Source organism: Staurois parvus, unplaced genomic scaffold, assembly GCF_062004578.1.
Source record: "Staurois parvus isolate SC_StPar_1 unplaced genomic scaffold, SC_StPar_1.0 ptg000262l, whole genome shotgun sequence".
In the NCBI taxonomy this organism is placed as follows: domain Eukaryota; kingdom Metazoa; phylum Chordata; class Amphibia; order Anura; family Ranidae; genus Staurois; species Staurois parvus.
The window spans coordinates 5343189-5471032 of record NW_028318058.1 but is presented as its reverse complement, the minus strand read 5'-3'; the positions used below and the strand labels follow the sequence as shown (position 1 = coordinate 5471032).

At 42.8% G+C, this 127844-nt stretch overlaps 2 protein-coding genes across 2 annotated transcripts; one reads left to right on the top strand and one right to left on the bottom strand.

Annotated features, from left to right (window-relative positions):
- Positions 1-12955: 12955 nt before the first annotated feature.
- On the top strand, positions 12956-37803 carry CNOT11 (CCR4-NOT transcription complex subunit 11). Its single transcript, XM_089681256.1, has 7 exons — positions 12956-13449; positions 19792-19956; positions 21900-22052; positions 22289-22491; positions 24926-25128; positions 26280-26376; positions 35667-37803. The coding sequence occupies exons 1-7, from the start codon at positions 13134-13136 to the stop codon at positions 35862-35864; spliced, it is 1335 nt and encodes a 444-aa protein (XP_089537382.1). The 5' UTR covers positions 12956-13133; the 3' UTR covers positions 35865-37803.
- Positions 37804-51988: 14185 nt separating this feature from the next.
- On the bottom strand, positions 51989-124291 carry RNF149 (ring finger protein 149). The gene is made up of 7 exons (XM_089681255.1): positions 123630-124291; positions 81507-81757; positions 79716-79784; positions 75185-75267; positions 65077-65173; positions 56618-56813; positions 51989-54800 (listed from the first exon to the last, which is right to left on the bottom strand). The coding sequence occupies exons 1-7, from the start codon at positions 124060-124062 to the stop codon at positions 54736-54738; spliced, it is 1194 nt and encodes a 397-aa protein (XP_089537381.1). The 5' UTR covers positions 124063-124291; the 3' UTR covers positions 51989-54735.
- Between the last annotated feature and the right edge of the window lie 3553 nt (positions 124292-127844).

The window sequence follows — 127844 nt, the reverse complement described above, 5'->3', positions numbered from 1 at the left end:
CCCTGCATTCACTATATCTGGTCTCCCACAGTACGCAAAGCATGGAAATGCAATTAGTTCAGTAAATATAAACTGCTAAATACCTTTTCTCATCAGCAGCTAGAGCAGTCTTGTGACTTCTATCAGTGTCCAGCAGAGCATTGGTTAAAGCTTGTAGGAGGAGCTTACATTCTCCCCTGACTGTCCTTTGAGGCTGCATAATCCCCGACCCTCTGGACAGCACTGAGTGTCCCTGTGCTGATCAGATGCACTCCCCCCCCCAAAAAAAAAATATCTAGCAATACACACCAAACTGAGCATGTGCGGTTTGCCCCTAAGGCTCTGTTCTATTAGCAGATGGATTGGGGACTGTGAAAGAAGGGGAGGTCCAGAGAAGATAGGATCAAACATCCTTTTTACACAGTGCAGAGGATTAACCCCTTAGGTTCCACAGTGAGTATAACAAGCATGCTTTACTGCATATACAGACTGATTTTACTGTTGTGGGTTTAGTAACACTAATTCGGAGGACATCGAAGCTCCTCTCTAGTTATAAATGTAATCATATTTCAGTTAATCAGATTATGAGTTTGCATAGGGAAACAGAGATAAAATTGATAACTTACAATCATATCCTCCATCTATCAAATTCCACTTCCCTGTGTGTGGTTTATCATATGATTGGGTAATCAGCTAAAGATCAATTATTCCTATTAGGAAAGATCATTCTGAAAACTCATCAATTTTTTTTCAAGTGTGTATGACCAACATTAGGTATGAAAAAACACTATAATGCCAAAAGTATTGGGACACCTGCCTATACACGCACACAAACCTTAATGGCATCCCAGTCTTAGTCCGTAGGGTTCAATATTGAGTTGGCCCACCCTTTGCAGCTATACCAGCTTCAACTCTTCTGGGAAGGCTGTCCACAAGATTTAGGAGTGTGCCTATGGGAATGTTTGACCATTCTTCCAGAAGTGCATTTGTGAGGTCAGGCACTGATGTCGGAGAAGAAGGCCTGGCTCGCAGTCTCTGCTCTAATTTATCCCAAAGGTGTTCTATCGGGTTGAGGTCAGGCCAGTCAAGTTCCTGCACCCCGAACTCGCTCATCCATGTGTTTATAGACTTTGCTTTGTGTACTTGTGGGCAGTAATGTTGGAAAAGGACAGGGCCATCCCCAAAATGTTCCCACAAAGTTGGGAGTGTGAAATTGTCCAAAATGTTTTGGTATGCTGATGCCTTAAGAGTTCTCTTCACTGGAACATTGGGGCCAAGCCCAACCCCTGAAAAACAACACCGCACCATAACCCCCCTCCACCAAACTTTACACTTGGCACAATGCAGTCAGGCAAGTACCGTTCTCCTGGCAACCGCTAAACACAGACACATCCATCGGATTGCCAGACAGAGAAGTGTGATTCGTCACTTCAGAGAACGTCTTCACTGCTCTAGAGTCCAGTGGCAGCATGCTTTACTCCACTGCATCCGATGCTTTGCATTGCACTTGGTGATGTAAGGCTTGGATGCAGCCGCTTGGCCATGGAAACCCATTCCATGAAGCTCTCTACACACTGTTGTTGTGCTAATCTGAAGGCCACATGAAGTTTGGAGGTCTTTAGCTATTGACTCTGCTGACAGTTGGCGACTTCTGCTCACTGGGCGCTTCAGCATACGCTGACCCAGCTCTGTCATTTTACATTGGCTACCACTTTGAGTTAATGTTGTTTCCAGTTGCTTCGACTTTGTTATAAACCCACTAACAGTTGACCGTGAAATATTTAGTAGAAAGGAAATTTCACGGATGGACTTATTGCACAGGTGGCAATCTATCACGGTACCACGCTTGAATTCACTGAGCTCCTGAGAGTGATCCGTTCTTTCACAAATGTGTGTAGAAGCAGTCTGTATGCCTAGGTACTTGATTTTATACACTTGTGGCCATGGAGATGATTGGAACACCTGAACCCAATGATTTGGAGGGGTGTCCCAATACTTTTACCAATATAGTGTACATTTACAATGGCTCCCTCCTAGATTGTTCCCCTCCCTCCTAGATTGTAAGCTCCAAGGAGCAGGGCCCACCAATCCCTCTTGTATTGAACTGTATTGTTACTGTACTGTCTCCCTCCATAATGTAAAGCGCTGGGCAAACTGTCGGCGCTATATAAGTCCTGTATAATATTAATGTTTACAAACATAACAGTAGTAAATTTGCTAAATGCTTGCAGCCTTTGTTTTGATCTCAGCATTTTGTCCACATATATCCGAAAAGATTTTTTTCACAGGTGAAGACAGTGTTAGAGCTAATTCAGACATCCTATGAATACTTTTTCAAGGCACTGTACATGTTGTGATACAAATAATGTGTATGTAACAAAGTCCATATATCAAAGTACATTAAGAATAAGTCCAATAAAAGTGCTGTGATGGAAATCAGTCCAGGTACAAGAAGTGCCAATTTTGTTAATAGAAGTGCCAATAGCTGCTTTTGTTTGCTTTATTTTTTGCATATTTGCACTTTTTGTGATAATATTTTTAGCAATATTGAGAGTATCTCATTTTTTATAGGTGAATCCAAAGGATATTTGAGTAGCGCGCCAGAATTTTAGATTAATATAAAATTAAGAGTTTATATCTTAATAATTATGCCTGGAAAGACATTTGAGATCTTCCATTCCAGACACTGGTTTCCCCGCGGGATCGGCTGATCCAATTCAAAATAGTGCACAGCACCTACTTTATTCCCTTCATAAGATGAATATATCTCATTCCTTAACGCTTTTACTTTGACCCCTGTTCCTTTGGTTTTGGAAATGTGCTTGTTAGGTTTGGTTGACAAAGTTATCCCTACTAGAGCGGAAAAAACCTTGGTCAGTCTCCTCTTTTATGCCAGAAAGGCCATTGCTGTACACTGGAAAAAAGACACCCCCCTCCCCCCCACTATTTCATTTTGGAAACAATTGATAAGTAATAATCTCCTGTTCTATAGGGATACTTATACCAACCATCGTTGTCCTGTCAAGTATGACAAAGTGTGGTCTAAATGGTTAGCGGACCCCAGTACTGCTTCATAATTACCAATTGATCTTTTTTCTCTCATAAAGCTTCTTTGGAAGTATTGATTTCAACAGGACCTTTCATGAAATCACAAGATATGTTTTCTTTTATGTTATGTACTGCCACTGGAAGGATTGAAGATGAGAAGCCATACCACATTTATTTCAGTGTTACCTGTGCTTTCATATGTACTTTCATTGTACTCCTCATTCTATACCCCTGCGTGGGTAACACACTGATTATTATTCTTTTTTGTTTTACTTTTTGTTGTCTATAAGATGTACTGTTCCAGTACCTGTAAACTTTAATAAAAAGATTAAAAAAAAAAGAATTTGTAAATGTAAAAAAAAATCATCAGACGAAACATATTTTTTTTATTTTTAATGGGATTTTTAATGTGATTAAAATTAAAGCTGACATCCAGGTATGATCTTGCATGCTTACATTGGTCCAACATTAGTTTATTTTTTTCTTAAAGGAGAAATATAACCAAAGCTATGTTGACTGTACATCTCTCATAGGTCACAGGAGTACAGTTTATGCTGCACTCCTGTGAGCCGTTTTCAGCCGTCAGAGGGCTAAAGTGCACTGTCGGCTGATGTCACTCATAATGATATGGTCGGGATCCACCCAGAAGCCTGGACCGGCACCTGGCTCTGCTTCTCAGAGATCCGCCGAGAGCCTGAACCAGCCCCTCCCGCTCCTTCCACAGCATGGCTCTTCAGTGAGTGCTCGAGAGGCAGAGCAGAGAGCTGGAGAATGTCAGTCACCACACTGCTCTGAGAGGAGGAGAGAACTGAGTGATCAAACACTGGCTGGGGACAGCTGCAGCATCCACCTAGGTGAGTATAACATTTTTTTTTAATTCCACACTTCTCTTTTAAAATATTCTCAATTTAAACATTTGATATGTTTTCTACTTTCTATTGTGAATAAAATATGGGTTTATGAGATTTGCAAATCATTGCATTGTTTTTATGTAGATTTTACAGTGTCCCAACTTTTTTGGAATTGGGGTTGTAAAACACCTTGTTTTTTTTAATAAATACTGGACATCACTGCCCGTCCTCTCCACCGTGCCCATTCAGAGAAAGTCTTGTAAGAATTAAAAAATGTACGACAGCAGTGCCAAGCAAGTGCCTTCTTGTGGTCAGGTAGGAGGCCATTCACACCAGACCCAGAAGATGGCAGCTATCAGTGTAGTAGTGCTGGCTATTACAGTGATTCCAGGTTTTCCAGTGGCCCATCAGGTATATGATATACATACCTGGGTTATGGCTAGATTTAGACTATGGGAGGCCCAGGGCACTTCAGGTTTTGGGGGCCCCTTCATACAGAGTTTGTTTACATTCTCAATAACTGTCATACATTTTCAAAATGCATGACGCAATGTCAATATGAGGTCACAAGTACACACACATACACATGCAGTCATAGATGACCTTCCTTATGTAAGTGTTCTATGTGTGGTTCGCTGGAGCTACCAAAATTTGTTTTTAAAAAATATAAAATATACCAGTCCAGAGTAAAAACTATTACAGATGATGACTGCCGAAATATTACGTCCCAAGATACATTTCATAAAAAATAATTTATTATTATACATATGTCATTTTATTGGTATTTATTTTGTATTGTTTTATATGTTTTTCTATATTGTTTTATATTATTTTGTATAGAGGTGGGCCCCTTTTGTCAGGGGACCCAGGGCAGTTACCCCTTTGGCCCCCTTATACTGTAAATCTGGCAGTGCTCTGGGTCTTGAGTTTCAAAAGTAACCATTCATGATTAGGTCTTTACATGAACCTGAGTATTCAGTCCTAAAGCTGAACTCCAGGCAAATATAAAAGTCAAAGAATAATGCAACAAAAAAAACTATACTCCCTGGACTTCCAGTAATAATCTCAAACTACTGAACTACACTAACATCTTTACTTCCTGGAACTCTAGGTATGCCTCCTGGAACATATGACATGCAGGATACCTCTGTGAGACCCTGATTACATCACCAGTACCTCACTCAACCAGGTTGTAGGAGTAATTGTAAGTAAAAGCAAAACATATTTGTATAACTAGTGAATGTAAGATGATTTCATATCAGCATGAAGAGATACATGCTGATGTGATTTTATGTGAAAGGGGGGAAAGGTCCACTTTAAAGTCTCTTTCAAATATCCACAGGGAGACAGGAAAGAACAAAGTGTCTCAGCAGATGAAAAAAAATGTAACGGGTTGATTTACTAAAACTGGAGAGTGCAAAATTTGATGCAGCTCTGTATAGAAACCAATCGGCTTCCAGTTTTTTTTTTGGGAAAGCTTAAAGTGGAGTTCCACCTGAAAAAAAAACTCAGCAGCTACAAAAACTGTAGCTGCTGTCTTTAAAAATACGGACACTTACCTGTCCCTTGGTCCAGCGGTGTCCTCACCACCGCTGGTTTTACCAGCCGTCTTCTCTCCCTGGCGCTGGCATCTTCAGTGTGGGCACCCGGCTGTGACAACTTGTGGCTTCACAGCCGGGTGCCCACTGCGCATGCACGAGAAGCACTGCGCTTTGTGAATGGCCCCGTAGTCTTCAGAGACCTATAACGTTTCCCAGAAGACTACGGGGAGGGAGGGCGGATCGCAGCAGAAGTGGGAGCGGGTACCTGTCAAATTCAGGTACTCCCTCCCCAAAGGTGCCAATCCTTAATGGGGAACGGGGGACAAACCATTAAAGCAGAACTTTCCCTTTTGGGTGGAGCTCCGCTTTAAATGAACAAGCTGAGGTCAGAAGCTGATTGGCTACCATGCATAGCTGAGCCAAATTTTGTACTCTCCAGTTTTAGTAAATCAACCCTATAGTATGAACACCAACCAGCAGCTACTGGAGCCCATGGAAATAGGACCAATAGTATCCATGCAGTTGGTGTATCCTCCAAAAGATCTGGTGTATCAGCACTCTTGTGTCTGCACCTTTCCTAATACAACAAGCAGCCTCACTGCTGCTATAGTTTCTTTGCAGCCAGTACACTTTGGATGACAGTGTTTTCTTACTTATGTGTTAGGCTGGGGAGTCCTTGTCCATTCTTTCGGCCTGTGAAGGCTCCACTTTGCCTGGACAGCTCCATCCCTATTTGGCTTTCAGTAACCTTGAAACCTTAAAAAAAATATTTAATTCCATGGACATGGTAGTATTAGCTGGGCCTGTAGCTTTAAATGGACAACCATGATGTAATTTAGGATGTGAAGTAGAGGGGAGACAAGAGACCTCTGTTTCTCCATTGCCCCAGAGGGGCTCAGATCTAAGCTCCCTTTGTTGCAATCATGACATGAGGTGAAAAAAAAGTGTAAAGAAAAATAAATAAAAAATATATATATTTAAATTAATTATAAAAAATAGCATTTGCCTATACAAATGCTCACGTGGGGCATACAAAAAATGTCAACTGCACCGAATTAATAAAAATATTGGGGGGAAAAACATGACAACTGAGCAACTCATATTAGGTATCACAGCACAAACTGTAGTGAAAAGAATAATTGTGGAGCATATTTATAGTTCTCTTTAAACTGATGAGCTGTAAAAGGTTTTAAAGTCGCCTATGAGCAACTTTGGTTATCATACTTTGTCGCCATTTCACAGATACACACAATTTTTAACTCTTGACATATTAGGTATCTGTTTACTCAACTCAGTCTTACCTTTTATATTTACAGAAAATATTGAAATCGTATTCAGTTTGTGTTCACTAAAATTATTTTTTTTTATTGGTACCAAAATAACTTCATTAAAAAGATTTTGGAACATACAATTTGTAAATGTTGGATGCATTTTAAAAGCAAATGGTTGAGTAATAGAAGGATTAACCCACACAGGGGTATGGAAATGATTGAAATGTACAACACAGTTAAGAAGTTACGTGAAACAATAGCTTTTCATAATGGAAAGTAGCGTAAAGCATGTGTAAGACAAAAGAAAAGAGCCTCATATAGGTCGTGCAGCACTCACGAACTGCAGGCGCAGCTCACTGTACAAATTTAGCAATGCCGGACCTGACTGAATTCACATGTACATGCGTGGGAGTTATGTCATCCCTGCCTGGCCAATGACAGTGGCCGGCGACCAAGACCCGGAAGCCAGCTGCCTGAAGATGTCAGTGGACAGATGGGGAGCACCAGGACACTGTATTGGTGTATTGAGTGCCAGTTCACACTGATGCGACTTCTATGTGGATCAGATGCAATCCGAAAAGCATAGATTTGCATGTAATCTAAAAAAGCATTATTTCCAATGCAGGCTATTCATATATATGCGGTGCAAATTTGATCCCGTAGAAACTCCACTTCATTAGTGGTCAATAGGAGCACCCCCCCCCCATTGGTGGTTGGTCAGTGACAGTAATATTAAAACACACCTTGGTGACCAGTGGTTTACGAATTTAGTGTGGTTGTGGTGCGAATTTAATCTCCTGCTATGCCCAGTCCACTCAGAAATCGTATTCAATTAACACCTGACACAGGAGAAATCGCACTGTGAAACCGCATCAGATTCGCACTGCACCAGCACTGAAGGTGAGCATAGTTCAGCTTTAATTGGACAAGCTGAAGTTAGAAGCTGATTAGCTACCATGCACAGTTGCACCAAATTCTTGGTGCAACGGTTTTAGGAAATCCCCCCCATGGTGTTTTGGGGGTTTAAGAGTGTTTTATGTGCATAAAGTGAAGTATAGCATGTGTGTGCAAAATGAAAAAAAATGGCTCTGACAGCAAAAGAAAAGGGCTACATTGTACCTGAACTCAAAAAGTGTAAATGTATTACGTTTTAGGGAATATCTAGAAATGTTAATTGTACCTAAGCTGTACTCAGAACAACCTACCTTTTATCTGGAACCCCCCCCCCAGAAAATAGCACAGGAGAAATCAGTAACAGACTCTCGATAGTTCCCTCCTGACAGGTTTCTTTTAGTACACTTTTGCTATTTTCTTTTCAGAAACTAGCCAAACAGGGACCTTTTCATTTTCCCTCTTGTCTTAAAAGATAAAATAAATTGAACCCTACATGTAATAGCAGAAGCAGGTACTAGAAGGGGCCTTCTAAGGTTATCTTCTGAGATACAACCATAGAAGGCATGGCTTTATTGGGCTGCATCCTTACCGAGTGACCCTTTGGCTGCAAGGTCCAATAAATTAGTGACAGCCAGATGGCATATATCTTCAATAGGGTGCAATCACAAGGTTCTACAGCCCCACCTGCCCCTACCTACTTCAACCTCTCTATGACAACTTTGGCAGGATTGATAGAAATGGCCCATGCACTGGTTTGTGGGGAGTTAATGTGATTGAAGGGGAATTGCTCAGAGAACCAATGGGTTCCTATAAACATTTCAGTTGCCCACAGTCCTAGATCATGTGGAACAGTTTCAAGATTTTGGATATTATCCCACAATGCTCACACTCTGCGCATTGTTCCATGGGATCCATGTCAACAATCCAGAGTATCAGCGGGACTGAAATAACACTGGTACCGTCAGGCCCGATAGGATTTTGGCCTGATAGGAAAAGTATAGTTCTGACCTAACCTCATTAGGAAGAGAGGCAGCAGTATGTAAGCATACACGATTTTGCACAACCGTGCTGCCCTGTAGCAGTGTACATGCTATAGGGCGGTCGGGAAGCAGTTAAAGTCTTACTAAACCCACAACAGTAAAATCAGTCTGTATATGCAGTAAAGCATGCTTGTTATACTCACTGTGGAACTTAAAGCGGAGCTCCACCCAAAAAGGGAAGTTCCGTTTTAAGGAATGGCATCTTTGGGGGCAGGGGGGGGAGCGGGTACCCGAATTTGACAGGTACCCGCTCCCACTTCTGGTCCAATCGCCTAGGCGATCCGAAACAAAAGGTGTCCTCCCTCCCTGTAGTCTTTTGGGACATGTGACAGGTCCCAGAAGACTACAGGACCATTCATGAAGCGCAGCACTACTCGCGCATGCGCAGTGGGTACCCGGCTGTGAAGCTGCAAGCTATCACAGCCAGGTGCCCACACTGAAGATGCCGGCCTCCTGGAATACAGGACAGCCAGTGAAACGGGCTGCGGGGGACACAACATGGGACTGAGGGACAGGTAAGTAGCTGTTTTTTAAAAGTCAGCAGCTAGTTTTTGTAGCTGCTGATTTTTTTTTTTTCAGGGTGAGTGGAACTCCACTTTAAGGGGTTAATGCTCTGTATTGTGTAAAAAGGATGTTTGATCCTGTCTTCTCTGATCCTCTCCTTCTTCCACATTCTCCATTTCATCTCCTGATAGAACACAGACTCAGGGACACTCTGCACATGCTCAGTTTGGTGTATACTGATAGAGAGGTTTTTTTTTCTTGAGAGGGTACATGTGATCCGTACAGGGCCAATCAGCACTGTCCAGACAGAGGGTCAGGGGTTATGCAATCTCATAGGGCAGTGAGAGAAGAATGAAAACTCCTCCTACAAGCTTTAACCAGTGCTCTGCTGGACACTGATAGACACAAGATTGCTATATAATGCTGATGAGAAAAGGTATTTAGCAGTTTATATTTACTAAAATAATTGCACTTAAATGTTCTGTGTACTGTGGGAGACCAGATATAGTGAATGCAGGATCCTGGGTTTAGTAACACTTTAAGTGACTTTGAACGTAGCATGGTTGTTCGTACCAGATGGGCTGGTCTGAGTATTTCAAAAACTGCTGATCTATTGGGATTTTCACAAACAGATACCTCTAGGGTTTAGAGAGAATGGTCCGAGAAAGAGAAAACATCCAGTGAGCGGGCAGTTTTGTGGATGAAAATGCCTTGTTGGTGTCAGAGGACAGAGGAAAATGGGCAGACTTGTTCGAGATGATAGAAAGGTCACAGTCAGGGCCGGTGCTTCCACTAAGCAGCTCATGGCTGGCACTCTCTCTGTGTGGCCTATGGACCTCCTGTATGAATTCTTCATTTCTCTGCAGAGTCCCCCTCTCCTCATACAGGGAATGACGAGGGAATGATGGTATCTTTACTCTTCACAATTGTCTCACAGCCTGTCCACACATGACCATTTAGTACATATATATATATATATATATATATATATATATATATACAATGAGCGAAGGAAATAAGTATTTGATCCCCTGCTGATTATGAATGTTTGCCCACTCACAAAGAAATGATCAGTCTAAAAATCGAATGGTAGGTGTATTGTAACAGAGAGACAGAATAGCAAGAAAATAAACGCTATAACTTTCACGAAAACCAATTAATTTACACATATTGGGATTTTTTTGGGAAAAACGTAGCAGAATACATTTTGGTGTAAATTTATGATGAAATTTGATTTTTTAAATTTTTTTACTGGACATGTTTAATAGCAAAAAGTAAAAAATATAGTTTTTTCTCAAAATTGTCAGTCTTGCACAGGCACAGACGATCGAATACCACCAAAAGAAAGCTCAATTCATGGGGAAAAAAGGACATACATTTCATTTTGTGCAGCGTTGCATGACTGCACAGTTGTCAGTTAAAATAACACAGTGCAGTAACACAAAAAATGGCCTGGTCAGGAAGGGGGGTAAATCCTCAGGAGGGCAAGTGGTTAATTTACACATATTTGGATTTTTTATTTAGCAAAGATGTAGCAGAATACATTTTGGCCAAAATTTATGATGAAATTTTACTTTTAAAATTTTTTTACTGGACATGTTGTGATGGAAGTCACTTTGGGTGGGGGGGCCCATGGAACCCAGCTCGCTTTGGAGAGGTGGGGAGACCCCTGTCTCAGCTCCCCATATCCCTGTTATGTGTAAATCACCCTGTGCCTGTTAGGGGTACAGGGTGATCTGTCCTAATATTGTGTGGGCTTTGTCTAGACATGTTTAGGAGATAGATGGGGTGGGGGTTGTTGATCGTTAATGTCATGTGGCTGCATCCCATTGTTTTATTGTGTTTCTTGCTTGGGAGCATACCATTATGGGATGTATGTGTTTATGTGTAGTAGCTTAGTGGGGGGGGGAGGGGTGTCTCCAGCAGCCCTCCCTCCTGATGGGACTGTCTGCTTGTGTGAAGTTTGAATACCTGTGTGTCTCTTGTTACTAAATGTAGATTGCCCCGCTCTGTGTCATTATTAGCTTAGTGGGGGGTGTCTCCAGCAGCCCTCCCTCCTGATGGGACTGTCTGCTGGTGTGAAGTTTGAAAACCTGTGTGTCTCTTGTTACTAAATGTAGATTGCCCCGCCCTGTGTCATTATGCAGGGAGGGGGGGTTGTCCCCTGAGTGTATATATCTTGTATCTGTATTCAAATAAAGTAGTCTACCTCCTGGTTTAATTCGGGACTGGTGTCGTCTAGTCTTGTATGGTCGGCTGTGGTGTCTGTTGTCGGTGTTCGGTTGGGGAAGCGGTATTCTAATGGAAGTACTTAAGCGCAGTCTGGGTCGGTTCCGTTATACATGTGTAATAGCAAAAAGTCAAAAATATTGGGTTTTTCGCTCAAAATTGTAGGTTTTTTTTTTCATAGTGCAAAAAATAAAAACCGCACAATCGGTCAACTACCACTGAAAGAAAGCTTAATTCATGATAAAATTTGATTTTTAACATTTTTTTTACTGGACATGTTTAACCACAAGACACTTTTACAACCTTCCTGTCCAGGCCAATTTTCAGCTTTCAGTGCTATCACACTTTGAATGACAATTGCGCGGTCATGCAACACTGTACCCATATGAATTTTTTAGCATTTTTTTTAAACAGATAAAGTTTTATTTTGGTGGTATTTATTCACCACTGGGATTTTTTTTTTTGCCATGTAAATGAAAAGTCCAAAAATTTTGAAAAAAAGTGTTTTTCTTATAAAATTTTGCAAATAATTAATATTTCATCAGAAATCTTGGCCAAAATGTATTCTGTTCTCTTTATAGTAAAAGAGAACTACTATGTGAGTTGTGATTGGTCACAACTTGTCACATGGTACAAGGCTGTTGTGAATGGCCTTGTACCATGTGACCTCTGTGATCATTCACAGATTTCACACGTAATAAGCAATGATGTGAGAAGTGACATCTTGCTTACTACTCTGCATGTGATCACTGATTGGCCAATCAGTGATCACATGCTCGTGATCTTGCACAGAGGTCCCGTACGACCGTGTTTCACTGTGGGCACTGGATCGTGCAGAAACGCGCTCCCTGCACAAGCAGGGGGCTGGGAGGCCATTTATAAACGGCCACCCAACCCTGCACTGCCACCATCCAGCAGTTTATATACAACGGCCAGACGGGAGGTGGTTAATAGAAAAAAGTTGAAAATTGTTTTTTTCTCAAAATTGTTGGTTTTTTTTATAACCTAAAAAAATGAAAAAAAGGCACAGATGATCAAATACCAAAGAAAGCTCTATTCGTGAGAAAAAAGGCAGTAAATTTAATTTGGGTGCAGCATTGCATGACTGCGCAATTGTCAAAGTAACGCAGTGCCATATCGCTAAAAATGGCCTGGTCAGGAAGGGGGTAAATCCTCTGGAGGGTAAGTGGTTAATGCAGGTGAAGCAATGAGTTATTATGAATGAATGAATTACCACCTTAATCAGCTACAAAACCTGTGTAATTAATATGTGTTCGGTTTTAAACGAATGGGGTGACAACCCTACGGACAGTGCCCATGTGAATGAGGCCTTATTGTACCCTATACAGATTCTGCTGGAATACACTAGGTGTACTCCTTTAATTCTGTGAGGTCTTGATAACTGGCACAGTGCCTAATAATGTACAAGAAACTGTCCCACTTCTTTCCCTCAGAACACAGAGAGGCATGCCCCTGGACACATTTACTAGACCTCTACTCTACAACTATACAGCCAGACACACAGAACACAATATGCTATTAAGGGAGAGTGTTCCCTTCGTCCTGCACATGCGCAGTCTGTGGCTCAGGAGCGCGCACGCAGAGAGGTTGCCGTGCCGTACGTTACTGCCGGCAATATTTTCGCAAAAAAGCTTTATTGACAAAGACATTGCAGAGTGGTCTTTAACCGTTATCGCCTTATTTTAGTATTTCCGGTCTCATGCGAGAAGAGGAGGGTTAGCGGTGTTTGCTGTATCGGTCGTCGCCGACCTCACGATGAGTCTGGGCGGGAAGGAGCTGTCCAATCTCCTGGGCATCCTGACGGAGGAGGCCTGCAGTAACACGTTCGAGGGCCTGTCCACCGCCTTCCACCACTACTTCACCAAGGCCGACCATTTCCGGGTGGGCTCGGTGCTGGTGATGCTCCTCCAGCAGCCGGACCTCCTGCCCACCTCCCCGCAGCGCCTCACCGCCCTCTACCTGCTGTGGGAGATGTACCGAACCGAGCCCCTCGCCGCCAACCCGTTCGCCGCCATCTTCGCCCATCTCCTCAACCCCCCGGCCGGGGAGGAGGCCGAGAGGCTGCTGTCAGGTGAGGTCTGCCTGCTCTCATCACAACATAGGAGCTCACACTCTAATTGCATCCCCCCACTCTCTTCTGCTATTCCCCCTTTACCACTTTCCCTCCAGAAGATTTACCCCCCTTCCTGACCAGGCCATTTTTTGTGATACTTTAACTGACAATTGCGCGGTCAATCAATGCTGCACACAAATTAAATTTTATGTCCTTTTTTTTCCTGCAAATGGAGATTCCTTTTGGTGGTATCTGATCGCCTCTGCATTTATTTTTTTTGCACTGTAAACAAAAAACAACAATTTTGAAAAAAAAAATATTTTTAACTTTTTGCTACAAAACAGTAAAAAAAAAAAATCAAATTTCGTCATAAATTTAGGCCAAAATGTATTCTGCTACATGTCTTTGCTAAATAAAAAAATCCCAAAATGTGTAAATGAATTGTTTTACGTGAAAGTTATAGCATTTACAAATGGCGGTGTATATATAGAGGAATTTTTTTTTTTAAATCAAATTTATACTAGTAATGGCAGCGATCAGCGACTTATTGTGGGACTGCGGTTGGCCTTCTGAGAGTGGGTGGGAACTGTCACTGATATCCCCAATGACACTAATACAGCGATCAGTGCTAATAAAAAACACTGATACTGTACTAATGACCCTGGGCAGGAAGGGGTTAACATGTGGGACGATCAAAGGGTTAACTGTGCTGTTTTACTGTGTTGTCTGTGTGTGATTTACTGTGTAAGCACGCTGCTTTGTATTGTTTTGCTATGCAGAGCAATACAAAGCAGCATGCTGGAGTTGACAGGGGAGAGATGTGTATTGTTTACATACAGACCTCTTCTCTGTCACTGTTCCTTGGCGATCGCCGGGTGCTGGTGGGGAATCTCCATCCGGGACCCAGTGATCAACCGTTGTAGCCAACAATAGTGGCATGCCCCATACCCAGAAAAACAAAATCACGTGTATATACGTGATTGTGTGCAGCCCTGCCACCCTGTAACAGTACTTCTGCTATAGGGCAGTCGGGAAGCGGTTAAGAACTGCTGTGTATATCAGCCCCCTCCAGACAACAGGGACATGTTTACTAACATCTAGACAATCAGGATTGTCAGATGATGAAGATTACCAGATGATGACCACATTCCGTTCACATTAGGCGATTTAAAATTGTGGGCAGAATTGCTGTGATTCAAAAAGCAAGACGCATGTTGGGGTGGCATTAATCCTAATGGCACCGCAACCGTGGTGCGATTTTGCTGAGCAAAAAAGGCAACAGGAGCTTCTTTTAGGCGACAAACACCCACAGGACAGCCTGTTGAAGTGAACGGACACGTGTCAATTGTGCTATAAAAATTACGAGCAGGAACACTAATTCCCACTAACGTGAAATCTGAACGGGATTCCAAATTGCAGCAAGACGCGCATTTTATTGCTATTCATCCTAAATGACACCCCAAAAAGCATTGCAGTTATGCCACATGGCAAAACGTGCATGTAAAATTGCACTGACGCAGGACCAGAATGCGCATAGGGCAGTGTTATTTGACTGTTCACACTGCACATGTTCCTGCTTGAGACTTTGTGTGGGCGATTCTCACTTGATTCCGTATGTTTCTCACTTGAATGGGCTGCCCTATGTGCGTTTGTCATGGCAAAGAAGCTCAGGGAGAAAATTTTGCCTCTGAGCCAGGCACGATTTTACATGCGCATTTGGCCACGATTCTTCTTGTGCAACAATCATGGTAAAATTGCACCATATTTGAACTGCCATTCAGGATGAAACATCATGCCAATTCTGCCTATGATTCTAAATCGCCCAAGTATGAACGGGGCCTTCAAGTGAATGAGATGCCTTATGTGCGACATGCAGAAAAGCGTGAGAATCACCCACACAAAATCACGAGCAGGATCATGAGTTCCTACTGCATGCAGTGTGGACAGGGCTTTACTCTTTTTTTTTTTAACACCAGGTGATGCTACCAGTAACACTTCCTGTCGTCGGGTGGCAACACTGCACTGCATCTATGGAAGGGGTTGTCACTCTAGGGTGCACTTCTGATTTGGACTACAAACACACCCTCCTCTCTCCATCTCCATTACGTTAGTTGTTTAAAGACGATAGCTGGGAATGCTGATAACATTATTTGTTAGATCAGTTCACAGGAAGTGACAAGCACCCTGGGGAGATTTACTAAAACTGGTCCACTCAGTCTGGTGCAGCTGTGCATGGTAGCCAATCCACTTCTAACCTCAACTTCAACCTCAGCAAAAAAAAAAACAAAAAAACCTGGAAGCCAATTTGTTTCTATACAGAAGTGCACCCAATTTTGCAGTCTCCAGCTTTAGTAAATAATCCCCACAGTGTTTGTGGCAAGATTGACTGGTATGTTCTGGACAGGGTTAGTGTTAAATAGACTAGAAGATTTAAATAGTCTTCTATAACTAACACATTTTAAAGTGGAGTTCCAGCTGTGTTTGTGTTTATTAAAAGTCAGCAGCTACAAAAACTGTAGCTGTTGACTTTTAATAAGCACACGCTTACCTGTCCCAGAGTCCAGCGATGTTGTCACCTATGCCGTCCCTTCTCCCCTTCTTTCCTCCACGGTGCCAGCATCTCAACTGTGGCACCAGGCTGTGACAGCTTTTAGCTTCACAGCCTGGTGCCCACTGCGCATGTGCGAGTCGCGCTGTGCTTCCTAATTGGTACGGAAGTCTCCTGGCACCTTTGAAAGTTCCCAGGAGACTGCGGGGAGGCACGAGGGTTCTTAACTTCCTGGCTCACTTCGCGAACTGAGCCGGAAGTGGGAGCAGGTACCAGTCAAAGCCAGGTAACCACTTCTCCTCCCCCCCCCCCCCCCCAAAAGGTGCCAAATATGGCAGTGGGGGGGGGGGGGAGGAGGCAAATAAGTGAAGCTACCACTTTTGAGTGGAACTCCACTTTAATAAATACATACTCGCCTGTCCGATGGTCCAGTGATGTGCTCACCCATGCAGTCCCTTCTCTCCCCTGTGCTGGCATCTCAACTCTGGGTACCAGGCTGTGACAGCTTGCGGGCTTCACAGCCGGGTGCCCACTGCACATGCGTGAGTCGCACTGTGCATCCTGATTGGTCCGACAATCTTCTGGGACCTGTGAGGTTTTCTAGAAGACTGCGGAGGAAGGAGGGGGGGCAGAACTTCTAGCTCACTTCACCGAACTGAGACGGAAGTGGGAGGGGGTAGCTGTCCAAACTGGGTATCTGCTCCCTCCCCCCCAAAAAAAAAGTGCCAAATATGGCAGTGGAGGGGGATGGAAGCAAACAAGCAGAGGTTCCACTTTTTTGGGTGGAACTCCTCTTTAAAGCTGAACTCCAGCTAACACTTTTTAAGCAGTTTCAGCAAGTTTCTTTCCCTTTTGGGGCAAAGGTTTTTATATAAATGAATAAGGCGTTATTTGTGCATAAAAACCATGCAGATTTCACTTGCAGAAACATGAGTTTACATCAGTTTTCATGCACGTTTCAATGAGTTTTAAGCATTTTGCACATTCCTGCGCAGAAAAAAATCTGCACATGATGCTAGTGTTGTGGTGTGAATAGGGCACATAAAGAACAGTTGTTTTCTTTGTGCCTTTGCAGAATATGTGCAAAAAAAGCTCATGTCTCTGCACCATGGTGTGAACGTTTCTTTAAAGCTGACCATTTTACCCACTAGCCTACAGGGCATTTATACCCCTTCCTGCCCAGGCCAATTTCCAGCTTTCAGTGCTGTCACACTTTGAATGTCAATTGCGTGGTCATGCAACACTGTACCCATATAAAATTTTTAGCATTTTTTTGTGACAGCTTTATTTTGGTGGTATTTAATCACCTCTGGGTTTTTTATTTTTTTTTAAACAAACCAATAACCACTGAAAATTTTGAGGAAAAAAATGTTTTTTCTTAGTTTTTGTTATACAATTTTGGAAATAAGTGATTTTTCTCCTTCACTGATGTGCGCTAATGAGGTGGCACTGACTGGCAGCACTGTTGGGTGGCACTGACTGGCAGCACTGTTGGGTGGCACTGACTGGCAGCACTGTTGGGTGGCACTGAAAGGCAGCTCAGATGGGCACTGAAATGTGGCACTGATGGACACTGGCAGGTGGCACAGCTGGGGCTATACAGATCATCAGGGCACACTGATCATCAGTGCCCTGATGATCTGTGTACATGTCCCCTCCGAGGAATGCCGATTACCGGCTCCCCTCTGCTCACGAGCTGTCAGTGTGACAGCTCGTGAGGAGAGAAATGCTGATAACCGGCATCTCCCTGTTTACATGTGATCAGCTGTGATTGAACACAGTTGATCTCATGACCGAGCCGACATCTTCGGCTCTTTCCGTGGACAGGAAGGGGGTATAAGTGCCCTGTAGGTGAGGGGTTAAGTGTAAAGTAGAAAAAGAACCTGTGCTTTGGGGCTACATTCACTGGAACTTTTGAGGAGTTCCCAGCATGGGAAGCTTGTTTATTTCAGGCTATAGCGGTTTTCAATTTTCTGCAGGAAAGTGGAGACCAGCGTTTAGTTTAAATGATGGAATCGGTGTAATATTGTCCATCTGTGGTATTATTTAGTGATTTGATAATGGTATAATGCAGATGTTTTTGTTATTAAACACTTCTTGACCGCTCTGTAGCCGAATGACTGTTACAGCACAGATGTCCAGTTCTGGGAGGGTTTCGTATGACGTCCTCCCAGAATGTGCCCCCCCCCCCGCGACTTGCACCCAGCGCTCTCTCTGATCGCTTTGTCCTTTGGACACAGTTTATCACATGACACGGTAAAAGACCAATCCCAGCAGCCTTTTACAACGTGATCAGCTGTATCCAATCACAGCTTATTGCCATGTAAATACACTTTCCAGTTATTGGCAGTACTTTCCCCACAATGTCACAGCATGAGGTAACTGGCAACTGTCAAAGGAGATAGTCAGTGCTTGTCGGTGTTGCCTTTTCCCATTATTGCCACCTATCAGTGCAGCTTCATCAACGCACATCATTGAAAGAGAAAAATTACCTGTTTGCAAAACTTTAAGTGAAAAAAGACAGAAAATGTCTTTGTTTCCATCAAAGTACAAAAAATAAAACGCCCACTGGTGATTAAATACCAGCAAAAGAGAGCTAAATTTGTGTGAAAAAAATGATAAAAATTTCATATGGGTACAGCGTTGCATGACTACCAGGGTGGATAAAATCAATGATTTTTTTTAAAAAAAAATTTAAAAAATCTGATTTTTTTGATTTAAATCGGATTTTTTTTTATTTAAATCGGATTTTTTTGAATAAAATGCTTTTTGAGGAAAATATATTACCAACCAAAGGTTATTCCATCATAAAATAAAGATTCGTTTTTTAATTATGTAGAATAAGGCTGTATATGTTTAATTTTTTGGTAAATAAATTCCATGAATCCATTCACAATGTCATGCTCTTCCAGAGGTTTTTGTAAGATTATTGGGCAGTTTCTCTGCCTACAAGATACTATCACAGATGCTCGGTTTACTTTTGCAGTTCTCAAAACTGAATTTAACTCAGCGGAGATCACATGCCTCTTCTTCACAGCAAAAATGTTATAACATGAACAGAGTTAAGAAAAAGACCTTAATCCTAACTTCTACAAACCTATGAATACAGAATCAACCCCTTCAGTGCTAAGTTTCAAGAAGTTCAGTAAATAGAATAAAAACAATATTTTTCTGATTGTTTGGAGTGGAATAGATCTGCACAAGAAGAAAGTGGAACTAAGTGTGAGGAGGAAGGGGCTGACAGTCTAAGTTTCTTAAAATATATAGATTTTGTTTAGCCAAATTAGTTAACAAACATGGATGTTTAAGCAAATATCATATGCTGGAATGTTATTGTTTCAGTTGAATAAATCTATTTAAATTGTTATTAAGGTAATGATTATTTTTCTCCTTCCTAAGTACAACAGAAAAGTTGTCCAAATATGAATGATTAACCTATTAAACTGGTGATAAAAAAACTAATATGAAAAGTTGTTATTCTAAAAATCTTCATCTACTTCATATTAAAGTTATACCAGCAAGAATTAGTCTTTATGTAGAAAACTAGGATTTAAATCCAGCCTTACTGACTAGTGATTTAAATCAGTTTGAATGATAATTGCATAGTCATCAGGGTGGATTTGATTTAAATCAAAGTGTGACAGCACTCAAAGCTGAAAATTAACCTGGGCAGGAAGGGGGTAAAAGTGCCTGGTAGGCAAGTGGTTAATATCCAGATTGTTGCTGATATTTCAGACTTTTATTATTTATAAAACTGCTTACTCCATTTTTGTTGAACGTTGTTTAATGATGAAAATGTGTTCTCTCTGCAGGTTTTCTGCCACCAATTACACCACCTGAAAAATTCTTCCTTTCTCAGTTGATGTTGGCACCACCTAGAGAGTTATTTAAAAAGACACCTAGACAGATAGCTGTCATGGATGTAACAAATTTGGCACAGCCGGTAGACATAAGTGGACTTCAGTTAGCGCTAGCAGGTAAGAGGCATGTGCCACTCTTAGCATTTTACACTTATGAACCATCAGTTTCAAAAGACAGCACTTCGTGTGTTTTGCATGTTTCCCCCTGCTGACACTATATTGCCAAAAGTATTGGGACGCCTGCCTTTACACGCACATGAACTTTAATGGCATCCCAGTCTTAGTCCGTAGGGTTCAATATTGAGTTGGCCCACCCTTTGCAGCTATAACAGCTTCAACTCTTCTGGGAAGGCTGTCCACAAGGTTTAGGAGTGTGTCTATGGGAATGTTTGACCATTCTTCCAGAAGCACATTTGTGAGGTTGGGCGCTGATGTCAGATGAGAAGGCCTGGCTTGTAGTCTCCACTCTAATTCATCCCAAAGGTGTTCTATGGGTTGAGGTCAGGACTCTATGCACGCCAGTCAAGTTCTTCCACCCCAGACTCTCTCATCCATGTCTTTATGGACCTTGCTTTGTGTACTGGTGTGCAGTCTTGTTGGAACAGGAAGGGACCATCCCCAAACTGTTCCCACAAAGTTGGGAATATGAAATTGTCCAAAATATCTTGGTATGTTGATGCCTTAAGAGTTCCCTTCACTGGAACTAAGGGGCCAAGCCCAACCCCTGAAAAACAACCCCACACTATAATCCCCCTCCATCAAACTTTACACTTGGCACAATGCAGTCAGGCAAAAACCGTTCTCCTGGCAACTGCCAAACCTGGACAGGTTCATCGGATTGCCAGACAGGGTCCAGTGGCGGTGTGCTTTACACCATTAAATCCGGCACTTTGATTGCACTTGGTGATATAAGGCTTGGGTGCAGCTGCTCGGCCATGGAAACCCATTCCATGAAGCTCTCTAAGCACTGTTGTTGTGCTAATCTGAAGGCCACATGAAGTTTCGAGGTCTTTAACTAGTGACAGCAGACAGTTGGCGACTTCTGTGCGCTTTAGCATGCGCTGACCTGCTCTGTCATTTTGTGTGGCCTGCCACTTCATGGTTGAGTTGCGGTTGTTAAAAGTTGCTTCTGATTTATTATAATCCCACTAACGGTTGACCATGAAATATTTAATAGCAAGGAAATTTCACAGATGGACGTATTGCACAGGTGGCAAACTATTGCGGTACCACGCTTGAATTCATTGAGCTCCTGAGAGTGACCCATTCTTTCACAAATGTTTGTAGAAGCAGTCAGCTTGTCTAGGTGATTGATTTTATACACTTGTAGCCATGGAGGTGATTGGAACACCTGAATCCAATGATATGGAAGAGTGTACCAATACTTTTGGCAATATTGTGTATGTGATGTATGTACTTGAGTACTGTCAGTAAAGCATATGAGGAGTGTGGCTGTCCCAGATTCTTTTCCTTAAAACGGGACTTGCATCAATAATTATGTTATCAACACTAGTGTGTGCTGTAAATTGCCTCCAGCATTGTTCCTGTTTCTTCTTGCTGGAGGCTGCCATTTTGCTGAAGCCCAGAGCCCCTGATAAGCAATAAATCTTTAGACTCTCAGCAGATCAGCCTCTGCAATTTCAGCACAGTGCCAAAAAATGGAGATCAACTGTGCAGAGCAGGGTGAGACAGTGTACTACTGTATTGTAAACAGTATAGGCACTCGTTTTAATGTTATACAAAGCTATACCTGCAAAAGGGGCTAGCCTGAAGTGATCTAGCAAGACTTTTTCTGACTAAAATTCCACTTTAATGTACTTGTATCGATTGCAGATTATTCTAGGAGCTCAGTTATGCACCTCAGTGTTGTGACTGGTAGAGGTTACACTCATACTGAGAACTTTTATTTCATTATTTTTTTTACTGTTTATTAGAGAAATCAAAAAGCATAACACAAAAGCTAAAAAGAGGTAACTATTGGCAAGGGATAAATATCAAGTTCCTCAAAAGTAAACAGATCCTTCAACATACTTTGACTGATTACGTGTTTTTGTTTTTAGAACGGCAGTCTGAACTTCCAACCCAGAGTAAGGCCAGTTTCCCAAGCATCCTAAGTGACCCTGATCCAGACTCCTCCAATTCTGGTTTTGACAGTTCTGTTGCTTCTCAAATTACCGAAGCTTTGGTCAGTGGTCCAAAGCCACCAATTGAAAGTATGTAACTTTATTTTCTCATATGACAGGTTTTGTTTTTTTTTCTGGTAAAATGACAGTGTTTTTGATGTCATTGTGCGGTCATTGGGTGATTTAAATTTATTATGAGAATTTTAAATGCATGTTCTTTTACGGAAACAGTAGAAAAATCATAAAATTTTGGATATCTGTAATTGTTTTGGGCTTTGTCTTTCTAATACATTGGTAAGGTTCTCACTGTATTATTCCTTTTTAAGGCCACTTCCGTCCAGAGTTTATACGTCCCCCTCCTCCTCTACACATCTGTGATGATGAACTTGCTTGGCTGAATCCCATTGAACCTGATCATGCCATTAAGTGGGACAAATCAATGTGTGTAAAGAACAGCACTGGTGTAGAAATTAAACGCATCATGGCCAAGGCATTTAAAAGTCCACTGTCCTCTCCTCAGCAGACACAGGTATTTGCTCCCTATAATATTTATGTAAACCATATGGGAGACTTGTGATGCCACTCAAGACTGAATACAGGTGAAGGTCACCCTGCAGGCAGAGAAAGGAGAAGGGAGCAGCATCCCACGTTATTCCAGAAACTGATGCAGTATATGGAGTAGCAGATGCCGCTCAAAACCAATCTCCGAAGTCAGACAATGGTAGCGTGTTGTAGATGGCCTCAGCCACTGCTCCAGCCACACACTGTTTTGCCCCACCCATCGGGGCTTGGTCAAGGCGCGAAACTCATCAAAAGGCATGGCTGGAGCAGTGGCTGAGTCCAGCTACAATACTCTGCCATTGTATGACTCCAGGGATTAGTTTTGAGCAGCGTCCATTCCTCCATATACTACATTATTTATGGATAGGAGTTTGTTGTCTGTGTAATGGATTTTTCCTAGGCTCTTTCTACTTTGCTTCGCATAGCTAGCATCTGGCTTTCGATATTGTGTTGATCTGGGGCAAGTTTATACCCAGCAGCTGGTTAAACTATTACGAGACATGGCGGGAGAGCTTTTTTTATTGTTCTTGCATGTTCTACCAAGGGTAGATGGGTACTCGGAGAAGTCACTCTGGGTATATCTCTGTATTCCTACCAAACAAGTTAATCTTGTTGCAGGTAATAAAGGGCTGGAATTATTGGGCTGAATTCTAAAGATTATTATACACCGCATTTGATCCAGAGAAAGGCAAACAAAACCAGAAAAGCATGATCCAATTTTCTCCTACAGGAGAAAATCTTTCTTCCTGATTCCCCAAGAGGCAATCTGATATTCCCTGGATCAACTTTACATATAAATGTTAGTATCCAGTTATATTCTGTGTATCTAAGAAAGATTCCCAGGCCTATTTTTAAAGCAGTCTACTGACCTGGCCAGAACCAACTCTTGAGGGAGTCTATTCCACATTTTCACAGCTCTCACTGTGCAGAAACCTTTCTGTATTTGGAGATTACATTTTTTTTTCCGCCAGACGTAAAGAGTGCCCCCTTGTCCTCTGTGATGAGCTCAGGGTGAATAACTCTACACCGAGTTCACTATATGAACCACTGATGTATTTATACATGTTGATCATATCCCTCCTTGATCTCCTCTTCTCAAGAGAGAATACATTCAGTTCCTCTAATCTTTCCTCATAGCTGAGCTCCTCCATGCCTCTTATCAGTTTGGTTGCCCTTCTCTACACTCTCTCCAGTTCCCCAATGCTCTTTTTGTGAATTGGTTCCTAAAATTGAACTGCATATTCCAGATGAGGTCTCACTAATGATTTGTACCGGGGTAATATGATATCTCTATCTCTGGAGTCTATACCTCTTTTAATACAAGAGAGGATTTTGCTCGCTTTAGAAACCACAGCTTGGCATTGCATGTCATTATTAAGCTTGTGATCTACCAGAACTCCCAGATCCTTCTCCACCATTGATTCCCCCAGTTGTACCCCCCTAGTATGTATGATGTATGCATATTCTGAGCCCCCAAGTGCATAACATTACATTTATCAACATTAAACCTCATTTGCCACATAGTTGCCCAATTAAACAGTGCATTGAGGTCGGCTTGTAAATTGGAGACATCCTGTAAGGACGTTATTCCACTGCACAGCTTGGTGTCATCTGCAAAGGCTGAAATGGGATTTTTAATCCCAGACCCTATATTGTTTCTAAATATATTAAAACGTAAGGGTCCCAACACTTATCTTTTAGCCAGTCTTCTATCCATTTACATACAGATTTTTCCAAGCCTGCAGACTTTACCTTACACATTAGCTGTGTGTGGGAAACCGTGTCAAACGCTTTTGCAAAATCCAAGTATACCACGTCCACCGCCACCCCTCTGTCCAAGGTCTTCCTCACCTCCTCCTAAAAAGAAATCAGATTTGTTTTGATAACTTCTGTGTTTTCATGATTCCATGCTGTCTGTTGCTTAAAATATTCATTAATAACTCATCTATGCGGTCTTTTATTAAACTCTCCAGTATCTTCCCAACTATACAAGTTAAAATAACAGGTCTATAATTACTTAGTAAAGATTTTGATCCCTTTTTAAAAATAGGCACCACATTGGCCTTATGCCAATCCAGTGGTACTATGCCAGTCATTACAGAGTCCCTAAAAATTAGAAACAATGGCTTTGGAATGACAGCTCAAGTCTTTAATGTGTAATCATTGATAAATCCAACATCTGTTCCCTAATGGGGGCAGAAAGTGGTGATAGATTTATTATTAGAGTTCTAAAAATAGTTGATTTTAGACAGACCATATCTTCTAGATCTCATCCAGACATGGATTGTTTAATGCTGTTTTATTATATATATTAACACAAATATAATTGCCAGATCAGTTTACAAATATTTGTAGGCCAAACATGTGCTTATTAAAAACAATTTATTTTTTCTTTCTCCCAGCTCCTTGGAGAGTTAGAAAAAGACCCTAAGCTGGTTTATCACATTGGCCTCACTCCTGCCAAGCTTCCAGACCTGGTAGAAAACAATCCCTTGGTTGCAATTGAAATGTTGCTAAAGCTGATGCAGTCAAGCCAGATTACAGAGTATTTCTCAGTACTGGTCAACATGGACATGTCGTTACACTCAATGGAAGTTGTTAATCGGTGAGTTATGTCAAGCATTTTTCTTTTTTTTATTAGTTTAGTTTTATTGTGACTGACAAATGAACTTTATCAGTTAAATTCCTCAGGCTGTTGCTTTAATATTTGCATACCGTTTCCCTATAAATCATCTTATTAGAGAGGCATCTGGAAATTGACCTGAGAAATCATGAGGGTAGGCATTGCTTTAGTGGAGAGGACCGAGTCTGAGCTTTCCAAATAGCTACCTCCTAGTAATTTCCTGGGTTCAGTGGGTTGGACAGACGCAGAATCTTAAGTTGCTGTCAAGACTCTAGGAATATATCCACAAGCATACAGAGAAGGAACTCTGAATAGGATCCTTGTGCTTCTCCATAACTCTGTCTACCAACTCGGCTTAAATGGCTTTTAACGGAATACATTCCTGCAGCCTTAACACCTGAAAAAGGTCAGCTTGTAGGTTAGATACATATTTAAAGTGGAATTCCAGATATACACTAACTAAGGCTAAATCTACTCCCACCCCTATTCTATCTACCCTATTAAAGGAAAAAATGCTTATACTTACCTATTCTGAAATTGGTCCGGTCACATGACTGGCGTCAGTGTAGAAGAGAGGCAGCACCAACAGCTGCAGAGTCTGGGTGATCACATCAATCTGTAGGTTTACTATGGGGCAGCCTTTGTCGACTGTCCCTCTATACTGAAGCCAGTCATGCCACTGGACCGAAGTGGCTTCAGGATAGGTAAATGTAGGCATCTTTCCATTTACGAGGGTAGATAGGATAGTCTTAGAATGGGGGTGGGAGAAGATTTAAGCTTAGTTGGGGTTTGCCTGGAATGCCTTTTTTTTTTTTTTTTTTTTTTTTTTTTTTTTTTTTTTTCTTGTATCTGAATATTGTATTTAAAAAAAAAAATAAACTTTTACTTTTCAACTTGTACTGAGAGAAATATGAACTAACTTGTAACAGGTAGACATCAGGGAGGTCAGTGTAGTGAGAATACTTGTTCAAAGCCAGTGACTAAAGCATTTCCTTAGGGCACGTTTTCCTTTTCACAAATGGCCATCTGTTCCCCTCATCACTGTTTTGTTCTGTTTTAAAATACAGAAGTTTTGAGATGAAGTTGATTTTCATAATGCTTCTATTTTAATCCCCTCTTGTTTTATTCTGCAGGCTAACAACTGCAGTTGATCTTCCTCCTGAATTTATTCACCTTTATATATCAAACTGCATATCCACCTGTGAGCAAATTAAGGACAAATATATGCAGGTAGGTGTTTTCTGTGAATGTTACAACCCTTTCACACTGATGCACTTTTGATTCATTCTCATTGACTTACAATGGAAGGTGCCTTTTTTGGTGCACTTTAAAAAAAGAAAAAAAAAACTGCACCAAAGATACAGCATGCAGAACTTTTCACACACCTGCAGTGTGAACAGTTACAAAGGATTTAATGGGGAATAGTTTTCATGCACATTGTAGCCCTGGAAAAGGGCAGCACAATTGCACCAGTGTGAAAGGGCCTAAGGCCTCCATCACACCTGAGCTTTTTGTAGTTGAAAGCTCAAAGCAACAAAACTCGTGGCAAACTAAATTCAATGTAATTTATCCTCCTTGGCGGTCTGATTATGTCAATATTTTTGAATGTCAAAGCGGTAACACTGTTTTGCATGGAAACTTCACTGTGATGATGAATTTCCCTATGAATCCTTATCACTCAATTCTGCAAGTGATTTTAATTCACTATTGCTGTTTTCTAGCTGGTCTAAAACCGCTTTTGATCTAAACGGACGCTTTTTGGATGCCATGGACGTTCTGAAGTTTCCAGGCAGAACAGTAAAAGTGCAGGCAGGGCACTGGACAAAGCACTAGGGACAAAACTGAGGTGAAATTGTTTGATACAGTAATGTAATCCTAACAGATTACAATGTAGTGTGTGTGTGTCAGTGTCATGTTTTTTACTTTTGAATGTCCTGCTGGTTCTGCCCCCCTGCGGCACTCGCAGGGAAGGGAACCCGGAAGACTGATGCCGGCATCGGCCAGAGGACATCTTGGGATTGCAGGGACAAGGTAAGTTAAACTACACACACACACACACACTACAGTGTAACCCTGAGCCACACTCAAGCTTACCTTTAGGGAGGTTATAGAAGTATAGCCCAGCCTTTCTCAACCAGGGTGCTTTGAGGTTTCCTCAGGGGTGCCTTGGCACATTAGCTGAGTGATGGGAAAAAAACTGAGGTAGAAGAAAAATGCTGGAATACTATTCAGTACCAGTGTGCAAGAGTGTATTTGCTTTGGAAGAATAAATCCTCTCTAATGTTGGATGTCCCACATGTGTGGATGTTGCTGTGTTATATAAAACTATTAGAAGAGTTTTTCACATTTTAGAATGGGGTGCCTCAAAACTGTCTGTCTGTAATTTTAAAGGGTGCCTCGGGACTGTCCATGATTTTAAAGGGTGCCTTGACTTAAAAAAGGTTGTGAAACACTGGTATAGCCGAAGCTATTTTGACTATACTTCTGGGGATCACAGGATGCAGTTCGTTCTGCACTCTTGTGACTCACGTTAAGCTGACAGCGGCTTTATCCCACTGTCAGCTGACATCACACCGAGCCAGTCCAGGCTCTGAAAAGATACTAACCATATGGTTGGGATCCACCCTGATGCCTGGACAGGCAGCTGGCTCACCCTTTTGGTGGAATGCTGAGAGCCTGAGCCAACCGCTTCTGCCCCCTCCATTACATTACATTATTACATTACATTGAGTTTATATAGCGCCAAAGGGTTTGCTCAGCGCTGTACAATAGAGGGGGGGACAATACATGAAACATTACAGCAGCTACGAACAGCACACGAGGGGTAAGAGGGCCCTACTCTTTCGAGCTTACAATCTGGGAGGGAGGGGGTAGTGGTACAGGAGGAAGTGGCTGTGGGGGATGGAGTGGTAGGAGGAATGAAGGAGAGCAGCAGTTAGGTGAGGGTGGGGTAGGCTTCCCTGAAGAGGTGGGTTTTCAGGGAGCGCCTGAAGGTGAGGAGGGAAGGTGACAGTCTGATGGATTGGGGTAGTGAGTTCCAGAGAATGGGGGAGGACCTGGAGAAGTCTTGCAGACGTGCGTGTGAGGAGGAGACCAGGGAGCAAGATAGAAGGAGGTCCTGTGAAGAGCGAAGGGTACGGGTAGGGTGGTACTTGGGAATCAGGTCGGTGAGGTAGTTAGGGGCAGTGTTGTGAATGGCTTTGTAGGTCAGAGTGAGTAGTTTGAATTTGATGCGTTGGGCGATAGGGAGCCAGTGGAGGGAGAGGCAGAGGGGGGTGGCAGAGGTGGAGCGGCTGGTGAGGTGGATGAGTCTGGCAGCTGAGTTCAGGATGGTCTGAAGCGGGGAGAGTTTGCACTGGGGTAGGCCGGTGAGGAGGGAGTTGCAGTAGTCAAGGCGTGAGATAATCAGGGAGTGCACAAGTAGTTTAGCGGTGTCTGGGGTAAGGAAGGTGCGTATTTTGGCGATATTGCGGAGGTGGAGCCTGCATGTGTTTGTCAGTGATTTGACATGAGGTTGGAAGGAGAGGTTAGAGTCCAGAATGACCCCAAGGACTTTGGCTTGCGGGGCGGGATTGATGGTGGTGATGTTAGTAGTGATGGATAGGATGGGGGGGGGGGGCGCGGGCAGGAGGGAAGACGAGAAGCTCGGTTTTGGAGAGGTTGAGTTTGAGGAAATGGAGCGACATCCAGTCAGAGATGTCGTTTAGGAGGTGAGTGATGCGGGCGGAGAAAGTGGAGGTGAGGTGAGGGGTGGAGAGGTAAATTTGAGTGTCATCAGCATAGAGATGGTAGTTGAAGCCGTGGGAGTGTATGAGTTTGCCAAGGGAGGAGGTGTAGATGGAGAAGAGAAGGGGTCCAAGGACAGAGCCCTGGGGGACCCCAACAGAGAGGGGGAGGGAAGGGGAGGTGGCACCATTGTAGGAAACGCTGAAGGAGCGTCGGGATAGGTAAGAGGAGAACCAGGAGAGAGCGGTGTCTCTGACGCCAAGGGAGAATAGTTTATTAAGGAGGAGGGGGTGGTCAACTGTGTCGAAGGCCGCGGAGAGGTCCAGGAGGAGGAGGACAGAGTAGTCGCCTTTGGCTTTGGCGGTAAGTAGGTCGTTGGTGATTTTGAGGAGGGCGGTTTCGGTGGAGTGTAGGGGACGGAAGCCGGACTGTAGTGGATCAAGGAGGTTGTTGTCAGTTAGGTGGGCGCTTAGGCGGTTGTAGACTAAGCGCTCCAGGAGTTTGGAAGTGAGTGGCAGCAGGGAGATGGGTCTGAGGTTGTTTGGGTCAGAGGGGTCCAGGGAGGGCTTTTTGAGTATGGGGGTGATGTGCGCATGCTTTAGGGGGGAGGGGAATACGCCGGTAGAGAGGGAGAGATTGAAGATGTGGGTGAGGGAGCAGATGAGGGAAGAGGGGGGTGACTGGAGGAGTCGAGAGGGGATAGGGTCTAGGGGGCAGGTAGTGAGGCGGGCTTCAGAGAAGACCCTGGTGACTTCCTCAGTGGTAGCGGGGCTGAAGGAGTGCAGAGCTGGTGGGGTTACGGTAAGCGGGGTCTTGGGTGTGGAGGGGGGCAGTGCGGTTGCGAGGTCAGAGGAGGGAAGAGATGAGGGGGAGATAGGGGGGGGGAGGCTAGGTGGGGAGGTAGATTGCGAGTTGACTATGTCCTGACGGATAGCATCAATTTTATTGTGGAAATGAGTGGCAATCTCGTGGGCGGTGAGTGAGGTACTGAGTGGAGGAGGGGGGGGAGAGAGCAGGGAGTTGAAGGTGGAGAAGAGTCGGCGAGGGCAGGAGGAGAGGGTGTTAATCAGGTTTACGAAGTAAGCCTGCTTGGCGGCGTGGAGGGAGGAGGTGTAAGTGAGGAAGGCAGATTTGTAGAGGGAGAATGAACGGGGGGACCTGGTTTTGCGCCATAGTCTCTCCAGCGCACGACTGCGACGTTTGAGGCATTTAGTGTGGTCGTTCTGCCATGGTTGGAGCGGTCTGGGTTTGATGTAGCGTGTGGTTAGGGGTGCCAGAGAGTCTAGGGTAGCTGATAGTGAGTCGTTGTACGTGTTAGTGGCTAGGTCAGGACAAGACAGTGGAAGGATTCTGTCGTGTAGGCGGTCGGCAGCTGAATGGAGGGGGGCCGGGTTCAGGTTGCGAAGGTTGCGGCTGGTGATGGTTTGGCGCTCTGGGGGGGGGGAGTTAGGGGAAGGGGAGATGGAGAACGTGAGGAGGTGGTGGTCGGAGAGAGGGAAGGGGGTGTTAGAGAACTGGTTGAGGGTACAGAGGTGGGAGAAGACGAGGTCCAGGGTGTTCCCAATGATGTGGGTGGAGGATTGAGTGTGCTGTGTGAGCGCGAAGGAGGAGGTTAGGTGGAGGAATTGGGAAGTAGCCGGGCTGTTGTCATTGATGGGGATATTGAAGTCCCCGAGGATGATGGTTGGTAGCTCAGAGGAGAGGAAGAAGGGAAGCCAGGCAGCGAAGTCATCCAGGAAGCGGGGTATGGATCCGGGAGGCCTGTAGATCACTGCGATCCTTAGGGGGGTGGGTGAGAAGAGCCGGATGCAGTGAGCCTCGAAGGAGGAGAAAGTTAGGGAGGGAGGATTAGGGAGGACCTGGAAGGTGCTCAGCGGTGATAGGAGCAGGCCGACCCCACCACCTTTGTGACCGCTCAGTCTTGGTGAATGGGACCAGACGAGACCTCCATAGGAGAGTGCCGCAGGGGAGGTGGAGTCAGTGGCCTGTACCCAGGTTTCGGTGATGGCTAGGAGGTTAAGGGAGCGGGAGATAAAGAGGTCATGGATGGCAGTAAGTTTGTTGCAGACCGAGCGGGCGTTCAGGAGTGCAACCGAGAGAGGGGGGATGGATGCGGGGAGAAGGGGCACAGATATGAGGTTGAGGGGGTTACGGCAGCTGGCGGGAGCAGGGGGGTCCCTAGAGGAGGGGTGAGGTGGCGAGGGGCCAGGGTTCGGGGAGATGTCCCCAGCAGATAGGAGAAGGAGAAGGGTGAGGAAGGTGGCATGGGAATGGGAAGTGTAGGAGCGTGTGGGTCTGATAGTGGTGGCACGTGGGTCGACGGGGGAGTGGAGTAGCAGGAGGAGGTGGTGAGTGCCGTAGTGGGGAGAGGAGTAGTGAAGGGGCAATGTAGAGCTGTTTTGGGGGGGTAGGCGGGTAGAGGGAGGCGATTTTTGTGATGGTGGAGAGGAAAATGAGGAGGAGGAGTGCAGGAGGCATGTTGGGGTGGGTGCGGTGACAGTTGGGTCAGGGGAGGTGAAGGGATACAGGTCAGGGCAAGGTGTGTGGGGAATCTGTGTTACCATGGGAGAGTCATTTGAGTCCTTCTGTAGGGGTAGAGTGAGGGTGGAGGGCGGCAGCTGGTTGGCAGCAGTCTGTGGGTGCAGTAAGCTGGCGACCATGGGTGCTGTGGCATGTCTTCAGTGGGTACGGTGGTTCGGCTAGTGGAGGGGTCGTAGGGTGCGATGGCTGGGGGTGATGGTAGGCACGGCGACTGGTGATGCTGGCGGCTCGGTGACTGGGGTTGTTGAGGCCAGGCGTCGGGTGCTGAGGGCTCGGCGTCGTGAGGCGCTGAAGGTGTTGAAGGATCGTCATCAGAGTCGAGCGGGGCGTTGCGGTAGCGATCGTCGGCCCTGCGTGGTTTGTGCTCAACCGTGATCTGTTGCGGCCGGTAGGAGAGACCGCAGCTTCAAGGGTCGTGGTGGGCCATTAGTCGCCGGGGCGTCGCCAGAGGGAATAGCGTGCCGGAAATCAGGGTGCTGGGCGAGCGTTCCCTGGTGTGGTGGCTGGCTGGTAATCCCAGGTGGGGTGGTGGGCAGGGGATCCCCGGTGGGATGGTGGCCGTGCTATCCCTGGTGGGGTAGTAGCGATCCCTGGAGGGATAGTGGCTTAGGGTCCCTGGTGGTTTGGGGTTTCAGGTGGATGGTGGGATCCCTGAGTGAGTGAGTCCCTGGAGGCTGGCGGTGTGATGGTGGTTGGGCTCCCTGGTGGGTAGTGGGCGCCCCTGGTGAAGTACCTGGTGTCCTGGAGCGTCGGTGGATCCCTCCTGGGTTAGCAGGACCGTTGGTGGTGGTGGTAGCTTCCCGGAGCAGCGGAGGCGTCCCGCCGCGGCCGCAATTCCCGCCGCGATTCCAGCCACGGCTGGCAGGAAACACCGCGGCTTCGGGTGCCGCGGTAGGCCTCAGGCTGCTGCGAACCGCCGGAGCTCCGCTGGAGGGACGGAGTGACTGTGGGTGTTGGTGGGGACCTCGGCAGCAGACACAGGGGCCCGGATGGGCCCTGATGGCAGCGGTAGGGGCGCAGGGGTGATCCCCTGATCGGCGGGGACCGAGGAGCGGAGTGGCAGTAGTCCGGGCTAATGTCCGGCGATCCTGGTCGGCCGCGCCAGAAATCGAGGCCGCGGCTTCAGGTGCCGGGTAGGCCGCAAGTCCCGGAGCTCCGGGAGAAAGGTCCAGTGGCCTTCCCTGGCTGGCGAACAGGGACCGGAGGGTCGTGGGGCCCCCGTCAGGGTCCGCTGCCGCCCAGATGGCAGCGGATTGGGGCCGGGGGAGCAGGAGCTCGCCGAGACACGTCCGTCTCGCCGGACGTCCGAAAGACCTCCATAGCGTAGTGCTCCAGTAAGCGCTTATGGGGCAGAGCAGAAAGCCGGAGACTGATAGTCGCCACTCTGCTCAAAACAGAGGAGGAAACTGAGCGATCAGCTGTGATTGATTGCTCAGTTTTGAGTCTTTCGAGGCATCAGGGGTAAGGCGGTTCCACTGGCTTACCATAGAGCTGAATGGTGGACCGGATTTTTAAGGGCAGAGAGATCTGGGATCTAATAGACCCCAGATATCTCAGTAAAGAGTACCTGTCCCTGCCCAAGCTACCCCAAGGAATGTTGTACATCTGTTGTGATGGTGATAAAAATGTAAATGTACAGTAAAAAGGTCAACACATACGTAGGTCGTGCGCGCATAGGTGAACAGTGATGGCACCACACATTTGAGGGATCACCGCAAACGTTATGGTGAGAGCAATAATTCTAGCACCAGACCTCCTGTATAACTCTAAACTGGTAACCTGTAAAGGCTTTTAAAGCGTTGCCTATGGACATTTTTAAGTACTGTGGTTTGTTGCCATTCTGGAAGCATGCACAATTTTAAAGCGTGACCTGTAGGTTATCTCTTTGCGCTTTTACATATTTTATATTTTACCAAACAATAGGGTATTATATTGTGTACTTGAGCATTACAATTGATTAAACTGTATATTTTATATATTTTTTTTTTTTTTTTTATTGATTTGCAAAAACTGTGTGACGAAAAAAAATTGCAACACCTACCATCTTTATTCTCTAGGGCCTCTGCTTAAAAAAATAGTGTTTGGGGGTTCTAAGTAATTTTTTTTAGCAAAACAAAATTACAGATTTTTACATGTAGGAGAGAAGTGTCTGAATAGATCAAGGCTTAAAATGAGTAAACTCCATACTTCTCTTTTAAATGACTGGGCGTTCACATATAAGTGCTAAGGCTCCTGTAGCTTGACATGTAGTGCTGTAAAACTTACTTAACCGCTTCCAGACCTACTGCTACTGGCTGGCAGGGCTGCGCAAAATCACGTGTGTGTATATATGTGTGTGTGTGTGTGTATATGTGTGTGTGTGTATGTATGTATGTATGTATGTATATATATGTATGTGTGTATATATATATATATATATATATATATATATATATATACACACACACACACTCGCACACATATGTGTATGTATGTATGTGTGTGTATGTATGTATATATAGTGTGTGATTTTCATTACCAGGTAGGGGGCGCACACGTGCTCCAATTGGCGGCTACAGCTGTCGATCACCAGGTCCTAGCTGGAGATTCCCCCGCTGGCACCCAGCGATCGCCAAGGAATAGTGAAAGGGGAGATATCTGTGTGTAAACAACAAAGATCCCTCCCCTGTCAGCATAGCAGAGCAATACAAAGCACCATGTTTCTGTAGTAAAACACACACACCACACAGTTAACCCTTTGATTGTCCCAGATGTTAACCCTTTCCTGCCCAGTGCCATTAGTACAGTGTCCGTGCTTTTTATTAGCACTGTATTAGTGTCACTGGAGATGTCAATGGCCGTTAGTAAGTTCACCCCCATTTCAGAATGCCTGCCGCAGTCCCGCTATAAGATTTGATTTTTTTTTTTTTTTATGGATATGTTTTATAGCAAAAAGTCAAACATATTGGGTTTTTTTTTTTTTTTTTTCAAAATTGTCTTTTTTGGTTTATAGGCAATCAAATACCACCAAAGCTCCATTTGTGGGGAAAAAAAGGACATAAATTTAATTTGGGTGTCAGTTAAAGTAACGCAGCACCGTATCGCATAAAATGGCCTGGTCAGGAAGGGGGGTAAATCATTTGGAGGGCAAGTGGTTAAGCTGATTTTTTTTAGGCAGACTTGGGTGTGTTTTGGTCCCATACCCTTCAGAGGGATTGCTTGAATCAAATTTTTTTTCTTATTTTATAGTGTTTATTTTTTCAGGCATATTTTAGCTTATATTGCTCAGGCCAATGCCAAACAAACCTCGTTTTGTTAAAACAAAGTACCGTATTTTGCGCTCCATAAGACACACCTGACCATAAGACCCACCTAGGTTTTAGAGGAGGAAAACAAGGAAAAAAAATATTCTTAACCAAGACTTACAGATATAGTACAGGAGATGATTAGAGACTGCAGACATAGTACTGGAGATGAACAGAGTTCTTTCAGCAATGTACAGTTTGTGAAAAACAGCTCAGGGTTTGGTATGACAGTCTACAGGCAGTCTATGCAGGGGGAGGGAGGACATACCTGGCCAGCCATGCTCAGCATCCTCTCTGAGGTCCAGAGGCGGGGCTCCCACTCACATCATTTAATTGCTTTACGTGAAAGCTATAGCATTTACAAATGGCGATATATATACTGGAAATTTTTTTAACTAGTAATGGCGGCAATCAGCGACTTATAGCGGGACTGCGGCAGGTATTCTGACACTGTGGGGAACTGACTTATGTCACTGACATCCCCATTGACACCAATACAGTGATCAGTGCTAATAAAAAGCACCGACACTGTACTAATGGCACTGGGCAGGAAGGGGTTAACATCTGGGGCAATCAAAGGGTTAACTGTGTGCTGTGTGTGTTTTACTATGAGGCTGTGTCTGTGCTTTTCACTGTAAGTACACTGCTTGGTATGGCTCTGCTATGCAGAGCCATACGAAGCCATGTGCAGGAGCTGACGGGAGAGAACTGTATTGTTTGTTTATATACAGTTCTCTCCCCCATTGGTAATACTTGGTGATCTCCGGGTGTCGGCGAGTAATCACTGGCCGGGACCTGGTGATTGACAGCCGAGGCCGCGAATAGCTGCTGCTGCTGCTGCTTTTCTGTTTCTCAAGTGCTCCTTACATGAAGGAATTATATCCGTATAAATTTAATATTGCATATTTTTATCTTATTTAAAGTTTGTTTTTTATATGGTTTATTTAGCTGTGTTCTTGTCTTTTGCAGAATCGCTTGGTCAGACTAGTTTGTGTCTTTCTACAGTCTCTGATTAGAAACAAAATTATCAATGTCCAGGACTTGTTTATAGAGGTGCAGGCTTTCTGTATAGAATTTAGCAGAATACGAGAAGCAGCTGGCCTTTTCCGACTTTTGAAGACTTTGGATACTGGAGAAAATCCACAAGAGGCCAAACCTACGAAATAAACAAACGGCACACTACCCAAGCACTTTTATTGCCTTGTACATAATGGGTTTTTTTGTTTTTTGTTTTTTTTGAAAGTTGCCAAGTATGCTCCACATTCTGGACTATCCTGGAAGCATATTGTGGCCTGCATATACTACTACTAGCATATTCATTTATTTCTTGGCTCGGCTCCAGCCAATGGATACCAGTGGATTGATGATCTGATTTTGGTCCTCAACTGTACAATTTAACTTATTGCAAGAATATTATCTGTAAAGATAATTCTGACTCTGGATGGTTTTTAAAAGCTAATTTCATGTGCATTTTGTAAATGTGCTTCAGTTCAACATTTGTAAACCAATAAAACAGGCCTTGTTCTGTGAAGGTTAATATTTTGTGATCTTATTAACGCACCTGTAAAACTGAGCTGTTTATCTAGCAGCTTCTTTATTAAAGAAGGACTTCTAGGCTCCTCTTCTACATGGTTTGTACTTTGATCTCTCGCTGCCTGATGTATTTATGCTGTAACCATGCAAGTTCCAATCCTTATATCTGATACCCTTGAGAAGAGGGTACCTGCGGACTCCAAGCTGTGCTTGTTTCTGCTCTACTATATCATTTACAGCTGCTGGTGGCTTGTTTAGTGCTTAACATGGTGGATCCTCTGACATTGTAAGCTATTTACCGGTGGTGGAGCTTCTGTCTCTAACCTAGTGATGTATGACGGAGTGCTTCATGTACAGCAGATTATCCTACTGTCACTTTTTCTGTAAGTGGTATTCTCAATGAAAGCTTAAGCGTGGGCTGCCATAACATCTGTAAATATGCAGCATGTACAGATTTTAAATATTTTGTGCTAGTTAACAAAACACTGATCATTGCTAACTGAGAGAGTTTTTGCAGACTACCTGCTCTATATTTAATGTATTGTCCACTGCAGCCATTGTTATATTAACAATGAATGAAGTTAGTACTAGAAACATTTGATGGGAATTTCTTAAAGCCACTGCTTATTTCTAGGTAACCTGTACTTTCAACAGGAGCATATTATGTAGGCCTCTAGTGCTAACCTCACCACTGTACTAAAATATTATACACCTATCTGTCATGCTGATCCATTGGATTCAGTATTTTTCAGTGGACTGAAATGAGGATTGATTGGTACCCTCACTTGGCTTATTTTCCCCTTGTTTTTTGGGGCTATAACTCACAATAATAAAGCCAGAAAGCATGTTCAGAATAAGGTCAATGGCAGCCTACATATTTTTGCGTGTGCAGGTTTGCAATAGAGACAGTAGTGATTGTATGTATTATGTAACCCATAGAAAACTATCAATTGCTACTTTTCATCAACAAAAACTATATATGTTCATATAGGATGACTAGCTGCCAAATGTTTGCTCTTTGCTACATTATAGGACAAAACTAATGCTAACCCACCCTCCTCCACTACTTCTCACTCGGCCCCCTGACCCCGGTTGCTTACTTACCTCAGTACCACAGTCTCAACCAGTGAAGAGTATTTCTACCAAAGAGGCTGTATGGTCCTATACAATTCTTTGAGGGCTCATTGAGCAGGTGCAGCCAGTGCTGAAGGGATATTTGCTAGAAAAGGCTGTGCTACTGTGGAATGTAGACCTCTGGGGTGACCGGGTTTAATCCAAAATACTTTTAGAAGGGCCAGGGTGGGTGAGTTAGTATTGTTAAAGGTATACCTGTACTTTAAATAATGCTCGTTTTTGTGCTCTTTCATAAATCCGATACTAGCTATTTATGAATGTTACAGTAATGGAGTTGTTCATGCAAATCATATTGTAAATATTAGGCAATTATCACTGTGCTTGTAAATTATTGCCTTCTGGACTATAGTCTAACAGTATTTCACTTGTTCAGAAAAATTAATGAATAGCATTTTTTAATGTACAAATATTAAAATCTGAAAATATGTATTGTATTTTACATTGTGTACTTTGTTTTATCTACTGTAAACTGCCTTTTGTGTTGTGTTGGGCCTCATGCACACTGGATGTTTTTGCAACTGCCTCTAAAATTTTATATATATATATATATTTCCCAAAATTTAGTGCCAGGGGCTTTAGGAGGCAGAAAAAAACCCACTAATAGTGCGTTACACAGTTTTTGCAAGCGTCAGACGTATTTTCTGCCAAAATGCTGCTCCTAGGAGAGTTTGCAAAATGTCCTGTGTGCCTGAGACCTTAAGTTTACATACTACTAATTTGATTTTCTTTAGATGCCATTTAGCTAAAATACCAGGGGAGAGAAGAGGGTATTTATTAAGACTACCTCTACAGTGAGCAGCACAAAGCAGGCAAATGCACAGAACAGTTGCTGGCTGCCTTGCACCATGTGATGTTAGATTAGGGTGTTTCTATAGACATTAATGCAGGCCATAGACGGGGAGAAAAACGGCCGATTTTACTTTTAAAAAACGAAAAATCGGTCGTTCAAGCGGCCGACGTTACCAGCAATGGTAAAAAAAATCGGCCGATTTTTCATCCCGTCTACAGCCGGCAAAAAGTGTCCCTGCAGAGAGCTCCGCTATTTCTTCTGACAGTTCTTTGACATTTATAGCGGTTGCAACAATGTATCTATTTGTATCCATTTAGGATACAGATGTTTTTATTCGGAAACAAATAGATACAATGTTGCAACCGCTATAAATGTCAAGGAACTGTCAGAAGAAATAGCGGAGCTCTCTGCAGGGACACTTTTTGCCGTACTGGAATTCCTCTTATTTTTCATCCTTCTTCTTTTTCATCATCATCCTTCTTCTTCTTCTTCTTCTTCTTCATTGTCATCTTCTTCTTCTTCTTCTTCTTCTTCTTCTTCTTCATTGTCTTCGTCTTCTTCTTCTTCTTCATTGTCATCCTCTTCTTCTTCTTCTTCTTCTTCATTGTCATCCTCTTCTTCATCGTCATCCTCTTCTTCTTCTTCTTCTTCATCGTCATCCTCTTCTTCTTCATCGTCATCCTCTTCTTCTTCATCGTCATCCTCTTCTTCTTCATCGTCATCCTCTTCTTCTTCATCGTCACCCTCTTCTTCTTCATCCTCTTCTTCTTTTTGTCTTCCTCTTGCACGTCACTGCTCATGCGCAGATTTTTTATCGGTAAAAAATCGGCCGATTTGCCCATCATTGCCGCGAAAATCGGCCGATTTTTTTTCCAACTTTACCAATAAAAAAAATCGGCCAAAATACCGAAAAACGGCCGAACAAATAGCCCACTAACGAACCGAAAATCGGCCGATTTTCGACCCATCTATGGCCTGCATAACACCTCCCATGTTCTCAGACAGTCAACACTGCCTTAACCACTTGCCCTCCAGAGGATTTACCCCCTTTCCTGACCAGGCCATTTTTTTTTGCGTTACGGCGCTGCGTTACTTTAACTGACATATAGTAGACACAAATAGAGCTTTTTTTCCATGGTATTTGATTGCCTGTGCGGTTTAATTTTTTGCACTATAAAAAAAGACTGAAAATTGTGAGAAGAAAAAACATTTTTGACTTTTTGCAATTAAACATGTCCAGTAAAAAAATATAAAAAATCAAATTTCGTCATAAATTTAAGCCAAAATGTATTCTGCTATGTCTTTGCTGAAAAAAAGAAAAAAAAATCCCAATACGTGTATATTAATTGGTTTACAAATGGCAGTATATATACTTGTATTTTTTTTTTATTACTATATATTTTTACTAGTAATGGTGGCGATCAGCAACTTATAGCGGGACTGTGGCAAGCATTCTGACACTGGGGGAACTGACCTGGTGTCACTGACATCCCCAGTGACACCAATACAGTGATCAATGCTAATAAAAAGCACTGACACTGTACTAATGGCACTGGGCAGGAAGGGGTTGACATGTGGGACGATCATAGGGTTAACTGTGCACTGCTTTTCATACTGGGCTGTGATTGTGCTTCACTGTAAGAACACTGCTCACAGGAGAGAACTGTTTTGTTTACAAAACCGTTTCCCCCCCACCCCCAGTCAGAGATGCTCGGCAATCACCGGACGCCAGTGAGTAATCACCGGCCAGGACCCGGTGATTGACAGCCGAGGCCGTGAATGGTGGCGCGGTTAGGGCTTGCGCATGCCCCCTATCCGGAAATGCAAAATCACGTATGTATATATACGTGATTTTGCACAACCATGCCGCCTTGTAGCAGTATAACTGCTATAGAGCGGGTGGGAAGTGGTTAAAGTGTTACTAATCTCACAACAGTAAAAATCAGTCTGTATATGCAGTAAAGCATGCTTGTTATATTCATTGTGGGTCCTAAGGGGCTAATCCTCAGCATTTTGTAAAAACGTTGTTTGACCTTCACTTTTCTGATCTGACATATCGTGTGGAGTCGCTCTGCACATGCTCAGTTTGGTGTGTATTGCTAGAGTTTTGTTTGTTTTTTCTTGGGAGAATGTATATGATCAGCACAGGGCAAATAAGTACTGTCTGGACAGGTCAGGGGTCCTGCATCCTCCCAGAGCAGAAGCTACAAGCTTTAACGTGCTCAGCGGGAGAGTGATAGAGCAGTCTTGTGATTTCTAACTGCTGATGAGAAAAGGTACTTAGCAGTTTATATTTTCTAAAATAATTGAATTTCCATGTTCTGTGTACTGTGGAAGATCAGATATCGTGAATGCAGGGTCCTGGGTTTAGTAGCACTTTTAACACATTCCCTTTATGATTGGATTAATGTGACTGATATAGCTGTGTACATATAAAATGCTGGGGTATGTTAACCCCTTCCTGCCTACTGTATACATATATGTGGCCTCACGAAGAGGGCCTTAATCTGTGGGGCCGTATATACATTGTACCTCTCTCCTTTGTAGGGAGAAAAAAATAAGTGTAAATGGAAAAAAAATTCTATATACCCCCCCCCTCCAAAATTTCAGCTGCACCCTCCCCCCAGGTAGACTTTATCCAAGAGAAGCTGTCTGCAGCGGCTCACACAGCTGGGAGAGAGGGGTTGGATATACACGGGTCTTCCACACTCCAACTCCTAAACCGTGATGAACCTGAGAAGATGTGTTAGCAGGAAATTTCAAGCACTGCAGTCAACAACTACATGGCAGGCAATGGGTTAAGTCCAGGTTGGCACACAGCAGGGAGGCGGACTCTGGCAGGCAATGGGTTAATTCTACAGGTCCTGGGATGGGGAGGGGGCTGTAGGGTCTGGCTGCAGCACAAGACCTCTCACAGCACACTAGCAGGGGGTTGAGAACGACGAGCAGGGGGGAGTCTGTTTGTGGCCGGATCCTGGTATTTATCTCCAGAGCAGGATGCTCCCAGGTTGCCAGGCAATGGCCGCCCTGGCGTTGGGTTGCTGTGGTGACAAGCCCTGCCCCCTCACTCCGGCCGCACACAGGGAGTGCAGCCTTTGTCTTCAGTGTGTGCAGAGCATGGGAACATCGGGGCCGCTGTGCCCACCACTGAGACGGAGGGGTGCGCAGGGACACCCAGGTGGCCTGCATGTGGGGAATCCACATGCAGGCACAGTGGGGAGGCAGACTCATTGCTTGGATGAGGAGAGGTGTGAGGTCCACAGCAGGGGGCAGCTCCCCTGGCACCCAGTACACCACTTGTGTGGATGGACTACATAAGGGCATGGAATGGGGAAGGTACAGGGATCGGGGGGGGGGGGAGAGCGAAGGCGCAGGGTGGTGGGGGGGGACCGTGACAGCCTGGTTCGCACATATGCGTGTTGCAGTCTGCTGCAGAAAAAAAAGTCCCTGCCCCTTACCAAAAATGGTGTGGCTGAAATAGTGTTCGATAGGCAATCATGTTACATGGATGGTGGTGCATTTCTGCAGAAAGCACTAAAAAAGGCATACATGTGCACCAGCCCTAAGAATATCCCTATACTTGCCTATTTTCAGGTTGCACTGGTCCAGTCATGTGATCTCCCCTGTATTCAAGTGATACTAAGGTTCACATTTATTTTAATAACAAATATATTTACCTGCTATGTACAATGGTTTTGCACAGAGCAGCACCAATCCTCCTCAGGTTCCCTGCTGGAGCTCCTGGCCCCTCCCCCTGCTGAGTCCCCCCCGAGCAAGTGGCTTGCTCTGAGCACACTCGTGCATGCTCGCTCCCGAGCCGGCTCTGTGTGTCTATAAGACACACAGTGCAGTTCGGACCTACTCCCTCCTTACTGGCTGTGACTGGCAGCGGCAGCAACCAATGGCTCCCGCTGCTGTGTCTGAGCCAATAATTAGAGCTGCTGCTCTTGTGCACATCATATGCTCAGATAAGTAATAGGGGAGCTGTACATAGAATGCATGAAGGTACAAAAAAAAACCTTCAGCCTTTACAATCACTTTAATCAGTGCTGGTTGCAGGGGAGAGGAAACAGTACCTAACAACATCTGGCAATACGTGGAAGCAGTGACATCACCCATAGGCTGCTTATCTTCGCTGAAGCTGACACAGGGGAGCCAGGTCATGTGACCGGAGTGGCCTGAAAATAGGTAAATATGCAGAGCTTTCTTACACAGGTTAGTCAACAAAGGTGGTAGGAAGGGAGAGAGAGCATTTTCAACCCCTTCGTGACCAGAATCAAAAACCTTGACACCCAATTTTGAAACTTTAACCGCTTCCCATCCACCTTATAGCAGAAATACTGCTACAGGGCGTCACGGATGTGCAAAATCACGTATATATGTGATTTTGCCATCCTGTGTAAGGGGCGCACACGTGGCTTGGCTGTCAATCACCGGGTCCCAGCTGGTGCTTGCCGAGTATTACTGATGGGGGGACAGAACTGTGTGTAAACAATACAGTTCTCTCCCCTTTCAGCTCCTCCACACTACTTTGTATGGCTCTGCAAAGCAAAGCCATACAAAACAGTGTGCTTACAGTGAAACGCACAGCACATAATGTGAAACGGCACACCGTTAACCCTTTGATCATTCCAGATGTTAACCCCTTCCTGCCCAGTGTCATTAGTACAGTGTCAGTGCTTTTTATTATGTATGTGACAAGTGCAGCGCTCGTAGCTAATAGAATGAATGGATGAAATACAATAGCATAAATCAAATTAAATTCAAATAAAGGTAAGAAGTAGTCCCATAAAAATAAATCAGGATAATAAAGGTGACTTCGTTGTCCGGGTAGAGGTGGTAATGAAATGCGCACTCACCGGACGCGCATATTAAATGCGCCTTGTGTGTAATAATCCTGATCTCAGGTGATCGGAGGTCTTCCTTCTGTTGGAACCCAGATGAGCTGTCCTCACTCAGATATGCCTGCAGGCTAGAGTACTCCCCCAGGGGACAACAAGGACACTCCCACAGTGTAGTAGGTTAAACTTTTATTAAAATAAAAGGTGCATCACATAAAAAGTGCAAAAACGTTGCAGACAGTTGTCTGTAAGAGGACTGACCAGCTGGTAACCACCTTGTTGTCCCCTGGGGGAGTACTCTAGCCTGCAGGTCCATTGCTAGGACGGATCACCACCTACCACCCAGGCCATTGGGAGTGACAGCACCCACCAGGACCACACAGGCATATCTGAGTGAGAAGGACAGCTCATCTGGGTTCCAACAGAAGGAAGACCTCCGATCACCTGAGATCAGGATTATTACACACAAGGCGAATTTAATATGTGCGTCCGGTGAGTGCGCATTTCATTACCACCTCTACCCGGACAACGAAGTCATCTTTATTATCCTGATTTATTTTTATGGGACTACTTCTTACCTTTATTTGAATTTAATTTGATTTATGCTATTGTATTTCATCCATTCATTCTATTAGCTACGAGCGCTGCACTTGTCACATACATTGTCTCTTTCATAGGTTATTGGTACCTAATTTTGTGCATAGCAGCTTGTTTATTTACACTAAGGCGCTTTTTACTACTCTTTATATACAGTGCTTTTTATTAGCACTGATCACTGTATTGGTGTCACTAGGGATGTCAGTGAGACCAAGTCAGTTCCCCCCAGTGTCAGAATGTCCACTGCAGTCTCGCTATAAGTTGCTGATCGCCTCCATTATTAGTAAAAAAAAATCCCAGTATATCTAGTAAACCAATTAATTTACATGTATTGGGATTTTTCTTTAGCAAAGCCATGTCACAGCATATATTTTGGCCTAAATTTATGATGAAATGTGATTTTTTTTTTTCTTTTAACTGGACATGTTTAATAGCAAAAAGTCAAAAATAATTTTTTTACTCAAAATTGTCAGTCTTTTTTTTTTTTATAGTGCCAAAAATAAAAAAATGCCCAAACGATCAAATACCACCACAAGAAAGCTCTATTTGTGGGAAAATAAGAATGTAAATATAAGTTGGGTGCAGCGTTGCATGACTGCGCAATTGTCAGTTAAAGTAATGCAGCGCCTGCTCAGGAAGGGGGGGTAAATCCTCTGGAGGACAAGTGGTTAACATGCATTGGTAAAACTGTACATATGATTGCAACTACTTTGTGTGTTCAAGTGAATTATACTTTTCTTTTTTCCAGGGCAAATTGGGACTTTCATTTGGTGGTAAATGGTAACATATCTCCTGTTTGTTTTTCTTTTTTTTTTCAAAGGAAAACCAGCCCAAAATAGTTTAAAAACCACAAATTAATTAAATCTAGCTGTATATTTCTTGCAATTACCACAACCTTACCACCAAAGAACAACCCATGGGACTCCTGGTTCCTGATTGCTAGTAGGAGACCTAGGTCTCTTGGTGAGAGCCTAGTCTCTGTGCTTCCAAACACAGGAATATATATGTGGTGCCCAAGGTTAAAGCCTACCTCCTGGATGTTGCATATACAGGTGAAACTCGAAAAATTAGAATATCATGCAAAAGTTCATTTATTTCAGTAATGCAACTTAAAAGGTGAAACTAATATATGAGATAGACTCATTACATGCAAAGCAAGATAGTTCAAGCCATGATTTGTCATCATTGTGATGATTATGGTTTACAGGTCATGAAAACCCCAAATCCACAATCTCAGAAAATTAGAATATTACATGCAATCAATAAAACAAGGATTGTACATAGAACAATATTGGACCTCTGAAAAGTATAAGCATGCATATGTACTCGGTACTTGGTTTGGGCCCCTTTTGCAGCAATTACTGCCTCAATGCGGCATGGCATGGAAGCTATCAGCCTGTGGCACTGCTTAAGTGTTATGGAAGACCAGGAGGCTTCAATAGCGGCCTTCAGCTCTTCTGCATGGTTCGGTATCATGTCTCTCATCTTTCTCTTGGCAATGCCCCATAGATTCTCTATGGGGTTCAGGTCAGGCGAGTTTGCTGGTCAATCAAGCACAGTAATCCCACGGTCACTGAACCAGGTTTTGGTGCTTTTGGCAGTGTGGGCAGGTGCCAAGTCCTGCTGGAAAATGAAGTCAGCATCCCCATAAAGCTCATCCGCGGAAGGAAGCATGAAGTGCTCCAAAATCTCCTGGTAGATGGCTGCGTTGACCCTGGACTTAATGAAGCACAGTAGATCAACACCAGCAGATGACATCGCTCCCCAAATCAACACAGACTGTGGAAACTTCACACTGAACTTCAAGCATCTTGCAGTGTGTGCCTCTCCATTCTTCCTCCATACTCTGGGTCCTTGGTTTCCAAATGAGATGCAAAAGTTGCTCTCATCAGAAAAGAGGACTTTGGACCACTGCGCAACAGACCAGGTCTGTTTTTTGTTTAGCCCAGGTAAGATGCTTCTGACATTGTTTGTTGTTCAGGAGCGGCTTGACAAGAGGAATATGACATTTGAAGCCCATGGCCAGGATCCGTCTGTGTGTGGTGGCTCTTGATGCACTGACTCCAGCCTCAGTTCACTCCTTGTGAAAGTCCCCAACACTTTTGAATGGCCTTTTCCTGACAATCCTCTCCAGGCTGCGGTCATCCCTGCTGCTTGTGCACCTTTTTCTTCCACACTTTTCCCTTCCACATAACTTTCTATTAATGTGCTTTGATACAGCACTTTGGGAACATCCAACTTCTTTTGCAATTACCTTTTGAGGCTTTCCCTCCTTATGGAGGGTGTCAATGATGGTTTTCTGCACAACAGTCAGGTTCAGCAGTCTTTCCCATGATTGTGATTCCTACTGAACCAGACTGAGAGACCATTTAAAGGCTCAGGAACCCTTTGCAGGTGTTATGGCTTAATTATCTGATTAGAGTGGGACACTTTGAGCCTAGAATATTGCACCTTTCACAATATTTTAATTTTCTGAGATTGTGGATTTGAGGTTTTCGTGAGCTGTAAGCCATAATCATCACAATTATGACAAATCACAGCTTGAACTATCTTGCTTTGCATGTAATGAGTCTATCTCATATATTAGTTTCACCTTTTAAGTTGCATTACTGATATAAATGAATTGTTGCATGATATTCTAATTTTTTGAGTTTCACCTGTAGGTGTTGCTGTGTTTTAAAGAGCCTAAGATTAGTTAGGTATGGCCTAGTTCTACTTTAACAAGCAGACACACTACTATACCTAGAGAGGGCTCGCCCATTCAGTCACTGTCTGCACTTGCCATCTTCGCTGCACTGGATGGCCGCCCATCCAGCAAATAGAATGGAAGTCAATGATGCTGCACCAGGTTCTAGTATGTGGGGCATATCTTCGGTCAGGTTGCAGCAGCAACAGGTAGCTGTGAACTAACACTAAAGCTTACCTTTTTTGCTTTAATTCCACTGTCCAAAGGTTGCTACTTCAATGTTGATAGTTAAGTTTTAAAGTGGCTCTAAAGGCTGTTTTTTTTTTTTTTAACCTTGATACATTTTATGCATGAAGGTAAAAACCTTTAGTGTGCAGCTCCCCCCTTATACTCAGGGCTGCCATCAGGGAGAGGGGGAGAGTCAATATGCATCTAGGGGGCCCAGGCCTCCTAAGGTGTCGGAAGAAGGCAGGGGCAGGAGGAGCATGCCTTTCTCTAGCACTACACAAGAGTCAGCAACTGCTGTGTCATTGAGCTCACGTCAGCTCATTACTGCCACTTATGGCTGCTTCCTACATGTGCACTACTCATGTTCTGCCTGTATTGGTTCCTCTCTGCATCACAACGACCTGTCAGCTTTGTGGAAACAGGAGCTGGGACTAGGAAGACCTTCTTGATAAGTAGGGGCTGTGTTTGTGTGCAAGTGTTAATGTTGCTGGATGTGGGCATGTGCTGTGGCTGTCTTTTAGCTAAATGAGAATGTCTCTTTGCTAAAGATATAGGGATAGCTCTGCTGGATTGAGATGTTTTGTTACTGAATATATGGGTATGTGTTTGCTGGATTGGGCCATCTCTTTGCTGAAAATATCAGGATGCCTCTTTGTTGGATTGGGCAGTTTCTTTGCTACATGAGGATGTCTCTTTGCTGAACATATTTGTTTTGTTTTGGAGTTTTGTTTAGTTTTCTTATATTTTTTTGTCCGAAATATAGTTCCTTACCATTAAATATTGAAAGCACTTGAAATACAACTTAATATATGAAAATGACAAGTGTAAGAGTGTTAAAATAAAAGTTGGTGCACTAAAGAATTTGGTGGGATGGTTGATGGGTGGATTTTGTGGGACGTCTGGGGGGTGGACACTGAGCAATGCTGGTGGTAAGGCCCGGGGGGCCCAGGCCTAAAGCTGGTAAGGGGCCCAAAATTTCTGATGGCTGCCCTGTTTATACTTACCTGAATCTGAGCCCAATCCAGCAATGTGCATGAGAGCAGAAGCTCACCTGGGTCTGTCTTCTCATTGGCTGAGATACAGCAGTGGGAGTCAATGGCAATCACAGCCAGTAAGAAGGAAGCGGGAGAGCAGGGCCAAGCTGCGCTCTGTAGGTCTTAGACACACAGAAGCAGCTCTCTAGCAAGCACGCACGAGTGGCCCCTGAGCAAGCAGCTTGCTCTGGAGGCACTCTACAGGGGGAAGGGGCCTGGAGCAGCAGTAGGGGACCTGAGGAGAGGAGGATCAGGACAGCTCTGTGCAAAACCACTGCACAAAGCAGGTAAGTATGACATGTTTATTATTTAGAGAAAAAAAAAATTTTACCTTTACAATCATTTTAACTTCTTTCTTCCAATTGCACCAAAACTCCCTGCTCAAGATTATAATACAACAGTGTTTATTTAATACTGCTATCCAAAACTTAAAAAATGTTGTAATCTTTCACCAAAAATTATTGTGATTGATTCCCAGGCCCTGTCAACACCACTATTAGTAACAGCCTGGACAAAGCAAGCATACAGCGTGGAAGTGTTTTTGTTGTGGTACCCACCCCAATTAGTCACTAGTAAATCTTTTGGCCATGGGTTGTCATAGAGAACAAACTACCAATTATTGTTACAAGCCTCTGCTTTTGCAGGGATTACCTATAACAGCCCAATATAATGTCATTTTTTTAATATGAGAGATAGCTAGCTACTTATGATCTTAAGACATGTTTGTAATACCTTTACATTGATCTTTAATAAGAGGAGGGGTAGTAGGGTAAGGCTTTACAGAACTGCTTTGTCCTGGCCTAGTAGGCAGATGGGGACTTTAAATTCTGGACTGTCAATGAAAAACTCCAAGAAAAGCAATCCCAGCAAATCATTTTATTTATTTTTAACAGTGGCTGAGGTATGTTGTGATCTGTTTCTTAAATAACTATAAAAGTAGCTGCATTCAAAATAAGTTATATCACTTCCCAAACAGGCTTAATAAAATGACTAATACTAGAAGCTGCCCTTAAGTGATTACAAGATAATAAATGTGAAATCAAAGGATTTGGAAAGGCAATAGGCTGTGCTAAGTTGCAATACTCCTGTAATTAAAGAATACATCCTATTGCGAAGGTTTACTTGACAGTGAAGATAGCATTTTGAAGCCTGAGGTTTGTGTAGTATATATTTGGGATACTTTTTCATTGTGGTAATTGTACAGGGTGTAGAAGGTATCTTCATATTGGAAATACATCCATACAAGTGCCTAGCTGATCTGTTTGGCCCCCTAATGCAGCAAAAGATAAAGTGCAACCCCCAAACCTTCACTATAAAATATAATAAAGTCCAAAGTTGTAAGATCTTCCACGTCTCAATATCCCAGTGCACCAATATCTTCTATAGCCAATCACCCATGCTACTCATGCATACACCTCCCGTGTACAATATATGCACACCTCCAAACTAGACCCTGATGCACTTTTGCACAACATAATAATTGCTCGGGTCTATCTTTGAAGAACATTTCCGCCTCCCAATATGCCATAAAAATATTGACAACACTGGGAACAAAACATGCCCCTTGATTCAGCATATAGGAGTGGAGCAGGGTCATTCAGTGGCCATCTGGATGTCGACAGTGGAGATGGTGAGACACAAAGCAGTTTGTGTTTGATATGCGCTGTACATAGCACTGTGTATGCACTGACTTGAGTCATTTTAAATATTGAATAAATGTTTTTACTGTACAGAGAGTACAATCAGTACCTATTCTTCTTTCATGAATCAACTAACGTGAGTGGATGATCCGTGGAAGCCATCTGTGAAATAAATCTGGAGCCATCCTGTTTGAAGCCTGTGAAGGGGGCAAAAAGCACATGACCCTTGACTAGCCAACAGGGTCTACTCTGGAGGTGAGCACATATTGTTCACAGGAGGTGTATGCATGAGTAGCACAGGTGATCGGTTCTAGAATATATTGGTGCACCGAGATATTGGGACACATATAATTTGGTGAAAGATCTTACAACTTTGGACTTTATTTTATAGTAAAGGTTTGTGCAGCTTCATTTGCTGCATGAGTTGGTGTGAAACCACTTTATGGTGCAAGCAGCAACCTTTTGTTTAAAGGAATACTAAAGTCTTATTTAAAAAAAAAAAAACCCACAAACAAGTCATACTTACCTGCTCTGTACAATGTGTTTGCAGAGCAGCCAAGATCCTCCTCTTCTCAGGTCCCCTAACCAGCACTCCTGGCCCCTCACTCCTGTTGGGTATCGCCATAGCAAGCAACTTGCTTGTTCAGCCAATCTAGAGTTAGAGTCCCCAGAGAACCGAGGCTCTCGTGCACATCACTGGATGAGGCTCAAGTAAGTATTAGGGGGGGTTGCTACATACATAAGGTTTTTTTAATTTCATGCATGTAATGCATGAAGGTAAAAAACCTTGAGCCTTTACAACCAATTTTAATTACTGATTCATGTGCAATTCAATACTTCTGTTTGAGAACCTGTGTGGTGGAAGGGGGTTATCACATGGTGGCAGCACTGATAATTAGGGTGGTTTAGCCCAACTGTTTTGGTGCTATAACATAATGAACATGATTTAAAAAAGTAGAAAAAGGTGACAATTTAATGCTTAAAAAAAATAAAAATTTGTAGCTCATATACCATGCACCTGTTAACATTTTTTTTCTACCCAAGTACTGTCCTAACATATGAGAAGTGCTAAACATACAGCATCAAACCTAACATGCAAAACCTTCAGCCTGTGTTCTCTAAAAATCTGCAATCACATATTCTTCATTTCCTTATATTCCTGTGAACTTGCCAAAAGTACTCATTTAATAAATTAGCTCTCCTCTGTTTAGCCCTGGTTCACACCGGTGCAACATGTGATTCACAAATTTCACCTGAAGTCATATCTAATGTATTTCTATGGCACAGTCTTAATTCTACGTTTAAAGTAGCACTATTTCAAAAATAGTTCCTGCACTACTTTTTTTTCCCCATTTTCATCACGACTTGCATTTACTTCTGTTAAATTAAGTCGCAAGCCACAGTGAAATCAGGAGGTACAAAAAATTGCACAGATCTGTGGCTTTGAAATCACACTACTTCATATGAAGATTGTAAAGTTGGATTCAGTGTGAACCAGGGCTGAAAAGGAGGAAGAAAAAAAAAAAAGGGCTCTTAGAATAGGGTAAGGATAGATCACTATGGAATTTTTTTCCGGCAGTCTGTGCTCCCATTGAGGTGATTTCTCCTCATTTACTCTCAGTACAGGAACTGTATAGAAATCTCTTTAGTATGGACACAGACTGCAATAAAACACCTATTTATTTTATTCAGTAAAATTAGGAAAGCGTTTGTCACCAGGACTGAAAAATTGTAACGTTAACAGATTCAAACATGCCCCTCATTTCTTTGGTAGCGAAATTTCCACAAAAGGATCACAGCTAACAGTAAGAACTTGATAGATGTACCGGTATTTACTTATCCCAAGTCTATCCAAAACAAAAAAAAAGAAAAGAAAAAAAGTTTTGTCTGGAATTGAGGTTTATAGTCTGCATAAAAATATTAAAAGACCTTGCATTTAAAAAAGAAGTTCTGTAATATAAAAAAAAAAAAAAGTAATTCTCACCTAGGTCTACACAGCACCCAGAAATGAGCAATCAAGGATCGCTGATCGTTCGGTTCTCATTCTCACTGGAGTAAAGAGTTGATGACAGTCTCTGGATCTCTGCTCTGCCCCTCCAGCACTCACTGGAGCACTGGGCTGTGCAGGGGGCAGAAATGGCTGGCGCAGGCTCTCAGTGGCTCACTGTGAGGCTGTGCCAACTGCTGGTCCAGGCATCTGGGTGGATCCCAACATTAAAGTCAAGATCGCTCCACAGCCTGGACTGGCTCAGTGACATCAGCTGACAGCAGGCTTTAGCCCTTCATTCTGCACACCTGTGATCCATAGGAGAAGTAGGACCAAAAGAGCTTTGGCTCTACTTCTCCTTTAAGGGAAATCAGAAGGGCTGGGGGATGAAGGCTTGCTAAGTAAACAGCTTTAGGAGTACTCACCTATGTAGTTTCTATCCACAGGCTAGAAAAACTAGCGCACCCCTTTTGAGAAGATCTAAAGTCTGCTACTTGCAATTACACTTACACAATACCAATTGTAGCACCTGTGCCGCTCATCTGCTCATTTAATTTTCCCCATAGCTGTTTGAAGGAAGGCATTTGCTCACAGACAAAATTTGATAAACTTGCCTAACACTTGGTTCTCCAACCACTATATTGGGTTACTAGGAATAATTAGTGACTCCCTGCATGCAACAGCACTAGAGGGAAAAATTACACATTTTCCACAGGAACTGCCATTAACAAAATACTTCAAGAGAGACTAAAGCAGAAAATCCTCTCATTGATGACAGGTATGCAGGCTATAAATAAAATTAGTTAACACCAAAAACATACTTTAGATTTATTACAACCAATAAAAAGGCTTTAATTCCTCTTATTATGTATATTACTCAGCACAGTACATAACGCTATAATTATGTTATTTGCTTTCAGTCTAAATGTAAACAAGGAAAGAAAAAAAAAAATCAGCAGCCTTTGGTCAGACTAAAGGGCATATTTATAAAGACATTCACCACGTATTCACCCTAGTTATAGGATTGGATTAGGCTTCAAAAGAAACCTGCAATGAGAAAAAAAAATATAGGTCTTGTTCACCTCCCATCTGAAAACACTTGGCTACTGAAATGAACTTGAAAACAGGCATGAAGATTAAGTTTTCTCAGTTTAATATGACCTTCTTCTCTGCATCAGTTTCAAGTCAGTGGCTCAAGATATTGATGACAGAGACGTCCAGACAGCTCGCATTCTCAGAGTCAGCCTCTGTATTTTTCCCATTGCAGTTTCCCCATACAGGTTTCAAGGACGCTAGATTTTCCTCTTATTACTAAACTACTCTGCTATTCACCTTATTTTTAAAATGGCAAATATGACCTTTTTCATTTTGTACATTCACTTAGCTGAAATTACATCTTTAAAAGGCATTTCAAAGCTTTGTAATATAGAACCTGCAAACTCAGCACTTGCTAAGCACATCAACCTGCTACCCCAAAACTTCCAAACAGATGTTGCTAGGCAGTTCATTGGTGTAAGCAGGCTCTTTAGAAGCTCAAAAGATGGTTAATTATCACATCTTAAGATCTGCTGCTTTTTCAGTGAAACTAGTGAGGAGGAGTCTCAAAGCCTCAGTTACCTTGTTTAGCCCGCTAGGTTGAATGAAAAAAAAAAAATACTTCTAGTGTGTACCCTGCTTAGGCTCCGATAGTCTTGTCTACTTGGTGATTGTGCTTTTTCTTAAGACAAAACTATCTGATGCTGAAGTAGTGCAAAGGGTATCAGCAATCTCAGCCTTCTACCAAGAACATTTTTAAGGCCTTGTCAGGGAGGATCTAGAACTGCAGATGTGTAGGAACAGGGCTTTGACTTTGCTGTGCATGCTGCTTGTAGATTTTGTACTTTGCAGGGAATGCCACATTCAGATGTATTGGCTTCAGTCAGCTCCGCTTCTCTAGCATGATTTTTGGATAAGGTTCTGAAACATGAACAAACATGTTTTTTCAAATGAAGAATACATGTTACACATGTTCCCAGAGCAGCAAGTTAAAGCAGTACAAAACAGATTGCTTCAATAACCCCCCAAAGTAACATGGTTTGGCCGCAAAAAAACTGCATTTCTTGTCTGCTGCACATCATGTTCAATGCATTATACACGAAGGAATGTATAATTGTAGAAGGGCAACAATAATATAGTGCACTTCTACAGAAGACAAAATAAAACAGTCATAGTTTTGATTTGATCCACAATTCATATTGATATGCAGTACTTGTATGTTCTCCCTGGGCCTAGTATATGTGCGAGTATATATGCATGTGAAATAAGGACATTTCGTTGTAAGCTCCTTGAGGGCAGGGGCTGATGTAAATGGGCAGTATATAAAGCACTGTGTAACCTGTTGGCGCCATATAAATACCTGTAATAATAAAAGAAAATGTTAAAAAAGGTTTTTAGGATCATAAAAACCATTATGAATTATTAGTACTATATAAAGTCATATACCAATTTGTATCATGTAAAAATGTATCTTATAAAATCTCAAAAAAAGAATTTCCAAGGCCAGATACTTATTAGATTGAGCTAAACAGAACCTTCTCTATTCTGTGCCATTTGAAAAATATTCACAGCAGATGAAAAAGGTCTCTACTGTACATTTGAGGTTTGCCAGTAAAAATTTCCAAACACATTCCCCACATTATAGGTGCACAAATGTTACCAGCAAATGTGCCACAAATCCAGCACAGAAAACGTGCCTAGATTAGCCAGGTCTTTATAAATATGCCCCCATTAATGAATGAAACCTTTAAATAATCAGTGAGTTATGAGCATATCCACAGAAAGCTGGGCAGTGCTGTAATGTTTACATGTTTTTCCACTACAACAGAACCTCAATCACGGCAATCACACAGATTCCTGAGCTGAATCCAAAACAAAGCATTATCTCTGCAGGGGACGAGGATTCCTGAGTGGAGTGGAATCCAGCAAGAGAACTGGTTCATCGCTGTGGGGTCCGGATTGGGAGGTGGATCACAAGTAACAGAACTTGTTCATTGCTGCAGTCTATACAGATTCCTGAGGCAGATATCCAGAATCAGCACCCTCATGAACAAAATGTTAGAGGATTAAGTACCAGAAGACAGATAGCATCCCCTCTAATAAGTGCTTTGCTTGCGTCTTTGTTCATGTTTTAATGAATACATGTAAGAGAGGAGGCAAGTACAGCCTTTTAAACGTAAACATAACTAACGTCCATGCTGCTACAGTTACAGTCCAATATAGATTCCAGATTTCAGCCGAAAAATATATATCAACTCCAAAAGAAGCACTGAATCCAATGATTGCCCCTGTGTAATCAGCGACTGATCTGCATAAAAATGTGTCATCTGACCTTAAACGAACATGTAACAAGTGCCATATGCATTTCTTGGGGAAAGGGTTTGAATATTAAGAAAACAAAGGATATGTATCAGAAGCTTGTAGGCCTGCCATCCTCCTCTCATTAAACCAACTGTCAGTTCATGGCTTATTTAAACCCGTAAAAGTAGAAACAAGTTCTAGCACAGTCTTGAAAGGTCCTAGATGAGGAAGGCTAGTGAGAAGAAGAGCTTCCAGAATTCTGTGTCTGTTCTCCTGTTTCCTCGCTGCCAGGATCATCTGCAGAGGAAGAAATCATTATATGTTACACAAACGCTGCTACACCAACCCCAGTACATTCACTAGTTCAACGATCATAGCCTGAGAACCTAAAGTTTCATCACTACATTTCAGGCCTACGTGGGGCTCCAGCGTTAAGGTGCAGGTAGAAGTCACAGATGCACCACCCAGCACCATTGCTAGCCTGTAAAACTATGAGAAGCTGACCGGGTTTGGTCAGGGCATCAACCAGTACAAGCATTTAGGGCAAAATTCTCCCAGGGACTAATACCAAGGCAAGAAGTCTGCTTGAGGCCTTAGACTGGAACCGCATTGCATGCCAGCACCACAGACTAAAAATGCTATTTCATTTATTTTTTAAATTCAAAGCCAACTTCCCCTTCCATGCTTTATTTTGCTGAGAAATTATTTTGAAAAACATCCCCCTGGCATTTCTGGCAGTGGCCATCTTGAGGTGGCGAAATGATTCGTGAATCATTTACTTCCTAGAATCCATCTTCCCTTAGCTCAGGGATAGGCTGAGCAGAGAACCCTCCCTCCTTTCCTGGAGACTCATGGGATGTATGACATCATTTGCCTAGGCATGGAAACCAAGAAGCAACTGAAGAAATGTTAAAAAAAAAAAGTTTTAAACACATAAATATAATATACCTTCCTATCTATTTACTAATGCAAGCAGCATAAGGATTAAACATAGTCCATGTTGACTGAGAGGGTGAAGTTCCACTTTAAGTGTAAATGTTGTTCTAGGCTTGTTTTCCAGGAAAGTACACTCAAGAATCTTGGCTACAATTACATGCATTGCAAGAATGTCGCATGTGCAATTACATTCACAACAGAGAGAACTGTGCATTACCAATAGCAACCAACCATATAGGCAAGTGATTTACATATCAGAACATCAAGCCAAAATATGGCAAGAAGATAAAGATTTCCTTTTAAATAATTTTAGATAATATAAACCTAAAAGGAATTAAAATGGTATTGAACCCCCAAAAAATTTTATATATTGCAGGTTCTGAATTCTTAAATGATACGTCAATCTCCTGTTCCTATATCAAACAGATGACGCCAGGAAAGAAAGCACATTCATCCTAGCATGGTCAGTTTTCATCTTTGAATTCTACTTGGGAGAACAGCCTGCCTGTAATCCAGTGTTCAGACATTTGCTGACATCCGCCCCCACAGATCTTTACCCAGAAGATCAGTGTTCTGGTCTCCCCATTGCTTCCTGCTGACGCCCCTCCTGCACAGCTGGCCACTGCAAGGGTAGATTTTGTTGAATCCTTGGAGCTGGGCTTTAAGACTGCTAAGCAGCATTTGTGAAATGTGAACAGTCACTGGCTATTTCCTAATAATGACAGCCACAGCATATTTTATTTTAACTGAAGATGGATAGTTTGAGCTATTACAACACATTCATGGCCATTCACCAATTTTCCCTCTAGGAGGTCGTGTTTATAGTGAGCTCTGTCAAACTACTCTTCTGTAAATCCACTGGAGGTTTTCAAAGTGTTCCTGGCAGGGGACATACGGTCAATTCTGACTTTTTAAACATGCTGAAAGTTGTTTTGTAACAGAGCAAAGATCACATATTCACCAAACTTAACTCTATAAAAGCTTGTTCTATCAGGGAACTGAATAAATTAAAAGTATATGGTTTTCAGAAGGGGAAAAAAAAAAAAATGGGGATATTTGTTCAGTTGGTTATCAGTCACCTATGCTGCCAAATAGAAGTGAAAACACCTCTAAAAATCTAAGATACGAAAAGAAGAAAAAAAAAAAAAAAAACAACTCGTCAGGAGCAAAGCACTCACCAAGCAATGCCGTAGTCTCCCCTGCATCCTCCTTGGCAATACTACACTGTTGTAGAGTGTCACCTGTTGAAGAAGTAGGCAGGTTGTTTATTTCACTTCGGTTCTCCTCTTGGGCAAAACTTAAAGTCCCCACTGAGAGGCTGCTGCCAGCAATGGATTCAGGCACAGGGATTTCCAGAGGTTCTTCAGGCTCCACCTGTAATATTTTTATGGAGACTTAATAAGGCTGATACAGAAATATCAAGCTCAGAGTTAAAGTGATACTAAACACAGACTGTTTAACCACTTTCTCTCCAGAGAATTCACCCCCCTTCCTGACCAGGCCACATTTTGGAATACGGCGCTGCGTTATTTTAACGGACAATTGTGCAGTCATGCATCGCTGCACCAGAATGAAATTTATGTCCTTCTTTCCCCCCCACAAATGGAGCTTTCTTTTGGTAGTATTTGCTTCTGCGTTTTTTTATTTTTTACGCTATAAACAAAAAACAGACTGACAATTAAAAAAAAAATAAACTATATATATATTTTTTTTTTTTTTTTGTTTTGTTTTTTTTGACTTTTTGCTATAAAACATCCAGTAAAAAAAAAATAAATAAAATTTCATCATAAATTTAGGCCAAAATGTATTCTGCGACATGTCTTTGCACGTATTAGGATTTTTTTTTTTTAGCAAATTAATTGGTTTACATGAAAGTTATAGCATCTACAAATGGCGGTATATATACACTGGAATTTCTTTTTTATACTAGGAATGGAGGCAATCAGCGAAGGGGTTAACATCTGGGCCGATTAAAGGTTTAACTGTGTGCTGTTTTACTGTGTGTGCTTCACTATGTAAGCATGCTGATAGTTTATGATGTGGGTTTAGTAACAATTTAACACTGATACGGATAGCATATTCCTATGTTGCATTAGTATCTCCACACACAAAAGGTAGAAGACAGAGCTGCAGCATAGTTAGATTACATGACAGCAATACAAATTTGACAAAAGGTTTTAAAACCTCTTGACTCTATCCAAAACAAAACATTTTGTAGGAAGTTATGCTGTAAAGAGGATATAATCATTTATCGCTCCCCTGATTTGCAAATGTATGAATCAGGTACTGCTTTCCTTAGGCAGTTCAGCACATTACTGAACTATCACTGCTCATCAAGCACAATCAACTATTTACAATCCTGAATAAGCCAATCTCCTGATGTTCCATATTTGAAGTTAAACCACCAAAGTTGGGGTAGCCAGATTCTTGAGTAGATGGGCAGAGCAACCAGTTAGCATCAATCTTTCAGTTTCAAAACTTAACTGAATGCTTTGAAGACAGAAGCTGATTTGTTGCCATTACACAGCTGCTAAAGATTCTGTCAGCTCCAGACATAATAAAATTCCCCCCCATTGAGATCCAATACACAAGAGCTGCATACATGTACTGGTGTAGCCCTCAAAAAATAAAAATAAAATCCCATCTGAACAACACCAAATAGATAACTATGGTATAATCAAGGATTGTTCTCCACAGAAAAATATTAGTTCCACTCTAGGCTGAAGACAAATATTATGGCAAGGTTTCCTATCCAGATTCCTTTAAGTGTATCTAAACCCAAAAACTAAAATGTAATATACTGCAGCCTACCAGTTCCTAGATGGGATGGCTGCAATGTTTGTTTTTTCAGCATTTTCCCTTTACTGTGAATAGGTTATCAAGGGGATGATTTGATCCCTTTGATAACGTGCTGGTGCACGAAACACGTCAGAGAGGAACCTACCATAGTGACGTCACGCCGCAGACGACGGCAAGGAAGGCCGACGGCCATTTTAGAAAGTCTATATCACATGTGAGTGCTTTTCAGTTCCCTACCTTACTGGATTTTGAATAAAAATACTACACTATCAGTACCTATTTGTCTCTGGCTTGGTATACACGAGCACCTAAGGTGGAGATTTCCCCAATTCTGGATGTTTCTGATCTGGTGGTCTGACACTTGCTTGGAGCTGTCCCTGAGAGCAGGGAATGTCCTGTGAGTGACTGGAGTTGCCTTGTGTGCCTATGGTGTGCCAGATGAGTGCGCTACCCTCGCCGTGACCCAGATGACCACTGGTGGGTGCATGTATGTATATGTGTGTATATATATATATATATATATATATATATATATATATATATATAGATAGATATAGATAGATATAGATAGATATATAGATATATAGACAGATATATAGATATGTATATATAGAGATCACCAGCACGGAGCACCTTCATATTTGGACTTTATTTGCATTTATATCATTTATAAGATGCACTATAGTCACTTTATATTTATATTTATTGACTTTATCTGGAAGATACATCACTATATGACGACTCACCATTATACCCCTTTTTAGCGCTGCATAAGTGCCCACTTCTTATAATTCACTAATATTGTTGTTTATCATTTTTTAGGGCTGCATTTATATTTATATTGGATTATTTGGAGGTCATAGAGGTTTAACTTGTATGCCAGCTGCTTTTCTGATCTTGCGCTCGCATACATCTTTACTATATAATTTGACCATCATTTTTGGTAAAGTCAAACAAAATAACCAGTGCAGTGGGATAGCAGAAAAATGATCTCTGCTAGAACCAGGTAATTAAAAAATGACCCTTGAATGCACAAAGGTGCCATACAATCAGTGTAGCTACAAATTTAATACAGAAAAAAAAAAAAGTAATGTAATCCAAGAAATCTTAAAATATTTATGAAGACTATGTACCGTTTATTGTGGTTTTCATGTACTATGTTGTAAGATTGTGACCTTATGATCACAGTAAGATGAAAGGTATGCTGAAGTTCCAATGAACTGCTGTGTGCCTGCCATTGCTGGAGGGGGAAGTAACACAAAGGCCCTCATGAACAATGAACAGATGCTCTTCAGAGTCTAGAAGGGTTTCCTGAGCAAGAATTGCCTTGTTTAATCCCTTCATGTAATTTCACTTCAAACAACTTTCTCAACCACAGCTATTTCACTTAATTCATCAGCACAGATGGCAGTTGATTTTACCTGGAAGCAAACAAACCAGGGATTTTATTGAAAGCAGACCTCTTTTTTTTTTAATCTTCACAAGCTCTATTATACCACAGGCCATGTGTTCCATTTTCTAGAAGACACATGGAGAAGAACCATCAGATGCCAACTTGTACAGCTACATGTAAAAGGGAAGGCAAAATTTGCTCCGCTGCATATTTATGTTTGGTGAACCTGAAGCTTGCTCATCTGGTGAATAGCCATCATACAAATTGATAAAACAGCAACATTCGCTTTTGTGTCATTTTAAAGAAAATCTAAATTTTTTTTCTTTTTTTGTTACAGTCCTGTCTTCTACATACAAATTACAAGTAGTACTTAGCCCAATGTTGTGAAGTGCCTCCTAAAGCTGGCCATACACACTTTGAAATTCGACTGGTTGAATTTTGATCCGGGTATGGGCAGGCTGGTTGTACACAAGTCAATCTATTGATCAACTTGTGTACAATGGTCCTGTCCGGTTTTGCCCGAATGATCAGTGCCAACATTGATCAATGTATTGTGACAGCAGGAAAGGCTCCCTGAGTTCAGAGTACTATACCACCGCGGGAAAGATTTGATGTGAATGGAGGAATCTGACCTTTTTTGTTGTTGTTCAAACACGAAAAAAAAAAGGGGGGGGGGGGAAATCAATTTATGGGCTTTCTAACCCTAGTTAAAAAAGGTCCAACTTACCCCTTCCCCTCCTGCCGTGGCCAGCCCAAGCTTTGAAGAAAATGGCTGATAGAGGCAGCACTTATAAAATCAGCTGTCTCCATCAAAGCTGTTGTCGGATCAGGACCAGCAGGAGAAGAGGGGGCAGGTCAGACCTCATAACTAGGGTTAGGAAACATTTAGTTGCATGGGACAAAGTAGTACTTGTACTTTATCCCATACAGTAAAGGAGTGTAATAAATACATTATGATAGAATCTTCATTAAAAGTTTATTTATTTAGGTACATAGATAATGCCTAAGCTTCAACATTATACATCCCTCTTCTACTTGTAGATAGGCCAGGAAAAGTGGATGAAGGAAGACGATGAGTACGATGCTAAATAAGCTCAGATGGTTTTTTTTGTATTTTAGGCTAAAAGTCCCTTAGGGGATGGCCTTCGATAAAGAGATTGGCATACATGTGGTTGCAGTAACTGAAGAAGATGGTTTCCACATAAAAGCACATAGAAAAAAGGGAGCTTAATTTTCTTCCAGTTTTGTTGCTTTAGACAATCTTCACTTAAGATCACCACATGTAACGATCTGATTGTAAAAACTCCTCTATCAACATCTATGTAGTTCAAGAGCACGCCTGAATGGATACAAATTGATTGGATAGTTTAAGTAGAGGTTTTGGTAAACCTAAAGTTGATTTTACAAATATTGTTCTGTCAGAGTCTAACATGTATAGTGACCCTTAACCACTTCAACCCAAGGACATAATATGACGTCCTTAGGGTGGGAAGTGGTTACACTGGTATGTCTGTATCTGCAGGCATCATCCCTGTATCATAATTTTAAGCAGTCAATTCAGTTTTGCAAAAGTGATATAATGCCGGTCAAATCACTTCCACAGGCAGCAGAAGGGGGTCTTTGGATGCACATAGCCCAGCCTGGGAGCGCACGTGCGTGGATGCCCCCTTAGCACCTAGCTTTCTGAGAGGGCACGCAAAAATGAAAAATCAGACAGTACTGGCAGGGGGCTAGGGCACGGAGCAGGCAAATATAACTTCTTTTTTATTTTAAGAAAATAAAAAGCCTTTACGATCACTTTAAAGGAAATGGAAAGCTGAAATGGAGCTCTACCAACATTAAGCAGAGGGCACAATGAAATAAAACAGAATGTTAATTATGTTGTGGTGGTAAAAGATGGCAATAGTAGTTCTGCAGCTATGCTTTTTCTTACAGCAGTAGGATGAGATAGTGGTAGTAACAAAAGCAGCAATGTATGACGGGTGTCACCCTCATTTTGCTACAGATTGTGTTAGATATTGGTTACGTTGCACTTCTATGAACCAGAGCCAGCCGAAAACTGACGTCAGAGTTGCTCCAGAACCTAGAACGATTCCAACCATATTATCGGGATCCAGCCAGCTACCATAATAACAGCTGGCTCTAGCTCCAAAGCCAGCTGTGCCAGTCCTCCTCTCCAGCTGAAGGGAAAGAACGGAGAGCAGTGACAGACAGTCACCGCATTCTGCTCAGAGCTGACCGAGAACTGAGCAATCAACAGTCACCTGATCGCTCAGTTCTCGGTCTTAGAGCCGGCAACAGTCAGCTGCAGCCTGAAAGGGAGTATCAATGTTTGTTTTTTTGGATACCCAAACTATTCCAATGCTACACATTCTATAAAGAAAAATGTATGAATTGAGCAAATGAGGAAATGTGACAGCAAATGGAACTGTTCATGTTAATTCCAACCAAGGCAGTATATATCTCCTCTGCTGTAGAATGCACCTCCCTCTCTGTTATTGTAAATTATATAAATATTTATGTATGCCAAAAAAACTGCAAAAAAATAAAATTTTAAGTAAACATTATACCAAGAACTTCAAAATGTGTTCCCACAGGACAACTTAGCCATGGTTCACAAAGAATGCAGCTTTGAAATCCTGCTACTTCAGCTGAAGTAGTGCAATTTCATATGCGTCTTGCCAACATCTGTGTGACTTCTTGCACAGAGGTCGATGTACGTTGTACATGAAAATTGGCAAAAGTAGTGTGGGAACCTTTAAAAAAAAAAAAAAAAAAAAAAAAAAAAAATATCGGTGCAAGTTTATACCACACTGCTTTGAACTATTCCATAGGCACAAAAAGGGTGTGATTTGTCATGCGATTTTGAACTGTCAAATGGCAAATCCTATTGGTGTGAATTGGGTTTAGGATAGGTTCACCACTGCTGCAATATGATTCTGATCCAACTTTCAGTGCAATTATGTAGAGCTACTTGGATACAACTTTGATAAGGTTTGTATACAGTGAAAGAAATAAGTATTTGATCCCCTGCTGATTTTGAACGTTTGCCCACTCACAAAGAAATGGTCAGTCTAAAAATCGAATGGTAGGTGTATTGTAACACAGAGACAGAATAGCAACAAAAAATTCAAAAGAAATGCATGTCTAACAAATTATGCACTGATTTGCATATTCATGAGGGAAAGAAGTATTTGATCCCCTATCATTCAGCAGGTTTTCTGGCTACCAGATGTCTTTCATACAAATAACAAGCTGAGATTAGAAGCTGCTAATCTAATGTTGTTACCTGTATAAAAGACACCTGTCCACAGGAGCAATCAAACAATCAGATTCCAAACTCTCCACCATGGCAAAGACCAAAGAGCTGTGCAAGGATGTTAGGGACAAGATTGTAGACCTACACAAGGCTGGACTGGGCTACCAAACCATCTTCAAGCAGCTTGGTGAGAAGGTGATAACAGTTGGTGCAATCATTCACAAATGGAAGAAACACAAAACAACTGTCAGTCTCCCTAGGTCTGGTGCACCATGCAAGATCTCACCTTGTGGAGTGTCAATGATCATGAGAACAGTGAGGAATCATCCTAAAAGTACACGTGAGGATCTTGTCAATGATCTCCAGGCAGCCGAGACCACAGTCACCAAGAAAGCAATTGGTAACACACTACGCCGACAAGGATTGAAATCCTGCAGTGCCTGCAAGGTCCCTCTGCTCAAGAAAGAGCATGTCCGGCCCGTCTGAGGTTTGCCACTGAACATCTGAATGATGCAGAGGAGGACTGGTTGAAAGTGCTGTGGTCAGATGAGACCAAAATCGAGCTCTTAGGCATCAACTCAACTCGCCATGTTTGGAGGAGGAGGAATGCTGCCTATGACCCCAAGAACACCATCCCAACTGTCAAGCATAGTGGTGGAAACATTCTGCTTTGGGGGTGTTCTGCTAAAAGGACAGGACAACTGCACTGTATCAAAGGGATGATGGATGGGGCAATGTACCGTCAAATCTTGGGTGAGAACCTTCTTCCCTCAGCCAGGGCATTGAAAATGGGTCGTTGATGGGTGTTATAGCATGACAATGACCCAAAACACATGGCCAAGGCAACAAAGGAGTGGCTCATGAAGAAGCACATTAAGGTCCTGGAGTTGCCTAGTCAGTCACCAGACCTTAATCCGATTGAAAATCTGTGGAGCGAGCTGAAAGTTCGAGTTGCCAAACGTCAGCCACCAAACCTTAATGACTTGGAGAGGATCTGCCAAGAGGAGTGGGCCAAAATCCCTCCTGAGATGTGTGCAAACCTGGTGGCCAACTACAGGAAACGTCTGACCTCTGATTGCCAACAAAGGATTTGCCTCAAAGTACTAAGTCATGTTTTGTGAAGGGGATCAAATGCTTATTTCCCTCATGAACATGCAAATCAGTGCATAATTTGTTAGACATGCATTTTTGAATTTTTTGTTGCTATTCTGTCTCTGTGTTACAATACACCTACCATTCGATTTTTAGACTGATCACTTCTTTGTGAGTGGGCAAACATTCAAAATCAGCAGGGGATCAAATACTTGTTTCCTTCCCTGTATTATATGGGGCCAAAAATCACACTGGAATTTCACCACAGTAATATAGAAACCTTTTACAAAATTGAGCCATGTTGAGTCGCATAGATGTAAATAGGCAATATTGAAAAAAAAGCAATTTCCTTTGTTATGCACTTCTGTGCGACTCAAGTTGCATCTGAAATCGCACTAGTGTGAACCAGGCCTCAGGGCTGGTTCACACCTGAAATCGCTCAAAACACGGTGCGCATTAATGTGCAATTTAGAGCAGTGCAATTTTCAGCCTATTATCTTAAATGGCCTGAAATCTCACCAGACGTAGCGCATGGACTACTTATTAAAAACACACTGCACCAAAGAGCATGGTATTGTGTTACCATGTGATCCAGTGCAGGCAAAAACTCACTGCAGTCCGTTTGCAATATGTGTTTGGAGTGTTCAGAATACATTGTCACCCGCAACAGATTGGTCACCAAATTATCTGCACGCTTTCTGATATAAAACTAGTTCTTAGGGGTCTTGCACACAGCCATATGTTGAGGGGTACAGCCATACAGAGTAAAATGTGCCTGTTGTGGCATCCAGGAGCCAGAAATGCAGTGTAATTGTGTGCTTTGACATGTATTGCAGAAAACATTTTGCTTGGCTATGTGTGCACAAACGCTTGCAGTCATGTTTTCAGGCATGTGGGCGTAAATTTTCAAAAAACTAAAAATTTTATTTTTCCTACTGGATAACCATCAATAAACATTTAAGGTGATATTGTAGCACCTTACTAAAAACATTTAATGTAAGGTGGACAGTACTGCATGCTTGTACATTTGGTATCAAAAGGAAATAAGGGTTTGCCATTTTCAGACCTACTGATCTAAGGAGTAACTGACTCACCCAATATCCAAGCGCTTTAATAACATCCAATTTACACATTGGACATGTTCTGTGCTCAAGTAGCCATGGGTCTATACACAACCGGTGGAAAATATGCCTGAGAAGAGAAGAAACAAAAAAGCGGCAAACATCATATGGCCATTCATCACCTCATACATATACACACACATTAAAACAAAAAAATAATTACATATGTACAGTATGTGTGTATAATATACAGTGCTCAGCATAAAGGAGTACACCCCTTTTGAAAAGTAAGATTTTAATCAATATCTCAATGAACACAAGAACAATTTCCACATTTTTGACAAAACTGAGTTATAAAGAACATTTTGTTTAGCTCATTACATGAAAGTAAGGTTAATAATATAACTGAGCAAAACTGAAGATTTTGTAATCTAATTAATTGATGCAAAAATGAATACACCCCACAACAAATACTAATATATTTAGTATTTTGTATGACCTTCATCAGTTGTAAGGACAGCACCAAATCTTCTAAGCATGGAATGAACAAGTTGGCGACATATTGCAACATCTATTTTTTCCATTCTTCAAGAACGACCCCTTTTAGAGCCTGGATGGTGGATGGAGAGTGATTCTCAATTTCTCTCTTCAGAATTCCCCATAGGTGTTAGACTGGGTTCAGACCAGGAGACATACTTGGCCACTAAATCAGTTTCACCCTGTTATCCTTTAGAAATGTAACAGTGGCCTAATATGTGTGTTATGGATCATTGTCATGATGGAAACATACATGACGACCAACGGCACAGAGTGATGGTAGTATCTTCTCTTTCAATATAGAGCAGTACATCTGTGAATTCATGATATCATCAATGAAATGCAGCTCTGACACCAGCAGCACTCGTGCAGCCCCACAGAAGGACACTGTCACCATGTTTCACTGTAGGCACCATTCATTTTTCTTTGTACTCCTCACCTTTGCGACGTCAGACAGTTTTAAAGCTAGCAGTTCAAAATACATTTATCTTAGTCTCATCACTCCAGAGTACAGAGTCCCAGTAGTCTTCTTTCAGCATGGGCCCTGGCAAGTTTTAGGCAGGCTTTTTGTGCATGGGCTTTAGGAGAAGCTTCCTTCGTGGAACACACCCATGCATGCCATTCCTCTGCAGTGTATGCTGTATTGTTTAACGTGAAACAATCACCCCAGTTTGGCTTTCTACTTCTTTAGCTAACTGCAGGGAACTTGCATGGTAATTCGCTTTAACCCTTCTCATCAGAGATGAGACATTTCTCTTCCAAGTGGTGCCATTGTTGACAGCATGAAATGGGAAGGGGTTTTCTTTGTTAAGCTACAGCCTTTTATAATCGCCTGCTGGACACCTTTTCAATGAATAATTAGACTGAACTGTAGTTGAATTCTTGTTAATTAGGATTTTGTTGTCAAAGTTTAGCATTGCTCCTAAGACTTTCATTGGGGTGTATTCATTTTTGCAACATGGTCTTGAATGAATTTGTTAGGAAAAATTTGTGTGCAAATAATCAATTCTTGTTTGCAATCAATGGCCTGCTTTTGTGGGAGTATTTTTTAGTATAGTGTCCCATAGAAAATGTTGATTCTGAAAAGAAATCTGGGGTGTACTCATCTTCCTCTTGACAATACACCACAGATTCTGAGGCGAGTTTGCTGGCCAATCAAGCACATTGATGCCATGATTATTAAAACAGGTATTGGTACTTTTGGTAGTGTCAGCAGGTGCCAAGTCCTGCTGGAAAATTAAATTGGCATCTCCATAAAGCTGGTCAGCAGGGGGAACCATGAAGTGCTCTAGAATTTCCTGGTAGAGGGCTGTGCTGAATTTGGACTTGTTAAAACATAGTGGACCAACACCAGCAGATGACATGGCTCCCCAAATCATCACTGACTGTGGAAACGTCACACTGGACCTTGTGCAACTTGGATTTTGTGCCTCTCCACTCTTCCTCCAGACTCTAGGACCTTGATTTCCAAATGAAATGCAAAATTTACTTTCATCCAAAAAGAGGTCTTTGGACCACTCAGAAACAGTCCAGTCCTTTTTCTCCTTAGCCCAGGTAAGACGCTTCTGACGTTGTCTCTAATCAGGAGTGGCTCGACAGAAGAAATGCGACAGTTGTAGTCCATGCCCTGGATACGTACGTGTAGTGGCTCTTGAAGCACTGAAACCAGCCATAGTCCACTCCTTGCGAATCTCCCTTAAATTCTTGAATGACATTTGCTTCACAATCCTCTCAAGGCTGCGGTTATCCCTGTTGCTTGTGCACCTTTTTCTACCACACTTTTTCCGTCCACTCAATTCTCCATTAATATGCTTGGATACAGCACTCCGTGAACAGCCAGCTTCTTTAGCAATGACCTTTTGTGACTTTCCCTCCTTGTGGAGGATGTCAATGACTGTCTTCTGGACAACTGTGAAGTTAGCAGTCTTCCCCATGATTGTGTAACCTACTGAACCAGACTGAGAGACCATTTAAAGGGCTCAGGAAACATTTACAGGTGTTTTGAGTTAATTAGCTGATTAGAGTGTGACACCATGGGGTTTATTTACTAAAGCTGGAGAGTCCAAAATCAGACTCCCTTCTGCATAGAAACCAATCAGCTTCTAACCTCAGCTTGTTCAATGAAGCTTTGGCAATGAAACCTGGAAGCTGATTGGTTTCTATGCAGAAGTGAGTCTGATTTTGCACTCTCCAGCTTTAGTAAATAAACCCCATGAGTCTACAATATTGAACTTTTTCACAATATTCTAATTTTCTAAGATAGTGAATTTTGGGTTTTCACAAGTTGTAAGCCATAATCACCAAAATTAAAAGAAAGAAATTCTTGAAATATACAGTTGTGTTCAAAATAATAACAGTCAGACATCACTAACCTGATCAATCACTGTTTTTGGTAGAAATGATATTTCTACATGGCAAATTTACTAGCAGGTGTAGTAGAGTAATAGAAATCCAACAGACCCAACAGTCATGACATGCATGCTGCTGATTCTGTGTAATTGAATCACTAATTGAAAGGGGCATGTTCAAAATAATAGCAGTGTGGAGTTCTATTAGTGAGGTTATTCATTCTTTGAAAAGCAGGTGGCAATTATTGCCCTTATTTAAGGAAGGAAGGCAGCAAATGTTGTACATACTGGTTACAGTGCATTTCTCTCTGAAATTCTGAGGAAAATGGGTCGTTCCAGACATTGTTCAGAAGAACAGCGTACCTTGATTAAAAAGTTGATTGGAGAGGGGAAAACATAAAGAAGTGCAGAAAATGATAGGCTGCTCAGCTAAAATGATTGCAAATGCTTTAAAATGGCAACCAAAACCTGAAAGACGTGGAAGAAAGCGAAAAACTACCATTCAAATGGATAGAAGAATAGCCAAAATGGCAAGGACTCAGCCAACAATCAGCTCCAGGAAGATCAAAGAAGGTCTAAAGTTATCTGTGAGTACTGTTACAATTAGAAGACGCCTATGTGAAGCCAAGCTATCTGCAAGAAGCCCCCGCAAAGTCCCACTGTTGAAAAAAAGACGTGCTGAAGAGGTTACAATTTGCCAAAGAGCACATTGACTGGCCTAAAGAGAAATGACGCAACATTTTGTGGACATATGAAAGTAAGATTGTTCTTTTTGGGTCTAGTGGCCGGAGACAGTTTGTCAGACGACCCCCAAACACTGAATTCAAGCCACAGTACACTGTGAAGACAGTGAAGCATGGTTGCGCAAGCATCATGATATGGGGATGTTTCTCACACTACGGTGTTGGGCCTATTTATCGCATACCAGGGATCATGGATCAGTTTGAATACATCAGAATACTTGAAGAAGTCATGCTGCCTTATGCTGAAGAGGAAATGCCCTTGAAATGGGTGTTCCAACAAGACAACGACCCCAAACACACCAGTAAACATGCAACACCTTGGTTCCAGACCAACTAGATTGACGTTATGGAGTGGCCAGCCCAATCCCCGGATCTTAATCCAATAGAAAACTTGTGGGGTGAGATCAAAAATGCAGTTTCTGGGGCTAAACCAAGGAATAGAGAACTGTGGAATGTAGTCCAATCATCCTGGGCTGGAATACCTGTTCACAGGGGCCAGAAGTTGGTTGACTCCATGCAACACAGATGTACAGCAGTTCTCAGAAACAGTGGTTATACAACTAAATATTAATTGATTCAAAGGAAAGCAAAATCTTCAAACATTTTTCAGTTTATATAGTTAATGTTTGAGTTTGTAAAGAAGAATACAAACACTGCTATTTTTTTGAACAGTCTAATATTCACTTTTCTTCAATTTTTTTAGAGGAACAACACAAATTTGATATATTTTTCTTCATGTTTTGATTTGGAATAGAATGTGTAGTGTTCCCAATGCATTTGTGTGTATGGAAATAAAAGCTATCAGAAGGATTTTGAGCTTTATTTCACTTTTTCAACACACTGCTATTATTTTGAACACAACTGTATATCACTCTGTGTGTAATGAATCTATATAATATAGGAGTTTTACTTTTTGAATTAAATTACTGAAAAAAATTAACATTTTGATGATATTCTAAATTTATTGAAATGCACCTGTATATATATATTTTATTATTTTTTTTACAATGAAACTTGATGGTTTAGAAAAATAGATATCTTCCTATTTTACCTTATCCACCATGATAAAGTCACAACCAACACTGATTTAACTACAGCCACCCAGGTATGGTTCTTGAAAAACTATCCACACAAAATATAAGAAATTATTTCCCAACTCTCTTGAAAAATTAATACAAACTGTCAGTTAAAAAAAAAAAAAAAAATTTGTAGGTTGACATTCAGTAGATCGTAATGGTCCCTATTCAGTGCTGAGAGAAAAGGACTGGGTAGAGAGAGTAAATCAGATCAGTAGGATGGAGAAACTGTATTATATCCAAGAAGACAAGATGGAGGTTTACAATGGGAGATGGAGGAAATGGGAAGATTTTGTATATCAAACGAATATATGTGAAGCAATGGGAAGCGATAAGTGAAGATTCTTTTTGAGTCTATAGAGAAAGAAGCAAGAGAGCAATGCAGAGTGGGAGGGTGGGGGGATGTGGTAGAGTAGGGGTGGAGGGAAGGGAAATAAAAAGGGGGAAATAGAAGGGGATAAGAATTTTTATATGAGATTGTTGAAGAAATGTATTGCTATGCTCCTTTGTATTTTCTTTTTTCTCTTTTTATATGTATTTATAAATATGAAAAATTAATAAATATTTGAATAAAAAAAAAAAAAATAATGGTCCCTATTCAATCACATCTCATAAAACCACTCATATTAGGCTCCATATTCTAGATCTCCCACTCATATTAGGCTCCATATTCTAGATCTCCCACTCATATTAGGCTCCATATTCTTGATCTTAGCAACTGGGGAAAAAAAAAAAAAAATACACTTTACTGTGAATACAAATTAGGCCTATAGAAAAGAACCAGGTAACTGATCTCTTGCTCTAGCATGGTTATAAACTTGAGATATAACACAAGATATGAGGCGTGCACAGGTAATATGTTAGCCGCTAGCACAAAAGGCAAGGTAACAAACCCACAGTAATCAATTCAAATATAAGTGCAGCGCTAAAGCATAAGTGACAAATGCAATCATAAATACTTATGTGAATATAAGTGTTCATACAATGTTCCAGTGAAATAAATCAAATAAAACATCTCAGATCACATAGAATAATAAAAAACTCTAAAATTCTGAATATAAAAATAGTGGATAGTCCGTGGCACTGCAGGTCACAGAAGTGCCAAGTGATATATGTGTGCTTATTTAGCAATAATGGTGATTATACATAGTCCGTGGCACTACAGGTCACAGCAATGCCCGGTGTTCGTGGAACTACAAGGTGCAGCAATACCAGCTGGGATGCTGAAGAGTGCACATGATCCAACATAGGAATCCACCCTTATATGGATGTGCACTCACCAGAACGCTACTTGTATAATAGCATTAATGCTGATCCTTATGGGGGGTCTCAGGAAGTCATAAATAGGGACCGGACTTCTCCAGGGTCAGGGCTATGCAAAACCAGCAAAGGATCCTCCTAGGGGGAGAAGCTCACCACAGGAGCCAAAAGGTATGGCAATATAGTGTAGTATTTATTGTAAATAGTTAAAAGTAATCCACGTGGATACAGCAAATAATTAAATGCATAAAAGCATACCAAAATGGCCGCTGCTCTGAGCTCCAGTGTGACGTCAGCACGTAAGGCTCCACCAAACACAATTCGTACATATGCACATCTTCAGGGGCATGTGCGTGCACACGAAACGCATTGGGTGGAGCCTTACGTGCTGACGTCACAACACCATGGCCAGAACTCGGAGCGGTGGCAATTTTGGTATGCTTTTATGCATTTAACTCTTTGCTGTATCCACGTGGATTGCTTATAACTATTTACAATAAATACCCACTTGTACCAGAAAGGCCAAGACCGGGCAGTCTGTGGCCGTACGGGTAGCGGGAGGCTATGTGTACCGAATTCCTACCACGAGGGTTCAACTGGACAGGGGGGCTGGGGCCGTGGACGTTGAAATTGGAGTAATGCAGAACTTGCCGGCTGAGGTTCTCCTTGGAAATGACCTGGGAGTCCTGGTCTCCACTTTTGGCACAGAGACCCCTGCCGAAGCTCATCCGGTCACCACTCACCACCAGACTAGAGAGCACGCTGCCGCTCTACCTGCCGAGGCTCCGGTAAGAATCAAATACCCACCCCCTGCTAAGCTTTTCCCTGCCCTGACTTGGGATTCCCCTGCTGATTTCGCTAAAGAAACAGCCAGTGACCGGACCTTAGACCCCTATAGATGGAGGGCTGGGAGTGATCCTGGGGGATTGGGAGATGTGAGGTATGAGTGGGATCAGGGCAAGTTCTTCAAGGTCCACAGGGAGAGCGGGGGAGTGGGCGCTGCCCAAATACCTCACCGGCAGATGGGAGTACCGAGGAAGTATCGGCGTGATCTTCTCCAGATTGCGCATGATATTCCCCTTGCTGGGCATTTGTGCAACCGACGAACCCTGCATTGCTTAACCCAGAATTTCTTCTGGCCAGGAGTATCGGGGGACGTTCGGGACTACGGTTGGTCTTGTGAGGTCTGCCAGAAGGTAGGGAAGCAGGGAGACAGGCCCAGGGCCACTCTGAGGCCCCTACCCATAGTAGGGGAACCTTTCAGCTGCATGGCCGTGGACTAGTGCCCCTGAAATGGCCTAGTCCCACGGGCAAGAAGTATATCTTGACCACTGTAGACTACGCCACCCGGTATCCGGAGGCCGTAGTGCTGAGAGATGTGCAGGCAGAAACGGCTGCTCATGCCCTGCTGCAGATCTTTACTCAGGTAGGATTTCCTCGGGAGATCCTGACCGACCAGGGCATGTAGTTCACGGCTGAGCTTATCCAACAACTTTGGAAGTTGTGTGGGATCAGACTGCTGTACAGCTCTCCCTACCACCCCCACACCAATGGGCTCTGCGAACGGTTTAACGGTACGCTGAAACAGCTCCTTCGAACATTCACCATGTCCCATAAGGACTAGGAGCGGCATCTCCCCCACCTCATGTTCGCCTACTGAGAGGTACCGCAGGAGTCCACTGGGTTCTCTCCCTTCGAGCTGCTGTACGGCCGGAGGGTTCGAGAACCCCTGGATCTCCTATGCGAACACTGGGAGGAAGCAGTGGCCAAGGAGGGGACCTCGGTGGTGGCCTACGTGCTGGAGCTCAGGGAGAGGCTACAACGGTTGACGTCCCTAGTACGGGACAACCTTGAGGCCACCCAGAGCCGACAGAAACGGTGGTACGACCGGTCTGCCCGAGACCAGGAACAGGCCCGCCAACTGCTCCAAGAGCACCGAGGGCTGTTCTTGTCCCTGCCCAGGTACACCATCACAACTGCCCACCGGGTAGACACGCAGGTTCAGGCCCCCCTGAAGCAGGCAGCCTACCGAGTGCCCGAGTCCGTCAGAGAAGGAGTGAGGAGAGAGATTAAAAGGAAATATTGGATTTAGGTGTGAGAGAACCCTCTGACAGTCCCTGGGCCTCCCCGGTGGTCCTGGTACCCAAGAAGATCAGAACCATCCGGTTCTGTGTGGACTATCGGAGGCTCAATGACCGGACCGTGACCGATGCATAACCCATGCCCCAGATATACGAGTGGCTGGCCCGGATGGCCAGAGGTAATTTCCTTACCACCATCGATCTCTGCAAGGGGTACTGGCAGATTCCGCTGGATGCGGACAAGGTACCAAAGTCGGCATTCATCACCCCGTTCGGCTTGTACCAGTCCAGGATCATGCCGTTTGGGATGAAGAACGCCCCGGCTGAATGGTAGATAAGCTGCTGGATGGGCTGAAGGACTTCTCCTGCGCCTATCTAGATGATATAACTATCTACAGTGATAGTTGGGAGGATCACCTCCGACACCTCGGGGAAGTGCTTGATACCATCGGGGAAGTGCTTGATACCATCGGGCAAGCAGGGCTCACCATCCGACCTGACAGATGCCATGTTGGGGTGTCCGAGGTCCAATATCCAGGACATTGGGTAGGATGTCGGAAGCAACAACCAGCACCGGCAAAGGTGGAAGCTGAAGCAAAGTGGCCCACTCCCCGAACCAAGACCCAGGTCCTTGCCTTCCTAGGCACTGCGGGGTACTACCGTAAATTCATCCCCAACTACAGCGCCATTGCTAAACCCCTAACGGATCTGAACCGACAGGTTGTGTAGTCCCCAGAGTGTGAAACGGCTTTCCAAAAGCTCAAAAAGTGACCTGATCCATGCTCCTGTTTTGGCTGCTCCTGACCCTTCCAAATGGTTTTGTGTTCATACAGATGCCTCCACCTTTAGATTGAGCACTGTTCTGAGCCAAATCGGGGAGGACGGGAACGACCATCCAGTGGCCTACCCAAGCAGAAAGTTGTTACCCCGGGAGATGGCCTATGCTGCTGTGGAGAAAGTGTCTTGCCTTGGTATGGGCCCTAAAGAAATTGCAGCCCTACCTGTACAGGCGCTCCTTCACCGTACTCACCGATCACAACCCCAATGGTTGTCTGCTGCAGTGGAGCTTGGCCCTACAACTTTACCATCCAGTACCGACTGGGGAAGCAAAACGCCAATGCAGATGGGTTGTCCTGGCAAACCAAGTTAGGGAAGTAACCCTCTGAACCGACCAGCCCCAAGCAGACCCATCCCTTTGTGATAACATTTTGCCCTTTCCATTCCGGTTTTATCCCTTTGTTAAGTGGCCTTCCCGTTCTACCTTTTTTAAAACTGTATATGTTTAGCAGCTGTCATTTAGACAGGCATTCTGCAGTTTGCTTGGGTAATGGGGACTTTTAGCCTTTCACTTATCCAGATTTCATACTGTGCTGATTACTGCTGTATTGTACTGTAGAGTTTTGGGTGTGGGTGGGGAAACCAGGTGCCAGACTGTCTGGTGGGGGTGGAGGGGACAGGGATTACTGAGGGCATGTACTGTATAACTTGAGTTGTGTTCAATAAAGTGATGCATTCATTCACCCTACATGAGTTCCGACTAGTGGTTTGGGATATCGGGGAAGGATTGTCTTTGAGCTTTAATACCCACCTCAGCAGAGCGCTGGAAGACTTGCCGGAAAAAGGGATCATTGGCTGAGACTACACCGCATTACTCCGCAAGAGGAAGCCCAGGCGGAACGGTTTCGCCACAGAAAGCACAAGCCTCCAATGACAGCTATCATTCTCTGAATAAAGGCCTCCATAAACAGTCTAAGATAATGACTTAATTTGCAGTAAAGCTCAATAATTTACCCAACTTAAATTTTCCAAGAACTAGTATGCAATGTGCGAGTAGCAAAATGGTAACTTCCATTAGAGGAACCTATGAAGGTGTTTGTTTAGGGAAAAGGAATCTGTCCCAAAGCAAAAGATTTTATAAATCCAAGACTCCAGATAACTGCTCGACATGGGTGTGTTCTAGATATGTATGTATGTATGTTTTGTGGTTTTACAAAGGGACAAAGAATGTATGTTTAAGAATTAAAAGATTGCCTGATCAGATAACAACTAAAAATAAAACTCAAAATCATTACACTTAAATCATAACGAATACATACTTGCATGGAAGAATGCGCACAACGTCTTTGGGTTTGTAGTTCTCTATACATACTGCACAATTCTCTGCCTCAAAATCGACTCCCTAGTTTAAGGAAGAGAAACACAAAATAATAATTGGAGAAGGTTCAATAACAGCAGATCATCACAAACAGCAGTGACTGATGGCTTTAAGCCAGTAGGAGTGAGTCATAACCTGTACAGATCACACTGCAAATATTACGGAGGACAAGCCCTTGACGACAATAGCTGACACACTCCAGGAATAGAGGAGACCTAGTAGCCTCGGTTCAGTCAGCATCTGTACTACATAACACATGGATATACAAAACAATTCTGTGTATTGCATTGTAGAAATCCAACCTCCAGTACTCACCAAGGGCAAGGAACACAAGTTCCCCTCTAAATTCTTATGATGATATATGTTGTATAAATATATTTAACAGGCTCCTCAGGCAATATTAGAAAGACTAGTAGATTTGTTTTCAACAGTAGTGACGAGAAAATGTGAAGGAGCAGGATGGACATTTTTTCCTAGTACACAATTTCTATAATTGTATGTCTTTTAGTTTGGGAAATTCCATTCATATCAAAATTGACTTAAAAGCAAGATGAAATTTTGAAGTACTTTTGCACAACATTCATCAAGCCTCTGTTGAATAGGGCACAACTTTCAGTGCTTAACGCCTCACACTGAAGAACAGCAGCACGAAGAGCTCTGTGTAATCAAAAAGGCAACTTTGCAGGTGAGGTCCTTTAAGAGAATAACTGATGGGTTTCTTCCAGAGCCTGGAGCGACTCTGCCTCATCAGCTGATAGTGGGCAACAGCCCACTATTGGTTGACTCTAGATTAAATGAGAACAAAAGTAAGTGCACTCCTGTGACTCTAAAAAGAGTTGGCCATACTTCTCTTGTAAGACCTGGGCTTCAACAGCCATGCTTTTAAAGCTAGTGAGTGAGAGAAGCAGGATGAAATACAGGGCAATGAGACAGCAGGTCTGGCCTGTTTGGGAACGGCCAGGGGTCACTTTCCAGTAGTCTGAGTATGCGTATGTACCAGGTTCTCCTGGGCCTGTTTGGTGCAATGACAATCACCTTCCTCTATTGCTATATTGTGGAGCAGATGAGGTAGAGTACGCACTGGAAGGAAGGAATAGATTAACCTGAACTGAGACCTGGCGATTATCAAGGCATCCACTGCAAGTGCTAGAGAATCCTTAGTCTTGTCCACAAACATGTAGTTTTTTGGTTGAATTTGGATGCCAGGATATCCACATCCAGGATCCCCAATTTCTGACATATCAAGTGGAAGATGTCAGGGTCAAGGACCCATTCCCCCTGATCCAGGCAGCAGAAGTGGAAGTAATCCATATTCCAGTTGTCAACTACTGGGATGTGGACCGCAGAGACTGATGGACACAGTCCCCAAGGGAGTTTTCTAATCTTTCTCTGTGACCCTCCTGGGGCAAGTTTAATGGATTTATCTAGTGTCAAAGGGCATGCGTGTAAGGCACCTTACAGGCAGCTTCGGCAATCCAGGCTATGAGCCAAATGATTCTGCACATGTGAATAGAGATTAGAACCATCCTGGAAAATTGCCTCATTACATGTTTTAGGGCATCCACACAAATGAGCAAGGCAGAAGGCAATAGTTGTAACTGGTCAGATAAAGCATTGTCCTGGAATACAGAATTGTGTTGGTTATTGCTCTAGTCCAGTTAGCTGCAGTTTGGCATACAGAAATTGCAGCAATAGCTGGTTGCAGAGCTGGGCCTGCAAGTGTAAGGGCCCTTTCATAGTGATGCACTTTTGTATAGCCTAAGGTCTCTTTCACAGTGAAGTACTTTTGATTCATTTCCATTGACTTACAATGGAAGATGCCTTTTTGGTGCTCTTTTGAAAAACTGTACTAAAGATGGAGCACATTTGCTGGAGTTGCCCGAGGATGCAGGTCTATTGGAGGGAAAAAGCTCATTATACCCAGGAAATATGCAAGGTAAATATCCAGGGAGATCCATGGAAATGCTTTTCTATTTTGAGCCCAACTTGGAAGTACATAGGAATAAGGCACTGTATCATTTAATCAGTGCAGCAAAGGGTCTGATACCTAAATTCTGGCTAGTGGCAGAAGTTCCAAGGATGGTGGACTGGATAGAGTGGAAAGTATTGTCAGAATGGAGGAACTGAGATGTATAGAAGAGGATAAGATGGGAATGTTTAAAGGAATATGGAGTGTTTGGATGAAATTTAAAACTTCAGAAACTTATACAGAACTAATTAAAGCCAAGGAGGCAGCCTAAGAAGTTATGGTGATATTAGACGGAACAACAAGATTTGGAGAAATGGATACAGATAGAGAAAAGATTGAGATGATGTAGGTGGGGTGGGAGGGAGGTTGTGGGTTATAGAATGTATTTATATACCGTATTTGCCGGCGTACAAGACGACTTTTTGACCCTTGAAAATCTTCTCAAAAGTCGGGGGTCGTCTTATACGCCGGTACACATGTTTAGGGGGGCTGCGGCATTAAGTACAGGGGTTTGCAGGGGCTGATGTCTCTTACCTGGATCCAGTCCCACGACGATCCGGTCCAGGAAGCGCGGCGTCTCCTTCAGTTCGGCCACTGGATGTTCGTGCGGCTGCTCGGCTCCGCCTCCTCACCGGTGATTGGCCGCCAGAACTGTAGCTCAGGAAATTCACACAGGCGGCCAATCACCGGCGAGGGGGCGGAGCCGAGCGGCCCCGCGAAAATTGAGTGCCGGAGCAGCAGGTAAGTGTTCTGTGTAGAGGTGCTGCTGCAACCACATATGCTGGCTGCAGCAGCACCATACGAGAACAGGGTCAGCAAGTCTCAGTGGGAGGAATAGTGCCCCATCATTGGTGTCACTGATACCAATGATGGGGCACTATTCCTCCCACTGACACCAACGATGGGGCACTATTCCTCCCCCCCACTGACACCAATGATGGGGCACTATTCCCCCCCCCACTGACACCAACGATGGGGCACTATTCCACCCCCCGCTGACACCAATGATGGGGCACTATTCCACCCCTCACTGACACCAATGATGGGACACCATTCCTCCCACTGACACCAACGATGGGGCACTATTCCTCCCCCCCACTGACACCAATGATGGGGCACTATTCCCCCCCCCCACTGACACCAACGATGGGGCACTATTCCACCCCCCGCTGACACCAATGATGGGGCACTATTCCACCCCTCACTGACACCAATGATGGGACACCATTCCTCCCACTGACACCAACGATGGGGCACTATTCCTCCCCCCCACTGACACCAACGATGGGGCACTATTCCTCCCCCCCACTGACACCAATGATGGGGCACTATTCCCCCCCCACTGACACCAACGATGGGGCACTATTCCACCCCCCACTGACACCAATGATGGGGCACTATTCCACCCCTCACTGACACCAATGATGGGACACCATTCCTCCCACTGACATCAATGATGGGGCACTATTCCTCCCACTGACACCAATGATGGGGCACTATTCCTGCCACTGATACCAATGATGGGGCACTATTCCTGCCACTGATACCAATGATGGGGCACCATTCCTGCCACTGATACCAATGATGGGGCACCTATTCCCCCCACTGATACCAATGATGGGGCACTATTCCTCCCACTGATACCAATGATGGGGCACTATTCCTCCCACTGACACCAATGATGGGGCACTGTTCCTCCCAATGACACCAATGATGGAGCACTATTCCTCCACTGATACTAATGATAGGGCACTATTCCTGCCACTAATGCCAATGATGGGGCACTATTCCTGCCACTAATGCCAATGATGGGGCACTATTCCTGCCACTAATGCCAATGATGGGGCACTATTCCTCCCACTGACATCAATGATGGGGCACTATTCCTCCCACTGGTGTGCATTGGAAGAGGGGTAGTCTTATACGGCGAGTATAGCCCAAACACTACATTTTAGCAGGAAAAGTAGGGGGGTCGTCTTATACGCCCAGTCGTCTTATACGCCGGCAAATACGGTAGCTTAAAAAAAAAAAAAAACAGAAAGAAAAAAGAAAGAGAAAAAAATATAATTTGGAAGATGGAATGTTTTAATGTTGTTTGTATAACGAAATAAAAAGTTAATAAAAAAACAAAATGGAGCATGCAGGACCCTTCAAAGCGCAGCACACCTGCAGGGCGAACAATTATATAGAATTTAAAGGGGAATAGTTTTCATGCACTTTTGTCGCCCTAGAAAAGAACAGCAAAAGTGTACCAGTTAATTCCAGGTTTTTTTCGTTCTAAATTTGACAAATTTAAGCTGGCAATGTTAGCAGGAAGAGGACCATCCTGTACACACAAGTCTCTAATGGGGTACAAAAGTGATAATGTGAAAAGATCTTGGTGGATCTTGCTGTCTTGGTCCAAAAAAATCAAGGTTCTTGGAGGGCAAGTACAAGACAAGTTATTTATCAGAAAAAAAATTTTTATCCAGTGCTTGCTATATATAGTAATAATTCCATTTACCTTTTCTCCTTTTTTCACCCTGTGTAGCTGAAGCTGGCTGATTGCTTTTTTGGTTTCTTTACGGTTGCTCTTAAAAAGGAGGAGGAGAAAAAAAAAAAAAAGGATCAACATTTATCACCAAAAGACAAACTTTCAAAAATAGATGGCACTGCATGATGCTAAGAATACAAGCTTTTTAAAAATGTTATATAATTTAAACCTTTTGAATGATGATCTGGTGAAGAATGATTGTGTTCATGTGTGTATTAAAGGCGGTATCATTAAAATTTTGTATGTATGGGTTTTTTTTTTTTTTTTTTTTTTACTTCAGAGACCCATTTTACTCTTTGGCCTCTTTTTTGTTCTAGCACTGCAGGGCATTCAAAAAACTTAGACCAGGAGTTTTGGATGCCCGTGTCCCCTGCAGCAAGCTGTTTTTCTGCCCACTCCCTTTGGAAGAAGGAGCCAGAGCACAGAGAGGGACACATGCATCTGAAATGTCACATGCTACATAGGCTTTTCAAGTCTTCAGCACTGGAGCAGAGGAGAGGTAGGAGAAATAGGCTGCTGCAGAGTTGAGTATGTTGTCTTTTCTTGAAGGGAAGTGAAACATTTAAAGCTGTCAAGAGCCAACATATTACTTCTGATGCTTTTAAAAAGACGAAGATTGCAGATGTGTGAACTGTCAGATCTTGAGAATTCATACTTTTCCTAAATTTGATTTGGTAAAATCACAGGAATATACATAGCTTCAGAGTCCACAAATCCCATCTGCTGGAATTCATAAAGTGCCTAATTCTTAGAGGATCAAGCAACTTGAAATGTTTAGGTTCAATACAGCAGTACAATGTTTTAGTACACAAATAGCCTTCTAATCCTTTTAATAGTCTTACTCTAAGGCTGACTGTAAACTATGCCATTTTTTCCTTCAACCACAGAATATAGCTGCCAGCCATAATCATTGTATTCTGCGGGAGGGATTGCACCATCAACACTGACTGTGTTGATGGGGAAATTGAGCAATTTTCTCTTTCTTGCAACTTCTGGTTGCAGGAAAGAAAATCACATCTATGACTTGCCTAAGCTTGGAGAATAGTCACTTTGCTGAGTGTCTCTAAACTTTTACTGTAATGAGCCCCGTTTTCAATATTCTGTCTGTTATATGGTCAGACCAGTTGACATGCAGCAAAATGTAAGATTTTTTATTGACCTTGCCCACCCATGCCATCTGATAAGGAGAGCAGCTCAACGGTCAATATTTGTGCTCTCTAAACAGTGGGGAAGCATACAAGTTTTCTTTTATTAACAAAAATCCACCTCCTAGAATATATGTACTTTTTACAGTATTATTACAGCATATTTTCCCCTCCATTTGGTTTATCCATTATTTGTTAAACTGTTTTATGTGCAATGTAGATATGAATCTACATTCTTTACTATAACCACTAGCATCTATGTCCTAGTTAATGTGTTTATAGTTGACATCTTATATGTTATGGGACTCCATGTTCATTCAGAACTAGTCTTTCCAATGATGCACATCCCATTCATTTTACTATCACATTTTATTTTAAAAAGTAGCACCTGCTCCAATCATGTACCTACTGCTTTTGCCAATCCTATTTTCTACCACATCCTCAAACCCTGCCTTGGAAAATTTTTAGATCCCCAATTCAGTCCTTTCCTGGGCCTAATTAATACGCTACAACCTTTTTAACATATACAATGGTTCCCTCCCTAATCAGATGCTACCTTGTCATGACCATAGCACTTATTTACTATCAATACACAAACTAAATCAGTCATAGTCACCTGATTTCCATACTGAGCTCCTGTATACAAAAACCGTTGTATATAGTAGAAAATGAGCCAGGCCAAGGATATGATCATCATGGTGATAAAGGCAATAGCCACAAACACTACCGACTGACCACTAATAAATTCCTGGACATGGCGAGTCCCTACAGTAATGGTCATCTTCACTGGGATTTGTCTTCTTAGAACTTCCATAATATCCATGCCTTTAGGATATCCAACCATTATTACAACTGTATTGCCAGTGCCTGCAAAAAACACCAAATAATAGGAAACCATTATTGTCAAAGTCAACATAAAGAACCTAAATACAAATAATAATTAAAAAAGGATAAAATAACCTGTAAATGAAAGAACTGAAACCATTATGAGCACTATGGTTTTTAGAAGTGGTAAATGACATTATAAAAATGACAGCTTAAAATGAAAACCTAAGTAGGCAGGAACAAAGCCAGGTATACAGGTAGAAACACTGTAAAAAAGCAAAAAAACATAATTTGAAGTTATTCTGTAAAGGGCTAGTCCACCAATCTGAACAAAACATTCCGTAGCTTTTAATGTCAAAATTGTTTATCAAATATTCCCAAATAATTTCAACCACTGATGGTTGCCACATGCAGCAGAGGAATACCTTCCAAAAACATAAGTGGCATGTGGACTACATGAAAACAAATGTATTTTTTGCACAGAGGTAATTCTATGTAATCACACTGCAGCAAACTGTTGTAATGAAATACAGATTATCAAACATACATGGGATAGAACATTCCAAAAAAAACATTAAGATTAAGAGCCATCACTTTCCCACTTTGCTCTAAAACAGCACTGAACACTTTAAAACCAGCCCCTGACCACTTTTCATTGTGCCTGTGTTTTGAGTGGTAAAATCGGTCATAAATCTTTTGAAAATGCTATCATTTTTGTTAGAAACAAGTTATGCAACCACCACTTTTTTGGTAAACTGCAATACAGAACATTAATATTTACGTTTTTGTAATGAATACCGCTTTAACTCACGCGGTGATCTTACTTCCTATTATCATTATTATTATTATACAGGATTTATATAGCACCAACAGTTTGCTCAGCGCTGTACATTATAAAGGGAGACAGTACAGTAACAATACAATTCAATACACGAGGGGTTTGAGGGCCCTGCTCCTTGGAGCTTACAATCTAGGAGGGAGGGGATAGTGGTACAGGAGGAAATAGCTGTGGGGGATGGAGTGGTAGGAAGAGTGGAGGAGTTCAGTAATTATTAGAGGGTGTCTGTTTATTCTCCATGGTCCCACTACATGCATGGCTGTAGCCACCCTCTCTTGCTCACTCTCAAGATGGACTACAGGATTTGTAGTGTGCATAGAGCAGTGAACATGACCATTACTAATGTTTGTCATAAACAAATGGAAGTTAGGGGGGAAAGAGGAGCAGATGCTCCAAAAAGGATGTTACAAGGAGGCAGAAAAACACAGTAAAACAATTCAATGAAAAAATACTACAGGACCATAAAGTAGCGAATGTATAAGGATTATGTCTGGAAATTAGAGCCTAGTACACACGATGAGAATATTGGATGATCATCTGTTTTTTTTTGTTTTCTGCATGCTAGTTTCATATAAAAAAATGAAGAGGTTACCTCAACTTTGGAAGTGATGTAATGTGTTGTATTCTTTCATTTCCGAGCATGTACGGTTTTGGTCACTTTTATACAGACGAATACTGTACTGATAAAACAAAAATCGTTTGTTCTCTTATCGTATGAGAAATATTTTTGTGCTTCTCCCTTCAGATATTTTTGCACGAAGTGTTGTGATTAGTTCTCGAAAGCTGTGTACTAGCGGTCAGATTATCGGAAGATTGCACTGAAAGAGGTATTTTTCATCTGAATCTTTTCATGTGTTTGAGGCTTAAGGATATAGTATTTTGTCACTTTAACTTCTTTTTATTTCATCTAGGACTGGTGTTCTCTTCCTTAAAGAAACTATTGAACAGACTTACAAATTCACTAATGTTGGTATGCATCCTCCTTAAAATGTATTAAGCAATGCTGCATTCAAACACATATCTGCCAAAGCGAATATGTGTAAAGCTGCCAATACAATCTCCAAAGTTAATTATCACAACTGACCTTTACTTGATGATTAATGACCATGCTTATTAATGTTCTTACAATGAACACTAAAATTGGTACAAAAAAAAAAAAAAACAGACAAGCCATTTTGTTCTCTGTATTTCAGACCAGACAACATGAGGCTCCTCTAATGTGACAGACAATGAAAGTTCTGTTGAGCCGAGCAACACAAGAGCTGGTAACTAAGAATACATTATTGCTGATGCAGTGCAGGAACTGCACACTCAGTCAAACTCAAGGGAGGAAAATTCCCCAGGACATTTAGCTAAAGTATTATAATAAACCACTAAGATAGCCGGAATCCATTTACTCAAAAATATGAATCTGCAACAACAATGCACAAATGGAAAATAAAATGGAAAAATACACTGCTTATAAATAAATGAGGCATAAACTTCCATCCATATAGGCCAGGCTCCTGCAGAAGGCAGATGTCCAGACAGGTGCTGGGAGAGAGCTGAACACACGAACAGCTTGACTCAACCTCTCTTGGCAAAACTATGTCAGTAAACCCCCAGGGACACTCACTGTGCGTAAAGAGGAGGAAAACTTCCTATTGCTATGTCCGTTTATACCATAAAGATTCTTTAACTGATTCACAGCTGTTTAAACCATATACACGATACCTATATGGCACTATACTTCAGAAAACAAATACATTAGCAAACAAAAGAATTCCATCAGAGTAAAATACAATTTGTGAAAACGAGCCATTATAAAATATAAAAGCGAATTTCAGGTTTTATTTCACAGTGCTTACAGTATAAAAGCTAAAAGATGATTGCAGTTAGAGAACACTACAGCAAAATAGGAAAAGAAAAAAGAAAAGCAGCAAGGAAAATACACAAACACATTTGATAGCTACAGTTGAAAGTCTAACTCTGAAATTTTAAAATTTAAAAGTACATTGCTTTAGGGGCTGTAGGGAGAAGGGCCTGAACATGGCGCCGTGAGCAGCGTGATGCTCCGGCGCCCTACGGCTATGTGTGCCTGACTGCCTTGTACCCGACTGTCTGGAACTGAGGGAGGCTCCGACTGGTGAGGCGTATCCATCGGTGGCTGGGTGAATCTGGTGGGGGCTGGCAAGTGCGGGAGACCGTCCTGGTGCCGGGATCCCGGAGCTGATGGCTTGTGGTCAGCAGAGGCTGTGAGGCATGCAGGAAACCTGGGTCCCTGGCAGGCCGGGAGTGGGAGGCGGCGGCTGGGAGTGCCCAAGCAATAGAGGATGCCTAGCCCACAGTGAAATCTTAAAGGTTCGGGAGAACAGGGAGGCTTTGCGGAACTGGTGGATGTTAGAGACCCTGCGCTACTCCACCTTCCATTTGAGGATGCCCCACAGATGCTCAATAGGGTTTAGGAGACAAGCTTGGCCAGTCCATCACCTTTACCGTCAGCTTCTTTAACAAGGCAATGGTCGTCTTGGAGGTGTGTTTGGAGTCGTTATGTTGGAATACTGCCCTGCAGCCCAGTCTACGGAGGGAGGGGATCATGCTCTGCATCAGTATGTCACAGTACATGTTGGCATTCATGGTTCCCTCAATGAACAGTAGCTCCCCAGTGCTAGCAACACTCATGCAGCCCCAGACCATGACACTCCCACCACCATGCTTGATTGTAGGCAAGACACTTGTCTTTGTACTCCTCACCTAGTTGCTGCCAAACACGCTTGACTTCTGTCACAATCATGCCCACAGGTGCCAGGTGCGGTTCTCCATTTTTACTCAAACTTATACATTTTGGGTATTTCTCTTAAACTCCTATGCGAGCACCTGGAGGTTTCATGTATCTCCTCATTCCCCTCCCTCAGGAATGTAAGCAGCATATGACGCTGAGCCTGCCTAACAATCCTTTTGCCAAATAAGGTATTGGTTTGGCCGTGATAGGAAAATTCCAGTGCGATTGTCTAAGATAAGGATAGCTTTCTCTCTTCTTGAAGTTAGTTAGAGAGATAACGGTCTGCGATACAAGATCTGCAGACAGAAAGCAAAGTCTCCTGCGATGAGTCAACGGAATTGGCAGTAAAGACGAGAAGCAAATCAACCTGAAGCTCATGAAACTTGAAGCTGCTTAACTCCAGGCATTTATATATATATATATATATATATATGGCAATCTTCCTACAGCCTAGGCCATCTTAATGTAGAGCAACAATTCTTTTTTTCAGATCCTCAGAGAGTTCTTTGTCATGAGTTGCCATGTTGAACTTCCAGTGATCAGTATGAGAGAGAGAGCAATAACACCAAATTTAACAAACCTGCTCCCCATTCACACCTGAGACCTTGTAAGACTAACGAGTCACATGACACCGGGGAGGGAAAATGGCTAATTGGGCCCAATTTGGATATTTTCACTTAGAAGTGTACTCACTGTTGTTGCCAGCGGTTTAGACATTAATGGCTGTGTGTTGGGTTATTTTGGGGGGACGGCAAATTTACACTTTTATACAAGCTGTACACTTACTACTTTACATTGTAGCAAAGTGTCATTTCTTCAGTGTTGTCACATGAAAATATATGATAAAATATTTACAAAAATGTGAGGGGTGTACTCACTTCTGTGAGATACTGTACACGGCCCCCCAGGAGAAAAGTCCAGAGAATCGAACTCAGGAAAAACAAGAAGTTAGAAAATATGACGGAGACGGCCAAATATGTTGTCAGACTCCAATCTGACTGATGATTTGAGCAAGGGATTGGAGTGGGCGTACGTGTTTTGAGTCTCACCCCAAATTAGAAATCGCTAGTGGGAATAAACGATGACAGATTCCAGGGCAATATGGAAGCCATGAGAGTCTTTAGGGGTAAAATAGGTAGGGGGAAGGGAGGGTGGGGAGTGTAGTGTTAGGGTAAAGAGAAGAAGGTGGAAGGGAGGGAAGAAAATGGGGATTTCTGGCAGGGAGGGAAGGGAGAAAGTCCATATCTTAAAATGTCTATCTTTCTTCCTGTGTTGGGAATCCTGGTAGGGTAGGGAAATAATAGTTAAAATGAGCTTAAGTTTATGACTTATAATGTGAAAGGATTAAACTCCCCAACAAAAAGACACAAGATACTTAGGGAAATTCACCAACACTCCACAGATGTAGTATTTCTTCAAGAGACACATATGACCCATGATACACTCGAAGTACTACGTATCGTGGTACTACGCAGACTCTCCAGTTAAAAGGGGTAGCAATTGGGTTTGCAAAAATGCAAGTTTTATCCTGGAGAATGGAGGACCCAGAGGGCCGATTTCAAATTCTGAGGGGAAAATTGCTAAGATCTGATACTAGTTAATAATAGATATTGCCCAAATAAAAATCCAGTAACATTCTTAGAGGGCGTTTTAAGAAAACTTTCTGAATTTAAAAAGGATAGTCTGGTTGTAGCTGGAGATTTAAATCTGTGTTTGGATCCTCAGATGGAAGCGTCATCCTGTACGTGGAGAGAGGGGGGTAGGAAATCAAAATTATTGAAGAGGCTATTATATATATATCAGTGTCAACTGACCAAAAATCCAATATAAATAAAAAATAATAATAAAAATATAAAAGAATAAAAAATCCAAGAGAAAGATTACACCTTCTTCTCTCCGGTACATGGGTCATATTCAAGACTAGACTATATAATGATTGAACATAGACAACTGGAGTCGTTGGTTAGTGCCAACATAGAGGTTATGTCCATCTCTGATCATGCTCCTGTCACAATGAGACTACGTTTAGGAGAGTATCAGGATAACTATGTGGAGACTAAATGAGATGCTTATACAGGATCCTGAATTAGAGAAAAGGTTAAGGCAGAAAATTGAGCAACGTTTTGAGCTCAATGAGACTGAGGAGGTGTCGGTGACCACAATCTGGGAGGAAAAAAAACAAAAATATATCAGAGGAATATTGATTTCAATAGGAGCAGAAAAAAAAAAAAGAAAGGAGGGAAAAAAAATAAAAGACAGTGATGGAGGAGCTCTACAAGTTAGAACAGTCACATAAAAAGAAGACAGGTACAGACTTTTATCAGAATATAAATATTAAAAGAAAAGGAATTAAAAGATCTTGTGGAACAGGAATCGAGAAGGATACTCAACAGGGTCTCAAAAGAAAAACATCAATGGGGGAATAGACCTGGAAAATACTTGATGAGGAAACTAAAGGAAAAGAAATTCAAAAACTTTATAGAAAAGATTAAAGACAACAAAGGAGAAATGGTGTACGCCACCACTGATTTTGCCAATAGGTTCCAAACATATTATAGCCAGCTGTACGATGTGAGCTCCAGAAACCAAAAAACAGAGGAGAAAAAGAAAAACAGACAGAAATATTTAAATGAAGTGGAGCTGCCAAGAATCTCAGAAGAAAAATTAGAGGCCCTAGAGAGACCTATTACCCCAGAGGAAATCACCTTGGCCTTAAAAAATATGGCTAAAAAGGAAAGAGCCCTGGCCCAGATGGATATACTGTGGGTTATTTTAAAAAAAATTTGAGATATCCTAGTCCCTAAAATGTGTGGTTACATGAATGCAATAGGGGAGGGGCTGGAAATGAGGGAGGAATCATTGCAGGCACATGTAACTATTATACAAAAAGAAGGGAAAGATAGCACATAGTGTGCCAGTTAAAGGCTCATATCCTTACTAAACATTGACACCAAAATTGTACGCTAAGGTATTGGCAACCAGACTGAAGGAGTTTATGCCAGAGTGGATACACCTAGATCAGGTAGGATTCATTCTTGGAAGAGAAGGTAGGGACAATGGCCTGAGATCATTGCTACTCCTACAAAGGGTAAAAGGAGAGACATTAATCCTGTCAATTGACGCCAAAAAGGCTTTTGACAGGGTTAACTGGGGTTTCATGAGTGATAAGCTAGAGGTCTTAGGAATAGGGCCTAAAATGTTAAGGTGGCTTTATAGTGCTCAGTCAGCAGTGGTTAAGGTCTCTCAGTTCTTTAAAATGTATAAGAAAACTAAACAATGATGTCCACTCTCTCTTTTATTATTTGTTTTGTCCTTGGAACCTGTCCTGGGGAGTAAACATAACAGGAATTAAGAGAGGGGAAGTGGAGCATAAGGTGGTAGCATATGCAGATGACATGCTATTCTATATTGTAAATCCTAGAAGAACGTTATCGAATTTAATGAGACTATTAAAACAGTACGGTGAGCTACCAAAATTTGAAAATAAACCCTGCAAAGTCAGAGATCTTAAACATCAATATACCAAAAGTTGAGAAGCTGAGTCTACAAAAAGACTTTCCATTTACTTGGAGGGAAAATTAAATAGGCTACATGGGAATAAAACTAACTCCTTCAATAAAAGCCCTGTACCGTGCAAATTATATCCCACTATCAAACGAAATAAAAGAGGAGCTGGGGAGACTGTCAAAATGTGGAACTACCTGGATAGGTCGTATAAATCTGGTAAAGAGGGTGATAGTACCAAAAATCCTGTATAAGTTTCACATGCTCCCAGTACACCTACCAGGATCTTTCTTCAGGATAATAAAGAAGATGATACTTAAGTTTATTTTGGCAAACAAGAAACTGAGAATTAGCTATGATGTATTGTGTAGGGCAAAAGGAAACGGGGGTTGGGAATGCCTAATGTTAAGAAATATTATCAAGCGGTGATATCATCATGAATAATAGAGTGGATATTTAACTCAAAAAGGGAAAGGTTGGGTGAATTTGGAAGGGATTCTGAGTAAGGCACAGTTAGGGAAGATGGTTTGGGTACCACATAAATTCCGCACATTAGATGCGAATATTAGGCCACTGACAAAGAAAGTTTTAAGTGTTTGGGATAGAATGTATAAGCAAAAGGGATGTAAATTTCATTCAGTTATGATTCCCTTGGCGGGAACGGAGAATTTCTCCCCAGGGAAGGATATTATTTCTGGGAAATGGATTAAAGATAAGAATTCGTATTTAAAGGATATACTGAATAAGGGGAAATTACACACTTTTTCAGACAAAAAAAAAAATCACATTAGACTAGTGGCGGTATGGCCAATTAGGTCATTTTGTCTGAACAGTCCCACAACCATTGAGTACATCAGAGGATCTGTATCCATTTGAAAAACTGTTAACAAGTCCTAAACAAAGCACCTCCAGGATTTATAAGATTCTTATGGATATAGAGAGTACCGATCTTCTCCAGTTCTTGGAAAAATGGGAACGGGAGCTTGGAACAAAATTGAATGAGCAACAAAAGAATAAAATATTTAACTTAACATGTGAGGTAACAAATATGAGCACAGCTGACAACAGCAAGTAGACGTTTCACCTTTTTGTTGGAGAGGGTGTGGGGAAAATGGAACAATGGTACACATATGGTGGGATTGCCCAAAAATACAGGATTGCTGAAAGGGAATATTACAATATACAGGCATACTTCGGTTTACGAATGTAATGCATTCTGTGGGACTTTTCGGATAGCGAAAAATTCTGGTGTTTTTACAGTTCTTGAATATGTAAGGGGCGGGGCCACCCGGGGTCATCACCCGTGTGACCCCACCCCATGTGAAATCATTGATGTGACATAGGGTGGGGACACATGCGTGATGTCCCCGGGTGGCCCCTCCCCTTACATATTTAAGAACTGTCAAACCACCTGAGCAGGCAGACAGCCAGGGGCCATCGTCGGAAGCAGAGCCTTTTTTATTTATTCTTTTTTCGGGGCGGCGGTGGACATCGTGATTGACGTTGGATCTACTGCAGGGGACATTCTTTTATTTTTTTTCTTTTAATAAAGGACTTGTCAAAGACCGTATCCTGTCTTTTTTCACACTACACTTGTTTTTTGTGAATAAGTAGCGGTACCATGTACCCCATACTCATTCACATGGGGGAGGAGGACGGGATATTGGGGCCCCCTTGTTAAAGGGGGCCTCCACATTCCGATAAGCTCCCTGCCTGTAGACCGCCAAACCCACCGGCCAGGGTTATGAGGAAGAGGTCCTTGTCCCCATCAACATGAGGACAAGGTGCTTTGGGAGGGGGAGCCCCCCTGCCACAAAGCACCCCTCCCGTGTTGAGGGCATGTGGCTTGGTATGGTTCGGGGGGGGGGGGGGGCGCTTGCTCGTCTTCCCCCCCCCCCCCCCCCCCCCCCGTTTCCTGACCTGCGGGCAGCATGCTCAGATAAGGGTTTGGTATGGATTTCGGGGGTGACCCCAACGCCAGTTTTTTGGGTGTTCCCCTAAAAATCCATACCAGACCCAAAGGGCTTGGTATGGATGGGAGGGGGGACCCCCACACCATTTTTTAATTTATATGGTGCTGGTTTTTAAATGTAATTACCGCTTTTTTTTTCTTCACTATAGCTCAGAGATTCAGCTGTCACTTTCCCCCCAGCTAAAAGAAAGAAAGTTTCCTTTTAGTTTATTTCCCCAAGTTAAAAGAAACAATGTTTTTAGTTTCTTAACTCAGGGGAAAGTTACAGCCAATTCTGTGAGCTATAGTGAAGAAAAAAAAAAAAAAAAAAGCTGGCAATTGCATTTAAACATCGACACCAACATACACTTAGTATTGCGAAAAATTGTAAACCATGGCATTATTTTCAATGGATTTTCATTCGTAAACCGAAATTTACGTCAACCGAGGAGTTTGTAAACCGAGGTATACCTGTATTCAGGAAATGTGGGATTACTGTACAGAAAGACCTGTGGACATGTTTATTTTACAAATTTGAATCTTTAGTAAAATTACATAAGAACAGGGTACTAAATCATCTAATCAGTGCAGCTAAGGGCTTGATTCCCAAATTCTGGCTAGCTCCAGACCCTCCAAGAATAAATGACTGGGTTAACAGAGTGAAAATATCTACAGGATGGAGGAGTGGTGTCATATTGAGGATGATAGAATAGAAAGATTTAGGAAAATGTGGAGTAGCTGGTTAATTTTCAAAACAACTAAAAGATATCTGGAACTGATTGGAATATAGGTGGAAGAGTATTAGAGGGGGCTCTAACGGAGTATACGACAGAGAGCAGTTAGGTATTGGTGAAGTTCTTTTTATTTCTGTGTGCATTAGATACTCTTTTTGTATTGGAAATTTTTAATTAAAAAAGATAAATTAAAATAATATATAAAATTTAAAAGTAAAAAAATTGTCTAATACAGTTAAAGGAAAAAAAAAGCAGCTCTGCAATACTCACCTCCCACCACAGGATCACTGCTCCATGGATCATTGCTGAGTGTCATTCTGATTCAGTCATTCAATTTACCTTCTCTGAGCCCACAAAGTTGTGTCCTTACTTCTGCCTGGGGTTTTACCACCAAAATGTATGAATATATTAGCTATGCAAGTCTACACACTTGAGATCAATTTGGCCTAAACTGGCCAGGCTCACATACATAAGAGTATCAGCAGAATGTTCACAGCTAAGCATTTACCAAGAGAGTGTTTTTTTTATTGCCATTGCCTCTCTAGAGATAAAGTGGCTGCTGAGAGCTTCTTGCTTACCTCCTGCCAATAAATTGTACAAATTAGTACATATGCTTTGATAACTCCACCGTTCATATTACGGAAAAACTATTAAAAAGTAAATAAATAAAACTACACCACAACAAGCAGCCAGTTCATACCATCAAGGTTATCTGATACCAATGTGTACTGCAAATTGCAATTTTGTTGAGAAGATAAACAAAAATATCCATAAACCGTTTCTAGATGTACGATATACATACCAATTTTCACAAAAGTTTATTGCAGGACCCTTTAGCAAACTGATTGCCAAGTAGCAGGGCCTGCCTTAATACAGCCAACTGACCTGTAACCAAGTTGTGCTAAAAATCTGCAGCCTTTGCGCCCCTTTATTCTAAACAGTTCTTTAAAAGGGAACCCCACCATAAAAAAAAAAGTTATATATACACTATGTGTACACACACTACACTGCCAAAAGTATTGGGGCACCTGCCTTTACACGCACGTGAACTTTAATGGCATCCCAGTCTTAGTCCGTAGGGTTCAATATTGAGTTGGCCCACCCTTTGCAGCCATAACAGCTTCAACTCTTCTGGGAAGGCTGTCCACAAGGTTTAGGAGTGTGTCTATGGGAATGTTTGACCATTCTTCTAGAAGCACATTTGTGAGGTCAGGCACTGAAGTCAGACGAGAAGGCCTGGCTCGCAGTCTACGCTCTAATTCATCCCAAAGGTGTTCTGTTGGGTTGAGGTCACAACTCTGTACAGGTCCAGTCAAGTTCCTCCACCCCAGGCTCACTCATCCATGTGTTTATGGACCTTGCTTTGTGTACTGGTGCACAGTCATGTTGGATCAGGAAGGGGTCATCCCCAAACTGTTCCCACAAAGTTGGGAGCATGGAATTGTCCACAATGTCTTGCTATGCTGACTCCCTTAAGAGTTCCCTTCACTGGAACTGAGGGGCCAAGACCAACCTCTGAAAAACAACCCCACACAATAATCACCCCTCCACCAAACTTTACACTTGGCACACGCAGTCAGGCAAGTACCGTTCTAGCAACCACCAAACCCAGACACGGCCATCGGACTGCCTGACAGAAGTGTGATTCGTCACTCCAGAGAACATGTCTCCACTGCTCTAGAGTCCAGTGGCGGCGTGCTTTACACCACTGCATCCGACACTTTGCATTGCACTTGGTAATGTAAGGCTTGGATACAGCTGCTCAGCCATGGAAACCCATTCCAAGAAGCTCTCCACACTCTGTTGTGCTAATCTGAAGGCCACACAAAGTGTGGAGGTCTTTAGCCATTTACTCTGCAGACAGTTGGTGACTTCTGTGCACTTCAGCATGCACTGACCCCACTCTGTCATTTTATGTGGCTGTTGTTCCCAGTTACTTACACTTTGTTATAATTCCACTAACAGTTGACCGTGGAATATTTAATAGCAAGGAAAATTCACGGATGGACTTACTGCACAGGTGGCACCCTATCACGGTACCACGCTTGAATTCACTGAGCTCCTGAGAGCGACCCATTCTCTCACAAATGTTTGTAGAAGCAGTCTGCATGCCTTGGTGCTTGATTTCTACACCTGTGGACATGAAGGTGATTGGAATGTTTGAATCCAATGATTTGGAGAGGTGTCCCAATACACACACACATACATACGAATATCAATCTGCCATCAATTATAAACACATAAATAACAGTAAGTGGAAAAGCTAGATCTTAAACTACATATTTCATAGCAATACTTTAGAATTGAAAGTATTGCCCTAAACAGCCTAGACTATTTTCTAATAGCTCCACCCAGTTTTACAGCGACTGTAATCACAAGGCTGTCACCCTCTTCTGTGCCCTCTAATCTCCTTGGAGCAGAGAGTTCTAAAATTCTCATGGAACAAAAGCCAATGTGAGAAATGCAGTACGCAGCCCTGCAGTTAGGCTTTCTTCAAGTCATTCTCCCTTTTTAATTGGCACATAAAAATAACAGATCAGAGCTGAAAGAAAAAGATTGCTCCTTGATTTATATTCATCAGGGTGGGGATTTTTTCATGGGACAACACTGGCAGAACAAAAAAAAAAAAAAAAAAAAAAAAAAAAGGGTTCTGCTTTTCTTTGACATTCACTTTTCACATTTGTTTACATGGCTAAGAAAACTATACTAAGCTGCAAAAACAGGATATAAAGATGGCTTCTGAAATGCTATTCTGTGCCCCCATTTTTTGATTTTTTTGCACAACAAAGGTGCATGCACCTTTTTGGAAACACTGCAGTAGGTAAACTGCATGGTCAAAAGGACCATGCAGTTTCCCTGCAGTTCCTGCACCCGCAATCAAGCTACGGGCCGAGATGAGTGGGGGTGCTGTTCAGAATAAATGGCAGCCCAGTGCATCTCGTAAAAGCAGCGCAATTCAGCTGAGGGCAGCTGAAGGTAAGGGAACAGATGGGATTCCTGCACCTACAACCAAACCACATAGCGTGAACCGAGCCTAAGGTCTAGTTCGTTTCATGGTAAAAGATACACTCCACTGTCGTGTCCAGCAGGCAGTACTGCCACTGAACACCGCACATTCAAGGGTTTTGTTCAGAGTCAAAAGAGGCGGTGAGCAGGTAACATATTGCCTCCCAGCCACATGTCAAAAGCCCTCTGAAAAGCAGTTCACAGCAGATCACCTTTCAGAGGGTAACAAAAGTGTAAAATGATCCCTTTACCATGTAAAGCCTGCGCTACCACACTTGAGTTACATGGCTGTTGTGATAGTGGCAGTACTGCACAGGGGGTATAATGCAATGAGGGGTATAATTTTTACCGCAGATGCAAAGTGAAGCATGTTTTAAATCCCCTGACAGGAGAAAAGCAGCTTCAAAAACGTGCCTATGCTGCATTTTTGCACGTGCGTTTAAGCATGTTTAGGCATATCAAGATCTTGGGTGTTTATTTAATTGGACAGAATATTAATTTATTGTGGCCAATGAAAGGAAAAAACTCTCCAGCGCCAAATGCACCTAGGGCATAGGCTCATGTGGAAGTCTTTAGAGGGTGTTTAAAAGTGTCAGGCTTTTGTTATGCGCAAAAGCTCCTCTCCTGAACTTGACTTTGGTGGGGGGTGGGGGGGAGGGGTTCTGCCTCTAAACTTCTGTTAACGCCTATACCAGGCTAATACGGAAGGTCAATTAAAGGTACAGAAAAAAAAAAAAAAAAAAAAAACACAAAAAAACTCAAAATCTTGTAAACGCAGCATTGTTTAGCTCAAGTGCCTACGAATCCTAAAAACCTTTACAGGTTGCCAGTTTACAGTTAAACATGAGTTCTGGCACTAGAAATATTGCTCTGACTTTGACATTCGTGGCAGTACCTTACACACATGGTGCAAATAGTTTACTTACGTGTGTGGGGCCTATGTACGTGTATGCATTTGCGCATGAGAACGGGGGAACGTGGTTGCTATACATTTTTAACCTTATTGCTATCACAAGGAATGAACAACAGCCATTCTGAACCCTGTAAATGTGATTGTGTAGCTAGATTACCAACATGCATTCTTCTCAGCCAGCAATGACCTACTCCTTCTGGTAACCAGATGTTAATTGGCCTAACCATTTATGCCTGGAAAATGTGTCAAAGACATGCAAAAACAGATTTACAAGCATGCTTTGTGAGGACACAGACATTACACATTATTGTACTTTGTGGATAACATTACATCGTAAACATGAACAATGAGTACTCTCCGTGATACTTTTATTTGCACTAACATACAATTAATCACGGACAGTACTCAATTGTTCCTGTCGCAAATGCACTAATACGGCTACAATCACCTCATCGTAAACATGAAACTTCACCAAAGCTTGAAGAACAAAAATACTATCATTTGTCAAGGCCACATGACCTTAGCCTTTCAGGCGAAGCTGTGGGCAGATATCACTGAGAAGAAACTCTCCTCCCATCTAAAACTGCATCTCCCAAAAGACAAGGCGAGAGTGGGAATAAAACCAATTATCACATAGTAGTTGGTGTTGTTGGTACTTTCTCCATTGTGACAACACAAATACATCAGGGGAAGTTCATTGTATGTAACATAAACCAGAGATCAGTTGCTGTGGGGTGTTGGAGACAATTTGTTCAGAAGAAAGATCAGTAGTCTTGCAGCACTGCAGTCTCACTTTACAGGAAAGTAGAAGAATTGAGTCATGCTAGCAGGATCAACAGGTAAAAGGCAGAAGAAAAGGGGGACAAGGATTACCATTTATATGAAAATAACCAATCTGGAAAAAAAAGCCTATTTACACTATTAGTGGAAAAATATTTATTATCTGCAGATACACAAAAAAGGGTTTAGCAGGAGCTGGGCTTTAATGTATTAATATTGCTTCAACTACCACCTCTATGCTGACGACACACAAATCTATCTCTCAACCCCCCACCTCACCCCCTTGGTCTCAGCCCGAATCACACACCTACTGAGCGACATATCAGACTGGATGTCGCTCCACTTCCTTAAATTGAACCTCTCCAAAACCGAGCTCCTTGTCTTCCCCCCAGCCCGGACACCACCCCCCATTGATTTCTCCGTCACATCCAACAACGCTACCATCAAACCCGCCCTGCAGGCCAGAGTACTTGGTGTCATTTTGGACTCCAACCTATCCTTTCAACCCCAAGTCCAATCTTTAACAAACTCGTGCAGACTCCACCTCCGCAACATCGCCAAAATACGCACGTTCCTAACTCCAGAAACCACTAAACAGCTCATCCACTCCCTCATCATATCACGACTCGACTACTGCAACTCCCTCCTCACTGGCCTGCCTCGCCACAGGCTATCCCCGCTTCAGTCCATCCTGAATACGGCTGCCAGACTCATTCACCTTTCCAACCGCTCTGTCTCCACCACCCCCCTCTGCCAATCCCTTTACTGGCTTCCAATTGCGCAACGGATCAAATTCAAAATCCTAACGCTGACGTACAAAGCTGTCCACCATACTGCCCCGAACTACATCACTGACCTAATATCCAAGTACCACCCAGCATGCACACTCCGCTCCTCACAAGACCTCCTTCTCTCTAGTTCCCTGGTCTCCTCCTCCCATGCCCGCCTCCAGGACTTCTCCAGGGTGTCACCCATCCTCTGGAACTCCCTGCCCCAACCCATCAGATTATCACCTACTCTCCTCTCCTTTAGGCGCACCCTGAAAACCCATCTCTTCAGGGAAGCCTACCCCACCCCCTGCTAACTTGCCGACCTCCTCCACTCTTCCTACCACTCCATCTCCTCCTGTGCCACCACCCCCTCCCTCCTAGATTGTAAGCTCGAAAGAGCAGGGCCCTCAATCCCCTCATGTTTTGCATTGTATTGGTATTGTTCTGTCACATGTTCTGTCCCCCTTTGTAATGTACAGCGCTGAGCGAACTATTGGCGCTTTATAAATAATAATAATTAATAAACTTAAAATGATCTCTTGAAGTGTTAACATGGTATTAAGTCTAAAACAAAAAAATGTTATTATACTGCAGCTTACCAATCATTCAATGTGGTGGCTGCATCGGTTTTCATTTCTTTGGCTTTCCCCCCCCCCCTGTTTTCACCTGGTGATCTGGCCAGTAACACACTTCCTGTATTAAGGAGCCATGACTTTGGAAGACTGAGCACAGAAGGCACAGCAGATAGTGGCGTTGTCAGTCTGGGTGGAGGTGGGACTGTTAAATGTATCAGCAGATTTGAATGCACTAACAGAATGAAGCCAGACTCCAGCTCATTCTCTATAAGTAGGTACATCAGTTTTTTCCTTTTGGGATAAAGGTTTTACATGAATAAATAAAGCAGATCATTTTATTCACTCCTGCTAGCACTAAATGGTTTGTCTCATTCACGAAAGCCGATACATTCTGCTGGAGAGCTTGTGCTTTTGAAAACAAACAGACTTTCTGGCTGGATTACCAGATTAAAAGAAAAAAAGCCTAAAAGAGAAAAAACTAATGCAGTCATCACAACTAAAAATCAGTAAATTGCAATATAATAAATAATTGTTATTGGGTTTAATACTGCTTTAATGCTGCACAAGTGTAGCATCTATAAAGCGTTGATGACATTGGGAGAATATACATATTTTTAATACTTACTAGAGATATGAAAACAAAACAGCAAGTCAAAGACAGAGTAAAGTCAAAGCAGAACACCTCCTTGACCACATACTGATTTAATATGTCAAAACGTAAAAAGGAGGGCTATTAGGAACCATTTGCTGACAATCTTTGTTTCATATTTAGAGAAGGGTGACCTTAGTACGATACCATTAAGCCGTTTGATTTTATGACTAAGTGCCTCAATTATGTGCTCAATCTTCTCCGGGATTATTTAGAAAATGAGCACAGTTTAACCACCAGCAATCAATCAAAAGCCAAAAATAACAACCTTGACTGTCTATCGAAAGTTTCAGTAACCCTAAAGGGTTGAAAGATAACAAGGAGTTCACCACAAAGAAATATTATGGAAAATCCTACAACACTCAGCAATAAGACAGTGGACTTGGCATATTTTGTTATGTGAAATATGAAAATCGGTAATGCTTTGTTCTACAATTCAGCCATGGTTACCAAGAACCCCAACTGTAGTAGGGCTACCCTAATTTACAGGATTCAAAAATATTACGGTTATCAGAAGTTGTATATACTTTTTTGCAAATAAAGCTATTTCAGCTTTTTTTCAGACTATACTGAGAATTTCAAGTTCACAAATCTTCACGATTACTGTACCAATTGTACCAATGTAGCAGAAAGCCAGAAATTAGGCTCCCTGCTCCACATATGAAAAGCTCCCAAAGAAATCAGAATGAAAATATTAAGAGTAAAAACATGAAAATTGAAGAATTAAGCCTGAAGTTTGGCTTTGGGAGATAAATACCTGCTACGTAAGCATTTTTATTGTTTTGCTTTAGACAGACTGGGAGAGATACAGAAACTGTCAGGTTTCCAAGCAGTCCCTGTCCCCATTGGAAAATGTTCCCTTGCTGGTTTTTTAAGTAAAAATTGTAAGGTTTAGAAAGTGTCACTAAACTCAAAACTTTTTTTTTTTTTTTTTTATTGTTGGATAGAATGGAGAGTTAGGGAGATTCACCCTGTTAACCATTATCACCGAAAGTAAAAAAGAAAATCCCAGCTGTTGGACTGTCCCCAGGAGTAGTGGAAATATTTTCCAATGGGGACGTTCATTCTGGTAACAACCAAAAGAACAACTCCTCTCTTCTGAGGGATTTTTATCTCACTTCCTGTTTTGTATATGGGACAAGATGTGAAAGGAAATTTACCCAATTGGACAGAAAGCAAAAATAAACCTTACGGGGATTATAACCCTCCTTTACTCTACCCACAATGATAAAAACTGCCTTTAATTCTACTTTAAAGTGATTCTAAAGCATTTTTTTTTAAATAAATATATCATTTACATGCTCTGTGCAACAGTTTTGCACTGGTGTGTACTGTTAAAGGAGCACTGCCAATGTGTTGTAAATGTTTACTTTAAGTTTTTTCTCTCTCAACATCAGTAAATTATCACAAAGTGACATCCAATTCATCTTTATTTGCCACAACAGGTTGCAGTATAGTGTGCATACTGCAACACATGGAGCTAGAAAAAAAAATAAAATAAAGTACAGCATGTTCTTTTCAGTACACACCACTATGCTGCGGAAAATTGGGACAGAAGGCAAATTGCCTTGTCTATATGTTGGGCAAGGTTGCCAACACATGTGTGTGAATGGACCCTTATTTAGACACTTCTTGGAGTTCCACCGGGGACAATGATAATTTCATGATCTATCCAGTTTAAATTTTTTGGGTCAGTGATGTATAACTGAGGTACATTTTGTTTTTTGAGTTTTGGTAATAAGGCCTCGTGCACAAAGGTGAAAACATTCCTCCAAATGCTAGATCTTTTTCCCAGGAGCTAGCATAAAAATCCAGCTTAAAAAAAATGCTCATTTTGGCACCTTTATGAGACCAAAATTTAACTTTTTGGTCTAAAAGTAAAATTGCTATGTATGGTGAAAAACTAAACACTGCACATTACCCTGAACACACATCCCCACCGTGAAACATGGTGGTGGCAGCATCATGTTGTAGGGATGCATTTCTTAAGCAGGGACAAGGAAGTTGGTCAGAGTTGTTGGGAAGATGAATGGAACCAAATACTTGGGCAATCTAAACTCATGCAGGCTCCACCTCCACAACATCTCCAAAATACGTACGTTCCTAACCCCAGACACTACTAAACAACTCGTTTACTCCCTCATTATCTTACGTCTGGACTACTGCAACTCAATTCTCACCGGCCTACCCCAACACAGGCTATCCCCGCTTCAGTCTATCCTGAACTCAGCGGCCAGATTCATCCACCTTACCAACTGCTCCGCTTCTGCCACCCTCCTCTGTCATTTTCTCCACTGGCTTCCGATTGCCCAACGCATTAAATTCAAAATACTAACACTGACATACAAAGCTATCCATAACACTGCCCCAAACTACCTCACCGACCTGATACCCAAATACCACCCAACCCGTACTCTTCGCTCCTCACAAGACCTCCTACTTTCTAGCTCCCTGGTTTCCTCCTCCCACGCCCGACTGCAGGACTTCTCCAGGACTTCCCCCATCCTCTGGAACTCCCTACCCCAATCCATCAGACTCCTCACCTTTAGGCATACCCTAAAAACCCATCTCTTTAGGTAAGCCTACCCCACCCTAACTTAACAGCCGATCTCCTCCACTCCTCCACTCCATCCCCTACAGCCACTTCCTCCTGTACCACTATCCCCTCCCTCCTAGATTGTAAGCTCGAAAGAGCAGGACCTTCAAACCCCTCGCTGTCGAAAAACGTGCGCAACAGAGACTGGCGGAGTCCGCCATTTTGTTAAGAATCTCCATTTTCTCCCCTCACTCTCCTTCCCCCCTCCCTCGGAGAGTCACAGTGACAGTGTATGTGTGTTAAAAAATGTCAGAGGAGGGTCATAGGAGCTATAAAGGCCCCCCAGGGAGCCGGGGACTAGCTGTCTGAGAACCCGTGCCATTTCACACCTTGGAAGAGATAAGGCAAGCTTTCTCAGGAGTTGAGAGATTCCAACCTAATAAAACCTACTCAGCATTGGTAACCGAATCAGATAACACGTCTCAAAATCCATGTTTCCCATATGTCTCATATCTTGGAATATGAGAGACTTACATAAAAACCCGGACATATCGTCAGATGGACAATGAGCAGGCGAACAGTTTGATGGGTCACTCGCCTTGTCTTGGACAAACAGGAAAGCAGAAAAATAGATCTCGAACCGTTCAGTGTACACTTTCATAATTCATATCTAATCAATCCTCAGACTTGTCTGCATAATAATCTAACCGCGGGTGGAATGTCACTTGTGCAGATGGAAAGTTATAGGCCAAAATATGAGTTTTGGGAGATTTTTGCTCTAGTTGAGGCATCCACCCATATCTCCACGCCCTAAGTGGAGATTGGTCCTTGACTTCAAAGCCACCCCATGCTGGGGACTACAAAACAGGCTGTCAGGCCTAAGAGGTTGTAGTTGAAGAATTCTCCCATCGTAACATAGGGAGATCAAAGCACCCTTCTGCTCTGAAACGTGGATCTGCTAACCCAGGACTTTGGCAAGTACTTTAACTTTTTCACCTCGCTCTGAAATCTCTTTGCTGTGCTATGATTCTTTATATTTATATATCTATCTATCTTAGGTACATCTTTTTCTGTAAATATTTTTATTGCACCCGTTTGACCTTTTAGTAATAAATCTTTCCTTCTGAAAGTGTTGAACTGCTTCTATAGCGCTTTATTGCAATTTACGAATTCCTGCCTCTAAAGAGAACGCTACTGTGTTTGTTTAAACCTCTGTATAACCGGCCTGCAGACCGTTTTATACAGACGATTATCTCAATCATTATAGTGCTATAGCTGATAACGTTGAGTTTCCTCTTTCTCTGTACAAAAAGGAGGTGGTGGCAGTGTGAAGGGTTAATTGCGTAATTAACCTGACCTAGTAACAATTGCCCAGGCTGCCGGTACATCGATTGTGGTCCATTAGCTGGAAAATCGTTGTGCAGGGTGCAGCTGGGTGTGGCATTGTTACGCACGTCATATCGTGGTTATAGATCGGCTAGTTCTTCAGTCACGAGTTTGGTGAGAAGGTCTGGGGTCTGACGACACTCGTGTATTGTTTTGTTACTGTATTGTCTCATGTTCTGTCCCCCACTATAATGTACAGCGCTGAGCAAACCTTCTGGCGCTATATAAATACTGTATAATAATAATAATAATCTTAGAAAAAAACCTGTTCGAGTCTGCAAAAGACTGGAGACTGGGGAGGAGGTTCACCTTCCAGCAGAACAATGACCCCAAACATACAGCCAGAGCTACAATAGAATGGTTTAGATCAAAGCATATTCATCTGTTAGAATGGCCCAGTCAAAGTCCAGACCTAAATCCAATTGAGAATCTGTGACAAGACTTAAAAACTGCTGTTTACAGACGCTCTCCATCCAATCTTACAGAGCTTGAGCTATTTTGCAAAGAAGAATAGGCAAAAATAACATTCTATAGATGTGCAAATCTGGTAGCGACATCCCCAAAAAGACTTGCAGATGTAATCGCAGCGAAAAGGTGATATTGACTCAGAGGGGCTGAATACAAATGCACATCACACTTTTCAGATTTTTAATTTTTTTTTAATTGGATAACCATTTATCATTTTCCTTCCACTTCACAATTATGTGCCACTTTGTGTTGGTCGATCACATAAAATATGTTACAACCAAAAATGTAAATGTGAAAAAATGTGGAAAATTTTGAGGGGTATGAATACTTTTTCAAGGCTCTGTAGAGTGAGTTAATGCTGGTTTCTGGTTTTTGTGTATATATGTATAAATGATTCTTTGGGAAGTAAAGTTTAGGACATTTTTCTTTTTTGGGCATGAGGCCTAAAGCAGCTCATAGATTAAGCAGTTTTTTACATTCAAAAAAAAAAAAAAAAACTCACTCCATTTCCCCATCCACATATTGGATGTGAATGGGGGAATCCCCCTCCCGCTGAGTTATTGTATTCTGACAGCAGAGAGCCTTCCCCACCATCAGAATACACAGATAAGGTGCTGCTGCTGATCGAGTGACAAAAAAACGACAGTAGAGTGGTAGATTGACTTCTGTACAATCACCCTGCCCATACACTGATCAAAATTTGGCCGGCCCCTGCTCAACTGGCCAAAGTTTGATCCTTGTATGGGAGCTCTGAGTTTAGTCAGTTTTTTTTTTTTCATTCAACCAATGGGTTGACCAAAAAAAAACAGATTCATGTATTCCAGCATTGGGATAAAGGGTGGTTTCAAATCCTGGGACAGTCCTGCAGTAATCCCATGGGAGGGCAGGCACTGTGGGATTCTTGCTGCAGATGACACTAAAGTATGTTGTGAATGAGGCCTTACGCTCTACCGTTTCCCACGGTATTGCTGCAGGACTGTCCTGGGATATGAACCTAAACCTTGTGCCCCATGCACATGTAAGTGGACCACAGTTATTCTGAGCTAGAGAAGAAAGCGTTAAGGACAAAATGTGACTATTTTCCTGAAAAATAATTCCCAACTACAGAGATTTCATTATATGCACATCCCATGTGTCATTTATATACATAGAATACTTGAAGACAATCTGAAATTCATGACAATCCCCTTTGATCCCTGCTGTCAGGTGAATAAATATTTTAACAATAGTATTTGCAGTTGAGTTCACATGCTGGCATACAGGTAAACGAATCCCTGACACTGATGTCGAAGACAGACACTGAAACTGCTATGATCCCCATTCTGTTATTCAAAGCTGAAATCCAATGACACGAGGAAACATCGGCATTAGCCCAATCCTAGCTATCATATGAATAGATTCTCCAGAGACAGAATGGTTAGCCAGTGAACTGCACAGTCTGATAACAGATACAGTCACCACCAACAACCACCTCCCTAAGGTTCCACAGGAGCTGCCAGGAGAAAACTTAACTGTACATTCCCCATTGCTAATGGCTCACATTTCAGAGAAGTCTAAAAAGGCTACTGAAATAAAAACACACAAAAACTACTACTTTATATAGGATGTGGATACTCCATGCAGCTGTAATTTCAGCACAAAAAAATCACTGGTGTATGCAGAAGGTTACTAAGAAAAGTTTCAAACAAACAATGTTGTACACTTCAATGAGATTTATTATAGATTGGGTTTCCTGAAAGAAGTAAGCAGGCATGTGTGTGGTCACCGCCCCATTGTCACAGTGGTAAACAAGTATATTTATAACCTCCACTTAACCCTGCGCTTTATACAACAGAAGCCTCCCCAAAAAAGAAAACAAGGACTAGATTACCACCTTAGGTAAAAATCTGATTCTTGAACGCTTTTTCTGGGCAGGGCACTGCCAACGATTTTGTACTTTGGATGGCTAAACCAATCTGTCATTTTTGACATGCATGTTGTAAACGTAACTCAATTACCTTCAGTTTTGCACATCTGTACAGGATCCTCTCCTGTGCTAAAATTTCTTACACCCTCAATATCTCCCTGTGTACACTGGAAGCTGCAGCAAGTCAGATAAATCCAGTAATATTTCTTGGCTGGGGGACATTCACCATTATCTAGCCTGTCTGTCCCCAGTCCACCACTTTTATTTATTGATTTAAGCTCTTTCAACCACAGAGGCGCAGTATCACATGTGCGTGTTACCAAAGGCTGTTTGCATACTAATGCAGCTGACCTAGGAATGTTCACTCCTCCAGAGTGACATCCACTCAAAGCACTAATTTCTCTCCAAGAGCCATTCCACTGCTTGCATCAGGACTGAAGGTCCTTGAGAGGCATACCAGGGCATGGTGCTGTGATGCTTTCAGGAAGCCATGTACAGCACCCTGCTACCTCCTCCACCTAACAGCCATGATCTGGCCACATACCATAGAACGGCACGGAGACCCAATGATCACATCAGAGTCCACAATAAGATATGTATGAAAACAGCGCAAAAGTTTTATTTATAGGATAAGTTCACCTTTTGGACAAAAACGCATGCACATTTTTTGCAGGTAAAAAAAATGTGTATCTATTATTTTTGTCCAAAGAAACTTGTAAAGCATTGCACCAGTTGGTAGATCGCTGATGCCATGCAGGTCTCCTGCAGACCTTTCAGAATATCTACTAGCCGTACAGGATGTATGGTCAAGCAGATATTCTGAGAGGAAGCTTGAATGAACTACCATGGCACTCCACAGCATCGTGGTAGTTCACTGAAAACTACAAGCTGACAGCCGCTAAGGCTGCTGGGACTTATAGGCACTCATTCACAGAACTCTGTGAATGAGTGACGTGGCTGTGTGGGCGGAGCTCCACGCGACCACGCTGTTTTCAAATCTGACAGTTAGTATAGGGAGACGTTTCCCCATACTATTTGTCAGAGGGATGGGGGGGGGGGCAGTGGGCACTGCTGCGGCTATGGGAGCATGTTAGATGTTCCACCCTAAAAACAGGTGGAACGTGTAACATGTTCCAATGGTGAACTTATCCTTAAGGGTCAGTTCACATTACATGCATTTCAGTTTAATTTTTTCTGCATCCAAAACACACAGAAAGTAGGTTATATGGTCGTCAATGTCATAGTTCACATCAGTGCTTTCAGTTCCAGCACATTCTGGATGCAGAGAAAAAAAAAAAGTTTCTGCACAGAACTGTACTGGAACGTGGTAAAACGCATCAAAAACACACTGGAACGGACAAAAATCGCACTGGAATGCATATATCCCTCCTATTTAAATGGAAGAGGGGGAAAAATGAACTGGAATGCAAAAAAAAAAACAAAACACTGGAATGCGTCAGAACACACCGGAACGCTCCAAAAGCTTCCATGCAAAAACGCATCTGGAACGCCTTTGGACTGCATTTCTATAGTGTGAACCGGCCCTTAAAAGCAGTAATAAACTCAAAACTAAAAATGTAATATATTGCAGCTTACCAATCAGATGCGGTGGCTGCATTCATTTTCTCACCTGGTTATTTGCCCAGTAACACACTTCCTGTATTAGAGTTCCCCACTCTGGATGAAGGAGCATGGGGGGGGGGGGGGGGGGGGTGTGTGACAGCAAGTAGACATACGGACAGATCTGCAGGAGACCTGCATGGCACCAGCAACCTGCTTTTCACTGGTGCAATGCTTTACAGGCTCTTGATGACAAAAATAATAAACTTCACATTTTTTTTTTTACCTGCATTTATTATTTTTTACTAAAAAAGTGAACTTATCCTTTAAGTACACTAACAAACTGAAGCCAAATTCGGTCTAATGCTTTATACTCAGTTACAGTAAAGAGTTTTGTTCCTTTTAGGATAAGGTTTTACATGAATATAAGCTGATCATTGTAAGCATCCCTGCCAGTGTTAAATGGTTTGTCTCGTCCCTGTAAACTGATACACATCTGGAAGAGAGCTTGTTCTTTTGAAAAGCAACAGACTTACTGCCTAGATCGCCAAAATGAAAATAGAACAAAGAAAGCCTAAAAGAAGAACACTAATTCAGACATCACATGTAAGATTTGGTTAGCTGCAATATAATACAGGTTTCCTTAATTCTGCTTTAATACTATAATTTGCATGATGGTGAAGGAAGGGGGGGGGGCCAAGGAAGACAAGATATAAGCAGAATATACTTAAGCTTTAAAGTGTTACTAAACCCACAACAGTAAAATCAGTCTGTATATGCAGTAAAGCATGCTTGTTAAACTCACTGTAGAACCTAAGTGGTTAATACTCTGCATTGTGTAAAAAGGATGTTTGATCCTGTCTTCTCTGATCCTCCCTTTCTTCCAGTGTCTCCCTCTTATCTCCTGATAAGATATATTGTGTAGAGACAATGCACATGCTCAGTTTGGTGTGTATTGATAGAGGTTAGTTTTTTTTCCTTGGGAGAGTGCATGTGATCAGCACAGGGCCACTCAGCACTGCCCAGACAGTCAGGGGTTCTACATCCTCCTAGAGAAAACTCCTACAAGCTTTCGCCATTGCTCTGCTGAACACTGATATAAGTTACAACACTATTTTAACTGCTGATGAGAAAAAGTATTTAGCAGTTTATATTTACTAAAATAATTGCATTTCTATGTTCTGTGTACTGTGCGAGACCAGTACAAAAATAATAATTGTGATTCCATTCATAAAAGATTGGACACTTGTTCATTTGCATTTGTGAATGTGCACAAAGTGAAAGGAATTCATTTATGAAGTACATTTTGTCTGAGCAAATAACACTATTATTTTATGATTGAAGCACAATTTACAAACACTTGTGTATATTTAAGTTTTACTCACGTCTTATATACACTGCTCAAAAAAATTTAAGGAAAACTTTGAAAACATATCAGATCTCAATAGTGAAAAATATCATGCTGGATATCTATACTGATATGGACTGGGCAATGTGTTAGGAACGTAAGGATTCCCCATCGTTTGATGGAAATGAAAAATGATCAACCTACAGAGGACTAAAATTCAAAGACACCACGAAAATCAAAGTGACAAAAATTATACAGCAGGCTAGCCCATTTTGCAGCAACTCAAATGGTACTCAGTAGTTTATATGGCCCCCACGTGCTTGTATGCATGCCTGACGTTGGGGCATGCTCCTAATGAGACGGTGTATGGTGTCCTGGGGTATTTCCTCCCAGATATGGACCAAGACATCACTGAGCTCCTGGACAGTCTGAGGTGCAACCTGGCGGCGTCCAATGGAGCATGGAGGAGATTCCAGGAGGAGAACATGACATCTCAGAGGTGTTCAATTGGATTGAGGTCAGGTGAGCGTGGAGGCCATTCAATGGTATCAATTCCTTCATCCTCCAGGAGAGCCTGCATACTCTCACCACATGAGGCCAGACATTGTTGTGCACCAGGAGGAACCCAGGATCCACTACACCAGCATAGGGTCTGACAATGGGTCCAAGGATTTCAACCTGATACCAAATGGCAGTCAGGGTGCCATTGTCTATTTTTATTTATTTCAGGTACTTCGATAGCGCTGTGAATTTTCGCAGCGCTATATATATATATATATATATATATATATATATATATATTGTACATTCACATCAGTCTGTAGAGGTCTGTGCGTCCCTCCATGGATATGCCTCCCCACACCATCACTGGCCCACCACCAAAACAGTCATGCTGTACAATGTTACAGGCAGCATAATGTTCTCCATGGCTTCTCCAGATCCTTTCATGTCTGTCACGTGTGCTCAGGGTGAACCTGCTCTCATCTGTGAAAAGCACAGGGCACCAGTGGCAGACCTGCTAATTCTGGTGTTCAAATGGCAAATGCCAATCGAGCTCTATGGTGCCGAGCAGTGAGCACAGGGCCCACTAGAGGATGGAGCCTGTTTCTGATTGTTTGGTCAGAGACATTCACACCAGTGGCCTGCTGGAGGTCATTTTGTAGAGAGCTCTGGCAGTGCTCATCCTGTTCCTCCTTGCACGAAGGAGCAGATACCGGTCCTGCTGATGAGTTAAGGACCTTATATGGCCCTGTCCAGCTCTCCAAGAATACCTGCCCGTCTCTTGGAATCTCCTCCATGCTCTTGACACTGTGCTGGGAGACACAGCAAACCTTCTGGCAATGGCATGTATTGATGTGCCATCCTGGAGGATATGGACTGCCTTTGCAACCTCTGTAGGGTCCAGGTATCGCCCCATGCTACCAGTAGTGACACTGACCCTAGCCAAATGCAAAACTAGTGAAAAACAGTCAGAATAGATGAGTAGAGAAAGAAATGTCAGTGGCCTCCACCTGTAAACCCATTTTTGTTTTAGGGGTTGTCTCATTGTTGCTCATCTAGTGTACCTTTTCATGTCATTAACACCAAAGCAGCTGAAACTGATTAACAACCCCCTCTACTACTTAACTGACCAGATCAATATCCCAGGAGTTGAACTGACTTGATGCTATACTCTGATTACATTTTTTTGAGCAGTGTATTTATATATACTAATAAGTGGACAGCGCTGTGATTCATTGCTTTAAAACACACAAATTAGACAAAGACACACACACAATCAGGGTTCGACAAATTTGGTCTGAATCTAAGAACCAGTTGAAGTTAGGAGCCAGTGTTTGTTTTTTTACAAATCTTTAGAATAAAAAACAAAAAAAACAGATCCTTATTCTGTTCAGAGTATAAAATGTCAGAATAAAATAAAAGTTATAAATTAAATTACTTATACTTACCCTGCCGGTCCCATGAGGTGTGCAATATAAGTAATTTATGGCTTTTACAGCACCCTCACCCTGTACTAGTCAGGACTGGTGGCTGTGCTTTACCTCCAATGTGAAAGGTGGGGGAGTGTGTAGTGTGCACAGTGTGTAAGCCAGAAACAGCTGATAATGGGCTAAAGCCTGCTGTCAGCTAACATGGCAGATCCCCAATAATTGTGTTGGGATCCACACAGCGCCATGATTGACAACTGCCTCTCAGCACACAGCGACAATCACTGCTCTCAACTCAGAGCTGACCAAGAACTGATTGATCGGTGGTCATGTGATCCCTCAGTTCTTGGGCTTAAAGTCGATGTGGGACAGCTGTAGCATGTGTCATGGAAAATTTGTATTTACAGGTTGAACGTTAAATGTGTCATATATTAGTATTATTCATATGTCTCTCGTGTGGCCTAATTAAAGCTCTGAAGGCTGCAATTGGGCCATGCGCATGTACAATGAATGTATTACAGTACTCAGCTCGGTAATGGATGAGATGGCAGATCTGCGCTTATAGACTGGCGTGTATACCACCACGGCATTTGATGCGAATGCCGCCGGCGGTAGGCCGCGGGCCTGTATCCACATATCAGCAGCATAGTACCACATGGACTTCGTACCGCAAGGCACCAAGCAGTGCGAACTCCGTGTGTAGGCTCATGTATATCTTACAAGCCATTACCGCCCTGAAACTGTATTTGGATGGATGTGTTTTAATAAAGATCGTATCGGGCCCATTCAGATACAGACTGGCACTGTTTAATCTAGGGGATGCTTGTACAGAGAATTTACATACCACTAGGAGCTAATAGGATGGGAAGTTGGCTCTCCTCAGAGAGTTCATGGGGGGGAGGGGAGGACTGGTGTAAAGGGGGAAGGTTGCTTCCCTCAGAGAGCTCATGGAGGGAGGGGAGGACTGGTGATAGATAAGAGGAAAGGCTACGCTCCAATCAGAATGTACATCCTGTGTATAGGCACTCCCCATGCATTGTTCTGTGGGAGGGGATTGACCTGACTCATGTGGGGGGCGTGTGTGTGTAATAAAACCGGGGGGCTGAGTCTGAAGCCAGCCTCTATGTGAATTCCAACAGCAACCTGAGAGTGTTGTGTGATCATTCCTAGGTAACTGGAGCTCCATTTCCCCACATCTCAAGATAGCTAACCCAGTTGGAGGCGCAGGAATAGTGGAGTTTAGCTGAAGTCGCGGTAAGCGAGATTCGCACAGCTTTATGGGGGATTGCTGCACATCCAACTGCGAGTACTCACGGTAAGGAGAAATTTGTTAAAAGCGAATTTCCAAGACACATGAGAACAATATTGCAGCATGGAGGTCAGTATCAATTTTTTTTTTTTAACAAACTCCATACTTCTTTAAGAATTGTTAAGCTGCAATGTATTTGTGTTTAAGATTGTATTAATAATCTGCAATCACCAAGCTGAAGTCCTATAATACCAAATTCCTATGTGGCACATACCTGCTCTCATCTGTGAAAAGCACAGGGCGCCAGTGGCGGAGCTACAAATTCTGGTGTTCAAAAGGCAAATGCCAATCAAGTTCTATGGTGCCAGGCAGTGAGCACAGGGCCCCTTAGAGGACGTTAGGCCCACAGGCCACCCTCATGAAGTCTGTTTCTGATTGGTCAGAGACATTCACACCAGTGGCCTGCTGGAGGTCATTTTTGTAGGGCTCTGGCAGTGCTTACCCTGTTCTTCCTTGTACAAAGGAGCAGATACTGGTCCTGCTGATGGGTTAAGGACCTTCTATGGCCCTATCCATTTCTCCTAGAGTATTTGCCTGTCTCCTGGAATCTCCTCTATGCTCTTAAATTTGATTCTTTTTTACTGGACATGTTTAATAGCAAAAACTCAAAAATATATATATTTTCACAATTTTCAGTTTTTTAGTGCAAAAAAAAAAAAAAACAAAAAACACAGATGATAAAATACAACCGAAAGAAAGCTCTATTTGTGGGTGGGAAGAGGACGCAAATTTCATTTAGGTACAGCGTTGCATGACCGAGCAATTGTCAGTTAATTTAACAGCGCTGTATCGCTAAAAATGGCCTGGTCAGGAAGGCGGGTAATCCTCTGGAGGGCAAATGGTTTTTTTGAGAAGTTTATTTTTCAACTAGTGCATGGCTAGCATGATAAGTAGTTACGTCCAACAAGGTTTTTACTACCACATGGAGCATCAACGAATAACATGTTTACTGAGTGCCAGGAATATAGCTATTGCTATAATTTTTTTTTTTTTTTTTTTTTTTTTAATTGCTGCAGTTCTTGGAGTTCCACCTTAATTCATATTTGCTTTAGAAATGCAAATTTGCTTTTAAACATTAAGATTCTAATTAAAAATTTTAATGGTAATAAAAACAACTTTTAGCAGACCTATATAAAATTCTGTATATAGCAATTTAAATTTACAGCACAAATTCATTTTGGTAGCATAATTATTCATGTTGAGTGTACGTTCCCTGCTAAAGAACTTTAGTTAAAGCTAAAGTTGTTATGGGCCAAGTTCCATTTTAATGAACTTCCATGTGCATGAGTAACATCATTCTGGTCCAGCCAATAAAGATGTCTGAAAATCCTAAACCCAGAAAAAGACTAGGCAAAGATTTCAGTTCTCTTGAGGGAGCAAAGGGAAGGGAGTAGTAGTGTTGGCTGTAGATTCAAGGTCAATGTGCAGCTAGAAAACAAAATGACTCATTTTTAGATGAAGGCATTTAACATTTTATTCTGTCTACAAGTTCAGGTCAAGGAACTATGACCCAGATGTTTCCTTACTGCTTTTGTTCTTTTCCAAACTGCTTTGTTTGCAGTCTCCCCTGTGGACAGATACATACCAAGAGCAACATTTTTTTTTTTTTTAAACATCTTCTGAGAAGAAAAGGAAATCAAAAGTAAGAAAACTGAAATGAACACCAAGGCTCCATTGTACACAAGCCTACCCTGACCGCCAGCCGTGGAAAAACACAAATCGCGGGAAAACAGGGGAACCTCAGTACTGCGATTTTGCCGTGGTGTTTTCCCACACAAGAATCGCATTCAGGATAGGGAGGTTTAACCTCACCTAAACGCAGCAGATCCTAAACTCTGCTAAAAGCCTATGTAAGCTTTTAGGCTTTTATGGAGATGAGTTTAGGAGCTTTGGCAAAAAAATGTTTAGGAGCTGCTTGTGTACATGAAGCAGACAGACGTGTAAACTCTCCAGCGCCTCGAGGGAGCCAATGTCAGAGGAAGGCCAGGGGATCACATGCATACATAGCCTATGGATAATGTTCCAGAGATGCAGCCCTCCTCAGATGAGGAGATCAACAAACTGGAAGAAAGCATACAGATGGCGCAAACACCTATTGATTATCCAAGGTTTATTAGAAGTATAAAAGGACAAAAAATATACTTACAAACATAGCATGTGTGTAAAGCCTATAAGGCCATAGAAATGGCCACAAGGATGGAAGAGTGTTTGAATGATGGTGCTACTTTGGCCTGCTGATATGTTTCGGGGACGAATCCCTTTCCTTAGAGCAATGGCCAGCCTGAGTTTGGGCCTAGCTTTATATTTCTGCAGCCAATGTCTCCTATAGCCAATGTCCCCTATAGCGAAGCCCCTCCCCTTGAGCCAAAAAACGGAGGGGATAATGTGAGTTAATAAAACTGTATATGCGGAAAATAACTACATAAATGATACAAATACAGAAGTTAAAAAATTCAAAATTCAGTATTAAAAACATTATTTTAGTAAAGTGATGAAAATCTGTAAACCTGGCAACAATATAAAAACAAGCCTTAAGAGCGCCTGTGCTTGTAAAGAAATGCTGCCAATCCCTCCCGTCCCTCAAACAAAAAATGCTGGCATTCGTAGACCTCAGATGCAGGGACAACTTCTTTTACAATGCCATGTTCTGCTCGGGGCAGTGTTTGAAAGGACCCAACACCTCAGTAGTATTGTACATGTACAGCAACTGGCAAACAGCTGGAAGGACAGTCCATGTTGAGTAGGACGTTCCATTTATTAGGCACAATACAGTGCGGGCTCCATTCTATATTAAAACACTGATCAGTGCTGCAAAGGCTGGGCTGTGCAATTGGACAGGATCCTGTACTGGAAGTCTATACAGTTACTAATGTCTTAAATGAGGGGTGGGGTGGAGCCATTTGTTTCATTTTCATTTCAAAGCACAGTTGTGCTTTAGGGCCCTTTCACATGGGCGGACTCTGCCAAGCGGTTCCTCCTGCTCAGCGGGGGATCTGTCCGCTGAGCAGACAGATGACAGGTCTATGTCTGCTCCGCTTGTGCAGAGCGGACACGGACAGCCCACTGTTCTCTATGGGGTGGTCGTATATAAACAGACCACCTGTCTGTTTACACCCGACTGTCATCTGATCTGCTCTGCTAGACGAATGGGGAACAGATCCCCATCCGTCTGTTTTTAGTGGATCTGATCGGATGTGGGCAGGTGTAAATGGACACGTCCTCAGATAACAATGGGTGGTCTGATCTGATCCACCTGAAAAACAGACAGGTGGGCCTGATCGGTCCGCCCGTATGAAAGGGCCCTTAAGGTTAGTTTTAGTTTCATCACTGTCCTTACTTTGCTTTCCTGTTCACCATCTGACAATATTTTCTCTGCCAGCTTACACCATAAGGCCTCATGCACACAAGATATTTTAAACGTCACTTTTAGAGGAGTTTCCCTTTTGTTTCTGCCTGTAATCCCCCCTCAAAGTTGGTCCATGGGTCCAAGCACACACAGGCATTTACAAACATTTAGAGGCAGGAAAATAAAGAATCCCAGGGGCAGCACGTTCAGGAGAGGAGTGTTCCAGCATCAAAAAGTACTTGACCTGCCTAAATGCATGTTAACAAATCTAAACATTCTTTAGTGCTAGGAACGTCAGGCACTTGAGCCTTCATTCATTCCAATGGCCAGAATAAATTAATATGGCTAATGGAAAGAATTTCCGAGCATTTGACATGTCTAAATCCGTTTACCAAACGTGGCTTTAGTGGAGTCTTTAATGTTGCTTTTTTCCTTCCCTCCTTTCCAGGGGAGGAAAAAAAAAAAAAAAAGTCCTGTGTGCATGTAGTTTCAGTCAACAGTGTCTGGTGGTTTAGAACGACTACTTGGGGTGATGGACTGAGAACTATGGGTTGTTGTCTTTTGTTGGACACACACACACACACACACACACACACACACACACACACCATACATAACCCTTAGCTAGTGGTAGATGTGATGTAGCTAGCAGTCACCTCGGTTCTCAGTGACCATCACAGCCACAGTAGGAGAACATGCGTGCATGTCCAATTACCATCAGCTAGGTAGCCAGCATGACTGGAACCAGAAAGTAACACACACACACGATGCAATACATTTTATTGGTTATATTACCATTTTATTAAGGTTTGTACCAAGACACTGGTAACATCCATAACATGTACCTTGGCCGTGGATTGTCTAATGAGACAGGGGATATGTGCTGCTCTTATCAAGCAACTCAGTCTGACCCAGACACTCCGCTTGACTGTTGGGACTGTCATTTTGTAAAAAGTCAATGACATTTGCAAAAATGTATGTATATAAACATCTGCCTTTACACTGATATTTAGTAACTTCATTGGCTACTAAGAGGTTGTATACTACACGTAGTTTCAGTGTGTGTTTGAACACATTTGCCAATTTAAATGCATCACAAAATCATCATACATGTGTCTATTATTGGCATTCTTCCCTGTAAGACTGAAAGAATATGAAAGCAAAGCCAAACTGCAGCATGCATGGATTTTTTTTATAATGGACGAAGTGCAGCCGTGTGAACTAACTCCATCGTCTCTAGTCAGTCTACTAGTCTGCATGACATTCTAAAAACTGCACAAGTGTGAAAAGCCTCTTGGCAACAAAATTACAGATACACAATGTAGCAATACAAAACAGCATTCTTATTTCCAGCCTGCAAAGCCTAAATTATGGCCTTGCAAGACCAACATTACAGACCTCCTAATTATGGCAAAAAGTGACAAACAATATCTATATATCTATATGCACAACACACACACATTCAGGTTTCCTCATGGAAAAGTTCTAGGTATAAGAATAGACGAAAGCAGAAGAAATGATGGGGACATACAATGACCAGTCTCTGGTGTTACTTGAGTTCACAATATTCTAGTCTAACTTACATTTTTTTTTTTTTTTAAAAGTGATTTTGAACCATTACATTTTTTTAAAATAACAAACATGTTATACCTGGCTGCTCTGTGCAAACCTTTTGCACACAGCAGCCCCGGTCCTCCACTTCTCGGGTCCCCTGTTGGCACTCCTGGCCCCAACCCTCTGCTGTGTGCCCCCATAGAAAGCTGCTTGCACCTTTACAGCAGCATTTTTTTCTAGGCTCTCTCCCTCCTCATTGGCTCATACAGCAGCGAGAGCCATTGGAAGTCACATTTGTCAACAATTGACAAGCGTCAATCACAGCTGGGGGGCTTGGGGGCGAGCCCACACGAGTGTCCTCATTGCAAGCCACTGCATAGTAACCACAGGGAGCCACTTACTTACCACAGGTGACAATTACAGAACAACTTATTTTTATCAAAAGAGCCAGTTAACACCAGAAAAATACAGTCTGGATTCGTTCCAACTGCCTCTTTTCTGCGTCACATCTTTAATGTGTTTTCAATGCATGCCAGTGCTTTTTTCTCCTTTTCAAAGGCTTCCTTGGGTGTTTTGTTTTAGTTTTTTTGTTGTTGTTGTAATGCATTTCAGTGTGTTTTTGATGCCGTTAGATGCTGTTCTGGTGTATTTTTTATGTGTTTTGTTGTGCTCTAGTACAGTTCAGTGCAAAAAAAAAAAAAAATGCAGCATGTTCTAATTTTTTTGACTGCACTGAAACACACAGCACTGGTGTGAATTATGCCATTGGAACCCATATAACATAATGTCCATGCATTTTTGATGCAGAAAATAAAAAATGCACTGGACTGCATCTTGTGTGAACTGGCTCTTAATGCAAGTCATTCTCCATCTGGAGGAGGTGTAGAGGAAGAGCAGTAATGTCCCAATATCTACCTCAACCAATTAGAAAATGCTTTTAGCACAGTACCTGGAAAACCGGAGTGTCTTCTACAAAGAGGCTCTGCTTCCACAGTGCTACCATAGATATGACATATGCATACTTACAATATATCCAAGCTGGGCGGATGTAACTATGCAATGAAGAATATATCTGGAGTACAGCCTTAAAAACAAGGAGGTGGTTTTAACTGAAAAAGCCACAATGGCAAAAGCTTCCATCTGACCTGCCCATAAACCATACATTGTAAACGCTACTTCAAACAACACACACATCTGACATTGCTATTAATATCAATCATGTTATTTTTGTACACCTGAGCTTTGACAAATCTGGAATTTACATCCTGCTTGCTAGTCTCCCTTCCTAATCCCAGATTTATCTATTAGCACTTACTTGACTATGAACAAAGGTTACAAGTGAAGACTAGTACTCGGTCCTGTATATAAGTATACAGCAGAGCCTATAAAACCCACACATTACTTATCCAGGGGACACTGCTATCATACAGACACTATTGCAACACAGTACTATCAGCTGGCCCCCACTAAGATCTGTAAAGAGGCACACACCAAAATGTATCTCCATAATGTCAAGGAACACTAGAGGAAGTTAGAACCAATCTGACAAGACCAGATCTTGTCTAATAAAGAATGGATTGATAACATTCCCCACCTACAACACAGAGAGGGGTTGACAGCTCCGATACATCAGGTACAATGAATCTCCACTTGAAGCACCTGTATCACTGTAAAGACCTCCCTTCTAATACACTGATCAAGATCAGATTGTCTCCTCCCTGGTGGTCATCCGTTCCCACCCCCTCCACTACTCCACGTTTCTGACCATGCACACAGATTGTGGAGTCACCAGAAAATCTTCCTCCATCCACACTAAACAGCGCAGGTGGATGAATTGCCCGCTGTGGCCATTGTATTTTGATCGGTGACACCTGCAGCTGTCGGAATACTCAAACAGTCATTGCATCGGATTGGCTGCAGTCACTTTCCAAGCAACAATCTGTCGAGCAAGGTGGATTGAATTTTGGTTGAATCAGCAGGCAATGGCCACAATTTCATCTGTGTACAGTCAAGCCTCATTCTAACTTCTTCTGGTACATGGAGTGAACTAAATATCCACATTACTGTAAATTCACACCTCTGACCTCAACGGTCCACATAAGTCTCCTTGTGCTACATACTTGTTGGTCAATCTACAAGACTGTAAAATCAAAATTATAATGTGTATTGTGAGCATTAAACAGATTCTGGGCTGTGTGGATAACGGAATAATTTTAACTTCCTTAGCGGTTTTCCCGAGTGTAGCTCGGGGTAAAATGTCTATACCAAAAGCGGTAACCCCGAGCTACACTCGGGCTTACCATGCGGCGCTGCATAGGGAGTCCCTGCAGCACTTACCTTGTCCTTGGCTCCCGCGATGTGTCCCCTGCAGCGTCCCCGGCCATCTCCTCTGGCTGATGCCGGCATCCGCCTCCTGTGTTCCGGTCCCTGTGACGTCGGGACGTACGGGCGCCACCGGCGGCGGGAAATTTGAAAATTTAAAAAAAATGTCATTTTTTTCAAAACGATTTTACATAGTAAAACATTGCTGTTTCAACCCATTTCACATACATTTTGTCCCTAGTGCTTTGTCCTGTCCCCTGTCTGCATTTTGATTGTTCTTTCTGCCTGGAAACTTAGAAAAGTCCATGGCGCTCAAAAAGTGTCCCTTTAGGTCAAAAGCGGGTTTAGATCAGCTAGAGAACAGCGATAGTAAACCAGAACCACTTGCAGAATTGAGTGATGATTCGTGGAGAAATTCGTCATCAGACACTGAAAACAATTTTGCAACTTTGCTCAGCGATGTGCGAACTATATTTCAAATTTCAGTGTTTTTGGTTTGATTATATTATTGAATTAAATGTATGATTTAGAATCTTGTTCAGACAGATTTCAGTGAGTTATTCCTAAAAATTACAGCCTACAATAAAAAACTACATATTTCCATGCAAAATATTGGTACCGCTTTCAGCACCAAAAATATGAAATAATCATACCGCTAGGGAGGTTAAAGTGTTACTAAACCCACAACAGTAAAATCAATCTGTATATGCAGTAAAGCATGCTTGTTATACCCAGGGTGGAATCTAAGGGGTTAATCCTCTGCACTGTGTAAAAAGGATGTTTGATCCTGTCTTCTCCAATCCTCCCCTTCTTCTACTAGCCCCAATCCATCTATGGATAGCACAGAGCCATAGGAGGCACTCTACATATGCTCAGTTTGGTGTGTATTGCTAGAGTGGTTTGGGGGATGGGGGCACGTGATCAGCACAGGGCAAATCAGCACTGTCCAGACAGAGGGTCAGGGGTCAAGCAGCCTCATAGGACAATCAAAATAGAATGAAAACTGTCTACAAGATTACCCAGTGCTCAGCTGGACACTAATAGAAGTCACAAGACTATCATATACTAATGAGAAAAGGTATTTAGCAGTTCTATTTACTGAAATAATTACATTTCCATGTTCTGTTTACTGTGAGAGACCACACAGTCATTGATAAATCTGATTTGCACAGAGCAGCCCTGAACCTCCTCTTCCTGGGTCCCCCGCCAGTGATCTTGGCTCCTCCTGTTCTGTGTCTTCTCCCATAGCAAGTCCTTGCTATGGTGGCAGACCTGTGGGCTTGATCCCAATCTACTGATGCATTCCATCTCCCTTGCCACATGTTTCGATTGACAGCACCTGAAGTCATTGGCTCCAGCTGCTCCCACTAACTTCTGGGAAGAGAGAGAGCAGTGCTGCTGCTCTCCTGCACAGCGCTGGGTCCAGATCAGGCTTATACATGCATTTATGGGGGCTGGGGATAGCGTTTTTTTTCCCCCAGAGAATGCATGAATGTAAGAAAAAAAAACAAAAAAAAAACAAACACTTTAACCTTTACAACTTGTCAAACCTGGCCATTAAAATAAATGCATTGTAGCCATGAGACATATGCTTGGCTTGTGGTGCATTATCCTCATGGTAATAGTCACACTCCGAAAAGTGATCAAAGGAGATTGTAAAATTAAACTGTAGTGTGTGGTCAGCTTTAGGACTGTGAACTTATTGCTTATTGTATCCCACTGTGCATTTAAATCCTGTGTACTTTGTGTTTATAGCACAATAAAAAAAAAAAAAAAAAAAAAGGGATACACACACATCATCTGTTTGAACCCCAACCAAGGTACTACCTGCCTGGAGTTTGCATGTTCTCCCTGTGCTTGCTTGGGTTTCCTCCAGGTACTCCAGTTCCCTCCCGCATTCCAAAATACATCCTGGGAGGTTAATCGGCTCCTGTCTTAATTGTCCCTAGTGTGTATGAATGTGAGTTAGGGACCTTAGATTGTAAATATATATGTAAAACAGTACATAAATTGCCAGCGCTAGATAAGTGCCTATTATAAATTATTCTACACTGATCAGCCATAACATTATGACCACCGAGAATAACCCAATCGACGCATGAACTTCACGACCTCTGAAGCTATGCTGTGGTATTGGACACCAAGCCATCAGCAGCAGATCCTTTAACCACTAGCCTACAGGTCATGTATACCCCCTTCCTGCCCAGGCCAATTTCCAGCTTTCAGCGCTGTTGCACTTTGAATGACAATTGCGCGGTCATGCAACACTGTACCCACATGAAATTATAATTTTTTTTGTGAAAGATAGAGCTTTATTTTGGTGGTATTTAATCACCTCTGGGATTTTTATTTTTTCTTAAAAAAAAAACCAAAAACCACAGAAAATGTTGAAAAAAAAAAAAAGTTTTTTCTTAGTTTTTGTTATAAAATTTTGTAAATAAGTGATTTTTCTCCTTCACTGATGTGCGCTAATGAGGCTGCAGTGTTAGGCTGCACTAATGGGCATTGACAGGCATCACTGATGGGCACTGATAGGCGGCACTGACTGGCAGCTCAGATGGGCACTGAAATGTGGCACTGATGGACACTGACAGGTGGCGCTGCGGTGGCTACACAGATCATCAGGGCACACTGATCATCAGTGCTCTGATGATCTGCGTAGATGTCCCCTCCGAGGAATGCTGATTACCGGCTCTCCTCTCCTCACGAGCTGCCAACGTGACAGCTCATGGGGAGAGAAATGCCGATAACCGGCATTTCCCTGTTTACATATGATCAGCTGTGATTGGACACAGCTGATCACATGACTGAGCCAACCTCTTCGGCTCTTTCCGTGGATCGGTGATCCGCAGTGTCCGAGGGACACAGCACACTGCAGACCGCCGCGCTGTGCGCTCAGGGAGTTGCGCATGCGCAGTTAGAACGGGAGGACATCATATGACGTCCTCCCAGAACGAGAGAACCACCTTGCGTCCGTCATATTACTATATGGCAGGCAGGAGGCGGTTAAAGGGATACTTCACTTTTACCAAAATACAGATAAGGGGTGCCTGTAGATAAAAACAAACTGTGCAGCTCTGACCTGACTAAAGTTGAAGAATACCCTTCCTATAGGTGTAGGCCATTTACGTACCTTATGAAGCCTGACTGGAATACTCCCAGGATGTTGCCAAGTGAGGCCTAGTCATTACTGCTCCCCTCCACCATCACAGGAGTGAGTGAGCTCTCAGACGCTAAGCTCAGAGCTGCTCCATCAGGGGAGAGAGAGAGAGCATACGAGGGGGTCTGAATCAGAGAACGAGTTCACTCCTGTGATAGTTGGGGGTGCAGTAATGACTAGGCCTCACTTAGCAACATCCTGGGAGTATTCCAATCAGGCTTCATGAGGTACATAAAACAGCCTACACCTATAGAACAACATTATTGAACTTTAGTCAGAGACACAGTTTGTTATTATCCAGTCATATGCAGTTCGTTCGTGAAGGTGAACTGTCCCTTTAAGTCCTGTAAGCTGTGAGGTGAGGCCTCCAGGGTTTGGACTTGTTTTTCTAACACATCCCACAGATGTGCGATTGGACTGAGATCAGGTCAACACCTTGAACTGGTTGTGTTCCTCAAACCATTCTTGAATTCATCAGACTAGGCTACCTTCTTCCATTGCTCTTGTGGTTCAATTCTGAAGCTCATGTGAAAATTGCAGGTGCTTTTGGCTGTGGACACGAGTCAGCATGGGCATTCTGACTGGTCTGCGGTTATGCAGCCTCATGTTACACAAACTGCAATGCTGTACCTTTCTACCAAAACCAGCATTAACTTTTTTCATCAAATTCAGCTACAGTAGTTCTACTGAATCAGACTACACAAGCCAGCCTTTGCTCCCCATGTACATCAGAGAGCCTTGGCCACCCATGACCCTATAGCCGCTTCTTCTTTCTTAGACCATTTGTGAACATAACTAGAACCTTCAGGGCCCCCATGCAAGAAACCATTAACAGCCCCCGTCCAGGGCCCTTCCCACTGATCCCATAGTAGGGCAGTCCCACAGTGGATCCCTTTCACATGTTCTACAGCTGACCCCTTCCTACCATCTTGGGGTCCTCCATAGTGTCAGAACACAAGTGCAACCTTTGAAAACCTGGTAGACAGGCCTATGAATAGAGTTAGGCAGTAGAACAGTGGGATGGGGGGGCACAGCGTGACAGTAAGACACACACTATACTGGCTCAGGTTCTGGGCAGCGCACTGTGTATTCTTTCTGTGCTGTGGAAGAGAATGATTTGTAGGCTCAGAGCAGGAAGCAAGACTTACCCGACAGGAGCAGCCTGGAGGCAAGTAGTGGGAGTCAAAATGGGGGGGGGGTGCAGAGCTGGGAAGCGGACCAATGACCTCTTGTCAACATCCAGGGCACACGGCTGGATATGAGGGCTGGCAGGGCAGCATATAAAAGAGCCGATCCCCTCCATTATCCTCCTGGCTCCTGCAGCCACTGAATGCCTGCAGGAGGGAGAGAAGAAAAAGCAGACATTCAGTGGCTGCAGGAGCCAGGAGGATAATGGAGGGGATCAGTTCTTCTATACGCCACCCTGCCAGCCCTCATATCCACAGACAGGTGTACGTCTGCCCCCCCCCCCCCCACCAGTGATGAGGGTCTGTCCACAGACAGGTGTGCGTCCGTCCCCCCCACCAGTGATGAGGGTCTGTCCACAGACAGGTGTGCGTCCGTCCGTCCCACCAGTGATGAGGGTCTGTACACAGACAGGTGTGCGTCCGTCCGTCCGTCCCCCCCACAGTGATGAGGGTCTGTCCACAGACAGGTGTACGTCCGTCCCCCCCACAGTGATGAGGGTCTGTCCACAGACAGGTGTACGTCCGTCCCCCCCACCAGTGATGAGGGTCTGTCCACAGACAGGTGTACGTCCGTCCCCCCCACCAGTGATGAGGGTCTGTCCACAGACAGGTGTACGTCCGTCCCCCCCACCAGTGATGAGGGTCTGTCCACAGACAGGTGTACGTCCGTCCCCCCCACCAGTGATGAGGGTCTGTCCACAGACAGGTGTACGTCCGTCCCCCCCACCAGTGATGAGGGTCTGTCCACAGACAGGTGTACGTCCGTCCCCCCCACCAGTGATGAGGGTCTGTCCACAGACAGGTGTACGTCCGTCCCCCCCACCAGTGATGAGGGTCTGTCCACAGACAGGTGTACGTCCGTCCCCCCCACCAGTGATGAGGGTCTGTCCACAGACAGGTGTGCGTCCGTCCCCCCCACCAGTGATGAGGGTCTGTCCACAGACAGGTGTACGTCCGTCCCCCCCACCAGTGATGAGGGTCTGTCCACAGACAGGTGTACGTCCCCCCCCCCCACAGTGATGAGGGTCTGTCCACAGACAGGTGTACGTCCCCCCCCCCACAGTGATGAGGGTCTGTCCACAGACAGGTGTACATCTGCCCCCCCCCCCAGTGATGAGGGTTTGTCCCCCCCCCACAGTGATGAGGGTCTGTCCACAGACAGGTGTACATCTGTCCCCCCCCCAGTGATGAGGGTCTGTCCCCCCCACAGTGATGAGGGTCTGTCCACAGACAGGTGTACATCTGTCCCCCCCCCCCAGTGATGAGGGTTTGTCCCCCCCCCCACAGTGATGAGGGTCTGTCCACAGACAGGTGTACATCCGTCCCCCCCCCAGTGATGAGGGTCTGTCCCCCCCACAGTGATGAGGGTCTGTCCCCAGACAGGTGTCAGGCTCCCCTCCCCGGTCACACACACACGTCTTACCTAGGTGTGCCATGGGGACGGTGGCATTGCCACTCTTGGCCTCGTTGTAGATGACCACAGCCGAAGCCTTCCTGCGGGCAGCGTTCACCACCTTGTCCTTGAAGGTACAGCCTCCCCGGGCTACCAGCGCTATCCAGGGCTCGCCCTCCTCCATAGCAAGCGGGCTCAGACCGGGCACTACATAGTGGGTGTCGGGGTGGCAGCCCTCCACATGGCCCGGCTCCCTGGGGAAGCCCACCAGTCCCTGAACGCTCTCCTTGGGGGAACTGTCTCCGTAGCGGCCACTCTCGGTGGAGCCGTGCACAGTGCTGTTGGTGAGGGGCTCAGTGTACTCCGTACGGACCAGGGCAGTGAACCATTCCAGAGAGTGTGCAGAGGAGCCCGGCCGCAGAGCACAGTACAGCAGGCAGCACACACACACCCAGCTGAACATCCTTACACAATGGCTGCCCAATGGTTGTCACCGCGGGGCATTGACCCTTACTGGCCGGGCCGGCATAAGGGGGTCCACACGCTGGGGGGCGCTGTTTGTTAGGAGCGGAGTACCCGGCTGTCCGCTCACCGCCTAGTGCCAGCTCCGCTATCCGTCCTGTCACCGCTCTCCTCAGACAGGTACAACACACATCGCTCCACCCCCTATGACTCTCCTTCCCATCCAAAGGCCTGACTCCTCCCCTTCCTGATAACAGGAAGTTCAGCCTTGTGTCCTCACTGATTTCACAACAGCTCGGTCTGATGTGGTTGCTGCAAGGCTTCCTTTACTCAGCACGCATACACAGCGCCAGCCTGTGTCAGATGACATTTAACCACTTGTCTACCAGGGCAATGCCTTCATTTGTTCACACACTTGTTCAAATCTGCTTTTTTTGCTAGGAGCTACTTTAACCCTCTCACAAAAATGTATATTTTCTGAAAGCGGAGACCCTGGAGAAGAAAATGTTTGTAGTTGTGAATTCTTCTGTTGTATATGCACACGCTTATTTATCAACCACATATTTTCAGGAAAAAATACATTAAAATGAGTGCTAAGGCAAACACAGTATTATTATTATTATACAGGATTTATATAGCACCAACAGTTTGCTCAGCACTTTACAATATAACGGGAGACAATACAGCAACAATACAGTTCAATACAAGAGGGCTAGGAGGGCCCTGCTCCTTGGAGCTTACAATCTGGGAGGGAGGGGCTAGTGGTACAAAAGGTAATAACTGTGGGGGATGGACTGGTAGGAGGAATAGAAGATTCCATTATTAGCTGAGGGCAGCATAGGATTAAATTGAATCGTTTGGTAAATTATAAAATATGGGGTTACGTCAAGTTAATAAATACCAAATATGTCAAGTCTGAAAATTGTGCACGTCTGTGGAATCGTGAAAAACGATGGTACCCACCATTCTCCATAGATGATGCTTAACAACTTGCCTGCTGGGCACTTTTACCCCTTCCTGCCCAGGCCAGCTTTCATCACTGTCACACTCTGAATGACAATTTATTTATTACAGGTTCTTATATAGTAAATCCAACACAACAAACACTTTACTCCTGCGCTAGGAGTACTTTTACTTATATATTGTACATTCACATCAGTCCCTAACCCTCAAGGGGTGTACAATCTAAGGTCCCTAACTTACATTCATACATATACATACAAGGGCCAATTTAGACAGGATCCAATTAACCTATCAGCATGTCTTTGGAGTGTGGGAAGAAACTGGAGTACCCAGAGGAAACCCACACAGGCACAGGGAGAACATGCAAACTCCAGGCAGGTGGTGTTGAGGTTGGGATTCAAACCGACGGCCCTAGTACTGCCAGGCGGAAGTGCTAACCATTTAGCCACTGTGCTGCCCAATTGCACAGTCATGCAACACTGTACCCAAAGGAAATGTTTATCATTTTTTTTCACACAAATAGAGCTCTCTTTTGGTGGTATTTAATCACTACTGGGGTTTTTTATTTTTTGGCGGAAACTTTGAAAAAAAAAGTTTTATTTGTTTCTATTATAAAGTTTTGCAAGCAGGTAATTTTTCTCCTTCACTGATGTGTATTGATGCAGCTGCACTGATAGGTAGCTCTGATGGTAACTGATAGGCAGTACTGATGGGTACTCATAGGCAGCACTGATGGGCACTCAAAGGGGGCAATGATGGGCACTGACAGGCACAGATTGGCAGCACTGTTGGGCACTTTTGGGCTGCACTGATAATCAGTGCCCTGATTATCTGTGCATATGTCTGCTTTAAAGGTTGCCAGTTATTGGCTGTACTTTCCTCACGCTGTGACAGCTGGAGGAAAGTACTGCCGAAAACTGGCAAATTTATTTACTAGTGGTGCACTGAAATTAAAATTCTGGTGCTAAAACTGAAAATTCAGGATGCACTTGGCCGAAAACTGAAACCAAATCCGAAATGGACAGTTTTTACAAACTAATATATTTTTCAAACACAATTTTTTTGGAAAAAAATACACTTTAATGATTGAAACAAAAAACACTATATACCCCATTTTTTTGTAAAATATGAAAGATGATGTTACACCGGGTAGATACCCAACATGTCATGCTTTAAAATTGTGCACGGTCGTGGAATGGCGTCAAATTACGGTACCTAAAAATCTCCATGGGTGAACGTTTAACAATTTCTACAGGTTAGCAGCATAAAGTTACAAAGGACATCTAGTACAAGAATTATTGCTTTTGCTCTGACGTTTGTGGCGATACCTCACGTGTGTGGTTTGAACACGGTTTACATATGTGGGCATGTCCTATGTATGCGTTTACCATTACGTGGAGGGACGGGGGCACTTTTAACTTTTTTTATTTATTTAATTTTTATTTATTTTTATTTTTTTACACTGTCCCTTTAAAAAAATGTTTGAATCAATTTTATTCCTATCACAAGGAGTGCATCCCTTGTGATAGAAATAATTAGTGAGAGTTCCTCTTTATGGAGAGACGTGGGGTCAATAAGACCCCACATCTCTCCTCTACTATGTAATGCATTAGATCAAAAAAAAGCATTGATCTAGTGTTGTGAAAAAAATGGCCTTGTGTACAAGGTGCCGGTACTGGAAGTGACGTTGCTCTGGTCCTCCAAGAGCATAGAGATAAGTGGAGGCCATCTTTCCTTCGCTTATCTCTATGCCCAGCACCAGGAACATTCGGTGGTTTCTCAGCTAAGGCTGAGAGCTACTGAATGGCAGCAGGTGGTGGGCGGGCAGCAGTGGCCAGGTGGCCGCGAGGGGACGGGGTTATTTTTGGCACCTGTATTGGTGCTTATTTTCATATTGGCCAGAGGCCGATAGGGGTGTTTTCGGCCAAAACGTTTTGGCCACCGAAATTTCGGTGCATCCCTAGTATTTACATAGTGGTCAGCTGTGATTGGACACAGCTGATCACATGGCAAAAGGCCACTGTGATTGGCCTTTTAACATGTGACCAGCTGTGTCCAAAGGCTACGTACATGACAATGATACTTCACATGTGGCACAACTGATGCTTACATAGACATGCTCGTCCTACACTGTGCTTTTTATATAGGGTGAATACAGGGGTGATGGCTGTGCTTTAATTTTTATAAAATTATTTTTATTTAATTTTTACACTTTTTTCCTTGTTAATATATTGCTATGACAAGATGGCTAATAAGCTCTCTATGTGATAGCATAGGCAAGTGACAGTTACTGTTTATGGAGACACTGGGGGTCTATAAGACACCCCATATTTCCTCTGCCATCCAATGCAAATATTCCGACACAGATAATGTTTGAATAGTTGCATCCTCAGCTACACCAGCCAAGAAATGAGAGCTGTGAACTCCGTAGGAGTGTAAAACACAACCCGTCCAGTGTCATTAGTCACAGAAGGGAACAAATGATCCCCAAGTTCCTCCTGCTTTCACATGGTCCCAAGCTCCGCAGTGGAACCACTGCAGGTGCTACTGGTACTGCCGGTGGGAGTGGAGTGATCGGGCAGCTCTAGAGCCACCCAAACACTTTTATTGGAAAGCCCTTTCACTGGCTCTTAAAACCAAGCTACAGCTATGACTGTGATTTAACCACTTGTTTACCTTGACATATATAAATGTACCTTGATAGACAAGTGATTAAAAGAGAAGTATAAGAATATTTTTTTCACCAAATTATACTTACCTAGGTGGATGCAGCATCGGGGCGATAGATACTATAAATGGTTTGGGGTAGGAACATAGAGG

Coding starts and splice junctions, on each gene's coding strand:
- RNF149 (XM_089681255.1), bottom strand. CDS start 124,062: ATGTTCAGCTGGGTGTGTGTGTGCTGCCTGCTGTACTGTGCTCTGCGG. Junction 81,758..123,629: donor CGTCCCCATGGCACACCTAG/GTAAGACGTGTG, acceptor TGTTTTTTGCAG/GCACTGGCAATACAGTTGTA. Junction 75,268..79,715: donor GGGTGAAAAAAGGAGAAAAG/GTAAATGGAATT, acceptor TCCTTAAACTAG/GGAGTCGATTTTGAGGCAGA.
- CNOT11 (XM_089681256.1), top strand. CDS start 13,134: ATGAGTCTGGGCGGGAAGGAGCTGTCCAATCTCCTGGGCATCCTGACG. Junction 13,450..19,791: donor GGCCGAGAGGCTGCTGTCAG/GTGAGGTCTGCC, acceptor TTCTCTCTGCAG/GTTTTCTGCCACCAATTACA. Junction 22,492..24,925: donor CCTCTCCTCAGCAGACACAG/GTATTTGCTCCC, acceptor TCTTTCTCCCAG/CTCCTTGGAGAGTTAGAAAA.